Source organism: Pinus tabuliformis, chromosome 6 (genome assembly GCF_031772625.1).
Source record: "Pinus tabuliformis cultivar Carrire ecotype Pingquan chromosome 6, CPIR1, whole genome shotgun sequence".
Lineage (NCBI taxonomy): Eukaryota > Viridiplantae > Streptophyta > Pinopsida > Pinales > Pinaceae > Pinus > Pinus tabuliformis.
In genome coordinates, this window is record NC_142292.1 from 1063042611 (window position 1) to 1063186789 (window position 144179).

The 144179-nt window shown below is 38.6% G+C and overlaps 2 pseudogenes; both read left to right on the plus strand.

Annotated features, from left to right (window-relative positions):
- Positions 1-21576: 21576 nt before the first annotated feature.
- Positions 21577-119543, plus strand: LOC149262614 (organic cation/carnitine transporter 4 pseudogene; annotated as a pseudogene).
- Positions 119544-121798: 2255 nt separating this feature from the next.
- On the plus strand, positions 121799-123242 carry LOC149262615 (protein RTF1 homolog pseudogene; annotated as a pseudogene).
- Positions 123243-144179: the final 20937 nt, after the last annotated feature.

Genomic DNA, 144179 nt, shown 5'->3' on the forward strand with positions numbered 1-144179 from the left:
AAGAGGCCTTGCTAAAGGCCAGGTTGCAGCCTTAGTTGGATGAGGCTTATCAAATCACAATCTCAATTCAAGATAAGCTTAAGGGACTTTAACAGATGCAATGGATGATGAGGCTGACAGTAGAAGGACTAACCACTAAAAAATTGGTCGAGGAGGTTCGACAAGCAGCGGCATAGAGTGCTTTGAAGTTGCAGTAATCTAGGTGGAGCTGGGGGATTTTCCCAGTGAGATCAGGGCACCAACAGAGTGACTCAAGGGCGAGTCATGATATTTGTGTTGGGGGCCTATTGAGATGGGGTCCCCTGGGTCATTTTGGGGTTAAGATAACCCAAATTTTGGTACAATTTTGTAAAATTATGTAAAGTCTCCACGATTTGTAGATGCAGAGCATGTAGATGATTAGGAGTCAAAGGGGCTTAGCCCCTTGTTTTTGATAAGTTTTGAGTCAGTTTTTGAGATTCACCCATGGTCCGCGGACAATGGCATTGTATGAAAAAAGTCTATAAATAGTGAGTCTTAACGAAAGGAAGAAAAAAATAAAGAAAAGAGAGGAAGATAGAGAATGGGTTGAAGAGTCTTGGGCAGGAGCTAAGGTAGGAAGGCTCTACTTCCTGTGCTTAGGTGGAGAAATAAAGGCTCTGTAACTAAGTTCATAGAGGCCTAGGTAGAGTCTACAGTTGAGTGGGCGGACCCGTGCAGCTATGTACGCAGGGTAGTTTGAGTCTGGAATCTATGAATTGAGATCAATAAAGACAAGTTTCTGAAGAATTATTGAGTATTTCTGTTCATGTCTATTTATGTTATATGCCTTTGATGAATGAATTGTTGTATGAAATATTGATTGAATGCTATGCGATTCCCATGAATAATTCGTAATAATGTACGCATTGCATGTTTAAACACTTTCATGAAGACTCTGGTAATTCCTCTTGTGTTTATTAACAACTAAGTAGCTATACATGAACACCAATTTAGGATTGCTTTCTGATGCACGTAAGTAGGTAAGTCGACTCCTAAAGGTCTGCAAGGATTGACCATGGACCTTCATGAAGGTCTGAAGACTATTTTAACTGAATTACAATAACGTGCCCTAAGAGGTTATTGATCTATGTGAAGGTAGATCCAAGGCATTGGAAAAAATCACACTAGTTTCTGGATGCATAAACTTGGTTCTTGCATCCCCACATATTGCTTCAGGTGAGATTGTAGATTGCGCTATGTAGGTTGTTGTCGAAAGGGCCAGTACTGTAGGGTTTTGTTGGTAACTAACTCTGAACCTGGGTTAGGACCCCCTAAGACAACAAAGATTCATGTCAAATATGAAACATTAGCTTGGTATAAGAATATTATCCATTATCTATTGTTTCTAAGGTGCCCATTAAAAATGGACAATCCAAGTACCGAAAACTAAGACTACATGCTAAAAAAATTGTCATATCCAATGGTCAACTCTATTGGAAAGACCCCGCTGGAATTTTACTGTTGTGCTTGGTGGAGATCGAAATTCAAGAGGTAATGGAAGAGTTTCATAATGAAGTTTGTGGGGGACACTATAGTTGAAAAACCATCGCTCACAAGATATTGAAGGCAAATTTTTATTAACCCACACTCTTTGGAGAGGTTCACTCTCAAGTTTGAGCTTGTCAGAAATGTCAGATATTTGCTAAAAAGTAGAAGCTAGCTCCCCTCCCTTTGATCCTTGTGTGTATTGAAGATCCCTTTAGGCAGTGGGGACTAGATTTCATAGGAGAAATACATCCTCCTTCCAGTGGTCAACATAAGTGGATACTCATAACCACCGACTACTTTACAAAATTGGTGGAGGCTATCCTAGGCCGAAATGCAACTGAATTGGTGGTTATAAAGTTTCTTGAAGAAAATACCTTATAGATTTGGTTTACCTATGAATATTGTAACATATAATGCTCTTGTTCTTAAGTCGGCCAAATTCATCGGATTTTTTTAAAGTTTCAATATTATAGTTGGTCATTCTACTACATCTTACCCTTAGGGAAACGGGCTAGTTGAGTCCTCCAATAAGACTATGGTGAGGATATTAAAGAAAACAATCACAGAGAATCAGAGAAATTGGGACTCTCAGCTAAAATTTTCTCTGTGGGCTAACAAGGTCACTCCTAAGTGATCCACAGGAAAATCACCTTTTGAATTAGTCTATGGAAAAGAATCCATATTCCCAATACAATTATCAATGTCGGTCATGCAGATACTGCAAGATGTAGAAGAAGAACCGAATGCTTTAACTTGAAGGATAAATAATATGGTGGAACCTCACAAAAGTGGGGAGTAGGCTAGTAAAAAATTGGTTAATTATCAACAGAAAATGAAATATCTATTTGACAAGAAGGCAAAGGACAAGCCACTTCAACCTGGCGATTTGGTCTTAAGGTGGGATGTCCAAAGGGAGGAAAAAGGAAAACATGGAAAGTTCAATCCATTGTGGTTCGGCCCCTTCAAAATCTTTGAAGAAAAAGGAAATAATACTTTTCTATTGGAAAATCTGGAAGGAGAATCACTGGAACTACCAGTAAATGGGCAGTTCCTCAAACTCTATTTCCAACACTAAAGGTACTTTCCCCTAATTCATTGTAAATACCGGTGTGATGTATGTAAATATTCTATGATGTTCAAAGTTATTTTTGTTTGTTTTCATGAATTTTTTTGTTTCAAGACTCCATGCCTAAGGAGAAAATGTCAAGTTGCAAGTTCTCGGTGCATTGATGTTAATACACCATCCCTAGTTGGATCCAATGTTATCTCTGGATCTCATATGCTTCTCCAGAGATGGAAAATAGTGCAGTGACCATTGAGAATAAATAGGGAATAATAATTTTCGAGGAAGTCATGAGGACTAACCTCTCTCGGTGCTTAAACCATGGCATAATGAACCAAAGATTTGGGCTTAACCACAATGCAATGTGATCGAGAGGTTCGATGAGTTTCTTTTAAGAATAGAGTAAAGGGCGTGTTCCTCTCACCAGGATCACCATCCCTCAACACCCTTGGCACTCTTAAAACCAATTCCAGCGGTGTGACTTGCACGAGAATTAATGAGATAGGCAGCGCCAATGTTGAAAGGTAAAAGAGTGGATGGATGGTCTTGATTGGTTCAAGGGGCTAGTAGAGAACTCATTCCGCCTAGGGTACTACTTGTCGTAGCACAGTGGGGTTAGTGGCCAGATGGGCTCTTCCTATTGGTTCCTTGTGATTGAAGGTCTAGGGGCTTATAGGTAAGGTTGAAACATGTTGGTCCACTCCTGCCTCTGATCTCCACTTCTCAGTCTGTCGACCAACCCTAAAATGCCATGTACCTTTTGATACAATCCCTAAGCCCGCCACTTGGACAACGACACCCCTTCTGCTATATAATAGCCTATCCCCTAAACCTTGCCTTCCCGACATCTATTATATAGTCCCTGCGAGAATTTCCCTGCTTGGTCACTTGCGCGGGATCTACCAATCTGAGTATCTGAAACATATAGGGACCAATCCAACATCACTTTTAGTCACTCCTGTGGGCTCCAGATAACCTGACACCCTGACCACCTGTATTTTTCTTTTTCTCACTCAATAAAATGAAGAAAATTGTGCTCGCAACTCCCAAAACCCATGAGGCTAAGTCTACTGGCGTCGAACCCTTGGTAGATCTTGAAAGTCAAATTGCAGACCCCACTTGTCCTTATTCACTCACTAACCTCTGTTGTGAACTATTTGCTAACCATTTGAAAAGGGAAGACCCTTTTAGGGTTGTCAACTCTGGTATATATTTTCAAATTGCACCTTATGTTCATAATTTCCTTGAATTCATATCCTCACTGACCACAACATACCAAGAGGATAAGAATTTCTTTGTTTCTACCTCAGGGACTAAAATCCTAGAAATAACTCCTACCTTGATCCAAAGGGCTTTAATTTTTCCTGTTTCTTCCACAATACAACCATTCACTGACACTACCTTGGTTCATCACTTCGTTACTCTCCCTCCCAATGAACAAGAACCCCTACTAGACCAAATCCTCACTCCTAAAGTTAAATCCCTTCCCCCAAAAGAATGGTTTCAAATAACCATCTTCTAGAAATCATTTTGGCCCATCCTAGTTATAATCACCTATTTAATGGGTGAATATAGCTCACAAATAATAAATAAAGCCATCCTAGGGTTTCTGCATAAGATGAAGCAACCTGACTACCTACTTAACATCCCACTCTACCTATCTGCTGCCATATGCTTTCATCTCTGTTATTTCCATCCTTTTTCTTATTTTCGCTACTATTCCCTTCTGTTTTACTTGTTCCTGTATACCCATGTCGAATAATTTCAATGTCTAGACCTTCAAGTGTTTTCTCCCAATAAGAAACAAAATTTTGTCTTTGATTGGAATATCTCTATGAGAAAAAGGCTCGGCTTAGGAGGGTTTTCCCAATGCATCTCAACCTTTATGGCCATTACCTACCAGATCATTCATGGAACTCTACCACCCAGAATCTTCCCACAACAAAAAGAGTTTCTCCAACTCAGCAATGATGCCATGATTAGAGATTGGTACCTCTATGAGGATTGCACAAAGGTCCAGGTTTATGTTGTGAACTTCATCCATTTCGCTTGCCAGTATTCATGCATAAGAGGATATTATCCCTTGAATTCAGCCAACAGATCCTCAGTGTAGACTTGGTTCATTTTGTACTAGCAAAGAAAGGTTACATTTTTAAAATGGGACAACTAGTAGGTCCTTTTGTGGTAAAAACATGGCATACTTTTAAAATATTTGAGGCCCTACTTGAATCCATGGAGCTAGAAAAGGGAGCCACTTGGCATTATGATCCCCATGACATCATTGCTCGAAGGAGAGAAAATATTAAAGCATCAACATACGTGCATGACTCAAAGCCCAAAATTGAATGGAAATCTAACTTTGAGTCGTGGCCTCTTAATACAGAAATGGAAATCGAAGGCCTAGTCAACATGGGAAAAGCATCAAAGAGGATTGTTGACTTAGCAGGGGATATTGACACAGAGGAGGGCCATATAAATAAAAAAGCTAGGATTCAGGGTCCAGAACAAGAAGAAGAAGAAGAAGAAGAAGAAGAAGAAGAAGAGGAAGTGGGGATGCAACTAGAAAAAGCCAGTTCCAGGTCATCCAGGCTTTTCAGATCATCCTGAAAAATCCACCAGCATTCATAGCTTCACCCACAAGTAAAGTAGCCATTATAGATCCTAAAGACATTGTTGCTGCTACAATATCTAGTTGGCCTCTAGGAAGAGCTATAAATGAAAGAAAAAAAAAAGGTCAAAGAGAGAATGCAAAGAGCAATGGCTGCCCAATCAACCCCTCAACACAGCCGACTACTGACTGCTATGGACCTCGAGAGGGATTAAATGAGAATTTCAGTACAACACCCATCAGTGTAGGTCTTTCCTACATGACCTCAGTTCAATACTTTGGATGTCTCCCTGAACCTCGCAAGTGTCCCTTTTTCAGATAAGGTCAACATACACAAGAAGATTGGGAAAATGTTATATAATGATTTGGGTAAAAACCTCATGACTGTAAATAGAGCTTAGACATATATAGGAAAAGTCTCCAATAAAATGAAAATAGGGAAGGCCAACTTTATAGCTCTGTATCTCGATAAAGAATCACATAAGGAGTTTATAATTAAACTAGGTATCAACCTAGATGACATATCAATTGTAGAATCCACTCTACAGTCAACTCAAAAGGAAAATCAGGAGTTAAGGCATAGGCTAAAGATGCTTGTTGGAAAATATATTTAGACAAATGAGATGGCATAGGTTGAGATGGAGAAACAAAAGATGATGAATGAGTTTGCAAATATTAAAGATAAAGTATTGGCTTTGGAGAAACCTGCGACCGATCTGCAAAAAAAATCGACTCTCATGTATGTATAGTAGTATTTCCTGAAGATCCATACAACCCCACTAATCACCTCACTGAGGTTCTAACTGAGCTTCAACTTTTTGAAGTTGAACTAAAAAATATGCAAAGGGACTTAGACAATGCGAAAGCCCAACCAGCCCAGAAAGAGAAAGAACTGCAAAAATTGGTTATTAATGCTAAATAGGTCACTAAAAACCTACAGGATGCAACGCAGGAGATAACTGAACTGAAGGATGAACTGAAGGGGAACATATCTCTCCTTGAAGCCAAGCATTTGGTGTGGGATGAGATCATTGGGGAAATGAATTTCAATTGGGAACATGTGATTTTGATACATGATCACAAGGTCATTACTACAAAGTGTGGATCACAAATAACAAATGCTAAAGATATGAGTATAAGGAACTCCCATTTTTCTTTGGAATTCATTCATTTCTTAAATGAGAGGCCAATCAAGGAGCTAAGACCAATAGACATAGTATATAGAGTCAGTGTAGTGGAGGAGATCTCTAAGGTGGTGTTATCACAAAATAAAACCCTGATAGGCTGTTGATCAGGTAGACCTTGTGTAACTCTTTCAAACCAACTTTTGGTTGAGGCTTAGCCTCCCCAACCTGAGAGGGATCTCTCACAAGATTAAAGATTTGGATAATGAATAAGATGGCTAACTCTATGGATTGAAATCAAATGAAAATGTATAAATGGTTGAAATGCCAATCAACAAGCATCTATTGGGCTATGGAGTCAGATTATGTTTTAGTACAACAACAAGTCAGCTTACATGGAAGTCAAGACATAAAGAGTTTTAATCTACTAGCAAAACAGAGACATGATATAGGAAACACAGTTTATGAACACATGAAGGAAGTTAGAGAATTATCAATGAATTCTAAGTAACATGTGTTCATACCACTACAAGTGAGAAAATGAAGAAATCCATGAGGAAATAAAACACATAAAACCCTCTCTGAATCCTGAGTAGTAAAGCCAAACTTCTACATTAACATAAAACATACAATGTTTTGCAATAACATAATATGCACTGTTTCTCTTGAAATTTCCAACCCCAAATACATTAGTTCTTCTACCATATATAGATTTCATGTATATTCCTTCCTCCATCATGAGGGGAATTCGAATTCCTCCTAATTTGACACCTATTGACACTTAAAACTAACTATTTATTACAAAGGATAGCTAACTAGGAGTCCTAGAGACCTAATACAACTAGGAGTGTAACTCCTTATTATGATTACAACAACCTTATCTGAACATTTAAAACATTCTTTGACACCTAAAACTCCATGAATTCGAATTTTATGGTGCTCATAACCTTCCAGCTGGCCCTTGATGACTCATCCTTTTGATGTTCCTAGAAACTAGGAGACTGTCCCTTGCTCTGTTCTGGCTGAAAAATAGGTCTTGGGACAGAGCTCATAACTTCTCATAAAACATTTATTTGGAAAAACTGAAGGACACTTTTGTGAAAAAATTCATGCTAAACAAAAACCTCTCTTGGTTTTTTGAAACATATTTCCTACCGCCAAAAATGAGTCTTTGAAAAACAGGTGTAAAAATATGCTTGTGAAAAACTGCACCTACACCAGTTTCATAGCACAAGTTTGATCATTCATTTCTCTCAAATCATAATGGATTTGAAGAAAGTGGAAGAGGTTTTTGTATTGCAGAATCTTAGGAATGAAAACCTCTTTCACTTTTCAGAGATGAGTTTTTAATTGCTTGGTAATCCCCTTGGAAGTCGACTGCTCTTTTCATAACATAAAACTTTGGAGTTCATAAATATCTTTCCTTTCCTTCTTTTGCCTTTGCTAGACACTTATACTTCGTGAATGCTCCTTTTCAGACCCTCTTCTTCACAGAAGATTTCCCTTTGTCTTACAAAAATGGTCCATCAAATCACAATATGCAGCTACAGCAGTTTTCGTAGCGCGCTACGAAATTGCTGTGCATTAGGCATCACTTACAGCAGTTTCGTAGTGTGCTACAAAACTGCTGTGTAATTTCAAAAACACAGCTTACATGCCAAATTCGACTGTCTTGAGCTTCTTTATCTTGAAATGTCCTTCTCATCTGCCTTGAAACTATTCAAAATTGAATGCAGAGGCACCATTTTTCAAGGAAAACTTCAAAAAGGTAATTCATATCAAAATTTAGGATTACCTTACTTGCCTTGCTTGAGCCTTCAAAGAAATTTGATGTATGTTGACCCTGAGTTTTCCAAGTGCTTCTTATGCATGAAAGGAGCATGAGAATAACCAAGACCAAATCTTTCTTACCTTACCCTTTTCCTTTGAAATTTGTTTAGTGATAATAGGTGGTTTCAATAGAAGAAGCCAGAGTTGTTGAGCAGAGCCTTGTCAAGGTACAAAAGAACGTGGCTTCCTTCAATGAAGAGTTTGATAGGATCATACAGGCTGGGTTACCTAACCTCTGGGGGCCTTGTGGGGAATTTATACCTTAGGAATAATAAAATAAAAAAATCATAGAGGCTAAGAGCAGGGCAGGATCAACTCACGAGAAAATAACCACTCTTAAGGGTACAACTGTGGTAAATTTATTAAAGAAGGAATTTCAGCTACTTAGGATGGTTAGAAGTATTTTTCACCATAGATTGGACTACTTAGGGGTGATTGATCTAAAGATTAAATACAGGTGGTTTAGTTCTGCTCCTCAGCCCCCTCTAGCCTTATGGAAATGGTGTGAACAGTTTGTGAATCCACCACTCATACAAATGGTCCATCCTCGTGCTCCGCATGCTCCTCACCAGGCTTCATCATCTCATCATTCTTGAAGATCATCCAAATTATGCCAGCCTTGGCATTTCATTTACTTTAGTGTTATTTTTACTTATGGTTTTTTACTTTTTTTGGTTATATCGATACATTATGGTTAAAATAGCTGTGCATTCACACATGCTGGAATTTTGAGACATTATTTTGGAATAATGAACCAAATCAAGAAGAAATATCTCTCTAACAACATATGTCTGTCAAAAGAGGCCTATATATGCAACTTTTGATAAAGAAAGAAAGGTTCATGATTTTGGAAAGAAACTTTGTATTGTTTTGGAAACATTCTAGTTCTTTCGATGTATATGTTACTCAAAATATTAATGCAATATCAATGGTGATTCCTATGTTTTGGGATTCTAGTATGTCTCTTCTCCTTAGTATTTCCATAAATGTTTCATGTTCTTCTCAAACTTCATGTTAAGTAGCTGCTAGATGTGTTTCCTCTTATATACAGATTCATTTAAATCAAATTTTTGATGAAGAATTCCTGTACAGATTGTGGAATTCAAATCTTTAAATGTGCTCCATGAGTCTTAGCATTCACCATGATTTCTTGGTTGGCATTTCTTTCTAAATCCATATATGTGTAGAATAATTGATATCAAAATCTGTATATTATGGGTTTCTATTTTTATTTCTGCTGTTGTCGCATCTGTTATTGGCCGGATAAATCGATCTTGCGGACAAGACCGATCTCCCTAGTATCAGACAATAGTCTAGCAACAAACGGACAAACAAACCTATCTTTCTCTAGACATATGTGATTTATAAATAAATACTACAAAGGTGTCAAGATCCTAAGGTGTCAAGATCCTACCTTAGATCCAATGCTTGTTCGTAATAGTCATCCCCTGGTCGTTCGAAGAGTTACCTTTGAGGACCTGCAATCACAAACAAACACTGCATAGCAAATATCATAAATCATGTCTATTATGGTGATCAAGGAATCCATAAAATAAACCATAAATTAACAACTTATTGAGAAAAACAAATTTATTTGTATTAACTTTGAAGTAGAAGAAACTTACGACCTTTTCAGCCTTGATGTTGAACAAGCTCTTCCTGGGGTCCGAAACAGGAATTTCCTTTACTTTGACAATCCTTGCACTCTTCCAAATGAGATCTTAGAGGTATGTAATCTTTCCTCATAAAAACTCAACTAAAGAAGACTAAGTTCCAGCAGCATTTCACCTCAAAAATATTCAAGTAACCAACTCAATGCCTCTTTTTATAGTGCAAAGGAGGAGGTTACAGGTCCACCTATGAAGGGATAGAATCCTCCTTCAAAGGGATAAGCTCCTCACATCAAGGGGTTAGCTCCTTAAGGTATGAGATACATGAACCTTAAAAGAGCGAACTTGTCACCTCAATATTCCTTCCAGAAGCTTCTAGAAATGACTGAAAGTGAGTTTTTCAGAGTATACTCGTACCTTTTTAACTTTTATAGGGGTCCGCACCTTTAACATAGAGACAGAGCGGTCAAGTGTGCAGGAGATATGACCATTAGGTGTAGGACCACAGGTAATACAAAGAGAAAGTGCAGAACTAGAGTTTTAAAGACTTTTGAGGGCTTTTCTCTTATTTTCAAGGCTTGATATGAGGAACTGATGTTTTATACTTGCAGAGGAGGAAAGTATGAGTGGTAATGAACTCACACAGATAGAAAAATGTCAAGGTGACAATTTTTAGTGCAACATCTATATCAAAACAAAATGAGTTGTAAGTCCTCGGATGATATTGGCCACCGTTGATTGATATGTTATATCACCAAGTACCTCTTATGTATATAGAAATCATGGATTATGTCTTTCCAGCTTTATTTGAACAAACTAAATTCAAATTTTAAGTAACATCACTAATGGTACTCTAAATCCTTCTATGGATAATAAGAGATGCACCAGATCTGGATGTCTTTGGCATTGTTCTCCTCGCAATCCAAATACTATCTATAGGATCAACAATACATGGAAATGGGAATATTTTTTTAATGTTTAAAACCCTCATAGATCTATTCTAGAGCGGTAATGATGCCAGGAAATTGGCATTGAGAGACAAGCTCTGCAAAATTCGGCTGGATAAAAATGGAACAGTTGTTCAATACTTATCCAGATTCACTTAGGTTTGAGATGAACTTGGATGAATAGGAGAAAATGTTCCATCACTGAACTTGTGAGATTATCACTCCTTGATCTAGTGAAATGTTGGTGCAACTATCAAGATTCAATTAATGGAAGAGACAAGCTAGCAGATTGGGAGAGACTTTGGTTTGATTTGGTGTATAAGGAGATCAGAAGAAGCACTAGAGATGGTGTCACATCCAAAGTTGAGGAGGAAGAATTTTCTCTAGAAAGAAAAGGAAAGAATGCCAAGGGAAAGAAGGCCCAAGGAAAGGAATAATCGATACAGAACCATGGTAAGAAAAAAGACCTCAGTAAAATTAAATGTTTTCATTTCCATCAATATGGACACTATGCAACCAAGTGTCCACACAAGAAATACAGTAAGAAGTCTGCAGGAGAAGCGGTGTTGTTTCTATGACATCACAATTCAAGTTTGATTTCACCCTCATTTCATGCGTGGAAAGTACTGTATGAGGTAGTGTATGGTACTTAGATTTTGGTGCTTCATTTCATATGACAAGAAGTAAGGAGTTCTTTAGAAATTGAGAAGAGAAGGAACTACAATTACACATAGAACTTGGCAATGATGGAAGGTATACTACCAAAGGGATTGTAACTATCACCTTTAAGAGGGAGTCAGGCTCCCATCTTCACCTAAAGAATGTAATGTATGTGCTTGGTCTGAAGAAACATTTAGTTTTTGTACTTGTACTTGAAGACCATGGATATGATGTGGTGTTTAGTAAGGGGAAAGCTTATCTGAAGCATGTTGCTACTCGAAAAGTAAAACAAATTGGCGTTTAGGTTAAAAACCTCTATAAGCTAGAGGTGGATGCATATTTTGCATTGAGAAACAAAGAAGAACATGATCAGGGCCGAGATGTTAGAAATATCTGGCATAGGCGCATCAGACACCTACACCATGGAGCTTTGAAAATAGTGCAACATATCACCACTAGACTTGCAAAGTGCACCCTTGATTAGTAGGATGTGTGCAAGGGATGCACTCTTGGAAAATATGTTAAATCCTTCTTCTAGGGCCAAGCTAGTAGAGGTAGATCCATCTTGGAGCGAGTTCGCTCAGATGTGTGTGGACCCTTTTCTATAGTCTTAGTTGAAAAGCACATTTATTATGTGATTTTTGTAGATGCTTTTTCCCGCTAATTTTGGATCTATTCATGGAGAAGAAAGATGAGGTTTATTCAAAGTTTGTTGAATTTAAAGCCTTAGTTGAAAATGAGACTAGATATAAAATTAAATACTTGAGAAGTGATAATGGAGGAGAGTATGTGTCTAATTCCTTGAAAGATTTATGATCATTGAAAACAAGTACAAGGTTTAAATAGATATGGTGAAAATATGATGACTATGTGAAAGCACAATGTAGAAGTGTAATGCTCAAAGCTTATACTATCTCTGGCCATCATCTGACATGTTGTTGGGAATAGGTCCCTTGGGGATCAATTTTGGGGTTAAAAACCCAAGTTTTGGGGTAGAAGGCCCGAAGTTTGTATAAAAGAAATGTAAAGTCTCCGCATCTTGTGGTCACGGAGTGTGAAGATATCTAAAGTCAAAGAGGGTTTTCTGCACTTAGTCTATATAGGTTGTGTCAGTTTTGGAGAGTCTTAGAGAGTCTAAGGCAGTTTAGTAGTCATGAGTCGTTGATGTAATAGGTTTGTGAGAGCTAAGAGAGAGAGTCTTAGCAGAGGAAGAGGCTCTACAATTGAGTGTGCAGAGGCCTAGGGTAGAAGTCTACAGCTGAGTGCGCAAACCCCTGCAGCTATGTGCATAGGGTAGTTAGAGTCTGTATTGGAAATCTGAATCATCAATAAAGAGAAGTGTTCTGAACTTACTGTGTACTTTCCATCTATGTAAGCATTATTTTACTTCTGTTACAAATGTTATGATTATTCTATGTTGAATGTTGGGTTTAAGATATAATGTTAAGTTGATGCGTGAAAATATATGTTTCCATCTATTACATGAATGCAAGTAATAATATATGTTTACGTGAGGATAATCTTAATTGTGTGGTAAAGTTGGCTAATATTTAAGATAATTTGGGAAACAAGACAGTAACCTATTTACAGAGGCGCGTAAGTGCCTGCATCATCGTCTAGGGTTGTACGAAGGACAATCGAATACCTTCACGGAGGTTCTGAAAGACGGAAGAAGAAGTACATTGATAAGCCCCAAAGGCTTATCAATCTGCGTGAAGACAAGGGTTAGTGTATAACATCAACATCACAACTATCTCAGGGTGCAGAAACTTGGTTCCTGGTTCCCCCCATACTGCTTCGGGTGAGACTTCAATCCACACTCTGCGGATTGATGCCAAAAGGGCTAGTAGTGTAGGTATTTTCTTGGCTATTTAACGCTGAACCTAGGTTAGGGCCCATCAAGCCAACAAATGGTTCCATTTCTGGGACTAGGATCTGCATAACGAGATGTGTGATGTCATATCATTGGAATCTAACTAACAAGGAGATCAAAAACTAGTTGGATAGAAAGATCCACTAATTCGTAGTGCAAGAGAACAAGAATCCGTGATTGATGAAAGAATAGTGGTTGGAAAGATACATGTATATAGAAATACATGAAATATTTTTCTGCTCCTTCCCGGTTACGTTATACGAGTGGATCGCGAAGTTGGCAGACGACCAAGGAAGGTGGAGGCTTGACAATTTGATTGTTTGGACACCAGAGTTACTAAGGAGACTAGAAGCCTCTGAAGATAAGATCACGTGTTTTGTCGACCATATCCTCAACCACATCATAGGAGGACTTGTGACAAAGTTCACGGTCGATACTTCTGTTAGTTATAGTGAAGCAGAGCGCCGCTTCTTTAAAGGACCGCGAGGTAAGTATTTGAAGTCATTAAATACTTGGATTAAGATGCTATTGTGTGAAAAGTGGGTCATGCGGTTACCTTGATGTTTGGATCTACGTGAAGTAGAAATTCTTTTAGGGAGGGAGGAAGAAAAGGTCCTAAGTATAGCCCACTGATCGAGCCTCCTTTGAGTGAAAACGAAGGAGAAGTGCAGTCTTCTCCACTGAGCGTTGTTCAGCTGATAAGACAAGGGTTCCCACGAATACCTACACCACCTCCATCCTTGTCCCATCCATCCACACCACCTCCATCCTCACCCCCACCACTCACCCCATTGCCCACACCACCCTCACCTCCACTGCTGTTCAAAATGGTGAACTCCATAAAACTACTTGTATTCAAGAGCATAGGAAATGAATATCCGGACTAGTTTTGGTTCGTCGCGAAGGTTGTAAGGGAAGCTCAGGGTATCACAAATGACCAAATGAAAAAATCCACGCTGGTTATTACTTTGTAGGACCGTGCACTAATGTGGTACATTAAGTACAGTACTAATAACCCAACATCTACGTTGGCAGATATCCAGGCTATGCTGAATAAAGAATTTAGTAGAGCTAAGTCTCAAGCGCAGTCGATTGTGGGATTCAAGGAGATCATGATGAAGCTTGGGGAGATTCCCTGGGATTTGGATCAAATATTGAAGTGTGTGATCCGTGAAGCCAACATGAACCTAACTAATGGGCAGCACTGTGAATTGTTTGTGGCCTCACTCTTGCCCCACCTAAGGGTTGTGCTATCACAATAGAAGATTGGAACCCAGTCAGAAGCCCTGTAAATCGTGATGAGACTGCATGAGACACTAATGTAGGATGCTAATTTGGGGGTTCAACAGATTCATACGCAGTTGCAAAACCTTTCCCTTGAAATGTAAAGTCTGAAGAAGGACAAAATAGCTCAGCCAGAGGCTCGCGAAGAAGTTTGGTGCCTAAAATGCAAAGGTCAGGGGCATGACAAGGATCACTGTCCAGTCTTTGTGAACTATGTTGTAGTAGGGGGGCCAATGTGTCTACAGCCAGAAGCTACGACAGGGCCAAGTGCAGGGCCCACACTACGGTGCGCTATATGCCAGGTGGCTGGGAAACATGCAACCGACAATTTCCATTTTCGGCAGAAATTTGTTCAGAAACCACAACAGCTCTTCTACAATTTTTGTCAATTAGTAGGTCATGACGAGCACAATCAACGTAGTTATGAATTAATGATGGACATGACACGTGCATACAGGGTACAAGCAGAAACGTGGCCTCTGGACCAAGGCATTGGGGGAACGCGAGGTGAGTATCACGGGCGCAGATGAGGCTGAGGTGGAGGAGGGCCTAGTAGAGGCCGAGGGTAGCTTATTTGTTACAACTATGGAGGATTAGGACACTACACGAGGGACTGTCTCAATCCGATGCCACTGTCATTCTGTTACTATACTCAGTTTGACCATGCGATTGAGGATTTTCGTATATTGTTGGATAAGAATTGCGAAAAGGGGCTGCAACCTCGGCAACTGATGCAGAACATTCATAAGATGAGGGTTGAGCCTTATGAGGAAGACCCTAAGGTAAATATTATGCTGCGGAGCGGGATGACGACTAGGGAGGATAAAGGGACGCAACTTGCAGAAGGCGAATGGGTCAGCAAAGCACCAGAAAAGGAGACTAGGTTTGATTTGGAGCACACAAAAGAAACATTTATGGAAGCAAAGAAAAGCTTCACTGAGGCCTCTACCTCAGGAAGTCAGGAGAAACTAGTTGACGAAATGGACCCATCCATGATTACCATATTCTTGGAGACCTGCATGAAACTACTTCGTGATAGCAAGGCTATGAAGGGCTTGCAGGAACTGATCAATTGGTGCGCTAGAAAGGACGACGCTACTAGCGAACCACACATAGTCAAAATGCTTGGCAAGCATAAGGAAAGGATTGGGCGTGAGATGAGACTCACTGCGCAGATAGGGGAATACGAAATGGACCAAGTTATCTTGGATCTGGAGTTCGGTGCGAATGTTTTGCCAAAGTAGACATGGGAAAGAATGGGGAGGCCTATGCATCCAGTTAAGGATGGAAAATACACATAAAATTATTCTGATGGGGAGGCTACAAGGGGTGATAGTTGACGTCAAAGGCGTGAGCATACTGGCGGATTTTGAGGTAATAGAGATTGTGGATGATAGCAATGCCTACCCTGTGCTCCTTGGAATTGATTGGGCCACTAACATGAATGGGGTAATCAACCTAAAGAAGCGAAAGATGATATTTGAAAAGAAGTCGCTCCACATAGTGGTGCCAGTGGATCTTGCAGAAGTACTGCACTATACAGAACTAGTCCATGATTATGAAAGTGATGACAATTTGGACTAGATTTACAAGATAACGGTGCGAGACCAAGATTGGGTAAATCCGACAGTAGATGGGTGTATCGCATGGGACCGTGAGAGCTCCTGCACATCAGATTCAGATGAAGAATTAGAGCATTGGAAGAACCGGCTACATGAAGTATCTACACTGTGTTGTAATATGATGACCAAGTCATTGCATTGCATGTCATCAAAGTAAGGGATCTGCCTCACTATGATGGGCTAACTGATGTTGATCACTTTTTGGATGAATTTGAGAGTGAAGTGGCAGAGAAACATTGCTTCGAGGCCTTGGGCAGGGTACTACGTGCTACACTCGCAAGATGGTGGGGTACATACAAGTATAATTTCAGTGATTGGCACGACTATAGGAGGATGATGAGAATACATTTCGGATAGCCGAAAGTTCGAACGATAGACAAGTATGATGGAAGGGATGATCTGCGTGATCACTTAGCCAAATGGACTAAGGCTTATGGAGCATAGCCCCAGCCTGAATGGGTGCATCTATTTTTTCATACCCTAGATGTCATACCAATGAATTAGTACTTGGAAATAGAGCTCTGCCATGGCACTCAAGAATGGGACATCTTGCACTAGGGGTTTATAATGATGTTCAGATTTGAGGATGGGTTTGATTGTATTGACACAGTGCTACAGGAGGTTAAAGCAGCAATCTTTAAGATACCACAAGATCCTTTGGACATGATTCAACCTGATTGGACTACCCAGCTGAACCATGTGCTGGAATGCTATAACATGACTGTTGAAGAAGAAGACGATGATCCAAAAAAGATTAATATTCTAGAAACCGAGGGTCACTGCGAGGTTGAAGGTATGCAGATAGAGGATCTAGACATAACCATGCCGCTGAAAACTAGGTAGGTCAACATTGGCATAGAGGCAGAGATGAAATTTGAAAAAAATGGGGACTATTGGGACAATGCGACAATAGACAAGGTCGCTCAACTCCTCCGCGAATATCAGGATTTGTTCCTCACGAAGTTTTCTAATCTGAAGGGAATCATAGGATACTTGGGTGTCATGAAGATCACCCTAAAACCATACACGAAACCTGTAAAACAGAGACCTTATCGCCTTAATCTGAAGTATAAGGAAAGAGTCTGCACTGAGTTAGATAACATGCTCACGGCAGGAATTATTGAGCGAGTGGAAGAATCTGATTGGGTAAGCCTAATAGTGGTTCAGGAAAACAAACATAAATAAGAAATAAGGATATGTGTGGATCTTCAAAAATTGAATGATGCTTGTGTGCATGATCCTTTCCCAACCCCATTCACTAATGAGGTCCTGGATAATGTAGGCGGCCAAGAAGCATACTCTTTCACTGATGGGTTCTCTGGGTACCATCAGATCAAAATCGCGCCTAAGGATAGAAGCAAGACGACCTTCATGACTGAATGGGGATGTTTTCAGTACACCGTAATTCCTTTTGGGCTGAAGAATGCGGCAACAATATTTTCGTGCATAGTCACTGCGGCATTCAAATACTTCATTCATAAATTTATGGAGGTATACTTTGATGATTGGACAGTGTTTGGGTTGGTCAAGCGCCATGTGGAAAGTCTACGCTTGATGCTGGATACCTGTGGGAGATACCAAATCACGCTCAATTTGAAGAAGTGTCTGTTTGTGTCTCTTTTGGGATCCTGTTGGGTCATGTGGTATGCAGACAAGGATTGATGGTAGAACCCGTGAAGATTGCGGTGATGATCAACTCGGAGGTGTCGAGGAATGTGAAATAGCTACGTGCAACTCTAGGGTATACCAGATACTATAGAAAGTTCATCAAGAGCTATTCCTAGATCACTGCACCTATGGAGAAATTTTTGAAAAATGATGCTATGTTCTATTGGAATGATGAATGTCAGAAGAGCTTGGATGTGTTGAAAGAGAAAATGGTCACCGCATCGATCCTAGTTTTCTTGGATTGGAAGAAGGAATTTCATGTGCACGTGGACACATCATGTATTGCATTGGGGGCCATGCTGACACAGGCTGGCAAGGGAGAATTGGACCATCCTATAGCATTCATGAGTAGGAAGCTATCCAAGGCTGAGAAGAACTATTCCACCACAGAGTGCGAAGGATTAGCTATGGTGTACATGCTCCAGAAGTTCATGCACTATCTACTAGGTGGACATTTTAAGATGTATACGGATCATTCTGCGTTGAAATACCTAGTCAATAAGCCTGTGTTGGAGGGGAATATCTGCAAATGGTTGTTGTTGTTATAGGAGTACGACTTTGAAGTTAGTGGTGCATGCGACAGACTTCTCTGTCATTGCAGGGCACTTGTACAAAATGGGGTCAAACAAAATATTGTGACGTTATGTACCTAAATTTCAACAAAACAGAGTTCTTGTGAAGGATCATGGAGGAGTTGCAAGAGGAAATTATGCAGGGAAAGCAACAATGCAAAAGGTTCTGCATGCTAGGTTGTGGTGGCCAACCCTGCATAAGGATTCGAAAGCATATTGTAGGGCATGTGACGCATGTCAAAGGACTGACAGGCCATCGCGGAGGGATGAACTGCCTCTGATGCTGCAGGTGACGTTACAACCATTCGAGAAATGGGCGATTGACTTTGTGGGTCCAATTCAACCTCAAGGAAAGAAGACGGGTGCATGGTACATCATCACCGCAACTGAGTACTTGACCAGGTGGGCAGAGGCGCAGCCTATGAAGGAATGTATAGGCGTGACAACATCACAAGTTATTTTTGAATATGTGTTGACAAGATTTTGTTGTCCAAAGATCTTAATGAGTGATCATGGTATGCACTTTATTAACGAAATAATCAAGGCATTTACAGAAGAATTTCAGGTGTATCACCAGAAATGTATGTCTTATCATCCGTAGGCCAATGGGATGGTGGACGCATTCAATAAGATACTGGAGAGTGCAGTGATGAAGGTATACAATGCTCAGAGAAATGATTGGGATGTGCACATACCTGCGGTGCTATGGGCCTATAGAATGACTTGCAAGAAGCTGACTGGGAAAATGCCTTTCAGACTCGTGTATGGCGTAGAAGTTGTGATGCCAATGGAATACATTGTACCTAGTATGCACATAGAGACACTCATAGGAATGGTGGACCGCGGAGCCCTGGAAGAGAGGCTCGTGTAGCTAGCAGAGCTTGAGGAGGACCAATTTCTAGTTGGATTTCATCAACAAGTTCAAAAGGAGCGTGAAAAGGCATGGCACAATCGGCACATCAAACTACACACCTTCAAGGTAAATGATCTGGTCTTGTTATATGACAGTAAGTTTGATAAATTTCTAGGGAAATTTAGGATGCATTGGCTAGGGCCATATGTCATCAAGGAGATTACCGATGGTGGAGTAGTTCAGCTGGTTAAATTGAATGGAGAACCCTTCCCAGGGAAGGTGAATGGCAATCGATTGAAGCCATACACCGGTGATCCAGCTAGATGACTATATGAGGGAAGCACATTCTTAGCACTCCAGGCAGCTGAAAGGAGGTGTGGGACTATAAACTACATTGCCCGGGTTGGAGAGCTATGCATGGAGAGAACTGTGCGGGACGAGGGAATGTCACATAGTCCATAACAGCACGTAGAGAGTTGCGCTACCAAGGGAGCAACCGCACAAAGCAGGCGAAAAGTGACCGTTAAAGTCACTGTTCATGATTTGACGATGAAAAAATGGCCAAATGGAGTGGGGGGGCAACATTTAAGTCAGAATTTATGGGAAAGATCTTTGAGAATCTGTCGCCAATCTAGAATTAATGAACCGATTTTGGGGGGAACGGTCAGATTTGAATTCAAAATGGCCTATAAATTACATGTGGCTGCCTAGCAAAAAACACTTTGCATATTGAGAAACTGTGAGTTTTGTTGTGTTTTGTGCATGAAATGCACATTTCTCGAAGAACTAATTGAATGCCCAGTGTTCGATCGATTTCTGGAAACTGACCGCAAAATCAGCCGACATTATTCTAGGAGTAGCAGCCATGGACATTGAAGTAATGACAGTCGAGGGAGATGTTTTAGAGGTCACTATGGTAGTAGAAGGAGATGCCTAGGAGGTTGTGCCTGCAAAGATACCAGATGAAGTACCGAAGTCTCCATGGTCGCCTAGACCAAGGCCTACCTTGACCAAGGAGGGTCCCAAGAACAAGAAGGTAAAGCAGGCTGCGACATCGTAGTCGGTGTGTGCATCTCCTAGAAAACATCCATAGAAGGATAAACCCACTACACAAGAAAAGGGCAAGATGATTAACCTGGGGCTGGAAGAAAAAGAGATTGAGGATATCCTAATGGATGATGAGGATGTTGGGGTGGAAACGGAGGACGTTGAAATTGAGGGGTCTGACCCCATCACTAAGCCACCTGATTATGTTCCTTTGCACAGGGGCAAGAACAAGGTGCCCAAAGAAATTTATGAAAGTAAGGTCACCCTACACACACCCCTCTTTCTGGACCAAATTATGTTCAAAGGACCACGCTTAGGGCATGTCCCTCTTTTGAAATTAGAAGACTGGGATTTAGCGGACATAGAGCGGTTCCCTCATTTAGAAATAGACCAACTCATGCACTGCATTTTCCACAAAAATACTAGAGTAACCATGTTGGAGCTGAGGAAGTGGGTGAGAGGTGTGGATAAGGCAGGACTTCTCAACTTGCTATGGGTGCTGCATTACAACTGCGCACCCATCACAATGGTAGTAATCAAGCAGCTATTGTTCTTGGTACACGATGGGTGTCTATGGCTAGAGGAGCCGATACCTATCACTGATATGATGATCCATAGGATCACGCAGATACCATACACAGGGGAAAATCCAGCCATGGCGTTTGGCAGAAAGTCTGGCAAGCATGCCCTCGCAGATGCCATGAAGGAAAAGTTCAAACTGGTAAAGAAGCCACGTGGCTACGCCATTTCGAGCATCTGTGACCCTGCGGTCAAAGTGGCGACACATCTATTAGGAGGGAAGGTGATGCAGAAGTGTCACACAGATAAAGTGCCGGCACCAGTTGTAGATTTGGCAGCCCAATTCGTGGATGGAGTTCAATTTAATTGAGAAAGCTACCTCTGCATTGAGTTCCTCACGAACTGCCGTGAGGCACAGGATCTTAGCAAGCCATTCCACTATGCATGGCTCTTGCTGTCCATAGTGATGGTAGCATGGGAGCTACCCAAAGACAGCCAGTTTCCTTTGGTTGCACTGGACCTACCAGAGGCAATGAAGTACACTTTGCTGTGGGCGACTAAGGATCCTCAGAGGATAAAGGAGAACAAGATATTCTAGATCTTGATGGAGATGAACGTGCATATGGCCATGAACCGCAAGCTGTGGTTATTGCTTACCAATTTTGACAGATTGCAGGAGTACGTGGAATTCAAGGCTGACTTCCACCACGTCTCAATACGGGCATGAAAGGACCTTGAGAAGAAGTGGCAGGACTTGCCCTATTTGGCAACATATGATGCAATCGACATGGTCCTTGATCACTGGCTGACAGAGTGGTGCACTGCCTCGGACTTGGATACGAAATCAAGCAAGTCTGCCGCACAATGCAGGAAGGAAGAGGCGAAGCTGAAGATGGAACAACTAGCCATGAAAGGAAAAAGGAGGCTAGTGACAAGGCTAAGGCAGAGTGCATTGTTGCATAGCAGTTGGGTGGGCAAGCAGGATAATAGTAGTGCAGCTCTGACGGAGGTCAGAAGTTGCCTTCACCATAAATAGAGGAGGAAGAGGAAGAACAGACAGAGCAGGGAGGAGTGGACCTGGAGATGACTCCATTCTGTATCAAGCATACCAGAGGACCATAAAAGGTAGGGACATAAAAGAAGTCCAAGGCTAGCAAGACGTCTCTGGATCCGATCACCCCGATAGAGGGGGATCTGAATGATATAAGGGATGTAGTGCGGGCTGACACCATGGAACTCTTGCAACAGTTCGAGCAGCAGTAGCAGCAGGCATTGGGGGCTATTCGGATGGGTCTACATGAGTTGCAGATCCATGCATCATAGATTCAGACTAGCGCGATGTCCACTAGTTTGGTCCTTGTCACCTCAGAAGCCACAAGGATACTGTGCGCAAGGAACCCCGAGCCATAGTGTTTCCAGATGGAGCATTGACGACAAATATTGAACTTGAAAAGCTCGTTGTAAGTGCCCTTAAGGGAGTGGGACTAAATTTGGTAACGCTTCCTAGCGAGGCGCTTGACCTTCTACAGGATGGTGTGATTGCAGAACTTTAGGCCCGCGAACAACGTGCTTTGCAGGTGATTAGCAAGAAAAAGGTTAATAATGCTCAGCTGACTGTGCAGAGAGAGTCCGTTGTTAACCTTGTGATAGACCTGACCGAAAAAAATCAATGCATAATCAAGGTTGTGGATGAGGCATGCAGAACAATCGCGGAGGTAGCCATTCCCGAGGCTGAGCCAGTAGATGTGTGGGTGTTGGGAACGAGATCCCCCAAAGGGTAGTTTTGGAGTTAAAAGCCCATGTTTTTGTCAAATTTTGTAATAAACTTGTAAAGACTCTGTTTGTGGTCGTAGAGCACGTAGGTGTTGTAAGTCATAAAGGATTGTCTGCCCTTAGTTTTGTAAAGTAAAGTCGGCTGTAAGAGATCTACCCGTGGTCCGTGGGCCATGGGATTGTATAAAAAGATCTAAGATCTAAATAGTTGGGGAGACACACAATGTAAGAGAGTCATAGCTCTAAAGTAATAAGTCTAAATTTCGAGTTATAGCGTAGGTAGAGGTTCTGCAACTGAGTGCGCAGAGGCCAAGACTGGGTGAATCCAACAATGGATGGATAAATTACATGGGATTGCAAGAGTTCATGCACCTCAGACTCTGATGAAGAACTAGAGCACTGGCAGAATTGGTTACACGAAGTAACTACGTTGAGCTATAACATGATGACCCGGTCATTGTGCTGTGTCTTCAGAAGTAAGGAATCTACCTACTTATGATGGCCTGAATGATGTAGATATTTCTTTGGATGCATTTGAGAGGGAGGTACCAGAAAAGTAGTGCTTCCAGGCATTGTACTGGGCATTGCGTCCTACGCCCGCAAGGTGGTGGGGTACACACAAGGGAAGCTTTGATGATTGGCGCGAATGTAGGAGAATGATGAGAACTTGCTTTGGGAAGTCGAAGATGTGAATGATAGACAAGTATGATGGTCAGGATGATCCGTGCGCACACTTGGCCAAATGGGCCCAGGCTTATGGAGAGAAGCCCCAACCTGAATGGGTGAACTTTTTCTGTCATAGCCTAGGTATTGTCTCGATGAACTGGTATGTAGAAATAGAGCTCCACCATGGGATATCCTGCATGAAGGATTCATGATGACATTCAGTTTTGAAGATGGCTTTGACAGTATTGATGAAGTGCTACAAGAGGTGAAAGCAACAATCTTTAGGATACCACAGGATCCTTTAGACCTGATTCAGCTTGAATGGGCTACTCATCTGAGTCACATGCTAGAATTCTATAATGTAACCACTGAAGAAGAAGATGAGGATCCGTGAAAGATTAACATCCTTGAAATAGAAGGTCACCGTGAAGTTGAAGGACTATAGGTTGAGAACCCTGATATAGAAGTGCCATTGAAAATGAAACAAGTAAACATTGGTACTGAGACAGAGCCCAAATTCCCGAAGATTTAGATTACTGGGATGATGCGATGGTGGATAAGGTGGCTAAATTTCTCCGCGAATATCAAGATTTATTCCCTACCAAGTTTACGGATCTAAAAGGGATAATCAGGGACCTAGGTGTTGTGAAGATCACGTTGAAGCCCAACGTGCAGTTGGTTAAGCAAAGGCCTTACCGTCTCGATCTGAAGTATAAGGAGAAGGTCCGCTTAGAGCTAGATAAGATGCTCACGGCAGGCATTATTGAGCTTATGGAAGAATCTCATTGGGTAAGCCCAATGGTGGTATAGGAGAAGAAGCAAGGATGAGATAAAGATATGTGTGGATCTTATAAAGTTGAATGATGCTTGCGTACATGATCCTTTTCCAACTCTGTTCACTAATGAAGTGTTGGAAAATGTAGGTGGCCAGGAAGCATATTCCTCTACTGATGGGTTCTCGGGGTACCGCCAAATCAAAATCGCATCGGAGGATAGGAGCAAGACAACCTTCGTGATTGAGTGGGGTTGTTTCCAATACATTGTAATGTCATTCGGATTAAAGAATGCGCTTGCGATTTTCTCTCGTGTAGTTGTTGTTGCGTTCAAGGGGTTTATTCATAAGTTCCTGGAAGTATACTTTGATGATTATACTGTGTTTGGGCTGGTGAAACACCATGTAGCAAGCCTGCGCCTGATGTTGGATACCTGTCGGAGATACCAGATCACGCTCAACCTAAATAAATGTATGTTTTGTGTTCCCTTTGGGACCTTGCTGGGTCATGTGGTTTGCAGACAGGGATTGATGGTTGGTCCAGCAAAGATCATGGTGATACTAAACTTAGAAGTGCCGAGGAGTGTGAAACAGTTGGGCGCTACCCTAGGACATACAGGATATTAAAGAAAGTTTATCAAAGGCTATGCCCAGATCATCGCGCCTATGGAGAAATTGTGAAAGAAGGATGTCATGTTCTGCTGGTCCAACGAAGACTATAAGAAGATCCTGGATGTATTGAAAGAAAGATGGTCACTATATCGATCTTAGTCTTCCCAGATTGGAAGAAGGAGTTTCACATATATGTTGATGCATCATGTATAGAGCTGGGAGCAGTACTAACACAGGTTGGTGGAGAAGACCTAGACCACCCTATTGCGTTTCCATGTAGAAGGTTATCTAAAGTAGAGAAGAACTATTCCACTACTGAGCGCGAAGGGTTAGCCATGGCATATCTACTCTAGAAGTTTAGACATTATTTTTTGGGTGGTAATTTTAAGATGTACATAGATCATTCCGTGCTGAAGTACCTGGTCAATAAGCCTGTGTCGGGGGGGAGAATCTACAAATGGCTATTATTGTTCTAGGAATATGATTTTGAGGTTATTGTGAAGCCGTGATGACTGAACACGGGACCAGACCATCTATCGTGCATTGAAACAGGAGAAGAGCGCACTAATTTGGAGGAAGGATTGCCTGACGCGAAGCTATTTGTAGTGCGCATTGCGGATGGTTATTTTGAAGATATAATACACCTCCTAATGACAGGAACTGGCTCAAAAGGATACACTGTCCAACAGAAGAAGGAATTAGTGGTGCACGCAGAAAATTTCTTTGTCATAGCTGGGCATCTATACAAAATGGGGTCTGATGAGATATTGCGACGATATGTACCTGAGTTTGAAAGATGTAGCATCCTCACGGATGCTCATTGGGGCACCACGAGAGGACACTATGTAGGAAGAGTGATTGTGCAGAAGATTCTATGCGTAGGGTTGTGGTGGCCAACCCTCCATCAAGACTCGAAAGTATATTGCAAGGCCTGTAATGTGTGTCAAAGGAATGGAAGGTCTTCATGGAGGGATGAGATGCCTTTGAATCCATAGACGATGTTGCAACCCTTTGAAAAATGGGCGATAGATTTTGTGGGACCCATTCAACCCCAAGGAAAGACGGGAGCCAGATATATTATCACCGCGACAGAATATTTGACTCGTTGTGCAGAGGCACAGCATGTGAAGGATTTCACAGGCACGACTACTGCGAAGTTCCTCTTTGAAAATGTACTAGCTCGATTTGGTTATCCAAAAATATTGATGAGTGATTGTAGTACACACTTTCTAAATGAGACGATCAACGCGCTAATGGAGGAATTTCAGGTATATCACCAGAAGAGCACGCCTTATCACCTGCAAGCTAACGGGATGGTGAAAGCATTCAATAAAGTGCTCAAAAGCCCATTGACCAAGGTCTGCAATGCTCAGCGAAGTGTTTGGGACCTACACATACCTACACTACTATGGGCTTATCGAACAACATGCAAGAAGTTGACTGGAAAAACCCCCTTTAGGCTTGTCTATGGTGTTGAAGCGGTAATGCTTATGGAATATATTGTGCCTAGTTTGTGCATAGTAGTGCTCACAAGTATGACAGACCGCAAAGCCCTGGAAGAAAGGATCGCACAGCTAGATGAACTTGAGGAAGAGAGATTTCTAGCTGGATTTCACCAACAGGTCCAAAAGTAGTGTGAAAAGGCATGGCATGATTGGCATATTAAGCTGCACACCTTTAAGGTAAATGACTTGGTTCTATTATATGATAGTAAGCTTAATAAATTTCTAGGGAAGTTCAGGATGCACTGGTTAGGGACTTATGTCATTAAGGAGATTACCAACAGAGGAGCAGTACAGTTGGTCAAATTGAATGGAGATCCCTTCCTCGTAAAGGTGACTGGCAGTCGATTGTAGCCATACACCGGCAGTTCAGCCATGTGACTAGATCAAGGTAGCATAGTCTTAGTGCTCCAAGCAACTGAAAGGAAGTGTGGGACTATAAGCTACACTGCTCGGGTTGGGGAGCTACGCGATTGGCGGACTGTGTGAAGCAAGGAAGTGTCACAAGTTCCGCGGCAGCATGGATGGAGCTACTCTACCCAGGGAGAAATCGTGCAGGTTTGCCAAAAAGTGATCGTAAGGTCACTACTCATGATTTGATGATTAAAATGTGGCCAAATGGAGTGGGCGGTTGGCATTTAAGACAAAATTTATGGCTTAGATCCTCGAAAATCTGTCGCCAATCCAACATTAATGGACAAATTTGTGGGGAACGGTTGGATTTGAATTCAAAATGCCCTATAAATTACAAGTGGTTTTCCAACGAAGAACACTTGGCATTTTGAGAATTGAGTTGTTGAGTTCTTAGGCACCCATGAACCGAGAATTATTCGAGACTTTCAAGGAGACTCCTAAATTTGCAAACTTGTGAGAGACGATGCGAGTACTGTTAGAAAGTGTTATGTGGCACCAGTAGAAATTATAAATACCAGACAAGTAATATAGGAGGTAGCACAAGAAATGGAAATAGAGGCAGAAGTAGCTTCTCCGGAAGTGGCCGAAGTATTGGTGGAGGCCCCTAAATCGTCGAGGACACCGAGACCAAAGCTGACCCCAACCAAGGAAACTGTGAAGGACAAGAAGGGCAAGTAGCCTGCCATACCGGTGCGTGCATTACCAAGAAGAAACCCATCGAAGCCTACTGCATAGGAGAAGGGAAAAGCCATAAACTTAGAACCAGAGGAAGAAGACATTGAATACATCTCGATGGATGACGAGGATGTGTGAGTTCAAGTCGAGGAGGTTGAAGCCCAGGGAACGGACCCCATTTTTCGATTGCCAGAGTATGTCCCTCCATGCAAGCCTAAGTCCAAGGTGCCAAAGGACATTGACAAAAGTAAGACTCCCCTGTAAACCCCTCTACTACTGGACGAAATTGTTTTCGACGGCCCGTGCTTGGCATGAGTGCCGCTATTGAAACTTGAAGACTGGGACTTGGAAAACCATGAGAAGTTCCCACACCTGGCGACCAAGCAGCTGATGCACCACATCATTGACATGAATTCGGGAATGACCGCATTGGAGCCATGGAGGTGGCTCAAGGGAGTAGAAAAGGCAGGGTTGCTCAACCTGCTCTGGGTGCCGCACTACAACCACACCCCGGTGATAGTTTTGGTCATCAAGCAGCTGTTGTGCTTGGTGCATGATGGGTGTCTGTGTTTGGACGAGCTGATACCCATCATGGATAGGTTGATTCATCAGATAATGTGACTGTCATATACATGAGAGAATCCAACCATGATCTTTGGCAGAAAATGTGGCGAACAGGCTCTCACAGAGTCAATGAAGGAAAAATTTAAACTAGTGAAGAAGCCACACGAATACGCTATATCCAGTATTTATGACCCCGCTGTGAAGGTAGCCACACAGATCTTAGCGGGGAAGGTGATGAGGAAGTGTCACACCGATGAGGTTTCGACGCCTATCGTCGTGTTCTCAGCACAATGCGTTGAAGGAGTCTAGTTCAACTGGTCGGACTACCTTCACGCAGAGTTCCTGGCGAACTGCCGCAAAGCACAAGATCTCAGCAAGACATTCCACTATGCATGGCTCTTATTATCAACTGTACTATTACCGTGGGAGCTGCTAGAGGAAAACCAGTTCCCTTCGGTCGTGCTAGACCTCCAGGAAGCAGCGAAGTACGCTTCGTTGTGGGTGACCAAGGATGCGCAGCAGGTTAGGGATAGAAGGATCTTTTGGCTCTTGATGGAAATGAACATTCAGATGGCCATCAATCGCAAGCTGCGATTTTCGCCTACAGTGTATGCCAACCTGTAGGGCTACACTGAATTTAAAGCAGACTTCCATCGATTATCCATCAGGGTGCGAAAGGACCCTATGCAGAAATGGTACGACTTGTCATATTTGGCAACAGATGATGCAATTGATGCAGTGCTTAACCAATGGTTGGTAGAGTGGCGCTCTATAACAGATTTGGTAGTGGGCGGAAGCAAGTCTGCTGCACAGAAGAAAAAGGAGGAGGTCAAGATTAAGATGACATAGCTGGCTGAAAAGAGGAAAAGGGAGGATGTTGATAAGGCTCAGGTGGAGTGCAAGGCCACGAAGTAGACAAGTGGGACAGAGCGGGGCTCTAACAAGGGCGTGAGGTCAACTTCACCTGAGATCGAGGAGGAGACAGATGAGCAGCAAGGCGCGGACCGTCAGGAGATGTCTGCTCGCATCAAACACCCAAGGGAGCTAGAGAAGGGAGGGTCCAGGAAGAAATCAAAGGCAACCAAGACCTTGTTGGACCCCATCACATTAATAGAGGGTGATTTACATGATATCGGTGACACAGTTAGGGATGTCACAGTGGATGCCCTGCAACAATTTGAATAGCAGTAATAGATCATCCTGGGGTCTATCCAGATAGGGTTTCAGGATCTTCAAGCTCGCGCGTTGCAGGCTGGCACACTATCTACCAGCCTGGTTATCGGCACTTCAGTGGTTGCCAATATGCTATGTACGAAGACTTCTAGTGTGATAGTGCTATCGGACAGAGCACTCACCATAGAGAATGAGGCTAATAGGCCCACTGTCAATGCCCTAAAGGGAGTAGGGCTAAACTTGGAAGCACTCCCGCGCAAAGCACCCCACCTCTTACAGGATGGAGTAATTGTAGAGCTGAGGGCCTGAGAGCACTGCACCCTCCAGGTGATCAGTGAACATCGGATCAACAACAAGGAGATGGCCCTACAGAGAAATGCTACCATCACCACTGAGACCGAGCCAACCAATCAGAGCAAGTGGATTATGCAGGTCATTGAGAAGGCCTGCTGAATGGTCCTAGAGTTGGCCATTCCAGAGGAGGAGCCAGTCGAGGTACGCATCCACAAGTTGGCCATAGGGGTGTGTGACACTCGGATTGAGATGGCGTGGGTTCAGTTGGAGTTGAACCTGCAAATTACAGAGTTACAGTTGAAGGCCTAGCCTTCAACCCCGCCAGAAGTCAAGGAACAACAGGTGACTGTGGTCACAGAAGCAGTAGTGATGGTGGATAGTGTAGTAGCAGATTGCACGCAATTATTCGAACAATCATTTGAGGTCCTAACCAGCTTGCAGGAGGACCCCAATGTATAGAGGCTAGAAACGGAAGCGTGCACGCTACAACAACGACACAATGAGGTTAAGGGCACAACACGAACTGTTGCGCTAACATAGAGACTAGCCAAGCTATAGGAGGCCAAGTAAATAAAGGAATAGGTGGATATAGTTTTGCACAAGGAAGTAGTGCTCAAGGCGAGACTAAAGCCCTAGCTGGATGAGGCTTACGTAGTGACAGGAAATATCGAAGGCAAGCTTGCGACTCTGCAGGCAACACAACAAAATCTTTAGGCTAACATCATGGGAACAGTGACTGAGAAGACAATGGAAGACGTGAAGCAGGCGGCGGCTCAGTGCATGGCCAAGGTTGCAGTCATACGAGTCAAGCTGGGAGGACTTCACACAAAGATCTCTGCACCTACCGAGTGACTCAAGGGTGAATCACGATGTTTGTGTTAGGGGCCTGTTGGGAAAGGGATCCCCCAAAGGGCAGTTTTGGGGTTAAAAGCCCATTTTTTTGTCAAATTTTGTGAAAAACTTGTAAAGACTCTGCATTTTGTGGTCGTGGAGTGCGTAGATGTTATAAGTCATAAAGGGTTGTCTGCCCTTAGTTTTGTAAAGTAAATTCAGCTGTAAGAGATCTACCCATGGTCCGCGGAACATGGGTATAAAAAGAGATAAGATCTAAGTAGTTGGGGAGACACACATTGTAAGAGAGTCATAGCTCTAAAGTAAGAAGTCTAAGTTTCAGGTCGTAGCATAGGTAGAGGCTCTATAGTTGAGTGCACAGAGGCCTAGGGTATAAGTCCACAACTGAGTGCATGGACCCCTAGAGCTGTGTGTGCAGGGTGAATAGAGTCTGTAATCACTTGGAAGATATCAATAAAGAGAATTATTTTGCAATTTTTGTGTCTTTGTTCTGATTAATGCATCTTATCAATTTATGTATGAATTTCCTTTGTAATGCTTATGTGATGCGCGAATGTGTATGATTATGTTGGATAATTGAACGCATATAAGAATACATGTTTATAGCTAACTGTGAATAACTAATAAGACAAGAAAGATTCTTAAGATAACTTGACAATCTATGCAATATTCTATCACAACAGCATGAAAGAGTCTAGATCAAGGGTTAGGAATGCACGAAGGTCAGCCATACCCTCTCGTGGAGGTATTTAAGGACAGAATAGAGGGCTCGTTTGGTAAGCCCTAGAGAAAATTGACCTACACAAAGGCAAGAATAAAGGGAATAAAACGACATCACGACCATCTCAGGGTGCGAAAACTTGGTTCCAGCATCCCCCCATACTGGTTCGGGTGAGACTTCGGTCTGCACTCCATGGGCTGATGCCGAAAGGGCCAGTAGTGTAGGGATTTGTTTGGCTAATTAACAATGAACCTGGGTCAGACCCCCTCAAGCCAACAATGGGTTCAGAAACTTGTTGCGGGAGTGCGCGATGCACGCACAGAGTTGGCAAAGGTTCAGCTGCAGTTGAACCTCAAAATTGTAGAATTGCAGTTAAAGGCCCAACCTTCGACTTTGCTAGAAGTTAAAGAGAAACATGCGATTGCCGTGACAGATGCATTAGCAGCAATAGCGAGTGCAGTGATATACTGCACGACACTTTTTGAGTAGTCACTTGAGGTACTCACTAGCCTGCAAGAAGACCCCAATGTGCATAGGCTGGAGACAAAAGTGCGGGAACTACAACAACGCTACGATGGGGTTAAAGCGATAGCGCGCACTGTTGCCATCACACAGAGACTCGTGAAGCTACAGGAAGCCAAGGCATTGAAAGAACAGGTAGACACAACTCAGCACAAGGAAGCCGTGTTGAAGGCTCACTTGAAGCCTTGGTCGGATGAGGCCTAAATTATCATGACCAAGTTGGCTAGTCTATAGGAGACTCAGTAGAAGCTATAGGCTGATAGTGAAGGGCCAGCGACATAGCAGTTGGTTGAGGAGATGAAGCAGGTGACAACGTAGTGCGCCATTGAGGTAGCAATTGTCCAAGTCGAGCTGGGAGGTCTTTGAAACAAGATCTCCATGCTATGCGATTGACTCGAGGACGAGTCACTATGTTTATGTTGGGGGCCTGTTGGGAACGGGTCCCCTGGGGGTCAATTTTCAGGTTAAAAACCCAATTTTTGGGGTAGAAGGCCCGAAGTTTGTATAAAATAAATGTAAATTATCTGCATTTTGTGGTCGTGGAGGGCAAAGATATCTAAAGTCAAAGAGGGTTTTCCGCCCTTAGTCCATATAGCTTGTGTCGGTTTTGGAGATCCACCCTTGATCCGTGGACCATGGGATTGAATAAAAAGGAGAGTCTTAGAGAGTCTAAGGCAGTTCAGTAGTCCTGAGTCATTAATGTAATAGGTTTTTGAGAGCTAATTAGACCGAGAGTCTTAGCGAAGGAAGAGGCTTTGCAGCTAAGTGCACAGAGGCCTATGGTAGAAGTCCACAGCCGAGTGCATGAACCCCTATAGCTGTGTGCGCAGGGCAGTTAGAGTCTGTTTTGGAAACCTAAATCATCAATAAAGAGAAGTGTTCTAAACTTATTGTGTACTTTCCATCTGTGTAAGCGTTATTTTACTTCTGTTAAAAATGTTGTGATTATGCTATGTTGAATGTTGGGTTTAAGATATAATGTTAAGGTGATGCGCGAAAATATATGTTTCCATCTATTACATGAATGCAAGTAATAATATATGTTTACGCAAGGATAGTCTTAATTGCATGGTAAAGTTGGCTAATATTTAAGATAATTTAGGAAACAAGACAATAACCTAGTTATACAGGCACGTAAGTGCCTGGATCATTGTTTATAGTTGTGTGAAGGACAATCAGATACCTTTGCGAATGTTCTGAAAGATGGAAGAAGAGGTACATCGATAAGCCTTAAAGGCTTATCGATCTAAGTGAAGACAACGGTTAGTGTATAAGATTGACATCACGACTATCTCAGGGTGCAAAAACTTGGTTCCTGCATCCCCCATACTACTTCGGGTGAGACTTCAGTTCGCGCTCCACGGATTGATGCCGAAAGGGCCAGGAGTGTAGGGATTTTCTTGGCTATTTAACGTTGAACCTGGGTCAGGGCCCATTAAGCCAACACATGTTGAGGGTACTGGGATAGCATGTAATGATCCATTGAATGTTTTAAACCTGTGAGAATGCTCCTAGGCCAAACGCAAACTTTCAAACCCCAAACATTCTTATTGCAACAAAAATGTAGCGCAGTTGTGCAACACACATCCATCCACATGACATGACCCAAAACTGATCTTCTGACTGAGAAAAATGACTTGGAGAGGATTCAAATGTTCACAAAAAATGTCCTATGTGTCTTAATTCAAGGACCAAATTCCAAAAACCATGATTTCTTCATCAAAATGAGTTTCCTTGGTAAAAGTGCATCACCCCAAAGTTCTTATGCTTTTGGCCATCCATATGAACTTTTGAAAGTACTGGTCAGGTAGAAAATGACTCACACAACATTGTAAACCTATCATAATACTTCTACTCCAGCCACAATCCTCCATTATTCAAAAGTATTACTCACAACAAAAGAAAATCACCTCCCTTGACTCCTTTGCCCAACTAACAAGAATGACCACACATTGAGCTTCTGATAGAAAAAATGGAGAGATGGGAGATCTTATATGTAGGATAACAGACAAATAACCTCCTATGGTGGCTGAGAGTTGATTTTGATGGTGATGATTACGATTTTGAACTTGAAATACCAAAATGCAACACTTGGAAAAAGCGCAACAATTGTCCTCTTAATTGTTATAACATTGCCGATGTCATGACTAATCATGATATGACATTTTAACTAACTCAGGACACCTAAACATCTATGCTCATGATGACAAGGCATGGTAACACGATCTTACTCATGATTTATTAATGTAACTTGACCTCTAGACCTAGCTAACTTGACCTCTCAAGACATCAATGACTATTTTCATGACTCTTGACACACTTTGACATTATTACAATGAATAATGAAAACTTTATTCTCATCAAATCAAAACTTATGTACATTTTCCAAAATAAACTTAAAAGACACATCTTGTTTTCTAACTATTATGACTATAGGAAACTAACAACTCCTGAAGAGATTTTCTCTGGGAGGAGGCCAGATGTCTCCCTTTTTCACATTTTTGGATCCATTGTCTACTGTCATGTCTCCAAAGATAGCAGAAAAAAGTTGGAGCCCACTACAGAGAGGGGATGTTTGTAGGATACATAGAGACACCTAAAATTTACCAAGTGTATATGCCTTCACTCAGGATGATTGTGATGAGGAGATATGTCATATTTGCTGAGGAGAAGGCCATGAGAAGCTCTCTAGAGTGAGAGTTGAGAATTCCACCAGAGGAGGAGATTTTAGCTCCAAAGGAGGAGCCCCAACCAAATACACAAGATGTTGTGGAGCAACCACATGTGGAGGAGAAGAGAGCAGGGAAAATTTTAATAACCAACCTAAATTTATATGTATAATAAATGGGTGAATCCCCATGATACATAGGAAAAATGGAAGGTGATTTTATCAATACTATAGTATGTATGTATAATTTTTTTGGTGAATCTCTCACCATATTATATCATCTTGTAAAATCATGGCAAATATTTCATTGAATTATAAAATTTTGTAAGAACTTGGTGACTCTTTAACTGAATAATAATCGTTTCATCCACAAATATGGTGGTGTCACTTGGATATGTTCATGTGAATTTCCTAAAAAAAATCAAATATATATCCAATTCCAAATAAAAAAATATCTATATACATACATTATACATCATTGATGCTATGATTCCCTCTAATGTTTAACCCATTTTAATATTTCTTCTCTTGGTCTTTTTGTCTAAGCTTTAAATTTCATTGTGATTCATATAGAACAATATTATTTCCCACTTCAATATCATTAAGAAAATACTTCACTTAATAAAAGTAATGAGATACTACCATTGCATTTTACATTTTTGAAGAAAATAAACATGCATGCCTAACCTATGTAGACACTTGGTCCTTGAATAATAAAATTGTTCCATAAGTTCCCATTCCTTTATTTTGCATCTAGGTATCCAAAAACACCCTCACCACACAAAAATGTGAACACGGGTGTGGTGAGAATGCACTTTTGTGTTGTGATTCTCACCTTCTCTTTAGCTTTAGAGGACCCATGCTTTTTAGTTTTTGTGATATGAAAGGTTCATTTTATTTGAACCTTCCACAAAAATAAGGTATTCCACAAAGAGACTATTAAATTATTTTAGTTAAAATTTTAAGTAAAAATTGTATTACTCTTTCATAGGCTTGCACATGGTCCTTTTCCTCCCTCCTTTTGAAAATGATCTACCATCCCAACTTTAAGCCTCTTTGTTAAGATGTTAAAATTTATAACCTTAGTTGAGAATGATATTTTAATAGAACAATAATATAAGTGAAATTAGTATTAGCTATATTTTCCTCTTTAATACTTTCATAGCAAGAGTCTAAAATACAATGACCTTAAATGAACTATAACTTATTGCATTCACTTATAAAAAATATTAATATTATGTTTTACATATTAACTTCCACACACTCTAGTTGTGTTGATTTATAGCTTCAAATACATGATAGTGAAGGCATGCACGATATTGGCCTTTATAAACTTCAAGACTTAGATGCTCTTTTATTTTATCAAACTTTCCTATCAAGTGTTGTAAATGTCAATTATGCACGACTATGTCACTGTGTTCAAAGAATTTCAATATTGAAGTTGGAAATTCACCACATAATGGAAAAAATTAAGATTCATACAAAATGTGAGCCTGAAAATATAAATACTTCTTCATCATTTTGTTAATAAAACCTTTGCTTAACTACCAGGTTTCTTTATTCCTTTAAATTCGCTACATAATGGAAACAAATAAGATACATAAAAAATGTGAGCCCGAAAATATAATTAATTCTTCATAATTTTGTCAATCAAACCTTTGATTAACTACCAAGTTTCCCAGGCTTTAAGATATCCTCTAATCATTACAAGTAAGATGAACAACCAAATGTAATTGTCTTGTGATGAGCTAACATGGTAAGCTTTCCTAGTTTGCAATTGAGTGCAATTAGCTTCCTTAGCTTGCAATTGAGCACAATTAGCTTCCTTAGTTTGCAATTTAGTGCAATTATCCTTCCTAGTTTGCAATTTAACACAATTAGCCTCCCTAATTTGCAATGTATTCCATTAACCTTCCTACCTTACGATGTAGTGCAAGGATCCTTCCTTGTTGGTGATGTATCATAATGATTTCTGTTTCCTGACATTGTAGTACTAAGATTGTTGCTTCCATGAAATTTTTTGAGAGCCCTCCTTGCGATGTAGCACAAGGATTGTTCCTGGCATTCTACGTATACTAGAGCTTTCACATATGGAGGCATCTTCCATGACCATTTACAACTATCACATTGAATACACATAAAGAAGCAACTAATGCCAATATCGTTGCAATTTTCCATATAGATTCCATACTTCAAGCATAACGAATCTATTTTTCTCCCCTATTTTATTCATTCAACATCATTTCATAGACATCAAACCATATTCACATACTAGACATTTTGGCATTTCCAATTGGTGTATTTCTCGAAAGAAAGATCTCCTTATTAGATGAATTGCAGGGGGAATTTAGAGTCCATGACAATGAGATCTCTAGGATTTTTTTTCATTCCAATATAACAAAGTCAACCATCATATATAGCCTCCTAGCCTCCTACAGTCTTACCGACTCATACAAAATCATCAGCCTCCTAAAAATCCAAAGAATTATATAGGGATAACATTGCAAGTAGCTTTGAGACCGAAAGAGTTTCAGTTTCTTTAGTAAAAGACGTGTCTAGTGGGAAGCTTGAGTCAATATGTTTTAGGCAGGGTGCAAATCATAATTGTAGTTGTCCCAGCTACTATAAGGAATAATGTCAGTGAAGTATTCAACTAGTATATCTTGGAGCTATGACATTCTGCAATCTTCTTTTTGCTGATAAGGAGAGCTACTTTACCTTTTCCTTTATCATCTCATGATTTTATTTCAACTTGCAATGTGGAATGAGCAGGCTTTTTCTATAGTCAACCACACTCCCATGATAGATGCAAGTAACTAGTATATGTCTGTTGAATTGCACATGGTAATAGTTGAAGTTCTATGCTCAAACTTCTTCAGTCATTCCACAACTATGATAAACCTTGTGTACCTTGATACTTGACTTATTTAGAAACATATATATGCATATATTTAAGGGAGGGCGGGAATAGATAACAATTAAAACAAGCCGAGCTGAGTTTAGTTAGACCTTAAAACCTCCTTCGCTAGCTCTTTTAATAATTGACAACAAGAATACAACCTCATCAGTGAACCCTTTGAAAGAGCCGAACTTGTAGCATCTTCAAGGGGTCAAAACCTTAGAGAAATATATCTGAATTTTAGACCTGTTCCTTTCAATCTCAATCACCGCAAGATAATATCTGTAGCTGATCTGAAACTTATCATTGTATGGGGACAGATTGAGGGTCAAATCCAACAGAAGTTCAAAAATAGTACCATAATAAGGGTCGAACAGAAGTTGAAAACAATGATCAATTCTTCTGAAGATTCTTGAGTCAATATGTTTTAGGCAGGGTGAAAATCAGAATTGTATTCATGTTCTTTTCATGTTCCCAACATGGAGGATAAGCACTAATGTAGAAGCCACTGTGTAAACATCAATTCCAAGGAAATTCATTTTTCTAGAAATTTTTTTATAACTAACCATAAACAGTAAGTGAACTCCATGCAGAAAAATTCTTGTAGGCCAATTTTATTAGTTTTCTATGTGTTGACAAGGAAAAAACTACTTGCCTAGTACACGAGGACTATGTAAATCTCATTTAATCCCCTTCCCACTATAGAACATGTAAAAATTCTTGATCAAGATAGAATTTCTCGAACTACTTTTCTATGTATTACCCTAGCAATTCCACTGCTCTTTGACTTTTAACAAATATCAATATATCACCAGGTGGAAAATTCTTCAGTTTAATTTTTCCTTAGAGATAAATCTACTTCCTTTCGCAATCTCAATTCATAGTATGATTGACACAAGGTACATTCTTATCAGGTTTAAACACGGGTCCAGATTGCATTAATAAATAAGTAGCAAGAAAACGTAGAAGGTTTTGAGTAGCAGCATAAAATAGGGAAACATAGTTTATATATTAATCCCAAAATATATATAGCCAAAAACTTATTCTTTCCAGTATTATCTATAGGTGGAATGACATACAATTGGGGATATACTACTTCCAAAGCCTTAGCTCATTCCATCTAAAACGAATTACAGTTGTTTTTTGTCATTAGTACTTCCACTGGAGATTTCCAATGAGAATCTGAGACAAAAGCTTTCTCCAAAGAATGATATCCTTATTGGATTAATTGTAGGGGGAATTTAGAGTCCATGACAACAAGATCTCTAGGAGTTTTTTTCATTCTAATATAACAAAGTCAACCATCCTATATAGCCTCCTAGCCTCCTACAATCTCACTGACTCATAAAAAATCATCCACCTCCTAAGAATCCAGAGAATTATATAGGGATAACATTGCAAGTAGCTGTGAGACCAAAATCAATTCACTTTCTCTAGTAAAAGACGTGTCTAGTGGGAAGCTTGAGTCAATTTGTTTTAGGTAGTGTGCAAATCAAAATTGTATTCTAATGGTTCAAAGTGACAAAGCTATAAATTATGGAGAATTTAGAATGTCAATGGTTAGATTGTACATAACTAAGGACTCTAGTGACAACAACTCAGAATATAGAGTTGTACAGAGTTGTACAAAGGTAGCTCCCAAATATATTGCAACTGATACAAATATGCCACCAATTGTCTCTTTTAAAACACAATCATACACAAGACAATATGTTATCTCAAAAGCATCAGCAACATGTAGATCAAGGGAATGGATGGTTCTTTGTATTGGACATTAAAGAGTTATGATAGAACTAATTATCCACAGACCTCAAACTACTCAGAATCATAAACAACTATTGACACTTCCATTTAATATGTCAAAATATGTTGTACATTACCAACCTAACTAGTTTGCTTACAAAAACAATGTGATCAAATTTCTGGAACACCAAGGACTAAATTACAAACGTGCTAATATACAGAGAGGTGATTGAAGATTTTAAGTGAAATTTTGAAAGAAGTGTGCATGTAATTTTTCTTTGCCAAACGAATATCAAGAGTTGGGTGAGTCTTGGGAAAGTTGTCGCATATGGTTTGTAATACCACTTATGTTTGATTATTTATCCCACCACTAACCAACTATAGGTTTTACCTCTGGCCCCTGCATACCAGTCCCCAGAAATTTACCTACTCCTTCAACCTCTAATTAAATAGACTAAGGTTTGACACCAAAAAGTTGATCGTAAAATGGATCATTACTCACCTCACAACCCAGGGTTGATTTGAGTTCCTATTTGATACTTCCTTTTCAATATTAAGACATATTATATCTAAAGGAAAATTAACTCCATCCTCCAAGTATAATTTGGATCCACCTGTCGTTAGCATAGAATAAAATTCTGTTATGCCACCTCTAGTATCACTAAAGAATTCCTCACTAGCACTACAATATTCAAAATATGATGCGGTTAACAATATCCCTAATTGTCCAGACACTATAGAAGGATTAACAAGAATAATATGATGTCTTCTCTCCATCAGACTAACTTTGCTGACAACATTAACATCCTTAATTTTATCAATGCTTTGATCTAGAAAACTCTAGATGTTTTCCTTTCATGTTTGAGGGAGATGTATTCATAAAAGGAAAATATTATCTTAAATTCCATTCTACAAATGCTTTCTCCATCTAATGTAGCTGAGTATTCAAGCACAATTTTGGAAAGCACTTTTAAGGTTTCCAAATCCTTAAGAATATTTCTTTTCTTGTTGGTAACAAGCAGCAAATACAGAGCTTTCATTGGCTGGTACACATGAGAAACATTTTTTGTCTCATGTATGTATGTTGATGCTAGCTTGTTTTAGTGCAAGTTTATCAAGTGATTCTTTTATGAGGAAATGAGCTTCAACAATAGTTGAATTCACTTTATTATCCATGTCAAAGTACTTAGAAAACATTGCAATATCATGCTCCAAAGTTTGAGATTCACTGCCCATTGCTCTTTCTTGTGCATCCATGTTTTTAAAGTGTAGGGATGTTGCATAATTTTCTTTGACTATCCATTCCCATGAAAATGAAAACCCTTCATGTTTCTTTTCATGTGCCCAACATGGAGGAGGATAGGCACTAATGTACAAGCCACCGTGTAAACATCAATTGCAAGGAAATTTATTTTTCTAGAAAACAATTTTATAACTAACCATAAACAATCAATGCACTCCATGCATAAAATTTCTTGTAGGCCAATTTTACTAGTTTGCTATGTGCTAAAAAGGAAAAAGGTACTTTTCTATTAGACGATAACTATGTAACTCTCATTTAATCCCCTTCCCACTATAGAATATATAAAACTTCTTGATCAACATAGAAATTATCGAACTGCTTTTCTATGTATTATACCCCAACAATTCCACTACCCTTTGAATTTTAACAAATATCAATATATCACTAAGTGGAAACTCCTTGAATTGATTTTTTCCTTGGAGATAAAGCTACTTCCTTTCTCTATCTCAATTCATATTACGATTGGCACAACTTACATTCTAATCATGTTTAAACATAGTTCCAGATTGCATCAATAAAGAAGCAGCAAGAAAAAAGAGAAGGTTTTGAGTAGCAGCATAACATAGGGAAACATAGTTTATATATTCATCTAAAAATATATATAGACAAAGACTTATTCTTTCTAGTATTATCTATAGGTGGAATGACATCCAATTGGGGAAATACTAGTTCCAAAGCCTTAGCTCATTCTAGCTAAAAAGAACTACAATTGTTTCATGTCATTAGTACTTCCACTGGAGACTTCCAATGAGAATCCAGTGACAAAAGCTTTCTCCAAAGAATGATCTCCTTATTGGATGAATTGCAGGGGGCATTTAGAGTCCATGACAGTGGATTTTTTTTCATTCCAATATAACAAAGTCAACCATCATATATAGCTTCCTAGCCTCCTAGAGTCTTGCTGAATCATACAAAATCATCAACCTCCTAAAAATCCAGAGAATTATATGGGGATAACATTGCAAGTAGTTGTGAGACCGAAAGCATTTCACTTTCTCTAGTAAATGACTTGTCTAATGGGAAGCTTGAGTCAATTTGTTTTAGGCAGGGTGCAAAATTGTATTCTAATGGTTCAAAGTAACAAAATAGTCATGATGGAGCATTAAGAATGTCAATGGTTAGATTGTACGCAACTAAGAACTCCGGGGACAACGACTCAGAATATAGAGTTGTCCAAAGGTAGCTCCAAAATATATTGCAACTGATACAAATCTTCCAGCGAATGTCTCTTTTAAAACACAATCATACACAGGACAACAGGTTATCTCAAAAGCATCAAAAACATGTAGATCAAGGGAATGGATGGTTTTTTGTATTGGAATTTAAAGGGAGTTACAATAGAATTAATTATCCACGGACCTAAAACTACTCAAAATTATACACAAATATTGACAATTCCATTTAATATGTCAAAATATGTTGTACATAACCAACCTAACTAGTTTTCTTACAACAACAATGGGATCAAATTTCTCGAACACCAAGGACTAAATTACAAACATGCTAATATACATAGGGGTGATTGAAGATTTTAAGTGAAAATTTGAAAGAAGTCTGCATGGAATTTTTATTTTCCATAGGAATATCAAGAGTTGGGTGAGTCCTAGGAAAGTTGTCCCATATGGTTTGTAATCTCACTCATGTTTGATTCATTATCCCACCACTCCCCAACTCTAGGTTTTTCCTCTAGCCCGTGCATACTTGTCCCCAGAAATTTACCTACTCCTTCAACCCTTGATAAAATAGACTAAGGTTTGACACCGAAAAGTTGATCGTAAAATGGATCATTACTCACCTCACAGCCCAGGGTTGATTTGAGTTCCTCTTTGATACTTCCTTTTCAAGATGAAGACATATTATATCTAAAGGAAAATTAACTCCATCCCCCATGTATAACTTGGATCCAACTCTCGTTAGCATAGAACAAACTTATATTATGCCACCTCTAGTATCACTTAAGAATTCCTCACTAGCACTACAATCTTCAAAATATGATGCGTTTAACAATGTCCCTAATTGTCCAGTCACTATGGAAGGATTAACAGGAATAAAGATGGTGTCTTCTCTCCATCAGGTTAACTTTGCTAACAAAATTAACATCCTTAATTTTATCAATGCTTTGATCTAGAAAACTCTAGATGTTTTCCTTTCATGTCTGAGGGAGATGTATTCATCAAAGGATAAGATTATCTTAAAGGTCATTCTACAAATTCTTTCTTCATCGAATGTAGTTGAGTATTCAAGCACAATTTTGGAAAGCACATTTAAGGTTTCTAGATCCTTAAGAATATTTCTTTTCTTGTTGGTAACAAGCAACAAATATAGAACTTTCATTGGATGGTACACATGAGAAACATTTTTGTCTCATATATGTATGCTGATGCTAGTTTGTTTTAGTGCAATTTTACCAAGTGATTCTTTTTTGAGAAAATGAGATTAAATGGAAGCTGAATTCACTTTACTATCCATGTCAAAGTCCTTTGGAAAACACATTGTTATAATATCATGCTCCAAAGTTTGAGATTCACTGTGCATTTCCATTTCTTGTGCATCTATGTTTTTAAAGTGTAGGGATGTTGCATAATTTCCTTTGACTGTCCATTCCCATGACAATGAAAACCCTTTGTCCTTTTGTCAATGTGCCCAAAAAGGAGGAGGACAAGCACCAATGTACAAGCCACTGTGTAAACATCAATTGAAAAGAAATTTCTTTTTCTAGAAAACAATTTTATAACTAACCATAAACTAACAAGCTAGACAAGGACTCAAGAGAAATTATGCTTGAAACTCAGCAAGGTGAGAATTCAAGAAAAATAAAAAGAAGATTAAGCAGAACTAGCAAGTGCCCAATTTGATGCCAAAATGTATGACATACTACAAATTTCATTGCAGATTACAATGCACATATAAAACTAAAATGATAGAATGGACGAAAAACAATACCATGAAAAATAAAACAAAGTGGAAAGACTAAACGAATGAATAATGTTACCATGAGAAAAAGAAAACAAAGAAATAAGCACTATTGCAACAGTTACCAGTATGACATCTTGGGAAACCTTGCATTGTATTTTAGTATAGATATTTTTAGCTTTATACACATCAGCCTACATGAAAACCTCAAATTTCCTCATATGTCAATATTTCATTAAAATCCATCTCTGGTTATAGATGAAATTAGTATAAGAAGACATATCAAAATATTGGGAGCAAAAACAACATCTGTAAGGATTCTGAATTGATTAAGATATCGTGATATCAACCTTGGATTTTGCATAAAATGGTGGAGAAACAAATTTTACGTATCGATACTTCACATGCAAATATATTTTACAGATATAACTATATTAGGTAAGGCATTATCAGTTACTCCCATAGTTTAGTGCATTGTCAGATTGTGCTCAAGGATGTTATGCCTCATGTCTCGAGGTGTTAAGTTTATCATTTTGGTATGAAAACTTTCTCTTTCCTTGTCTCCAATAGGAAAAGGGCATGGATCTATCCAACCCTAAAGTACTTGATGTAATGTTGACCTTGGCTTCAAGTAGCTCTAGCGAATGCTCCAACATACTCAGTTTGCCATTTAGTACTGCTAACTTTCTTTTAGTTGAGGCCTTTAAACAAAGGGTAAATATCAAATAGACTTCTGTCATAAAATCACACTACAAACAAAAGAAAAAAATATTGTATATCTAAAAATTCCAAATGAGTTTTTTATTCTCAAAACTCGATGCTGGAAAAATGGAGAACCTATTTATATGAAACCCTTATTATTGCACTGGGAAATCTAGGTGCTCAACAGTCCAGGATAGGGCATGGGATATATCAACACATTATGTGTTTGTATGTGAAATGATTTAGTGAATCTAGATGATGAATTATGTGAATTGAACACATACACTAATACAGAGCCATCTAAACCAGGTGTGATATACCCACCGAGGTTGCACATTTTACAGCTACATAATGCACATATGATTTCACACAAATTTAATAAGGAGATATGAATTCATATATTGAAATTAAGGAGATATGTAATAAAAAACTCCACGACCTTGAGGTGCATAAAAGGGAGGTTTAGATGGGTATGTGTTAGTTATTGAAACTAAGAGCTAGAATACCATATTGGAGATCATCATATAAAGATGTCATATATAAATTAAGACAAAGATGGAATTGTTTAAAAGTATGCCCTTTCATTGGAAAATATAGGTTTTCGTATTTATAGTACACAAGATTCCTACGAATCCATTGCATAATTGTCTTCATAGATAAAAGTTATTGGTATATTTAATAATAAACATATGAAACCCAAATCCATTCCAAGCCAGATGCAGCCTAAAAAAAAATCCCCAAAATTTCAAAGCTAAAAGTGTGAGATAATAATAGAAACCCACATACCAAACTGTAGCATAAATTCGAAAAGATGACGAACTTTGAGAGATAGTGAAGAGGAGAACTCCTGGTTGTCCCAATTTGTTTGTACTGCTATGCCCACATTCACTGTGTTGGTAATGCCCCTAGTTTTTTCCATTATGTTGTTTTTCTTAATCATTGATGCTAGAGGACGAAAATTTAGAGCCAATGAAGATGAAAATTCCTGGTTGTCCCAATTTTTTTTGTACTTCTATGCTCGCATTCATTGTGTTGGTAATGCCCCCATTTTTTCCATTATGTTGTTTTTCTTAATCACTAATGCTAGAGGGCGAAATAGACAATTCCTATAAATCGAGGCGACTGGAGACAAATCCCATGTGAAAACCATATTTTCATGGCGAATTGCTCTTGGAATGAAATTTCAAGAGGTGAAATTGTGTTTTATCATACTTATTTGTCATAACATTGTGGATAAATTATAATATATATTTAGTTTTAAATAAGTTTTGGGCGAACTATATAAAAAGAGTGTAATATAAAATATTCGACCTTCTAAAATATAAAACCCCTTAAATTTCGCCCCTAAAATTTTCACTGCCAGAGAGGAGGTAGAGTGGAGACACCCAATCACATAAATCCTTCCAGAGAAGGGAGGAAGAGATCCAGGGAGGCAAACATATTGGTGCAGGATGCTCAAGAGCATGATGATGCTCCTAGATCCTTGCGCAGACAGGGGAGATTATATACAGAATATATGGCACTCGTGATAGAACTGATTGATTCTAAGCGTTCTTCTTTTGATGAGGCAGTTTCCCAACAGGTGTGGGTAGATGCCATGGTGGAGTATGAATCCATCATAAAGAATGATGGTTGGGAGGTTGTGCCTACCCTAAGGGAAAATATGTTATTGGCTCCAGGTGGGTGTATATGGTGAAACATGCAATTAATGGTAGTGTTGAGGAGTACAAGGCCAGATTCATGGCCAAAAGATTCTCATAGGTAGAGGGAGTTGATTATGAGGAGAAATTTTCCCCTATGGAAGTATATTATTCTATCAGGACCATAATAGAATTGGAAACATAGTTTGGGTGGAATATCCACCAAATGGATGTTAAAACTGCCTTCCTCAAGGGAGTGGTTGAGGAAGAGATCTACATTGAGCAGCCTAAGGGATTTGAGAAATTTGACAAGGAAAGACATGTGTGTAGACTCAAGATATCCTTCTATGGTCTCAAGAAGACACCTCATGCATGGTATACTTGCATAGATTCCTATCTTAGTGGATTGAGCTTCACTAAGAGTGAAGGAGATGCCAATATCTACTATATTTTGGTAGATGGTAGTTTTCTCATCTTAATCTTGTGTGTAGATGATTTGATACTAACACAAGATGAGAGGTTGATCCAGTATTGAAAGGAGGACCTTGTAAGAGAGTTCGAGATGAATAATATGGGCTAGATGCATTACTTCCTTGGTTCGAAAGTGTGGCAGGGAGATGGAGAGCTATTTGTTGGTAAGGGGAAGTACACCTCTAAAATCCTTCAAATATTCCATATGCAGGATTGCAAGCCCATGGACACTCCTCTAGATACTAGCTGGAGGAAAGAGGATGCTTCTACAAGAGAGGTAGTAGATGCCACTATCTCTAGATAGTTGGTGGGGTCCTTGATGTACTTGGTGAACATAAGGCCCAATATTTTTTTGCCATTAACAAACTTAGTCTGTTTATGGTGGAGCCTAACAAGATTCACTGGAAAGCATCAAAACATGTTCTCAAATACCTCAAATGCATAGTAGATTTTGGTTTATGGTACATGAGGACTGATGTTGTTAAGCTGCAAGGCTTCACAAATACAGATTGGGCAAGGATTCCATCAGATAGGAAAAGCACATCAGGAGCTATCATTAGTATTGGGTTAGCAACAATTTATTGGTATACCAGTAAACAAATATATGTAGCACTCAACTCAGCAGAGGTAGAGTATATGGGTTCTAGTCAAGCAACATGCGAGGATATTTGGATGAGGAAGATCCTAATTTGTCTCTTCAGCTAGGGGATGGGGCCTACACTGATCCACTATGAGAATTAGAGTTGTATCAAACTCTCTTAAAATCTAGTGTTTCATTATAGGTCCAAGAATATGGACATCAGGTACCATCACCTTAGAGATTATGTGCAAAGGAGGATCATCATGTTACAGTATATTCCTATAGATGAGTAGGATGCAGAAATTTTGACAAAGGATTTGTCAAGAGGAAAGTTTGAGTTCCACAAAAGAAATATTGGGGTGGTTAAGAACCCATTTCTTGCTAAGAGGAAGTGTTAAATTGTAGCAAGAAAATGCTTCATTTGACTTGTGCCTTAGTCAAATGGAGAAATTTGAAATTCCACATCAACAAGATGACTTGAGTTGTAATTAGCGAAGAGTGACGTGGCCAAATCACTTAGTTAAATCAATCAATTCGAATTTGTAGGTTAGAAGTAGATTTGTGCATGAGTTGATTGCTAAAATCTAACAATCTAGTGGAGTTATTATTAGTTAAACTCATTTATCTGAGCTCAGTCATGAATAGAATCAGTAGGAGTTCAGTTAAGTAGTAGTAATTGTTCTTAACCCATTGATCTCTCATATAACTGATCAATTTACTAAAAATAGGAATAGTATGCATGAAATCTAAATTTCCTAGTTGAGGTGGAGGAAAAGGCACATTATTATTGCCAATTTTATACTAGTTGAGTGTATAGGTTTTGTATTGGAGCAGGTGATCAATTCCTTTAGGATTTGCGTAAGGAAATAGGGAATTCTCCTATATTTTAGGAGCTAATTTCCTCAAGGATTGCACAAGGGAATAAGAGGAAGGAAAATGCCTATTTTGGCTAAGTGTTGGTCAGATCAGGTCAGAGAGCAGGAGATCAATATTGTTATGCAGGTTGAGCTTCAAGAATTGAAGCTGTCATTGTAATAGATTCATATTCTCATATGATTTAATACAAAATAGAGGATGGGTTTTTCTAAGTTGGGTTACACAAGAAAATTACCGTGTTTATTGTGATTTAATGGTTGCATGTTATTGCATGTGTTTCTATTGTATGTTTTCCTTTCCGCAGATTGAGTAGAATAAATTTGTGTCTATTGTTTTCAGTTTGAATTCATTAGAAACTACAAATTTCGAGCTATTTATACAATATTAAACTCTAAAATTAATATTAAACCTTAAAATTAATATTAAACTTTAAGATTAATATTAAGAGAAATCTCAATCTTTGATTTCTTAACTACTATTAAGAATATTCTAGGATATTTCATGAAGTTTAAATTCCTACTATCCACCTTTAATTATTGATAAGGATATTACAATTTTGGAAATTAAAATACTAATCTTATATTAATATTAAGCTTATGGATTATTAATATTAAACCCTAAGATTAATATTATAAAACATAAAATTAATACTATAAACCATATGATTAATACTAAAATTATAAACCCTAGGATACATATTGTATTTACCTTGTGTACTTAAACATTATAAACCCAAGATTAACAATATTAATGTTAATATCATTAACATTGTTAATCATATTGTTAGAGAATATTTATTTATTAATTTTTTAAAATTTTTACGAATAGTTATATAATTAATTACTAAGAATTATATATTATTAATATTATTTTATATATTAATTTTAATAAGTATAATATTATAAACCATAATATTAAAAATTAATATTATAAAATGTTTATAAACCTAATATTAAAACCCAAAGTTTGACTGGCATAGTTAATATTTTTAATTTAATCCTCAAGTAATAAAAGAAAAGGTTGATTTGTCATATATTATTAAAATTATATCCATATATTGTATCGGTTATATTGCCCACTTTAATAGAACAAAATAATATCCAATTGTTGTTTAACATAGTACTAAAATTGATCTTCGAAACATTATTTTTAACATATTTCAATTTAATATTTTCCCATGCTATGTGTTGAAAATGCAACAAGAAAATCTTAATTTAATTTTGTCCTTGAATTAAATTAGAAATAAAATTATAACTCCACATCATAAGACAACTTGTACGAGTTAACTAAGTTAATTTGACTTAGTTGGCTCAGTTAATTCGAGTTGAAGGTCTAACTTGAGTCATGTAGAGTGTCTCCTACTTTATAGGAGCCCTGGTTGAGTTTATTTTGAGTTGTAATTAATTAATTCAGTTTAATTGAGTTAAAGTCAGTTAAACTAATTCCAACTAATGGATGAACTAGTAGGAGTTCAAACAATGGGGTGTTGCTTCATGTGTTCAACTAGTTAATTGATGATTCAATCATAAATAACTCATGTATAACAGATCCGAGAGTTACCCAATTGACATTGGAGTTCAATGGCAGTGTACGATCAATTGTATAATCATCTAAATTTTACAGGTGGTGCATTCAGTAAGAGGAAGGCCTATGAGGATTGCACAATTCGTAATGAGGAATTTCCCTAAGGGGGCTAATTCCCAAGGAAGCAACGCAAGGAAATAGGGACTTGGGAAAGAAAAAAATGGTTAAGTATTGGCCTAGGCTTGTCTAGGAAGCTGTGAGATAGATAGAGATAGTGCAGAGGTTGTTTGGGCTTGAGAAAAGCATTTCAATCTTCTCATATTTTCTAACTAATGCAATATATACATAACATGGGTTTTTAGCCGTGGCTTTCCCCAGGAAATTATTGTGTAACGTGTTGATTGAATTCTTTCTCTTGTATGCTTCATGATTTCACAGTCGTTTACTTGTTTCCGCTCATGAGTAGAGTAGATTCAAGTCCATTGTTTTAGTAAATTACAATTAGCAGTTTGAATCTACTAGGAATTTCTATACGATATTAGACTGGAAATCATTATAGAAGAGGAGAATACGAGGTTTTCTTTTGGACGTGAAATCAAATTTGCAGTATCATTCTTCAAGCCAAGAGGATGTCATTCTATGAATTGAGACTCGAATATGCCCTTGAGGGTAGTTCAAACTATATTGCTTGGAAGGATAGGATGGAGGCAGTGTTGGAAGACAACAAGCTGAAGGAATTCATAAACAAAGATATTCCTAAGCCTCCAATAATAGATGCTCAAGATCTGAAAGAGTGGAGAAAATGTGTTGCAAAGGCAAGAAGGATCATAATAGAAAGAGTTTGAGATCATATAGTCTTGAACCTCCACAGGAAGGATACACCATATGAAATGTGGCAAGCCTTGATCAACTTGTTTTAGAATGGAAGTGACGACAGGAAACTAGCAATGAAGGAAAAGTAGCAAGCTTCATAATATAAAGATGGAGAAGGGTGACACAATACCACAATACTTGAGTAGGGTCACCCAATGTCGAGATGAGCTTGGGAGTGTCGGTATTACAATTGTTGAAGATGGTCTAGTCAGTCTAGCACTTATAGGCCTTCCCAAGAGTTGACAAAGTTACTAGGATTTGGTAAATTGGAGGGAGAATCTACTAAAGTGGGAGCATTTATGGTCCAACTTGGTGCAAGAAGAGACAAGGCAAAGTACCATTGATGGAACCTCATATAAGCATGATGATGAGAATAACTGCGCCTTAGCTGGAAAGGGAAAGAAATGGAAGAAATGGAAATGAAATAAATTGCGATCTAGAGGAGATTCCAGTCAGGGTGGTAAGAAGAAGGACTTATCGAAGATTAAATGTTTTCATTGTCATGAGCTGGGACACTATGCCATGAAGTGTTCGCACAAGAAGGCCTTAGGAGCAGTGGTAGGTGAAGCTCTTGCTTCACAATTCAAGTTGGATTTCACCCTCATTTCTTGCATGGTGACATCAATGATGGGTAGAGTGTGGTATCTATATAGTGGAGTCTCATTCCATATTATTAAAATAAAATAAAATTTAGTGACTTGGAGGAGAAGGACCTCTAGATGCACATTGAAATGGGAGATGATGGAAGGTATAGCGTGACCGACATCAATACTGTTACTTTTCAAAAGGAGACTGGTTCTCTTCTTAAATTAAAAGATGTCATGTATGTTTCGGGTTTGAAAAAGAATTTAGTTTCAGTTGCTATGTTGGAAGACTGTGGATACAATGTGATATTTAGCAAAGGAAACGATTTTCTTCGTCACATAGCCACAAGAAAATTGAAGTAGATCGAGATTCGGGTGAAGAACCTCTAAAAATTGGCTGTAGAAGATTGTGCAACATTAACAACAAAAGCAAAGAAGGTGTAGTGACGAGACATCAATGAATTGTGGCATATAATATTGGGTCACTTGCACCACGAAGCTTTGACTATCATGAAAGAAATTTCTACAGGACTTCCCAAGGGTGCACTAGAGCAGAGAGATACATGTAAAGAGTATACATTGGGGAAATACACCAAATCCACCTTTAATGATAAGGATAGTCAAGCACAAGCGATCCTTGAAAAAGTTCACTCAGTTGTGTGTGGACCGTTCTCAATAGCCTCTACAACAAGCACATGTATTATGTAATATTTGTATATGATTTCTCACATAAGTGTTGGATTTTCTTCATGCAGAAGAAAGATAAGTCATTTTCTAATTTTTGTGACTTTAAAGCACTTGTTGAGAAAGACACTGGTAGGAAAGTGAAGGTTCTTAGGAGCGATAATGGTGGAGAATATGTGTCGAATGAATTCAAGGAATTCTGTGCATCAGAAGGCATTCAACAAGAGCTAATATCAACCCATAACATACAATAGAATGGGGTGGTTGAAAGGAAGAAAAGAAGAATTGTGGGAGATGCACGAGAAATGTTACATCATAGTGAACTTGTGGGCTGAAGCATGCAACACAACTGTATATTTGTAGAACAAGAGTCCTCATTGGATTCCTAGGATGAGTACACCAAAAGAAGATTTTTGAAGTAAGAAACCAGATGTGGCATACTTTAGGATCTTTGGTTCATCAATTTATTTTCATGTTACCAAGGATGCAAGGAAGAAGCTAGATCCAACAACTAAGTTGGGAATTGTTATGGAACCAGCTCAAGAAATGATAGAAAAGATAGATCAATGCCTTATAATTCAGCCTCTTCGAGGGAGCAACCTCCTTTACATTACATAAATGAACAATTCTTGGATGATTCAAATAACAAAACCTCCTTTCTATATATAGGAGTCTAAGGAGACACAATATAATCCAGCCGACCTAACAATAATAATATAAAGCCACAAAAATAACAATAGAGGGATTCCATGGGGCACAGAAATAACATGGGGTTAATAGGGGCACAACAATATAAATAAGGGGTATAACTACAATAGTAATGGGGTAATCACTAGTATTATAGGGACCCAACATGCCCCTCTCCTTCAAAAAAGTGTTGTCCTCAACGCTTGAGTAGTTCTGGATACTTCTGCATAAAATTCTCATCCTCCCATGTGGAATCTTCAGCGGATAAGTTCTTCCACTTGATAAGATACTCTGAAATTGATCAATTTCGTAGCTGTCGAGTTCTTGTTTCTGTGACTGCTTCCGGTTCCAATATAATTTTTCCTTCCTCCTCAAGTTCTGGCAATATTGTTTGAACTGGGAGCTTGTCGCCTATAACCTTCTTTAAACATGAAACGTGGAAAACTGGGTGCAATCGAGAAGCTACAGGAAGCTCCAATTTGTATGCCATAGTACCAATCTTTTGCAACACCTTGTACGGACCATAATACTTTGGTGATAATTTATTATCCTTCTTAGCTTGCTTTAGGGACATTTGCTTGTATGGTTGTAGTCGTAGGAATACCCAATCACCTACATCAAAACTTCTTTCACTGCGATGTTGATCTTCCTGTTGTTTCATTCTATTTTTTGCCAACACGAGGTTATCCTTTAAGAGTTGGAGGACTTGTTGTTGATGTTCGATGTGATGTTCCACTGCCTAAACCTTAGAATTTTCTCTTAAATATGATGTGATGGATGGTGGTTGATACCCATAAAGTGCCATAAATGGGGTCATTTTTGTTGCTGTATGGAAGGAAGTGTTATACCACCATTCAGCCAGAGGCAACCATTTGACCCATTGTATCTGTTTATCAGATACAAAGCAACGAAGATATCCTTCCAAACATTTGTTTACTATCTCAGTTTGCCCATCAGATTGAGGATGATAAGATGAGCTATGAGCTAACTAAGTACCAAGACAAGAAAATAATTTTGTACAAAAATTTCCAGTAAAAATGGGATCTCTGTCACTTACAATAATCTTTGGGTTTCCATGTAGCTTTTGAATTGTTTCCATAAATGCAGTAGAAACTGTACTGGCTTTAAATGGATGTGATAATGCACAAAAGTGTGCATACTTGGTAAGTCTGTCAACTACCACCATGATTACACTCTTTCCCTCAGACTTGGGTAAACCTGTGATAAAATCCATTGAAACCTCCTCCCAACGTTGGCTTGGAATGCATAAAGGTTGTAATAGACCCGGTGTCTTAATTGTTTCAACTTTATTTTGTTGGCAAACCAAACATTCCGCCACAAACTTTTGAATATCTGATTTAAGGCCATCCCAAAAAAATTCCTTCTTAATCCTGTGGTAAGTTTTTAAAAATCCTGAGTGCCCTCCTAAGGGAGAAGTGTGCAATTCCATAAGAATCTTTTGTTTTAGCTGGGAATTCTTACAGAGGTATAAGCGATCTTTGTACCATAAAGAATCATTTTTCCAGCTAAATGTATCAGACGTACTGGAATCTTGTTGTAGCTTTCGAATAAGTGCCCACACTTCTTCATCATTCTTCCATTCCTCCCTTGCTTCGTTTATCCAATCTAGTTGGATAATAGAAATGGCGCACAACAATGCTTCCACATCCTCATCCTTTCTTGAGAGTGCATCTGCCACCACATTTTGCTTCCCTTTTTTGTAGATGATTTCAAAGTCATAACCCAACATCTTTGTGACCCACTTTTGTTGCTCTTCAGAGGATAATCTTTGTTCTAAAAAGTATTTAAGGCTATCATGATCTGTTTTTACCTTGAAGTGTCTTCCCATTAAGTAGGGTCGCCATTTCTTAAGTGCATGGAGTATTGCCAACATTTCCTTCTCATAAATAGCTTTTCTTAAAAACTTTCCCTTGATTGGACGACTTTCAAAAGCAATGGGTCTTTCATCTTGCATTAGAACAGCACCAATTCCATTTCCTGAAGCATCACATTCCACAATAAAGGTTTTTGTGAAGTTCGGTGTAGCTAAGACCGGTGCTTGGCACATTGCCTCTTTAAGATGTTCAAAGGCCTTTGTTGCTTCCGTAGTCCATGAAAATGCATCTTTCTTCAATAATGTTGTTAGAGGTGCTGCTATTCTCCCATAATTCTCAACAAATTTGCGATAATACCCTGTCAACCCAAGAAATCCTCGCAGATGCTTTATGGATGTGGGGATTTTCCATTCCTTAATGGCTTTAATTTTGCTAGGGTCTACCTTAACGCCTTCATGAGATACAATATGACCCAAATATTCCACCTCCTAGACTCCAAAGAAACATTTGGATCTTTTTGCATATAATTGTTTCTCCTCCAATAGTTGTAGCACCTTGTCAGCATGTTCAACATGATCCTTCCAAGACTTGCTGTAGATTAGTATATCATCAAAAAATACTAACACAAATTTTCTAAGGAATGGTTTGAAAATTGAATTCATCAAACTTTGAAATGTTGAAGGTGCATTGGTAAGGCCAAAAGGCATGACCAGAAATTCATAATGACCTTCATGAGTTCTAAATGCCGTTTTTGGAATGTCTTCAATCTTCATTCTGATTTGATGATATCCCGAACGAAGATCCAACTTGGTGAAGTAAATTGATCCATGCAATTCATCCAGTAATTCATCAATGACAGGAATGGGGAACTTATCTTTAATAGTGAGCTTGTTGAGCTCCCTATAATCCAGACACATGCGCCATGATCCATCCTTCTTGTGCACCAATACTACTGGAGCAGAGAAAGAACTTTGACTTGGTTGAATTATACCAGCCTCTAGCATTTCTGCAACCATACGTTCAATTTCACTTTTTTGGACATAGGGATATCTGTACGGCCTGATGTTTGGAGGAACACTTCCTGGAATTAGATGGATAGCATGGTCATGATCACGCATAGGTGGGAGACCTTTGGGAGTCTCAAATACCTTGGAATGATTGTCCAGGACTTTTTGGAGATCTGGAGAAATAGATGATTCCGATGTGGAAACATCTAGCGAACATAATTGTGCAATTACACCTATTTGTTCCTTTTTTAGAAGCTTTGTCATACCATTAGAGCTGATTATCTTTCCTGGTTTCCCTGCAATACCCCTTAATTCGACTTCCTTTCCTTCTGTAGAAAATTTGATGAAACGTTCTTGAAAATTAAAAGCTATTGTACCCAAGGATTGTAGCCATTGGACTCCTAGTACAACATCAGCACCTCCCATTGGAATGGCAAGCATTGGGCTAGTCAATACATATTCTCCCAATGATAGCTTGATATTATGGCACCTTCCAAAGCAATTTATTGTTCCTCCATTTGCAATCATCACTTGACACTCTGGTGCTGGATATAGGAAGCAATTCAATTCTTTTGCTACCCTACAATGATTAAAATTGTGGGTGCTTCCTGAATCAATCAACACTATTACCTTTTTCTTCTTGATTTGTCCTTCTATCTTGATGGTTTGAGGAGTGGTAATTCCTGCCAATGCATTACAAGATATGGTCGGATTTATTTGTTCTTCATCTAGGCTTTGTTCCTGGAGTATATCTTCTTCTTTTGACCTTTCTTGCTCCTTTTCTTCTTTCTCTTCATAATCTATGTAGAATAATTTCTTCTCAGCACACTTATGACCTTTAGTGTATTTTCTATCACAACTGTAACAAAGCCCTTTTGCTCTTTTTTCTTCCAATTGTTGTGGTGTCAACCTTATAGGTTGTGGAAGACTAGGGGCAACAACACTTCCGTCTTTATAGTTATGAGTGGTATGCTTCCTGGTTGCCATAATTTTGCTTTCCATTTTTCTTGCTAACATGAATGCCTTCTCTAATGAATCAGGTTCCCAAAGGCGAACATCATGTTGGATATTATCCTTTAAAGACCCTATGAACACATCAATCCTATGCTCCTCTAGAATATCTTTTACCCTTATGTTCAATTTTTGGAACTCCTCAATGTGCTCCATTACTGAACCCTTTTGTTTGAGACTTATCAATTGGCTAAAAAAAGTGTTGCTTTTTGTATCTTCATAATGTGCTATCAATTCTTCCGTAAAAATTGCCCAAGTGATAAATTGCTTACGAGAGCAAAGCCATTGATACCATACAAACTGATTTGGTTCCAAATATACAGTTTCCATACGTACCTTTTGTGTGTTTTGCACATTATTGAGATCGAAGAACTGTTCCATCTGTAATATCCATGTGGCGGGATCCTTGCCATCAAACTTCCTCATATCGATTTTTGGAATATGGTGAGTCTTCAATCCAACATTAGCGTCTATGGAATCATGATTAACATTTCTTTTATTCTCATCATGAGTTTCCTTTAGTACCCTTTCACCCTTAGGGACTATTTCTTGTAGCAACTTATTCATATTTATCTTCAATTCGTCCATGTTTGTCTTCAAATCTATCTTCAAATCATCCATCTTAGCTTCCACGTCAATCATCTTAGCTTCTATGCCTTTCTTTAAACAGTCAATCTTAGCTTCTACACCTTTCTTTAAACCATCCATCTTAGCTTCTACATCTTTCTTTAAACCATCCATCTTAGATTCTGTTCCTTTTTGTGCAAGGGACAGTTGTTGCACTTAGTCTTGTAATTTTGATATATCATGTTGCATTTCTTCCTCTTCTTCATGAGTCATGCTAGAGCTTTCAGGTTCCTTACTAGGTGTTTGCATTTTCTTTCCTCGGGGCATCAGTTATCGATAATAATGCTCTACTATGCCCTTTTAATTCCTTCAAAATAAATTTTCAAACCAAGCTTAAGCAAAAATTTAAGAAAATATACACACATTTTTTCACTTTGTAGGAGCTCGATATTGCCTCTGATGTATCTCTGTACTTTCCAATCATCTACTTTTGAATTTGTGAACTGTAGTAGCCCTCTGTGTCCTCTTTCCAATGCCACAAGTCTGACCCAAATTGGATTCTCCAAGGAAGAGTTATGTGAAATCTCCCACAGTGACTTGCTTATAGACTAGTTCAGTAGAGTGAACTTGTACGACGTGCCACGAGTCACTGTTTCGACCTTTGGATCTGAAACAAGCATACAAGAAACTACAATCCGTCCTCTTTCTGTACCTTCTTACGAAATTTCAATCCGATCCCCAGAGAGAAAGTTATGACGATTTTCCCCAGGTCACCTGTTTTGAATGTAATTCAGGAGTCTGCAAAAAGACCAACTTCCTTAGATCATATTTCCGCAAATATCCCACGAAAAGCTCTAAAATTCGTACCCAAGGTTCAGCACGATTTCTTCTCAAATGGGTTTTTTTTGCGACTTCTGAAACGTCACAGAAAAAAATTTATAGCGAAAATGCCACGATGACCTGTTTGGAGCAGCGAAACCCTAGAATCCAAAGCTCTGATACCAAATGTTATGGAACCAGCGCAAGAAATGATAGAAAAGATAGATCGACGCCTTAGAATTCAGCCTCTTTGAGGGGGCAACCTCCTTTACATTACATAAATGAACAATTCTTGGATGATTCAAATGACAAAACATCCTTTCTATATATAGGAGTCTAAGGAGTCACAATATAATCCAGCCGACCTAACAATAATAATATAAAGCCACAAAAATAACAATAGAGGGATTCCATGGGGCACAGAAATAACAACATTGGGGTAATAGGGGCACAACAATATAAATAAGGGGTATAACTACAATAGTAATAGGGTAATCACTAGTATTATAGGGACCCAACATGAATATTTGTGGGGTACACTGATACACCTCACAATTATCAGGTGTACTTGCCATCTCACAGAATGACAGTGGTTCGTAAAGATGTGAAGTTTAATGAAGTGAAGGCCATAAGATGTTTCCTTGAGAGGGAGCTTCAATTGCATGCAGATGAGGAGATTTTAGCTCCAAAGGAAGAACCTCAGGATGATGTGGAGCAGCCACATGCAGAGGAGCATAGAGTGGAAGAAACCACTCATGCAGAGACTTCCAGAGATGGAAGGAAGTGCACTAGAGAGGATGAAAAATTGATGCATGATGCTAGAGAGAATGTGGTAGAAACCACATCGAAGCACAGGCATAGGAGGTCACCAAGTTGGTACACTGGATACATGGATTTGATAAGCGAGAGTGTAGAGATTGAGCCATCCTCATTTGAGGAAGCAATGTAGACACTAGTATGGGTTGATGCCATGGTATAGGAGTATGAATCCACTATCAAAAATAGTGTTTGGGAAGTCGTCCCAAGGCTAACAGACAAGTCAATGTTGAGTTCCAAATGGCTTTACAAGGTAAAGCAAATAGCATATGGGAGCGTGGAGAAACACAAGGTTAAATTTGTGGCCAGAGGGTACTCTTAGGTGGAGGGTGTTTCCGGGAAAACTAGTGTCCACTCAGAGCTGCTAGTCCTACTAAGACGGGTAGCTATCTTAGAAAAAAACAATTCAAAGTAACTTGTGTTTTCCTTTATGAGAGATAGATGAGATAGAAACAGAGAGTACCAACCTTAGTCTTTCGCTTGGCTCCTTGTTTGTTTCCTCTCTTCTTTGATAAAGCTTTTCCACTCCTTTCTCACTTGTCCCACTTCAAAGAACACCTGTAGAGTCAAAGCAACAAAATACCATCAAAGCATAGAGATCTATAACCATAAACAATGTAGAATCAGATGTACATTAACCATACAAATGCATACACAAATACAAAATTCAGAAATATACAAGGATATGGAGGAAACTCAAATAACTTTATCGATAGAAGTAGTAGAAGAGAGGATTACAACCCAGCTGTTTGATCCAGTGCCATCCTCCCAGCATGAAAGCCCTCTTCACCTCATGAAAAGCTAGATCACCCAACAATACAATGTCTCAAAGAGAAACCAACAACACTTCCTTACAAATTACAAAATTCCAACCTTTGGATCTCTAGGATGAGGAATCCATATATAGATGTTTGCAAGGGAGTGAGACAACTTCTGGGATTTTGATTAGTGTCATTTCATTGACATTTCTTGGTTCCACTTGGATATTTCATGATCTCTTACTCATCCTTGGGCGAATTTAGAGAGGCAAGTGTCATATGAGCAGTTTCTAGAAGATTCTCTGAATTTCCACCTAGCAAACTGCTTCTGCCAGTTGTATACTCTCGCTCATCGCACCCTACAGAAGGGCTTTTCAGTATGCATCGCACCCTTTATGTGTAGTAGGTGAGATGCATCTCACCCTCAGCATGGAGCAGTCTGTATGGTCCAGCTTTGACCAGTTCTGAGCAGTTTTTGAGGGAGAAATTCTGGGAAATGATGTAATCAATTGACCTTGATCCTTTAGGGTATGAAACAACACTTTTATGGGTTTGAGAGCCCTTAGTTTATTGACATATATGATTTGGGTTGCAGTGCCCAAATATGTCTATAACAGTTGCCTCTAAAGCATGAGGTCATAAATCTTTTGATGTCGGGTGAAATTATTTATCATGAGGATCCGAGGTTTTTCGAACTAGAAGGTGACCTGTATAAAATACAATGCAATACATAATCTTCATATTATTTTCATGATCTAGCTGAGGCGAGAATTCCCATGCTCAGCTTTATAAATTCATTTTCATGTACATAGGATAGACAATCGTCTGTGTGGCAGACTGATGATTCTAGTAGAGCCATCATCCCTTAGCTTGGATGATTATCTATGCAGCCATGGAGTACATTTGATGTTTTTATTTTTTCGAATGTATCACAGCCCGGATGGATGAAACTAGATCCGAGGTCTTCAAACTCGTTCAATCTTCGCCCGATGTACAAGTCAATCCATGTGAAAAGATGTTCTTGTGTCGAACATGGAAAGACATCGCCTGATTACCAGCCAATGATGTAAGTTGTTAATAGGCGCGAGAGGAATCACCAATAATGATAATGACCCTCAAGGTACTGTAGTACAATTCACGTGGTGTGAATACATGAGTCCATGTCGAACACCACATAAAATCTTTCGGTCGAAGGCCATTGATGTAAACCTATCGCCGGAAGTGAGAAACTTATCATTGAGGCATGCAAGCGTCAAAGTACTGAAAGGGTTGTTCCTAAGTTGACTTCTTGGATAATGAGCTGATGTCGACAAGAAGTGACCCATCGTAGGAGGGCCTTAATGAATCCCACATATACGACACGGAACGGAGCAAATGATTTTGTGGAGGTGAAAACGATCTGATGACACAAGGTTCAGGGTGGCGGTCATGAAAAATGGAGTGCGAAGGTATTGCAGCGGACGAGGTGTTAGCTGGGTTGGTGAATTATCTGAGTGACTTCTCTTGAACATATCGGCGACATTGGAATGTATTCGTAGCTTAACCCCAAAATGGATAGTACATAGGACCAATGGTGATATGAGTGGTGAACGGAATAACCCAACCTGACTCAATCATGGTGATGGAGTGAAAGTGTCATGTTCAAGAGCAACCTGCTACCAATGAATTTCTTCAAGTTTTCTTTCCTTTTTCCCCAGTCATTGCTAACCGGTGCCTCTTTATTTTTGTCAAGCTTGAGGAGGATAACATATGCTTTTTCTATAATTTTCTCTTTGGGCAAACCTGTCGCTATGTTTTAGCGAGCCTAGCGACAGTGAAACTCACTCTTGTCCATATGGAAAAGTTTGTTGCTATTGTTTTAACGAGTTTAATGACAAAGATAACTTGGTTCTTTTTAGTTTTAGAGAGTCTGAAAAGAGACGGAAAGGAAACTCCAGTAGTCCTTTTTCATAGTATAATCCCTTAAGTTTGAAAAAGTATAAAATAATACGAAAGGGATGACTTTTCCGATCACTTTAGCAAGCCAAAAAGACAAGTGCTCGAGCTTTTTGTGTAATGATCCCTCAAGTCCAAAAAGATTAAAATATAGAGGAGGGATGACACTTCCAATCACTTTAACGAGCTGGAGAGGCCAATTGCTTGGCAATATTTTCATATTTTACGAGTCTAAAAAGAGCTTAAAGGAGACTTGTTTTTGAGGAACGAGTGATGTTTTCAGATAGCAATTAGTTCCAGGTAAGTTTGGAACTTTTCAATCACGGCAGTGTAAAGAAGGTGGCTAATAGAATCATTCGTCGCAACTATTCCTCAAAAGGGTAAACAATCAAGTGGAGGTGTATGATCGGCTAAAAAAAGGTGGAGGTGATGGTAACAACATGACTAAGGCTCAAAAGCTGATAGCAATGTGATCACAAAGGTTATTTACCGAAGGTGGGTTCATTTCTTAATGAGCTTGAACTCTGGAGAAACATATGCTCATTGCTAGGTTTATTTTTTAACGAGTTTGAACTTTGCAGAAACATTGCTCGTGCCAGTCGTCTATTAAGGATGTATCTCATCAGTAGGTTCATTTTTTAGGGAGCTTGCCCCATGTGAAACTTTGCTCCAGAGCCTTTTGTATGTAAGCTAGGAATGACCAACTACTGTCCTAAGGGTTAATGAACTACCGAGGTTAGGTAGGATAGTTTCGTACAAAAATTTTCCTTTGCTTTTCGGTCGCCGCCGGTCCCGACAAAGATGAATGGTGGATCAGACCAATCACCTAACTTAAGTAGTTGAAGTTAGTAAAAATTACGGGGTTAGAGTTACGTTGGTCGCTTTTCACTTGCGTACAAAAGGTTTGCATGCCCCCAGGTATAAAGAAAAATAAAGTTTTCAGGTTACCATATGGAAGTTCTTACATTAAAGCAAGTTTGTTTTGTCCACGTTGTGGAAAAAACACTTCTTTGGCTCTGTCCATCAAAATAGACAAAGGTGAAAGGTGTGGATCCATTGCCAATCACATAACCTTCGACGAGGAAGTCCTATTCCAGACTGATCCCATATCCTAAACGGACGGGTGTGTCAGACTAGTCATATATCCTACGAGGAAACCTACCTTATATATGGGGTTTCCTTGCCAGAGCAGACCAGGGCACATGCCCCAAAATCAGTCACATGACCCAAAATCCTGACCCTGAGGAACATATGATAAAAAGCTGGATTCTGAATGGAATAGATGCCAGTAAGTTGTAGGATGACGAGTTGTGAGTCTAGCCTGACAACAAGTCGGCGTATTCCATGTGCGATGGCATCAGAGAGAAGCTCTATCAATGCGTTGTATTCAGCGATGTTGTTCGTTGACCAACCAATACATACCCCTCTGAAACTCACTAACTTGCTGCTTGGATAAAAAACAATGTAAACTTTGAAACGGGAACTGATACTGTTACCCATTTTGTAGAGATAGCAAAAAAGTGACCCGATTTTGAAAAGGGGTGATGCAGAACACACGTTTTTTTTAGAGCATAGTTTTTGGCACTATAAATTTTTTTATGTACATTGCGTTTTAAAATGGGAGTGATTTTGATGTTGATTTAAAAAAGTGGTAATTCTACACCATGCCCTTTTTTTAAAAGGCCTTTTTTTTTTTTTGACTTTTAATTTTATAATGTATGAAATGTAAATAGTTTTTTTGTAAATTTAATAACTTTGGAAGTGCTCTTCTTCTTCATATTTTCTTGTTGTTGTTGTTTTTTCTTTTTTTCTTTTTTTTTGTAGTGAGGTTTTTATTGTTTTACATATTTAAAGAAGAAGGTCGATATTTGCATTTTTGATATTCTACATATTTATTACATCATTAATTAAATTTTCAATCCACATGAAATAATTGTCTATAAAAAACATATATAAAAATATATATATAAAAGACAGAAATGAAAAATAAAAAATGTTAAAAAAAAATTATCTCATAAACCATAAAAAAAAAAAAATGGGAAAAAAAAGATTTAAAAAAATATAAATATAAAATTAAGTAAAAAATAGAGAAATTTAAAAAAAACATTAGCAAAAAGTAAGAAAAAAAAATTAAAAACTAGTAAAATTAATATTAAAAAAAACAAAAATTAGCTCAAATTATTTGAAAAAAAGCCGCAAAAAATAAAAAAATTATTTAAAAAAAGCCATAAAAATATAAAAAACCAAAAAAAATTTAACATTTAATTTTTTTTTAAAACAATTTTTTTAATTAAAAAAAATTATTATTAAACTTTTTTTTCAACAATTTTTTTTCCTTATTTAAAAAAAATCATTAAAAAATTTTAATTTTTTTTAAACGAATTAAAATTTTTAATTTAAAATTCAAAAATTTTGAAAAATTATTTAAAAAAAAAATAAAAATAAAAATTATAGATTTTTTTAAAAACATTTTTTTTGAAAACATAATTATTATACTAATTTTTTTTAAAAACATTTTTATTTTCTTATTTAAAAAAAAATCATTAAAAAAAATTATACCTATAAAATTTTTTAATTTAAAATTATATTATATTAAAAAAAAATTACACGTATAAAAATTTTTAATTTAAAATTTTAAAATTTATAACTATTATTTAAAAAAAATTATACGTATAAAATTTAAATTATAAATTTTATAATTTATAATTATTGTTTAAAAAAAAATAAAAAATAAAAAGTTGGTTTTTCCCACCCCCGGTTGTCTGCGCAAGCCCTCCACCCTCAGGGGAGCCACCACAGGCGGCTGGGGGGCAGCTGTCCGATTCCGGGAATCGGACGGCCGCCCGTGGTGGCTCGGCCGCGGGCAGAGGCCCTGCGTGAATCGGATGGCCGCCCCTCGGCCACGGGCAGAGGCCCTGCGCACAGGACCCTTCGCTCGCGGCCGCGCCACCATGGGCAGCCGGGGGCGGGAAAAACCAATTTTATTTTATTTTTTTAAATAATAATTTTAAATTTTAAAAGTCTAAATTAAAATTTTTGATACGTATAAATTTTTTTTAATATAATTTTTTTTTTAAATTTAATATAATAATTATTTTTTAAATTAAAAAAAAAAGTAGTTGTTAGTCTTTTTAACTGTTGGGGGCTTTGCTTTGTCTATTTAAACTGCTAAGCTGGATCTGTTTCTTCAATTTGTCCTGACGATGAACCACACTGGTTGGTTCGAAACGCGTGACAAATGATGTCTCATGTGATCTTCGCTGAATTTTTTTTGTAAACTTGATATGGATCATAGAAGTCTAAACTCTACTAAAAAAAAACTGTTTTCCAAAAATCTATAAATATTTTTTCTTTAAATAATTTTTTGAAATTTTTAAATGATATGGATCATAGAAGCCTAAACTCTACTAAAAAAAAACTGTTTTCAAAAAATCTATAAATATTTTTTCTTTAAATAATTTTTTAAAATTTTTAAATTTTAAATTAAAAATTTTAATTCACTTAAAATAAATTAATAATAATAATTTATTTTAATAAAAAGAAATTGTTTTAAAAAAAATCCTTAATTTTTTTTTTTTTTGTTTTTTTTTTTTCATATTTTAATAATTTTTTTGTTTTTTTTTTAATAATTTTCATATATATATATATATATATGATGATGATGATGATGGTTAACGTCCGCTGAGACCAAATAACGGTCTATCGGACCTAAAGAAACAAATTATCTATTTTGATTTAAGATTTTATTCTTATGCTCAAAAAGCTTGGAGAGAAGCCTCCCGAGCTCACTATAATTTTGACATTGTAAAAGGCTAGGAAGGTCAGTATTGTAACAAAGATTGTGAAACTGAGATCTAATGTGGTTATACGCGGGGCACTCTAAGAGGAAGTAGTTTTCATCTTCGATGTTCCTATTCTCACATATATGGCAGATCCTTTCCGTCCATGGCGTTTTAGGAACTGCCCAACGACCTGTTTCACTATGGAGCTCATGAGAATTCGTTCTAATCTTTGCTATATTAATTTTCTTCTTTGAGCTAGTTAGAATAGAGAGATACTTTTGATCTTCTAGGGTGGGGTTGATGACCTTCTTATAATAACTTAATTTTCTTTTAGCCGCTAAGTCTTTCTCACACCACATTTTTTCTTTGAACTTAGAAGTAACAATATCTTTAATGTTATTTATGTTTTGCAATGCATCATTTTCGTTGGTCTCCCAATAGTTTAACCAGGCCCTTGTGTCTTTATGCTACCCTCGATTGAGGCTTAGGCGGTTTTGGCTAGAATTTAAAGCTAACATAGGAAGTCTATGATCACACACACACACACACATATATATATATATATATTAATTTGAGTTAATTTTTTTTTTTTTTTTTAATATTAATTTTACTAGTTTTTTAATGTTTTTCATTATTTTTTTAAACTACTTTGTTTTTAATTTTTTTTCCTAGTTTTTATTAATGTTTTTTTTTCAATTTCTCATTTTTTATTTATTTAATTTTATATATTTTTTTATTTTCCAAATTACTTTATGGTTTATGAGATAATTTTTTTTTAACTTTTTTTATTTTTTATTTTTGTCTTTTTATATATATATTTTTATATTTGTTTTTTAAGTAATCAACATTTTAATCTTAATTTTAGTAGTTTTAAATTTTTTTTGTCAATTTTTTTTTTTTTTTTTTTTTAATCTAGTTTGTTTTTAATTTTTTAATTTTTAATTTTAATTTTTATCTTTTTTTTCTATTTTTACCCACTTAATTTTTAGTTTATTTTAAATGTTATTTTTTCTTTTCCATATTTTGGATTTTTTTTTCTTTTTGCCAATTTTTTTTATGGTCTAGATTTTTTTTTTTTTTTTTTAATATTTTTTTACTATTTATTTGTTTATAATGTTTTTTTTTTTTTTATGTTTTTTTTTTAGTAGATATTTTTAATGATTTTTTTTTCGTTTTTTTTTTTTTAAATAGATATTTTGATTTATGTTTTGTTATTTTTTTTTTTTGTGTTTTTTCATTGTTTTAATTTTTAATTTTTTAATTTTATGTTTTCATTATTTTTTTTAAATTTTAATGTTTTTCGGGGTCATGATAAAATATTTTACGCCATTACTTTGAAATGTTGAAATTTTACTTTTGAAAAAAAAGAAGTGTTTTCCCAATGTTTAACACTTTTCATTTTGAGGGTGTTTTTTGGACAATTTTTGCGCAAAAAATTTGGTTTTCACTGCCATTTTTAAAACATGTTGAAAATTCACCCAAGAAAAAAACGTTGTTATTCCAGCATCGACACTTTTCATTTTTACCACTGTTTTTGATGTTTTTTCAAGGTTTTTTTGCTAGAGTTCCTGTTTTGAGTTTATAGTTCCCGTTTCAAAGTTTACATTGTTAAAAAATGGCCCAGGCTGTAGAAGATAGGTTCCATCTATTACGACTAGCTCTGTCGGCATATCCAACAAATGATTCCAATAGGTTTTACATCTGCAACAAATGCAAAATTGGATTACCTAACCAAACAATCACTCTTAATGAAAACAAAAATGTAACAAAAGCATATAAAGAGATTACTACATGTAGTCAAGCATAGTAACGCTTAAGGTACAACCCGTTTCGGGGCTACAACAATGGAATCCCATCGTAATCTACTAGATCGTAGCCTCCTTTTGCTAATACTCACTTAACAATGTAGGGACCCATCCACAATGATTGGAACTTACCTTCTCTGAATTTATCGGATTCTTGATCGTAAAGTAAGACTAGGTCACCTTCTAAGAAGACACGGGGTTTGACATTTTTGTCAAATTGTGCCTTGACTCGTTTCTTATGAGCTTCGTTAGCGAAGGCAGCATCACGAAGGGTTTCATCCAGTTCGATTAGTTCCAAGAAACGAGCCTCTTCCTCTAAAGTTCCAGGGAGAAGGTCGACTATGAGCTTGAGAGATGAAATTTCACACTGAATTGGTAAGACCGCTTCTAGGCCATACACCAGCTGAAAAGGTGTAAATCCAGTTGCATTTCTCACCAATGTCCTATATGCCCACAAGGCCGAGTATAAGATTAGGTGCCAACTCCGTTTGTGGACTCCAATCATCCTTTGCAGCATACGCTTCAGGACATTGTTGATGGCCTCAACTTGTCCGTTAGCTTGCGGATAATATGGACTAGAACCGTCGTGCGATAGTCCTAATTTGGTAGCCAATTCAACCATCATGTGATTGCGGAAGTGTGATCCATGATTTGTGACATTAGCTTGTGGAATACCAAATCTAGAGACTACATGATTGAAAAAGAAAAGAGCAGCCGTTTCACCGCTATTGTTTAATGTAGGCATTGCCTTGGCCCATTTTGTAAAATAGTCAACTGCGACTATGATATACCCATGCCCGCCGGCCGAGGTGGGGTTACATGTCATGAAATCTATGCCCCATTTGGCGAATGGCCCAACAGTAACTACTGGATGCAGAGGTGCGGGTGGTAGTCTGGTTTTATGGTCGATGATTTGACAAGCATGACAACTTCTGACTATGATTATGCAATATTTGAACATAGTAGGCCAGAAGTAACCTTCTCGTAAGATCTTTTGCGCCGTAGCATAACCAGATTGATGGCCTCCACACGTGACTGAATGGCAATCATTCAGGACTTTTTCGGCCTCCTCATGGGTGAGGCACCTTCGCAAAACTGTATCGATACCACGTCGGTAAAGTGTATCACCGACGATCATGTAGTCTTTTTCTTGGTACCGAGTACGTCGTTGTTCAGAGCGAGAGGTATTAGGCCTAAATGTTTGGGTTTGGAGATAGATCAATATATCTCCATACCACAGATTGTTTGACGATATCAGAAACAAAGATTCATCCACGATTGATGCTTTGGATGTTGAATCGTTGGATGACGATGGTAAGTCGCATAGTAACTCCGCGAACACTAGAGATTTCTTTGATTTGGATTTTGCAAATTCCAAATCAAACTCTTGCAAAATGGCTATCCATTTTTAATATTTGCCCCCAAGTAACTGACGCGAGAGAATGTAAGTCATAGGGTTGCAATCTGACAAAATGGTAGTTTTGCGAAAGAAGATATAGTGTCAAAATCTCTATATTGCTTGAACAGCTGCAAGAGCTAGCTTTTCAACATAGGAGTACTTGCTTTCTGTATCATTTAAGTTTCGACTTAAATAATAGACAGGATGTTCGATTCCATTGTCTTCTTGAACTAAAACCATTGTGATGGTCGTATTTGCTGCAGCTAGATACAGGTTAAAGTATTTTTGATAGTCAGGAGCATACATTAATGATGCTTTTATTAGGGATTCCTTTAGAGCATCAAAGTAAGCTTGCGCAACCTGATCCCAGTTAAAGGGCACTTCTTTTTTCGAAAGACACGTATAACCTTTAGCAAGTTTGGCATAATTTGGAATGAACCTCCTTAGAAAGTTTGCTTTCCCTTGGAGTTTCTCAATCTGAAGCAAATTTGAAGGTGGAGGAATGTTGATGATTGCCTGAACCTTACATGGGTCGAGTCAAATCCCGTCCTTAGAAGCCATGAAACCAAGTAAATGACCAGAATCGACACAAAACACACACTTGTGCGGATTGAGTCATATCTTGTAGTTTCGGCAATGTAGAAATATAGCTCTCAAATGCTACGGATGGTCAGTTTGCTTTCACGAATGAGCCGGTAGATCATCGAGATATGGTTGAACGATGTTCTTGATGTCATGGAAGGCGTAGTTCATAGCCCTCTGAAAAGTTTCCCTTATGTTGTTTAAACCGAAAGGTAGTTTGCGGTACGTGAATGTGCCCCACAGACATATAAATGTAGTGTTCGACTGGTCCTGTGGGTGGATATTTATTTGATTATACCTGGAAAATCCATCCATGAATGAAAATATTTTGCATACGGCCCACTCATCAATTATCTGGTCGATGAAGGGTGTAGGGTAGTTGTCCTTTGGACAAGCTTGATTTACATCCCTGTAATCAACACACACTCTAATCGTTCCTTGCTTTTTCATCACGGGAATAATATTCGATACCTAATAAGTTAGAGGAACCGGGTAAATGAAACCAGCATGTAAAAGTTTTTCAACTTTTGCCTTGATGGTAGCGGCTTTCTTCGGGTGTACCTGCCGAAGCTATTGTCGTACCGGTTTGGCATCTGAATACATCTTGATTTTGTGTTCAACTATACTCGAGTCTATGCCTGGAATTTCTTTGTATAACCATGCAAAGACATCTCTGAATTCGTGAAAGAGAGCGCAATATATTTCCAGTACTGTAGAAGAACAAGATTTGCCGACATGAATATTCTCTACAACATTAGGTTTGGTCGAGATATTTATGGCGATAGTTTCTTCAATATTGGACAGATTTTGCTTGGAATCTCCTGTATTTACAGTATTTGATAGAAAATAAAAAACTAAAGGATGATTAAGGTCGCTAGAATAATCTTCATTGTAATCCGGAAGATGGGAACGATGGTGGTAATATTCCCATGGTGCCTCTCCTATCATCATCGACTGAATAATTCCTTCGTCTGTAGAATGTACATGTGACCAAGGATCTAAAGAGGTGCCATATTCCTTAGACCTATCTATCCAAACACTCGATGAGAATTGATTTGGGTTTGTCGCCCAGGCCAAGAAAATTGATTGCTACGAAATTTCTATTGGGCTTGGAGGCAATACCTGTTGATGATCCATGCTAACAAAATGTTCAGAAATCTTCTGAATCCATGTAGATATGGAAGAGATCATATTGCAAGTTTCCACCGTGGCCACTTCCGCCAGATTACTCGAAGGCGGTAAGGCAAAAGTACCCATTAAGGCAGGGTATTTTAAGAGGCCTACTTCGATATTTTGAAGTGAATGAGAGGTTCCATGGATTATTGGAATGCCTCCTATGACTTGTGAATTGTTGGGGAGGAAGGTTTGTTGATCAAGGATTGTAATTCCTCCTTGAAAGGGAAATGCAATCTTTCTAAAGTATGTTGACACAACAGCAGCCATAGCATAAATCTAGGGCCTTCCCAATAGGATATTGTAATCGAGGTTTCCATCGATAACTTTGACGTCAATTTCTATCGTCTTGCCCCCAGTTCAACTTGCAAGTTACTTAAAATCCCGTACAGGGTGTATGTTCATCCATCGAATTCTTTTAATGTCGTTGATGATCTTGACAAGGGTGGTGAGCCTAAAGTTTTCCAGCAACTCATCGACATAATGCAGGTAGATGCCCCCTCATCAATAATTGTTTGATGAATAGTTTTGTTGAGGGCTTTCACTTGTATGAGGAAAGCGAGTTGAGCTGGTAACTGAGGTTCGTATCCTTTATGATTAAAGGCCACAAAATTGGAATCCGCTGGGTCAATCCCACCTATTGTTGATAATAGAGCCTACTTTTGGGAGGGCCAATTTTGCAGTACTTTGATCGTCGACATAGCAGATGGTGATTGGGCCAGATCCTCTACTATATTATGATTCTATGCTGCTCGAGCATGAGGATTAAATGTCGATTTGTGTACTACTCCCTTTGGTAGTTTTATTTGTTGGCTCAGGAATGATGGGTGGCACAACTTCTCTCAAAGTTGTTGTCAAACTACTAGGTTGATCTGTAGCCTTGTTTTTCAACATCTGTGGATTCCCATAATCTTTATTCCTTGTCGATGTCAAAGCATCATTTTGTTGTTTTGAAATGGACAACATAAGCACTTGGGATGGGGAAGCATTGTCGCTAGCAACCAGATTGGTTTCTGGGTTTGGAAACGGATCAGTCAACACCACTGAGGTATTTGAACTCTTAAAGAACTTCTTAATCTTAGCTTTATGTGGACAATCTTTCATCCAATGGTCCTCATCGCATATGATACATGACTGATTAGGTTTCCTTTTCCCAGAAGGGTTTCCAGAAGATTTTTCAAGAGTCGAATCTTCCTGTTTCTTCTTTTTGTTTTTCCCTTTCTTCTTGCCTCCTGGTTGCTTCGGTTCTTTGCCTTTGTCGGTCGACATGGCATTAACCTCTGAGGCAGGAAGTTTTCCATTTTCCTTTTTATTGGAAACTGCAAGGGCTTTACCAGATGGGGCCTTAGCAGTTTGCATACTTGAGGTGCCAATCAAGACGTCGCTGGCATGAGAGTCCCTGTTCGATTTAGGAGGAGGAGGAACGGAAAATTCTGGTCTAGGAGCATCATGAATTTTGTCATAGAGCATGCTAGACTGAGTATAGATTAAGTCTAGATATTGTGCATGAACAATGACTTGCTCTTCAGTGACAACTCCTCCCTTGGCCACATCTTCTATAATAGAAGGTAACAATGACTTAAAAAACCATTTAGCTAGAAGCTGATCAGGAACATATGTCTTTACCATTCGACGATGGTGTTGCCACTCATGAATATGATTAGATATGTGAGTGGTTGTTGTTTGTTTAAAATTGGTAAGGAGTTCTGTTCCTATTTCGTACCTTATGGGTAACTGAAAATGGGTTAAAAAGGTGGTGGAAAGGGCGCCGAAGTTATCGAATGAAGCTCTAGGAAATTTGATGTACCATTTCGTTGCCGGACCAATTAGTGTTTGCTGAAAAAGGCGAAGCCTAATCGAATCATCATTGAGGGTGTTGGATGAACACCACAGATGAAACATCATCACATGATTCGATGGATCTTCACCCAGATTTCCATTGAATTTAGGAATAGCTGACAGAAGTTTATGAGGAATCGTTGGCCACCAAGGGGCGTAAGCAATTGGATCATTTGTTAGCCAATTCATATCTGGTAATTCTAAAGTTTCCATGAAGGGCAACTGTTGATTCAGGTTTGGTGAAGCATACCCAGGATAAGATGGGATCGCCTGAGCAGTGGGTCTTTGCATACCAGCATAATGTATTTGATGCTAATAACTTTGATAAGGTTGATGGGCATAACCATTATAATATGATTGTTGGTAACCATTTTGAATATATGGCTGCCCATTACCTACAAAGCTTTGTTTCTCAGGTCCTCAGTAAGCTTGTCGGAATTGTGGTTGTTGATATTGCACCCGCCATGGCTGTGAGACCATTTGTTGTTGTCCAATACTGGATGTTTGACCAAGATGAGGGGTGATAGTACCCGTTTGAGCATGAGTCACTTCAGTTAAGGAGCCACTAATCGGCGGTTGTGATTGAGTCACAGGGACAAGAGGCTGTTGTATGATGACCTTAGAGACTTGAGGTTGACGTGCAACAAGCAGTGCTTGTACTTGCGACACCGTCACAATAGCCGGTGTAGTGGGAATGTTCAACATAGGTTGAATTTGTTGTATTGAATATACAACTTTTGGCTGTTGAGGCAGTATCGGCACCTAACCACTGGATTTAATTCCAAATTGACCCAAACTTTGTTGTAAACTCTTATATGGTTGCTCCCCTGGAGGGAACAATGAAAAGGCATATTGCCCCCCGTATGGCGACAATCCAGTGTTCAAAGGGTAAATTGGTCTTTGGAGACTGGACTGCCCAAATTGATACTGATGTGAAGGATAAATTTGCTGAGTCTCAACATAAGAAACTCCAGATAAGATTCCGGATGAACAAATAGGAACAAACTATGTTGTCGAAACAATCCTTGGGTGGACTCCATCTAGTGGTTGAGAACTAGTTGGGATAGATGGTATACCAACAAACATTGTCGGAGTAGTGGAAGGAAGTTCTATTGCTGATGTATCAGAGGACACAACCGTAGATGTCGATGGTTGTTCAGACATATTGAGTCTATCCAAAATATTTCCTAGCGATTCTACAAGAACTTGCGATGAAGGGTGATCAAAAGAACTAACTTCTATGGTAAAAGAATATAGGTGGATCCTAGTTCCAAAATGCAATGGGGTACTGGATGGAAGATCCTCCACAATTTCTTCTATAGCAATCAGTCCGGGTGGAAGAGGTAGACCGTCAGGTCTGTAAAATATTTATGGTGCCAAAGAAGGTATAGACTCTGCAGCGATAGATGTTGGAGGGGTGACACCTTCCGAATCAGCCCTAGATGGAGCTGGTTCAGGAATAGAAGCGTTTACCGTTACAATAGGATCAGTTCTAATGTCCTCTTGTAACTGCGGAACTTCTTCTGTAGAGGAAGGGGTACCAAAAATAATTCGAGTAACTAGAGTCTCCGAGGATGTTGAAACACAAGTTTCAAATAAACCAGGAGACTTCGACCCAGTTAAACGAGATTGCTTGGCCTGGAATGGTTTTGTTTCCAGATTCAAAGACTGTTGACTCGTTAGTCTCCGTGAATGACAGGGTTTTGATTGAATTTCTTCCACGATTGTGGATTACTTGATCAACTCAAAATAAAAAGGGTAAAATGTTATTCTAAATTAAATAAATTTTATGACTCTTTGACACAACTTTCTTTTTCAATTTTTAAGAGTCGAGAAAAAGTTAAAGATGACTCTAGTCACCTTCGATTTTTAATGAGCCTGAAGTGACAAGTGCTCAGATGGGCCTTTTCTTTTAAGGAGTCTGAAAAGGAACGAAAGTGACTACTCTGGAAATCTATATAGAGAGATTACGAAACCAATCGCAAAAATGCAATAGACACCTCGGTGGTAAATTATAGAGAAATTACCGAGGACTTTACGTACAACAGTCAATCTTCCTGAATGTTGTGTTCAGTGCATTGTGATCGATACGGTGGCAGACATGGCTTCCTAAGGATAAAGGATATCATCCTATTTTGGTCTCCCAATATATACTCAACGGTACATGGGAGCACAAGTCCGTACTGGCACTTACAACGTCGGAATATCTCTCTAGCCTAGACTTCTAGATGTTGTGCGTTAGGTTCCAAAGTGTTTTTATGTTTATTGAGGTTTATTTGATAGTTGATCTTTCTTAAGAAGTTTTCCTTTCAAGGTTCACATGATGTAGATGTACAACTCCTAAATATGCAATATAAAGTGATAAATAGTTGTTTATTTTCTTTTAGCAATGAAAATCCTAGCTACTAAAGAAAGAAAAATATGATTCTTTCAACATAGAGCAGAGAGCACACACTAAATGCACTTTTCCTAAATCAATTTCCGCATGCAGTCTAAATGAAAATGCACATGCATGTATTTGTTTTTCAGTTCCCTTAATGTGAGAATGACAAAAAGAAAACTAAGTACAAATTTGAACTACTTTTCCTCGAAGCGACACTTTAACAATTTCTTTTCAAAAAATGAAAGGAAGACTAAGACGACACTTTCTCTTTCGAATGGAAACTGTTTTCGACACTTCAAAGAATTGATAATTCAAATCAAATATAATGGAAAAAGTGTAATCGACTATCTAAAAGAGGAAGACTTTACGACACTCTTTTTCTTGACTGAAAACGACAGTTGCAACACTTTCAAATCAAAAGATGACAATTTGATTCAGCTACTATTTGCAAAGGAGGACTGTAAATGATGAAAAATACATAAAAAAACATTCACAATTCCTTATCATTGGAGGCTGAATAATGTGAAGGAAGAAGGTTTCAATAGTGATATATTGATCATAGACAGTGAAACTACTGAATAGAAATAAAAACAATGAAGAAGAAACCAAAATTTGGAGGCAGAAATAGTCTCATTCAATCATCGCACCTGTCCTTAAGGAAAACAGGGATGCATCTCACCTGTAGCACACGGGAGGTGCGATGCATCCAGACTGCCAATGAGAGATAGTGCGATGGTTCAGGGACGAGATTAAGCATGGTTTTCACCCATAGTTTGCAGCTAAGTTCAGGGATTTAGGCTGAGCTTATGATAGACAGTAAACACAAAGTATAGGGGCTGATCTAATGAGGTTATTGAGCTACCACAAGGGCACTTAGGATGATTTGTGAGCCAGATGTTTAGTTCATAAACCAACCTGGAGATTGACTGAAGCAACGTTTATCTACTTTGTAATTGCATAGCAAATGCGTTTCAAAGGCTTGTTGGCTAACTTCAGGCTTCGTCTGTAGTTTATAAAGAAAACAATAAACAAACAAAACAAACTATTCTTTCCCCAGTGGAGTTTCCATTTTGTTTCCGGGAAAACTAGTGTCCATTCAGAGCTACTATTCCCACTAATATGGGTAGCTATCTTAGAAACAAACAATTCAAAGTAACTTGTGTTTTCCTTTATGAGAGATAGATGAGAGAGAAATAGAGAGTACCAACCTCAGTCTTTCACTTGGCTCCTTTTTTGTTTTCTCTCTCCTTTGATAGAGCTTCGCCACTCCTTTCTCACTTGTCTCGCTTCAAAGAACACCTGTAGAGTCAAAGTAGCAAAATACCATCAAAGCATAGAGATCTATAACCATAAACAATGTAGAATCAGATGTACATTAACCATACAAATGCATACACAAATACTAGATTCATAAATATACAAGTATATGGAGGAAAACTCAAATAGCTTTATTGATCGAAGTAGTAGAAGAGAGGATTACAACATAGCTGTCTGATCCAGTGCCATCCTGCCAGCATGGAAGCCCTCTTCACCTCATGAAAAGCTAGATCACACAATAATACAATGTCTCAAAGAGAAACCAACAACACTTCCTTACAAGTTATAAAATTCCAGCCTTTGGATCTCTAAGATAAGGGATCCATATATAGATGTTTGCAGGGGAGTGAGTCAGCTTCTGGGATTTTGATTAGTGTCATTTGACTGATAATTCTTGGTTCCACTTGGAGATTTCATGATCTCTTACTCATCCCTGGGCAAATTCAGAGAGGCAAGTGTCATATGAGCAGTTTCTAGAAGATTCTCTGAGTTTCCACCTAGCAAATTGCTTCTGCCATTTGTCTGCTCTCACTCATCGCATCCTACAGAAGGGATTTTCAGTATGCATTGCACCCTTTGTGTAGCAGGTGAGATGCATTGCACTCTCAGCATGGAGCAGTCTGTATGGTCCAGTTTTGACCAGTTCTGAGTAGTTTTTCAGGGAGAAATTCTAGGAAATGATGTAATCAATTGACCTTGATCCTTTAGGGTATGAAACAACACTTTTAGTGGTTTGAGAGCCCTTGGTTTATTGACATATGTGATTGGGATTGCAGTGCCCAAATATGTCTATAACAGAGGGAATTGATTACGAGGAGACCTTTGCTCTAGTAGCAAGGTACTCTTCAATAATATCTATTCTAGCACTTTCAGTGCAAATGGGATGGAAGATACATCAGATGGATTTGAAAACAACATTCCTCAATAGAGTGATTGAAGAATAGGTGTACATTGAGTAGTCAGAAGGATTTGAGACCTTCAACTGAGAGTCGCATGTGTGCAAATTCAAGCAAGCACTGTATGGATTGAAACACACACCTCGTGCTTAGTAGAGCAGGATTGATAACTATTTCACCAGGTTGGGCTTCACCAAAAGTGAAGCAGATGCAAAACTTTACCATATTGTGGTTGAAGGTAAATTATTTATTATAGTATTATATTTCTATGATTTAATTCTAACAGGTGATCACAAGCTTGTAAAATCTTGTAAAGAGGATCTTGCAAGAGAATTCGAGATGAAGGACCTAGGGCTCATGTATTATATCCTTGGTATGGAAGTATGGTAAGGAGATGAGGAAATATTTATCTCTTAGAGAAATTATGCCAACGAGATACTAAAGAAGTTCATCATGGACAGTAGAAAACCCATGGAGACTCCTCTAGTAGGTAATTGGAGGAAGGAAGATGCTACTTCAAGTGAAGTAGTAAAGGCTACTACTTACAGGCAATTTATGGGTTCACTTATGTATTTGGTGAAGACACAACTAAACATATGTTTAGTAGTTAACTAGCTTAGTCAAGTAATGGTTAAGCCAACCAAACTCTATTGGAAGGTAGCTAAACATGTGTTGAGATAATTCAAAGGCACCACTCAGTTTGGTCTTTGGTACAAACAAATAGAAGGATTGAAGCTACAAGGCTTCACATATGCAGATTAGGCAGGGAGTCCATCCAACAGGAAGAGAAAATAAGGGGGAATCTTTAGTATTGGGTTAGCAACAATTTCTTGGTACAACAGGAAGTAGAGATCAGTTGCACTCAGTTCAATAGAAGTAGAATACATGGCAGCTAGTCAACCAACTTGTGAGGCTAACTAAATGAAGAAGATCCTTGTTGGATTATTTTGTCGGAAAATGAATCTTACAGTGATTTACTGTGACAATTATAGTTGTATCAAACTCTCCGAGAATACAAATTTTCATGATTGGTCTAAGAATATCGACATCTGGTATCACCATCTATGAGATTGTGTGCACAAGAGAATCATGTTGCTGGAGTACATTCCTACAGAGGAATAAGATGCAAACATCTTGAATAAGGCATTGTTAAGAGACAAATTCGAGTTCCATAGAGGCAAGATTGGGGTATCTAATCATCCATTTCTTGTTGAGAGGGAGTGTTGAAAATGCAACAATAAAATCATAATTTAATTTTGTCCTTGAATTTAATTAGGAATAAAATTGTAATTCCACATCACAAGACAACTTGTATGAGTTAACTAAGTTAATTTACCTTATCTGGGTCAATTAATTCGAGTTGAGGGTCTAAATTGAGTCATGTAGAGTGTCTCCTACTTTATAGGAACCTTGACCGAGTTTATTTTGAGCTGTAATTAATTAATTCAGTTTAACTTAGTGAAATTCAATTAAACTAGTTCCAACTGATGGAGGAACTAGTATATGGTTAGACAATAGTGTGTTGCTTCATGTGTTCAACCAATTAACTAATGATTCACTCATAAATAGCTCATGCATGTCATATCTAAGAGTTACCCAGTTGAGATTAGAGTTCAAGGAAAATGTACTATCATTTGTATAATCATCTGAATTGTATAGGTGGTGCATGCAGTCAGACGAAGGCCTATGAGGATTGCACAATTCATATTGAGGAATTTCCCTAATTAATAGGGGAATAATTCCCAAGGAAACAACACAAGGGAATATGGACTTGAGAAAGCATACAATTGGTTAAGAATTGGACTAGGCTTGTCTAGGAAGTTGTAAGATAGATAGAGATAGTGCAAAGGTTGCTCGGGCTTCAAAAAAGCATTGTAATCTTCTCATATTTTATGACTAATGCAATATATAGATGGAAGGGGTTTTTAGCTCTAGCTTTCCCCAGGAAATCATTGTGTAATGTGTTGATTGAATTCTTTCTCTTGTATGCTTTGTGATTTCATGATCATTTAATTGTTTCCACTGATGAGTAGGTAAATTACAATTAGCAGTTTGAATCTACAAGGAATTTCTACAGGTAATTGTTTGTATTGATCTTGTTTAAACCATAGATCCAATTACTATCTGGAGTGCTAGAAATCTAAGTTCTATACAAACGTTTTATTTCAAAGGATTTGTTATGGTGCTTAAGAGGATTAGTTGGACTCATTTCATGAGTTGAATAATAGTTACAAATATCATCCTTTAGTTAATGCAATAGATGGTACATTGGGCATGAACATTATTCCTTTCATTGGTTGATAGGTCATATTAGAATCATCTGAATTTCTATGTTGACTCATACTCTTTACATATTCAACTAAATATTACATACATACCACTTGGCTATACGTTATTTATTATATATATTTCTATGATCAACCTCAAATCTTAGGATCCAACCATTCTACAATGGCTACAACAATGTCCAACTTAGATGGAAATTATGACCACTATTGAGGAGTTAAGACTACAATAGCATATTAACCAAAATTCCATCTGATGCACTTAGATTTGATTCTAAGTTGAAGTGGAATCAACCTATCTAAGGTTTCCAAGTTAGATTCAAGAATGTTGGTTGACATGGATGCCAGGATTACAAGCCAATCTCTCCACTTTGGTGTCCTTCATATCTCTGTTTGGCACATGTCTTCCTCTCTTTTAACCTTACGACTAGAATTTATTGTTTATCCAATGCATCTCTCTCTCTCTCTCTCTCTCTCTCTCTCTCTCTCTCTCTCTCTCTCTAAAATAGTTTACCACAATATTTAATAGAAATAAAAATAACACTCGTATTTTTTTTCCCATTTTTCATTTTTCTCACAATTATATTATAAATGAGAATGTTGCTACATTGGTACATAAATCTTTGGTTTATAAATGAGAATTTAGTTATACTGTTACATAACTATTTGGTTCATAAAACCAGAAACCAGAAGAGAGGAAACAATTAATGAAAGATGAGGGAGGCTAATTGGTGGGATTTTGCATTTTGCTAAAAACTGGGCTAAAATATTAATAAAAAAGGTGAGAAATATAAAACTCTAGTCATCATTATACAAAGTTTCTATATAAATAAGTAAAATGAGAGGATGAAAAAATAAAATAGAGACTCATTTAACACACACACTCTCACGAAGATATAATTCCATCCTTGGTTATTTTACTTCCACAATTTTATGTTTTAGAAACTCTAACTATTATGAATAAACTACACAATTTTTAAAGCATTAAATTTGGAAAATTTCAAACATATGTTTAGAACAAAATTTGATTGTGTCACATTCATCACAACTATATGGTGTAAATGTGGAGCGAAAATACATCTTTTTTTTTCCCTATTTGTAGTATGGTGTGGTCAGTAGAATTATTGGTGCTTGTCCATTTTTTCCTCCACAAAGAAAGGAAACAACAAGCCCATCAAGGAAAGCGATCATGATTTCTAGTTTCCGGTTACAATATTTTTGAAGAGATAGAAAAATATTATAAAAAAAACGATCTAACATGCATATTTGCAGAGAAATAAATTGAAGTATATATGTACAACATCGCCACCTCACATCTCTTCTACCTCTTGTTTGGACACATCACCATATGAAAATTACAACAATGTTTCTCTATCTATATCATGTCTTCAAACAAGAGGCCTGAGCACCTTGTTGCATGACAATGCATGCTCTACAAGGATAATACATGCACCTTGTCACAGGATAATGCATGTGCCTTATCTTCTAAATCCCTATGAAAGAAATTTTGCCACAAATACGTGCTTAAGGAAAACAAGCACTGAAAGCAACAATAGATGTTATGAATGGATTAGATTCATAAGAGTATTGTGCTTCCAATGTGTAGCAGTTTAGAAAAATAATAATATGGAAGCTAAAAATGTTCACCATAACATTTGTTAAATTGAACTCTTATATCTATTCCACCAATCCTTCTGAATTTAAGTGATACGAGATTGGATTTAACTATGAACTGTACCAAGTGAAGTAAATACTTGTTCCATGGCTAATGGAAGTGAATATGTTATCCATGGCTTTCTTGGTGGCATTTTCCCAAAAACTTCCATCATCATATTTGAGGATATGCATCCCACTCTATGCTATCAATGTCTATCCAAAAAATTTGTTGTCATCGACATGCATCTAACTCTCCGCTATCAATCATGATACAATTTCCTTGTCCTCATTAATGGATATATAGGGTGCCATGACACTAATCGATCTGATGGTTGGATGTAATGGCAGGCAGGCAGAAGAATGGAATTGCCACGATCTTATGTGACCAAGTCATGAAGCTAGTGAGTGATGAACCCAACGATGTTGTTTCAATTATTCGTTGTAACAAAAAATCCAACCACTTGGGCCACATATTTCCCATGAAGTGACTGATGCTATTTCAATAATCCTTTGTAACAGTCAATGAAGTACCCAGGCCATGTATTTGGCCATCAAGCTAGTGATGGTGTTTTAATTAACTTCAATAAAATTATTTATTGAGCAGAGTGATGGAAATAATACATTCCTTCGATAAACCTAGGTGCTCCATAGGGTTATACAACTATTAATATTTTTCCCACACTCAATCTTATCCATCCAAAAAAATAAATTAATTAAAAATTAACAACCCTAGCTCCAGAAGTTGAAAAAGAAACACCTATCGACATAAAAATAAAAACACTTTGCATAACCACAATAATATCTTCCTCCACCTTTACAATTAAATTTTACTTTACTTTTATCCAAATTTCCATTAAAAAATATTATCTTTATAAAAACTTATATTTTACTTTATTTTAAGCAGATGCATAAAGTCTAAAATTCCTTTTTCTTCCATTTAAAATTTGATGCTTAAAGTCTAAAAAATGACCTCGTCAAAACTTTAAACTTGGTATAAAAATTCGAATTATTTATATGGTTTATTCTTGACCTTATATTTAATACCATAAATAGCATCCTTCCAAACACCAACACCACGTTTTCCACTATCCGAAACTGTCCTTTTTTTGGACAACGTACATGTTGCTAGACTCGAATTCCAATAATGGAGAAGATCTCTCCTTTGTTCATTGTTTTTTGACCTGAGGTGGATGTAAAACTATTTCCCCATATGTTTCCATCAATCTTCATCCTCATCTCAAATCCTAGTAATGAAGAAGGACATTCTTTTCTCCATCCTTTTATGAGATTGAGACGGGGATGGGAAAAATATTTTCACAATCCCACTCTCATAATGTTTGTAAGATGTCTTTTTTGCACTAGTTCAATTGAAAATGACTATCAAGATCTATTCTCACAATTTTTTACTCACCTTTTTCCTTTAAAATCACTCATCCAATGAATTACCTTGCAACTATTAATTTGACATAAATCTAAATGATCAATGGTTGTTCAAAGTTTATGCATTCATCATCATAGGATTACTCTCATCTATAATCCTTTAGTAATTAAATTCATGACATGAAGGTGGTTGGTTATTTGCTATTTTTTTGTATTTTTTTAAATGTACACTACAACCACTTTTCTCCCATGACCTATGTTCAATGCCTTTGTTCCATGAGGTATACATAAATTTAGGTGGATTATGTCCATGATTGACATTATGTGTCATCTTTTGTTTCTTTTGATTGACATTAGGTGTCATAATTCTCCTTCAATCTATACACCATGAAAGACCATAAATGCATATATAAATGACTACAAGAAGAATTCGCTTATGCTTTAATGAGTATGGGGTGCTAGCTTCAATACTATTAAATTGAGTCAAATCCAACTATGGATGTGTATATAGTTATTTTTTCTCAAAAGAATATTTTCTTATTTATTTTTATAACTGAAAATAATGGCAAGGAGTAGTGTAAGGGTGACTGTCATTTTGGGACATAGCATGTCTCTTCTTTGTATAGTGGTTCCTTGAGTTTAATCTTGTCATTAGTGTCCATTTCCATAATCCTGGTATGGGTGATGTTATCAAAGTTTTCTCTTTACCTTTGGGAAGATGAATTTTTAAATTTGATAATGAATTTCTTGGGTAAGTTCATCAAGTATGATCTAGATGAGGAGAAAAAAGGTTTAGTCACATCTGTTAGAATTTGTGTAGAAGTGGATCTCAACAAAGGATAGCTACACCAAATATTCATTGGGTGTGAGTATTTCAAATGGACTTGGCATTTGGACTATCAAAACACAACATTCAAAGGTTAAGTATACTATGATATGTTGGAATATATCCCTTTAGAAGGTAATAATGTTTAAGTTATGTTAGAAGAAATTCTAATATTATGAAAAATAGGTATATCCCACATTCATTATGCAGTAAAAGACCCTTGTAGTATTTTTTTTGAAGCTTAGTTTGTATTTCCTCCCAAAATAAAAGTTTATAGTACATCATTCATCCATCCACTATCATCATGCTTTGTGATAGATGGTCTCAATCTGCCCAATGGGAAACCAATTTTTTTTACCATCTTCCTATAGAATAAGTTGTCCAAAACCGCAAGAGTTTTAATAACTATGGCATAACTAGAGATCCTACTACATAATCATAAAACAAAAAATTACCAACAAATATTTAACAACTAGGATTGAAAAAAAGTAACATGTGCCATCTCTTACACACTTGGTACTAGAGGATCAGATATAGTAGCAATGCATGGGATATGTCGCTCAATTTGAGCTAGATGAGCATCCATTTTGTCCATATAGAACTGAAGATTTATCTGTTCTCGTTTCATGTCCTCAAGACTTGCAAACACATTATACCTATTAACATGTTCTTCAATAAGAACCCAACCCAACAATGTTTTCATTTTCTAATAGAGAGATAAGGCTTGGTCCCTTTGTGTGGCTAGGGTTTGGAATCCACTGCCCAAATTCCTCCATCAACTTTGAATCAGAGAAGGCATGCTTGTCTCTTGTTAACATAGTCTCCAGGTTTTGAATTTTAGTATGAGTTTATGGGAGGGAAATCGAATGAAAGGTCTCAACAACCTCCTAGGTTTGTTGATGGGCATAGTTACGGCCTTGGGGGCTTCACCCACCAACCCCCCCCCACCATCCTACACCTCATTGTTGGTTATGATTTGGGTTGGCCCAGGTTCGATCTATATTGTGCACCAACAAAACCCTTAATTACTGGCCCTTTCAACAACAACCTGCAAATAGACCATAGTCTCACCTGAAGTGACTATGGGAGGTTGAAAAACCAGGTTCTGTAGTCTTGAGGGATGATGCGATGTGATATTATTATGTTCTCTTATTCTTAAAATTCATAAATCACTTCGCTGCATTTGTTTAATTACTTAACATATCATATAGATCCATAATCATCAATGCATTGTAATAAAATGACACTCTACAACATATAATAAGAAAATATACACATGAAGACACCAATTTTACTGTAGTTCATCCCAATGTGGGACTACGTCCACAAGAACTATTGCTTATAATAATAATTATTGTACAACAAACAGTTCTTGACCTACGCACTTAGTTGCAAGTCGTCCGCGCACTCAACTACAGAGCCTCACCTTATTTTCCAAACCACAGATCACAAGAATACAACCATTCAATTCAAGATGTGATTTCATGTATCTCTTCATTATTATTGATCCCTATATATACTATTACATTGAGGTATATATCATCAAAATACCATGGTCCATATACCATGGACTCCCTAAAACAATCTGCGATGGTCTAAAAACCATTTATCTTTTACAACATTATGTGATTTTTACAAAAAGGAGGGGCTTCGACCCACTTTAACATCCTTATACCGTGCAGTATATTCCAACTACTTTGTTGCATGGTCCACTTGGCGCTTTGTTGCTCTACTGTGCAGTCCACTTTGCGCTCTACTACACTCTTCACTGCACACTCCTCTCCTCAAAATGAAGAGTCTTTACCAAAATTTAGGCCAAGTTGGGTGGCACCCAACAAGCCCCCAACACTCACATGTGACTCATCTTGAGTCACTTAGCTGCTTTGCCTCTGATTTTTGTTGCAATGCTATTGTAGACCTCATTGAACTTCTGCAGAATCTCTGTGACCTGCTTCTCTTCGCTGCGTGCTTCGTCCAGTAGTGCTTCCATCACATGTTCTACAGCTTCTGCACCATCGTTGTCTCCCTCTGTTGAAGCTCTTGAAGCTTCTCATCTACTGCCTATGATAGTTGGAGAGCCTCATCTTGCAATGGTTGAATCCTCTCTGCTAAAATATTATCTTCCTTCTTCAGTTCCTCAATCTTCTTTTGGAGGGCCTTTCCCTCATTGATTTTGGCAAGCTTTTGTGAGGTTGGTAAGGTCTTCGCAGATGCTCAAATCTCTTCCCACTATTGTTGCATCTATTGAATCTCTTCTTTCACTTTCTGTACATTTGGATCTTCTTGTAGCAAAGTCCAAATTTGTAAACTCTCGTCTAAAAGTTTTCCATAGTTTTCCATTGCTGTGGAGATGTTGTCCATTGCACTCTTTAGGTCAGTCTCCCTCTGCTCTCTTACTTCCTATGACGTAGAGGGCTGCATCTTCATTTGTAGCTCACTGATCTGCATACGACATACGAAAATGAGAATTTTTGCAACTTCTTTGCACTATCAACACTCGAAATACGCTGAAAACTTAAGGTTTTTTCTATTCATGATCTTCGGTTTTAATTCCACATTTGAAAATTTGTCAAAATTTTAAGGTTTTCCTGAGACATGATATTTTGTCTTTAATGTTATGGTTGAAAACAATTATAAGTATGTTAACTTTAACACCATGGCTGAAAATGGTTGGAACTGTAAGGCTTTTCAGAGTGATATTTTATCTTTAATGCCATGTCCAAAAATCATTAGAATTTTAAGGTAATTTTGAATTATGATATTTTGTCTTTCACGTCACTGCTAAAAAATGTTGAAAATTTATCGTGAATAAAAAAAATTAAATAAAAAGAAATAAAAAGAAAAAGAAGACATTATTCCATCATCAATACTATTCGATTTTGCCCAAAATTTTTGGATTTTATTGTCATTTTAAAAAAATGTTGAAAATTTACCCCCGAAAAAAAAAGTAAAATAAATAAATAAATAAATAAAATTCCAGCGTCAACACTTCTTTCTGTTTTCTTTTCGTTTTAGTTCTCATTTTGAGTTTATAGTTCCCATTTAATAGTTTACATTGTTATCTTCAAAATTCTCCAATTGTACATAGAGAACCACCACAAATGCTTCACAATTTACAATGATAAGACTATCATATTTTGTTTGTGTCTAATGTGGATCCTTAACCTCTATTATATATTGAGTTATGGAGGAATTGCATCCTAATGATACATGTGGGATAATACAATTTCACCTATTTATATAATAAACTATTACAAGGGTATTTTAGTCCATGAAGAATGTGGGATATACCTATTTTACATGAGATTAGAGCTTCTTTCTACATAATCTATATACATTATTACCTTCTGTTACACTAAAATTTGTCACCATGACTATTTGCAGTTAGTATGGCTCCATCAACTGTCATACTATCCTCCTTGGCAAGTCTTATATCTCTGCTCCTCATGTCAAATTCCAAGAAAGAGAGAAAGTCCTTAAAAAGTCAATTAACTCTGGTTACATAGTTTCTCTTAACCTTACCTACGTGTATGCACCTCAAGTTCACAATACCTGCGTACTTGTATGCTCTGTCTGTAAAGGGGTGGGTGCGTACTCCTGTAAAGGTCAAAAGGCGCGAGTTTTACTTCAAAAAAGTTACTTTTGGTCGATTCTAGAGCATTCTAGAAGATGGTTTGACGTGTATTGAGCGCCTCCAGATGGTTCATGTATCCCTATGAAAGAGGAACTTATCCCATCAAGAGGGGAGCTATCCCATTGAAAGAGGGGCTTATCCCATTGATGGTGGACCTGATTAACTTCCTCCAAAGCATTATAAATACAGGCATTGGGCCAGAGGGAGGGGAGGTTGAAAGCTGAACATTCCTAAGGGTAGATGCTGCTGAAATTAAGACTCCCTTATAGAGCTTGAGAGGAGAGATTCCCATCCTTTCTTAGCTTCATTTGGAAGTGGGTGAGCTGATCAAAGTAAAGGAGAACTCTTGCTGGACCCTGGGAGGGACCTGCACAACACCAAGGCACTGGTTGTAATGGTTTCTTTTGTTTCCAATTAATACAATTAAGTTCATTTTTTTCAACAAGTTGTTATATATAATTTGTTTCATATACTCCTTGGTCTTTATGATGAATATGTTTTATTTTATGAGTTATTCAGGTGCTATGTAATTGTTTGCTTGTTAGTGAATGCAGGTTTCAAAGAGAAGGAGGAGCTCATCTGGATCGGAGAGGCTGGACTGCTACAAACAGCGTTGGACTAAAGGTATGCTTTAAACACCTAGTTGCTTGTATTTTAAATGCATATTTAGGGAAAGATAGTGCTTGATTGTCTTGTTTGTCACTAGAAAGCCTTAGCTTCTAGGGAGGTCGGTTTTGTCCGAAAAATTGACTCTTTCCGCATGACAAAATGGAGACTCCACTGGGGAACTCATGGATTTGATTGATTTCTCTTTTGATTGATACTTTGATTTGAGAAAAGTCGATTTCTTTCTGGTTTTTTACTGATTAACTGTGAATTTGGGTGGAATAGCTTAGGGTTAAGTTAGATTTTATTTTTCTTGGTTTTGCTAGCAGTACGCACCCTCTGCGTTAAGCACAGTGCGTACTTGTACGCACTGCAGCTTTGTACACAGAGCGTGGCTGCACCTGTGCAAACAGGCTGCCTGCGTACCCTGTCAAAAGTTGAGAAAATTCCATTTTTTCCTTTTTGCCTTTTAGATTTTGTTTATAATTTGTTTTTGCTGCCCAAATCCACTGGTTACCTGTCAAAAGTTTTCATCTAAGCTTGTTTCATTAGTATCAAGGGTTTTAGTGAAATTCATAGAAGTTCTAGCCCTAGGTTTGATTTTTGCATTGGTCCTGTAGTGACTTTGGATTTAGAAGTTGTAAAACCTTGGATATCCCTGGTCTTTTCAGTCTTCTTAGGAGTCAGACCTTTCGTAAAATCCACCTTTGTGAGAAACCTACCTTTGTGTTGTCTCTTTGCGGAATTTCGAGAAAGCTTGTTGGTTAAGCTGTCAATTTCATTCTTAAGAAAAAGAACAAAAGATTTTGATTTTTGTTTTTGACTGGTTTATGATTCTGCATGAACTAGTCCTTGGTTGAATTGTAACTGAGTAAAACATCCTGGAATTATACTTTGTAGGCTTTTGCCTCATTAGGTTTGCTTTTAGGTGAATTTCTCTTAGATTTTCTTTTAGGTAAAATTGATTTGATTGCCATAGATTTTTTAAATTTGATTTTTGTTAAGTAGTTTTACATGCTTTGTTAATATAGGAAAAAATACAAAAAATCTCTTTTGAAGAAAAGTTTGTTTAGTAGCATTTGAAGTCTTTGAAAAGAGAAAGGAATTTTCGTGAAATAATTAGTGGTCATGTGTTGTATGCTTTGGAAAAGATAAAGAGATTGTTTCTTTGATTTTCATTGCCAAGAAAGTTGTCTTTATATCAATTTTGCATTCTCCAACTCTCTTAGCTAGGGAATTCATTGAAAAGGAAAAATAGTTTAAATCATCCTAGGTGCATCTTTTTAGTGGATTTGAGTCGAGTCTACACACCATCAGTTTCATCTCCACTACCTTTTGTCCTAAAGAAAAGCCATAAAATTAACGCTTAAAGTAAAATTAACTTAGTAACTTTTTATTTACTAGGGCTCTGAAACACCAATATAGATCAGGCTAGTGTCTTGGAGTAGGAGAGTAATTAACTCTCCAAGACAGCAAAACCAAACAAGTAGCTCATCTTGTGATAGGATAAATCCAATAGTTACATTTATGCTTTGGGAAAGCTCCTCTTAAAGGAGAAGCAAGAGATCGTGTTCGAACCAGTGAGGGGATCAATCGTCCTTCATTGGGAACGACGCCAGATACGCACGTACTACAAATGGTAAACCTCGGATTGACCATTGTCGAGGAGCCTGGGGTCACTTGTCAGTAAACCTTGGATTATTGTCAAGGAGCCGGCGAGGGGATTGAGCTTGATACTCTGCCCTTGCGTGCTATCAGATCGTAGACTGTTCCCCCGGTGTATTTGTTGCTATTGGTGACCTTGGTGACCATTATCTTTAGGGTTCTACCCAAGGTGACGGTGGAGGGAAGATCCCACTGTACCTGGAGCAGACGTCGGCTAGACTCACTTGGATTTTCCGGGGGGTTCACTTCACTCGAGACGGTTAAAGTGGAGGAACTTGTGCCGGTCTATTCATTAAGCAGGTTGCCGGGGTAACTGTTCCACCCGCCACTTTTGTACTAAATTCGGCGATGTTGGATTTCATCACCAACTAGTGTTTTCGGTCCGGAAGGCTACTGTTTGTGTATGGTTTGACGCCCTAGATTCTTTAGGCGTGTGATTTGAATTTGTTTGGTTCTTTAGAGACTTTAGGCAGTTTGCTTTGATATTTTACTTTGTTTGCGTGTGCAGTGGTTAAAAGTTTTTAACTGTGACTGAATTACCGAGACAGTCCCGTAGACTTCGGGGCCAGTCTCCTGAGATTGTAACCGTGGCCGATTTGTTGAGGAAGTCCCGTAGACTTCAGGGCCAACCTCCTGAAGACGTCCCGGGTCATTACGAAGGTTTGAAAGTCCTTGTAACTCCTAGTGGCAGTAAAGTAGGTTCACCTGAAGAAGGAGAGTCTTCGTTGGTAGTTCATCCTGATTACCAAAGTCTATGTTAGGATATTCCGACACATAGGAAATAGTTAAGTACAACTTGGTCCAGTATAGAGTTAGGTAAAGTGTGTTTCTTTACCGTTGTACATTTTGTAACTTACAATCCGACGGTCACGATATGTAGTGATCCGATGGTTCATTCTCTCCTCAGTATTACCGACACTTGATCCGTGGCTTGACACCCGATTGGTCCATGAATTCTATTTAAAGCGCATGGAGGGTCATTTGTAGGGTAATCCGTGCATGAGAGAAACATATGTAAATTTTCATTCTTTTATTAATAAATTGCCTGAAGTGGCCGCGTTGGCTCAGGTCGTGGACTGTTTCCCTCTTTGAGGGTTTTAACCACGTCAAAATACTGGTGTATTGATCTGTGATCTGGTTGTGAGCGGTGTCCTTTTGGTGTTCTGTCTGAGGAACTTACCTTGTAAATTCCTACATGGTATCAGAGCTATTTGAGGGCCGCGTCCGTTGGTGATCCAAATCTGAAGCCGGTAGAACTGCATCCGACTGTCGTTTCCTAGATCTGCTGTTTCTGACTGCTTTCGGGCCGAGAGGACTGCTCTGTTGTGTTGGGAGCATCTGTTCCAGTGAGGAACCCCTTTCGTTTCACGCGAAAAGGTTTCCGGTATCCCTAGCTGCGTCATTTTTAAGATCTGGAGGTATACAGTGTTTATTTGCAGTTTACTGTTATTTTCTCTCTGTTTATTTCAGTTTCGGTTTATTTAGATTTTTTTATTACCGGATCTATACCTTTCATTTCTGTGTATGCTCTTTGCCCTGCGACTCTGTGCGATCTGGGCAAATCAGAAACAGAAAGGAAGGATTTTTCTCATGCGTATGCTCTTTTCCCTGCGCCTTAGGGTGATTTCGGAAAATCAGAAACATTGAGGAAAATATTTAGTTTCCGGCCAAAGCTAACTTTGAGCCGCAAGGTTCATTTTTGAAAATATTTAGTTTTTTGGCTAAAGCTAACTTCGAGCCATAAGGTTCGTTTTCTTTGCATGTCCGTGTTGGGTTTTGTGTTTTTTGTTTTGTAGGGAAAAAGAGCTTTCTCAAAGCAAGCACGCAACCCAAAGCACCCCCCCCCCTCTCTCTCTCTCTCAAATTTTTTGTATAGATCAATTGGTTCAAAGCTATTTTAAGAGAGTAGAGGTCTTGGGTTCAAGTCTCCATTTTGTGGGGGCGGACTTTTTCATTTCCGCACATTCCCGCACTTCGTCGGCAACTTCAACAACGTTTTTTCAAAAAGCCATAACTTCTTCATCCGGAAGCCGTTTTCAGATCCGTTTTTTTTAAACCAGCCTAATTTTTCGAGATCTATCCATTGGAACACTTATTTTCAGCATATTTAGCTTCAGTTTCCATTGAAATGGAAAGTCAATACCAAGTTACCCTTGACAGCACCAACTACTTCCAATGGTTGGCTTACATTGAGGATTTACTTAGAAGTAAAGGTCTCTACAGAATAGCCTCAGGCCAAGAAAAGAAACCGAAGGATGAAGATAAGGCTGCTAAATGGGAAAATAGGCAAGATCAAGCACGTGGATTGATAGGGATGTCTATTTCTCCAGATCTTAGATTCCATATTGCAGAAATTGATACTCCTGATGAAGCAATGAAACAAATCAATAAGGTTTTTGGGATTAAAAATGAAATTAGAGCCCATCAACTTGAAAATGAGTTGCTTACATTGGAACCTAATAATTTTTCTTGCATTGAAGATTTCTTGTCCAAGTTCAAGACCCTTAGATATCTTTTAGAAGGTGTTAAAGTTAAGAAAGAAGATAGTAACCTTATCTATTCCATTCTTACAAAGTTGGGACCAGCCTACTCTGTGTTTGTTTCCACCTTCCATTCTACAAGAGAAGCCTTCATTTCTCAAGGAACAGACTACAATCCCCCTTCCTTTGACTCTTTTTGTGATTCTTTAATAAGAGAACAAGAAAAACTCTTACACCTTGGTCTTCTTAATCTTGGAAACTCTTCCAAGAAAGCGTTAGCCGCCCAGCAGCAACCAAATTCAAAGAATCCTAAGAAGTCATATCCTAAAAAGAATGGTCCTAAACCAAACAAGGGTCCTAAGCAATTTCAGCCCCAAAATGAAAAATCATTTCAACAAAATGATAAGACAAATAAAAACAAAGGGAAGAAGACTGATAGACATTGCAATTTTTGTAATCGAGATGGCCACTTAGAATCAAAATGCTTTAAGAAGATGGAAGCCTTGGAAGCAGCAATGAAGAAGCATAACATCCATTTGGGGAAATCTTCAACTTCAACTTCATCTTCAGGAATGGCACTTTCTGCATGTGGTTGTCAAGCATCTCGGTCTGGCTATGCATTAAATGTATCTTCTTCTTCTCATTCTCATGAGTGGCTCATTGATTTTGGAGCTTCTTATCACATGGCCAAAAACAAAGCCATGTTTTCTTCTTTAAATGATTGTAACACCAAAAATATATATGTTGGTGATGATAGATCTCTTAGTGTTGTAGGGACTGGAACTGTTCATCTAGACAATGGTCAGTTTAATGATGTATTATGTGTTCCAACCTTATCCTGCAACCTTCTATCTGTATATCAGATAACTCATTCAGGTGCAGGTAAAATCGTTGAATTTTCACCTCATGATGTTGTAATCAAGGACTTAAGAGATCCTAAACAGATTTTGGCTACTGGCATTGTTGATGATTCTACAAGGTTGTATAAGTTTCACAACTTTGGGTCATCAAATCTTCCCTCAGTATTTGTTGCTCATAACGATGAAGTGAGCAAACTTTGGCATGAGCGATTTGGTCACTTAAACTATCGCTCCCTTCATCATCTATGTAAAGAAAATATGGTGACAGGTCTTCCTATGGTATCTTGCAGAGATGGTGTTTGTTCCGGATGTGTACTCGGAAAACATCATCGGGACAGTTTTGAAAAACGTGCCTCTTGGCACGGCTCAGCCCCTTTACAGCTTGTGCATAGTGATTTATGTGGTCCACTTCCAGTTGTGTTATTCTCTGGCTGCAAGTATTTCTTAACTTTCATTGATGATTTCTCCAGACGCACTTGGGTATACTTCTTAAAACTCAAGAGTGAAGTATTTAACACTTTTTTGGCCTTCAAGGCCTTTGTTGAAAAACAATTTGGACATCAAATTCTTAAGTTAAGATCTGATAATGGTGGAGAATATGTTAAAAACACATTCATCAACTATTGCACTGAGAATGGAATTCAAATGCAACATACTGTTCCATATACTCCACAAAAAAATGGTGTAGCTGAAAGGAAGAATCGCACCTTAAAGGAAATGGCTAATTGTATGCTACAATCTAAAGGACCTGGTCTTAGTTTTTGGGCAGAAGAAATTAATTGTGCAAATTACATAATAAATCGCACTCCTACTAAGGCTTTAAATAATATCACTCCAAAAGAAGCATGGAGCTCAATCAAACCAGATGTAAGTCACTTTCGTGTTTTTGGAAGTGAAGCGTGGGCCCATATTCCAGATGAAAAGCATAAAGCTTTAGAACCTAAGAGTGAAAAATGTACTTTTGTTGGATATTCTGAAGATGTCAAAGGCTATAGACTTATTCCATTTAAGTCCAAAAATGTTATCATTAGAAGAGATGTAAAATTTGATGAAAATATATCGACCTACGAGCCTAGTCCGGCGGTTGTGCCACCTCTCCCTATCTCTTCTACTTTTGAAAACATTTCTTCTTCAGATGATGAAAGTGAGGATGACAATCCTCCCCCACCATCTCAGGATCTTCCTTCAGCTCCTCAGCTTCCAAAATGGGTTCGTGCTACTCGAGATGCAGCAGGTGATCTTGTCGGTGATCCTACATATCAGCGACGCACACGTTCTCAGTTCGAGAGAGCCTCTTCTTTACTGGCTCAAGCTCCAGTAAATTATGATCCTGACACCTTTGCAAAACCTTCAGGCCATCCAGATTGGGAAGCAGCTATGAATGAAGAATACCATTCATTGTTGGCAAATGATACATGGGATCTTGTTCCTCTACCAAAGGGATGAAAACTTGTTAGATGCAAATGGGTTTACAGAACCAAGTATGGACCAGATGGGAAAGTTGATAAACATAAAGCTCGTCTTGTTGCTAAGGGTTTTTCACAGGTTGAAGGCATTGACTACACTGAAACCTTCTCCCCTGTTGCCAAAATGAACTCTATCTGCCTTGTTCTTTCCCTTGCTGCCTCTTTCAAATGGGAAGTCCATCAGATGGATGTTAAATCTGCCTTCTTGCATGGGGACTTGCATGAAGAAATCTATATGGAACAACCCATTGGCTTCATAAAAACAGACTCCAGCCTTGTATGTCGACTTAAGAAATCCCTTTATGGTCTCAAGCAAGCTCCTCGGGCTTAGTATGCCAAAATGGATAGCTTTCTTTTAGAATCTGGCTTTTCTAGGCGTCATTCTGACAATACTGTCTACACCAAGAAAGTGGGCAACTCTCTTATCATCCTTGTTCTTTATGTTGATGATCTTATCCTTACTGGTAGTGATCCCAACCTTATAAACCATGTGAAGTCTAGCCTTCAAAGGAAATTTGAAATGACAGACTTAGGACACTTACACTATTTTCTCGGTCTTCAAGTCTTGCAATCCAAGGAGGGTATTTCCCTTTCCCAGTCCAAGTATGCTTGTGATATTCTACGTCATTTTCACATGGAAGACTGTAAGCCAGCCCCTTCTCCCTTTCAGTCTGGAGTCAAACTTTCAGTCACTTGTACTTCTCCTGAAGTTGATGCTACCTTATACCGTCAACTTGTAGGAAAACTTTTATATCTAACCCATACTCATCCTGACCTTTCCTTTGTTGTTGGCCTTGTTGCTCGTTTCATGAAAAACCCCCGTGAAAGTCATTGGAAAGCAGCTAAAAGAATACTTCGTTATGTTCGAGGTACAATTCAGTTTGGGATTCATTATAGTGCCGAAGCATCTCCTCTATTGGTTGGTTTCACTGATTCCGATTGGGCTGGTGACCCTGATTATCGGAAGTTTACTGCCGGTTATGTGTTCACTCTTGGTTCAGGACCTATTACATGGGCTTGCAAGAAACAAGGTGCCATTTCTCTTTCATCAGCAGAAGCAGAGTATCGTGGTGTCGTAGAAGCTAGTAAGGAAGCCTTGTGGCTTCGTTAGATCCTATCAGAGTTTGGCTTTGAGCAGCAGCATCCGAATACACTTTGGTGTGATAATCAAAGTGCCATTCAACTATGCAAAGATCCAGTCCAACATCAGCGCAGCAAACACATTGAACTGCACATGCACTTCATCAGAAAGCTCATTCACGACCATGTTCTTGAAGTGCAATATTGTTCAACAGATGATCAAGTTGCAGACATCTTTACAAAGGCTCTCACAGAGGCAAAGTTCACTAAACTTCGATTTATGGTTGGAGTTCAGGAAGTTGTCACTAAGGGGGGATAGGCTCTAGTGCCTCCTTCCTTCTCCTATTGCGTCATATTTGTAAATCCTTCAATCCTATCCCAAGTTGTTCTTAAGGGGGGATGTTAGGATATTCCGACACATAGGAAATAGTTAAGTACAACTTGGTCTAGTATAGAGTTAGGTAAAGTGTGTTTCTTTACCATTGTACATTTTGTAACTTACAATCCGATGGTCACGATATGTAGTGATCCGACGGTTCATTCTCTCCTCGGTATTACCGACACTTGATCCGTGGCTTGAAACCCGATTGGTCCATGAATTCTATTTAAAGCGCATGGAGGGTCATTTGTAGGGTAATCCGTGCATGAGAGAAACATATGTAAATTTTCATTCTTTTATTAATAAATTGCCTGAAGTGGCCGCGTTGGCTCAGGCCGTGGACTGTTTCCCTCTTTGAGGGTTTTAACCACGTCAAAATACTGGTGTATTGATCTGCGATCTGCTTGTGAGCGGTGCCCTTTTGGTGTTCTGTCTAAGGAACTTACCCTGTAAATTCCTACAATCTAGAAACAGGTTATAATCCCGAAGCTATTGCAGTTTCTGAGCTTGCTGGTAGTTTTTCATCTACTAGTGATATAGGCGAAGAACCTGAAATATATGAACCTGTTACTCCAACTTCTAGTGCTCCTGATTCACCTAGGGTAGAAAGAGTCATCACCGAAAATCTTCCTTCTGGTTTGATAGCTATTGAAGAACTTGCTCCAGAAGAAGAAATAGGTGTCCCTATCCCTGAAAATCAACCTACTATTGATCTAAGGGAGCGTGAATCCATTTTTTACAGTCCACCTAGAAGTACTACTTGGTATCTTTCGTTAACTAATTATTTGGACAACTCAGGGTTAAGTTTTTCTCCACCTCGTGATCCTTATCCACCTGGAGGTATTTATACTCCTGTAAATATGTCTGGTCAGTCGTCCATGTTTACTCAATCTCCTGAATCTTTTTCGTACGGCGGTCCTTCTGTTCCCTCTGGGTATCAGTCACTTTCTGGTACTTTTGCGGGAGCATCTCCTCAACCCATTGAACATGGGTTATTAACTTGAAACAATGGTAATAAACCGTTGGGCGTAGGAGACATTTACATGATGTCAGGTTCAATTCCCAGTTCTCAACCTCAAGGTGGCCAATTACCGCCTGGGGGGCAGCCTCAATTAATGCCTAGGGGGAAACCTCAAGGTACACAAATTGCGTCTGGGGGGAAACCTCAAGGACAGTATGTACCCGTGGTGCAGTACATTCCTCAAGGTCAACCCCAGCCTCAATATGTACCCCAAGGTCAACCTCAGTATCAATTTATATCTCAAGGTCAACCCCAGTATCAGTACTTACCTCAAGGGTATCTACCCCAAGGTCAGTACTCGAGTCAAGGTTTCCAACCACCCCAAGGTCAATCTTATGTTCAAGGTACGGGAAATGTACCTTTCAATTATCAATCTTACCCTCAATCCGGTTATGGATCTCAATATCCTCAACCTGTTATGGGTCAATACCCCGGAATGAACATAGTGTGGGATCCATCACAAGTTCAATAGGTATTGCAGCCAAGTGTACAGTTGTCATCTCAAACTGGACAACCCTTAGTTTCTGGTTCACCCCAGCAACTAGTCCAGTCCAATGTTCAAACTTCTGTACCTTCGGTAGTTTCTCAGTCTGGGCCTATTGCACCTAGTACTCCATCTCAAACGACTGCTGCAACTACCGCAACATCTGTTCAATCTACCCCACTTACTTCTGGAGTATCGATAGATCCGGTTTCTACTGTCTCTGTAACTACTCCTCAGACATCTTTACCATTGTCTGGATCCACGATTCAAACTACGGTTCAGATGCCTGTAGGACAACCTGGTTTAAGTACGGTTGTCACAAGTCAACCATAATTCACTTATCAACCATACCAGGGACAATACCAATACGGGCTTGCTGTCCAGCAGCCAGTTTACCAGTATCAACCGTATCCTGGGTACACTTATCAACAACCACAACAACCCCAGTACGGTCCGGTTAATCCTGGTTTTCTGGGAGGATACAATATCCCGAACGCGATTCCTATTCCTAGTTATCCTGGATATCCTCCTCCTGGGACTGGTCTCGTGACCCAGAGTTTTAGGGATCCTAATCACCAATTACCATTTATCGCAACTTTGGATTTACCAGACTTGTCGTGCCTAACGAACGATCCAATAAATTATCTTCCGTTTTGGCTGCCAATGCCAAATAAGTTGCCCAGTGACATACCCAAGTTCAAAGGTAAGTCTGGAGAGGACCCGTCGAATCATGTGATGACTTACCACCTCTGGTGTGCCTCTAATTCCATCTCGGATGATTCGATCCGCTTACGTCTTTTCCAACGTACTCTCATTGGTCTCGCGGCCAAGTGGTATATTGAGTTACCACGGGCCTCTTTTTATAATTTTAGCCAGTTAGCTACCTCGTTCTTAACTCATTTTTAGTTGCCGGTCAGATATGATAATGGCACGGAGTTACTAACTTCATTAAAACAATCGACGTCCACTTATATTTCCGATCATATTCATGAATGGAGACGTCGAAGGCGGTTAGTGAGAGTTTTTATCCCGAACCAAATCTTAGCTGAATGGTTTGTTAAATCATTATTACCGAAGATTACTGAAGACGTAGCTAAAGGCGGAGTAGTTACTGAGGAGCAAGTGATTGCTCAAGCGCAGTACCTTGACTTAGTTTACACTCAGTCAGGTACGTTACATGAAAAGATCCCAGATCTTCCTAAGTCAAATCAAATCGTTGCTGCTCCTTCGGGGTCTCATGCCGCTGATGGTATGATTGGTACGGTGAACACTAAAAGCAAGAAGAAGTCTTCAAAGAATTCTTCTCCTATTATAACCTTACCAGACTCCCCGACAGGAGAATCTTCTGCTGAAGTTTCCGCTGATATTCACGCTGTAGAGTCATCTACGGCTAAATCAAAATCCGGCGGGAAAAAGAAAGGCAAGAAGAAGAATAAAGCAGACAAAACTCCAAAGGAGAAAACTGAAAAGTCAGAAACCAATGACAAAAAGTGCAAACCTCGATATCCTTGTCTTATTTGTGAAGAGGATCATTTTACGAGAGATTGCCCTCATCGGGCCGAGGTTGTGAAAATCGTCAAAGGTTCCCCAACTCCTGCTGTTTTGAAAGATCCATTTCCAAAGCAGGAGAGTAAGATGATAGGTTCTTCCTCGAGTGCCAGTGAAGAACCCATATTGATGATGTCTCATGTAAGGATTGCGACTCGATCACAAGATTATGGTAGTAAAAGTCCTGTTGATGGCAAAGAAGCAGAATCTTCTCATTCTAATCCATCAACCTCAGCTTCCGGTTCCGATCCATTACAGATCGAGAAACCTAACCCGGACTTAGTAATTAAACCGCCTACCAAGGGTGTACTTCGAAGGTCTGCTTTCAATCCACATGCGAGAGTGGCCCAGAATTGCAACATTGTTGAGGATTTAGCTGTTTCACCCTCAGCAATGTCGGCTTTGGAAGTGCTGCAATCATGCCCAGCGCAACGCAAATTACTTTTGTCGGCTATAGGAGCTGTTGATGTTCAGGACCCGAACCTAATAATCTTTGATCTAGAAAATAGTACACCGCGTTTACCTCATCAAATGGCTTTCCAGATCCCAGTGATAGTAAAAAACAGGCCTATTCATCGAACTGTAATTGATGAGGGAGCTTCCACGTGTATTATGTCGATACAGTGTTGGAGATCGCTTGGTTCTCCTTCACTAAATCAATCCCCGACAATTCTTAAGGCCTTTGATGGCCGTGGGTTTCATCCGTTTGGCATTCTACAGGATTTGCCTATAGGGGTTGAAGGAAAAACCGTTAGTCTAGATGTGGAGGTGGTTGATGCCCCTCTAGACTACAACCTTCTCTTGGGTCGAAGTTGGTCTTACACTATGACAGCGATCGTTTCATCGGTATTCAGAGTAATAAAGTTTCCATATAATGGCAAGATCGTAACAATAGACCAGCTAGCTTACTTTTCATCCGACCCAGCCTCTTCAGAGAGTATCCAGCATGTCGGTAAAACGACTATCCCTTATAAGGATGTTGGAGTAGGATTAGTTAAAGATGCCGGTTTACTGGGAACTTTTCCTTTTCCTCCAATCAACGCCTTGTCTTCGTTTGCATCCATTCATATGATTACATCAGATACCATTGTTTATGATGATCCTTGGATCGTTCCTTCTGAATCTGAGATAGACTCATTTGGTGATGCTATGCCTTTGAGTCCATATGAAATTACCTATGAAGCCGTGCAGTCTTTTACCGACCCGCGTTCAACCAAAATCGACCAAATGAATGTGGTCCGTGAGGAATCACTTTTCACGTCAACCTTGGAGTTAATAGCGTTTCCCGAAGTTGTGTCATCTAACGAGCAACTTCGTGAAGTCCTGTGTGTAGACGATTTACCATGGGAACATCTCCATCACAGATCTTCGTTTTTACCTGAGGATGATCGTTTCGAAAATGATTTCTCATCAATCTATACAGCTGAATATGTCAAAGAAGCTCAGAATCCAAAGAAACATCCTGATTCAGAGCTGAATTTGGGAAACATTTCTCGAACTATTCCCATTGACATTTCAGTCAAGCCCGGAATTGTTGAGCACATTCATATAGGTCCCTCGTGTTCAGATGACAAAATTCAGACATACAAGGCCCTATTTCAATAATTCCGTGACGTGTTTGCCTGGTCCTATGAGGAAATGCCAGGAATTGATCCCACGATTGTTGTCCATGAGATCAAGACTTACCCGGACGCTAAACCCGTCCGGCAACGTTTGCGTCAGATTCACCCACGAAAAGCGGCTGCAATTAAAGCAGAAGTCGAGAAGCTGTTGAAAGCAGGTTTCATTTATCTGATCCTGTTAACGGATTGGGTATCGAATATTGTTCTGGTTAACAAAAAATAGGGAACAATAAGAATATGTATCGACTATAGGGATATCAATCAAGCTTGTCCCAAGGACAACTACCCAACACCCTATATCGATCAAATAATTGACGATTGTGTCGGCAGTGAAATATTTTCCTTTATGGACAGTTTTTCCGGTTACAATCAAATCAATATTCTACCTGTCGACCAACCAAAAATGGCTTTGATTTGTCCATGGGGGACATTTGCTTATTGCAAATTACCTTTTGGGCTTAAGAATGCTGGAGCCACTTTTCAAAGGGCAATGCCTTATGCGTTTCATGACATCAAACACATTGTGCAACCGTATCTCGATGATTTGCCCGCTCATTCATTACATCGAGCTGATCACCTTGTCCATTTACGAGAAATATTCATGAGGTGTAGGCATTATCGTATTCGGTTGAACCCACACAAATGTGTCTTCTGTATAGAAGTGGGTCGATTACTGGGATTTGTAGTTTCGAAAGCCGGCATTCGCGTCGATCCCTCGAAGGTAGAAGCTATCATCAAATTGCCTCCTCCTTCGAGTCTTCGCCAACTCCAAAGTTTGCAGGGGAAAGCAAACTTTTTACGACGATTCATTCCTAACTATGCCGAGATTACAAAGGGTTTTACCCGGTTGTTGAAACAGAACGCTCAATTCTCTTGGGATGAGATAGCTCATAAATCTTTTGATGCACTCAAGCACGCGATGACCCATGCACCGTTGCTGCATCCTCCCAACTACAACCAGGATTACTTTTTGTACCTCGCCGCCACTCATTCCACCATTGGAATGGTCTTAGTACAGGAAGATGAATTCGGAACAGAACATGTGATATATTACCTTAGTCGGACGTTAAATCCAACTGAACTCAAATATTCACATGTGGAGAAATTGGCATTGGCAGTCGTTCAAGTTGTCCAACGTTTTCGTCACTACATTCTACTCCGTAAAACTACAGTCATTTCGGATTGCAACCCTATGATCTAAATTTTGACTAAACAATTGCTAGGGGGCAAGTACTCTAAATGGATCGTTATCCTGCAGGATTTTGACTTGGAATTTGAAAAATCTAAGTCTAAGAAATCTTTAGTTTTTGCCGAGTTAATGTGTGACTTCCCGCGTGCTGACACGAAAACTGTGGCAGAGGAACCCATTGCAGATGAATCTTTGTTTCTCATCAGCACTTTAGATCCGTGGTATGGAGATATCATTGTCTATCTCCAAACCCAATCCTTTCGGCCCGAAGTTTCAAAGTCGGAACATCGGAAAATTCACTTCCAGTCCCAACAGTACAAAGTTATTGGAGATACTCTTTATCGTCGTGGGGCGGACTTGGTTTTTCGACGTTGTTTAACTCACGAGGAAGCTGAAAGGGTTCTGAATGACTGTCACTCTGGAGTGTGTGGTGGTCATATGTCTGGGTATGCCACAGCCCAAAAGATATTACGCGCTGGCTACTTCTGGTCGTCCTTATTTAAAGACTGTATTACTGCGGTCCGGAAATGCCACAACTGTCAAGTGTTTGATCGCAAGATGCGTGGTCCACCTGCTCCTCTCCACCCTATAATTGCCGTTGGTCCTTTTTCCAAATGGGGTATCAATTTTATTACATGTAACCCTCACTCGGCCGGGGGGCATGCGTATATCATCCTTGCGGTAGATTATTTTACTAAGTGGGCCGAGGCGATTCCTACATTCGAGGCAGACGGCAAGACAGCTGCAATTTTTGTATTCAATCACATTATTGCTAGGTTTGGTGTCCCACAAGCGATAATCACTGACCATGGGCACCATTTTCGAAACGTTATGATGACATAACTTACAGGCCAGCTTGGTTTGCGTCACGATAGCTCAACTCCTTATTATCCACAAGCGAATGGTCTAGTTGAGTCCATCAACAAAGTTTTAGTTATCATGATCCGACGAATCATTGGTATTCATCGGTCGAATTGGCACAACATGTTATTTTCAACGCTTTGGGTGTACCGAACCTCAGTGAAAACATCAACAGGGTTCACTCCTTTCCAACTAGTTTATGGTTTGGAAGCTGTGCTACCCATTGAATGCGAAATCCCGTCACTGCAAATGGCCATCGAATTACTTCCAGCTACTTCCGAAGAGGAGAAGCATTTATTATACTTATCTCAATTAGACGAGACTCGACGTGATGCTGCATTGGCAATCGAGACTCACACAAAATGTATGAAAGCTCAGTATGATCGAAATGTGACCCCTCGAAATTTTTCGGAAGGAGACCTAGTGTTATTATATGATCAAGCTAACGATAAATTAGGTGCTGGAAAATTCGTTCCTATGTGGCATGGGCCCTATATTGTCAAGAGAAAGCTAGCAAAAGGGGCCTATGAGGTGATAGACTTTGACGGGGACTCTTTGGGTAAACCCAGAAATGGACTTTACCTAAAGAGGTATTATGCTTAAATGATGGGTATGGAGATTTTAGTTAGGATATATTTTTCTTTCTAGCTGGTGTGTTTGTTAGTTTAGACAGTGTGCTTAGCTTAGAAAGTGTGTTTTTCGTCGTTATTCTGCTTATCTTGGTTTTACCCTTGATGTTTGCAGATGTCGATGCCTCTCCAAACATACATTGGATTCGCTGATGGTGCTTGTCGTAGTACACGGAATATCTCTTCTGCAGCTTGGGTTATCTATTCGCCCTTTGACGAGTTAGTTTCTATGCATGGGGTAAGCCTCGGTCAAACAACAAACAAGATTGCAGAGTACAATGCAGTGATTGAGTTATTATCTGAATCTATTTCATTTGGGATTCGGAGTTTGATAGTGAGGTTAGATTCTGAACTTGTTGTATTACAGCTTAATAGAGTGTATGCCATTAGAAATCCAGTGTTATTAAGGTTATTTTTGAGAGTGCGTCTCTTGGAACGTGAATTTGATTACATTGAATATCAGCATATTCCAAGGTCTTTAAATACATTAGCAGATGCAATTGCTTCTCGAATGTTAAATAGACATTTGCGATAATCATACATGTAAATTTAAAAACATTTCATCACACATGTTTAACAAGATAAGCCGGTAATAATGATATATATAAATAGGAGTGTGTCAAAAAATACATCATCTTCGGTCATAGGTTGAAAAACACCTTATGATCGGCAAAAATGATAAGTACAAAAACCAAAATGTCACATGTGTCTACAAAAACGACCATCCAATCACTGGTGATGCTCTCTATACGACACCACTGCACGAGCCACCCTACACAAGAACCTCCTAAAAGGTCCTAGGACTGCGACTACATAGCGCTAAAGCCTGATAGGAATATCATCTATAGTAGTCTCTGGTATGTCTGCTGTAAGACGCTCTAGGTCTTGTTCCAACTCAGCTAGGGTCTCTGTGGCCTCGTCCCATGGGGCTGGTGCCGCTACAACTGGTAGTCTCCTCTCGAAAGGCCGGAGATTGGTTGGACGACGTGGGCCTACATCTGCATTTTGAAAATTATTACTGTTAGTTTTGAGACGATATAAAAAACAAAAAAAATAGATAATTTAAAAACTTGTGAAAAATGAATTACCTGTGTCATCCCATTGTTCTCCCGGTGGAAGAACCATGTCCGGATCTCCACGAAAATCAACTCCGGCATAAGGAAAATCCTGTATAGAAAAGACCTGGTCCTCTAACCAGTGAAAATACTCCGGAGTAAATCGGACAACCTCCGTGCCCTCATCAGGATGACGGGCCATAACCGCAACCCATCGCATCAATTTAGGCTCTCGGGGAGGCCCAGCCTCAATAGTGAGCTGCTGTGGGATCAGCATCGGAACCCTCTCTAAGGAAAAACTCACAACTAAAGGCCCATAACCAAAAGTCTTTAGTTGTCTGTTTTTGGTTCTAGTCAGTTGGCCCTTTAAATTGGCCAACACAGCATCACACCAGTTGAAAATGGTGCCTCGATAGCAATCAATCGCCATCCGCATCTGGGATCTAGTGGCAATGTGTAAAGCGGCAGCCCCGCAAAGTCTGGTAACTGTAAAAGCAATCACCATAAGTTCAGGTCGGGATATAGTTTTGATCTCTATCCCCTTCTTCTGAGACTGAGTGTTACACCACTCTTGTTGGAGACTAGCGATGGACTGGCCACCCGGCCTAGTCCCGAACAGAGTCAAGTGTTCGCCTCTCTTGGGCAAACTAGTGAGGAAGTAGATATCTGAGGGCTCTATCTCGAGCTGGTGCCCTCCAATGTAAAAACACTGGTCCTGGACGTTCCATCTTTCTACCAGCCACTCTAGAAAGCGCACCTGGGCCCTCATGCCAGGTATGGCCCAGTATTTGTAAAGGCCGCATGCCTTCAAAGCATCAATGGACGGTTGATGATTAATGGCGGCCAAATAAACATATTCGTGCTCTCTCTCGTGCCAATCAAGCATGGTGGACAATCTACACACCAGAAAACATCCATTAGAATCCATGAAATTAAAAATTATTGGTCCAATTTGGAGAATTTGGGGTTTGTAAACCCTTTGCGCGGAGTACGCACCCCGCCTTTAGGAACAGAGTGTGGGTACGCGGGTTCCTTTAAGGCAAGGTGCGTACGCCCGCCATTTTCCCAACTGAGAAAATGTCGGGGTACGCGGGTCACCAGTGGAGCACCTGCGTACCCCGAAAGGCGGATCTTGAAACCCCAAAGCCTCCAAAAAATGAAACTAGGGCCTAAAAACAAATTCTAAACGGATGAAAATGAAGAGGAGGATGTTGTAGAATACCTGAAAGAGACGGCGTTCGATTTTGACAGTCGGATTCTCCGCAATGTCCACAGGAAGTTTCTTGCCAAAAGCCCTTTTTCTCTCCTCAACAGTAAAATGGTAAAAATGAATTGGTAAAAGCCCTTTTTATAGGTTTTTTGGGTAAATAAATGGTAAATTTGTTTATTTTTCACCATGAAAAGGTGTTTTTCAAAGTATTTTTATCTATCTTTAAACAGGTATGAGTAATGTGTTGGTTTTTGTGCAGGATAAAGGATTTTCAGGGAAAATTGTCATTTTTCACAAACAAAAACATCAGAGTCATCTTTAAGCCCTTTTCTGACTCCTAAAATATTAAAAGATTGCCGAGCGTTTCTTTTACACTCGTTAAAACGGAATTAAAAGATGGTCCTCTTATAGCCCTTTTCTGACCGTAAAAACATGAAAAGATTGCCGGATTTTTGTCGTTTCAAATTCGATATTGGAAATAAAACGACGTGTCCTTGATCGCTTTTTACTTTTCAGGTCAAAGACACTAATCATGAAAGTACTCCTTGGTCGTAAAGATCAAGTGGTTCTCTCAAGTATTATTTTATACTTTTTCAGGCTTGGGAGACACAAATTTACGAAAAAGTTCAACCCTGAGTCTTCTTAAGTTTTTTTCAGACTCTCTAAAATTGAAAAACGCCGAGTTTCTCCTATACTGGACTCGTTAAAATTTCACAGTAAAGGACCTGTTCGATTACAAACAGGAACGGACCACTCCTTCTTAGGGTTTGAATCTAAACTAAGTTGGACTCATCCGAAGGATGAGCTTATAATCAAGCATATGTTATCCTCCTCAATCTTGTAAAAAATAAAGAGGTACTTGCCAGAAATGGTGGGGGAAAAGAGAGGAAAATGAGCCTATTTGTTATCCTTTGTCTCAGAAGAAACCTTATCACCACTCTTGAACACGACACTTTTCATTCACCTGGGTTGGGAAATCCTTTTCCTAGCAGTTGATCAAACCACATTGAAAATCTTCAGCCGGTTCCGGGTATTAACTTTGGGTCAATCATCACCAAGCCATCTGTCATGTCGTTATGTGTTCAAGAGGTCACTACAAATAAACCATTCATCTGCAAAATACCTGTCATCCATTTTGACCATCCCTAAGTCAGTCCTTACAGCTACATTTCTTCAACTTGATCTATGATTTCGTGTTGTGGGCTTGCCTGCAACAGGTCGCTTTCTATCGACATCAGCACATTATCTAGACAGATGACCTAGAAATTGTCAGTACCTTGAAATCTGCATGCATCAATGGCAGGTTTCTCGCCTTTGACGACGGTTTACATCATTGACTTTCGATCGAAGGATTCCGTGACATGTTCGACATCAACGCATCCATTCACATCTCATGGATTGTACTGGGTACTTTGAGAACCATTGACATCACTGGTGGTCTCTCTCACACTTGTTAACAGTTTACATCATCGACTGGTAATCAAGTGGTTTCTACCATGTTCAACATCAACTCATTTATTCGCATGGATATAATCGTACTATTTCGGGAAGTAGAAATGAAGACCCTGGATCTAGTTTCCACCATCCAGGCTGCGAGGAATTTTGTATTCATTATATAGTAGACTAATCATAAACAAATGGCTGCGTCCATACTGTGTCTACATGAGTCTATGATTATGATGTACTGCGAAATCATTCCTATATCAGAGCAGTAGTTGGTTTGTTAGTTAAAGTTTTCAATCTGAGTATGGGAATGCCTACCTCAGCGATGATATGATCTTATATATGTATTTTGTGTTGAATATTTGCAGGTTTCGACTGGGCTCTCCACAATATAATCCTTGAAATGATAAAGTACTTCACCCTTCCTAGATGATATGAAACCCTAATCTACTACAGGCTTCGCACTTTAAGGGGCAATCTGTTACACTAAAATTTGTCACCATGACTATTTGCAGTTAGTATGGCTCCATCAACTGTCATACTATCCTCCTTGGCAAGTCTTATACCTCTGCTCCTCATGTCAAATTCCAAGAAAGAGAGAAAGTCCTTAAAAAGTCAATTAACTCTGGTTACGCAGTTTCTCTTAACCTTACCTGCGTGTACGCACCTCAAGTTCACAATACCTGCGTACTTGTACACTCTGTCTGTAAAGGGGTGGGTGCGTACTCCTGTAAAGGTCAAAAGGCGCGAGTTTTACTTCATAAAAGTTACTTGTGGTCGATTCTAGAGCATTCTAGAAGATGGTTTGACGTGTATTGAGCGCCTCCAGATGGTTCATGTATCCCTATGAAAGAGGAACTTATCCCATCAAGAGGGGAGCTATCCCATTGAAAGAGGGGCTTATCCCATTGATGGTGGACCTAATTAACTTCCTCCAAAGCATTATAAATACAGGCATTGGGCAAGAGGGAGGGGAGGTTGAAAGCTGAACATTCCTAAGGGTAGATGCTGCTGAAATTAGGACTCCCTTATAGAGCTTGAGAGGAGAGATTCCCATCCTTTCTTAGCTTCATTTGGAAGGGGGTGAGCTGATCAAAGTAAAGGAGAACTCTTGCTGGACCCTGGGAGGGACCTGCACAACACCAAGGCACTGGTTGTAATGGTTTCTTTTGTTTCCAATTAATACAATTAAGTTCATTTTTTTCAACAAGTTGTTATATATAATTTGTTTCATATACTCCTTGGTCTTTATGATGAATATGTTTTATTTTATGAGTTATTCAGGTGCTCTGTAATCGTTTGCTTGTTAGTGAATGCAGGTTTCAAAGAGAAGGAGGAGCTCATCTGGATCGGAGAGGCTGGACTGCTACAAACATCGTTGGACTAAAGGTATGCTTTAAACACCTGGTTGCTTGTATTTTAAATGCATATTTAGGGAAAGATAGTGCTTGATTGTCTTGTTTGTCACTAGAAAGCCTTAGCTTCTAGGGAGGTCGGTTTTTTCCGCAAAATTGACTCTTTCCGCATGACACCTTCCGAAGGGACACATTCCAATGCTCCCCCTTAATCATGACTAGGGAGAAGGGAGATTTATGGATGAAGATGACCTTACATTGTCAATCCCACTTGATGACAACTTCTCAAATTCCTAACAACTTTCTATGTCATACAAACTTTACCTTCATCATGGATGTGGTGAAAATATTAGTTGCTTGTCGTTTTGTGGGACTATATTTGAAAGAATTATGAACACCATGTTAGAATATTGATAATGTGAAATAATCATACAACGATAGAAAACAAACAAAAAACCTCACTCATTTAACATCCTATGCATATCATAACAACAATTAATCAATAAATGAAATGAGACAAGAGACAAAATAAAGAATGCACCATATTTATGGAAATCCACAAGAAGGTAGTAATTTCTTTCTTATCTTTAGTAATATCCAATATTACATAGAGCACCACCAAAAATGCTTCACCATTTTACGATGATAATACTATCATTTTTTTTTTGTGTCTCATGGGACTCCATTACTTATATTATATACCAAGAGATATGGAGGAATTACATCCATGCATGATAATGTAATTTCACCTATTTATATAGTAAATTACTACAAGGGTATTTTATTGTATGATGAATGTGGGATATACCTCTTTTACATAAGGTTAATGTTTATTTCGACATAAACTAGACGTTATTACTTTTGAAAGGGACACATTCCAACACGATATCAACATTTTAATAGATCTTACCTAGAATGGGCCATCAATTGGGTATACGAGAAAGTTCCCACTGACAAAAACTTGGATGGTTTCCAAATAGTAAACTAGAACAGAAGAAACATAATGGGTGGTTAGATCCATTTCCTAACAACCCCAACAATGTTGAAAATCCTCATCAACAAACCTTGGAAATTAAAGAAGTTCATAATGAAGAGATACTGACAAAAATATTTCAATATTCAAAGAAATATTTAAAAGGAAACCATCAAAATATTAAACCACCTTGTTATCAAGACTCTTTTATCTAAACAAGTTATTTTTCTTAGAAATGTTGTCGTATTTTAGACAATTGGTAATGCATCAAAATTGGGGCAAAGTTGTTCCACAATTTTGTATTTTCGTACCATGAGGTTTTTTTCATAATACATATAACTAAGACTAAATTATATAACCCTTTTCTTAAACCAAATGAGAGGTAGAGTATTTATGTTAAAAAAACAATGTAAAAGCAAATTCTCTTTTTCCCCTTTTTTTTGTCATTTTATATGCAATTTGGATGGAAATTGGGAACATTGTCATCATTTTTAAGTTGCAACCCAACTCATGTCTACAAAAAATTTCATTTAAAAAGAGTTTAAAATAATTTCCCTCTCTGATCCGAATTTAAGTAGGAACGCAAAAAATTACAGATATAACCATAAATACAGAGATGCAACATAAATAACACTTCCTTTCATTAATATCAAATAATGAAATATGCTTACAAACAGAATGGAAATGAGACTAGCTCGGACAATGGTAGCTTATCTCTGAGAAGAGATGTGGTGGCTACTGTTAGCCTCCTGCTGCAGCAGGTTAATCATCTTTCATGATCGACATTTTTACATGCCAAATATGTCGTACTATGCATGCTGCAATGCTCCATATTTGCTACAGATGGCCAAAGAAGTGTCCATGAGAGTGTGCTAGTCTCACTGCCATTGCTGTGTTCCAATTTTGATAAGCAATCCATTTTTTGGTTTGAGGCAGTTTTCAGTTGGAGGACTTCAAGCGAGGCATGTCTAACTCCTCCCTTCTTCCTCTTTTCCCAAATCTCTCACTAACTTCCCCTAAAAGAGGTCAAGATCTGCTTGATACCTCTTAGTTTCATCATTCTCCATATCATTTGCCTTGGTGAAGATCTGCTTCACTCAAGGAATGTTCACACTTCTTCTATCAGTCATTTTCCCCCATTTGATAGCCTAAGACATCATACTTAGCGCTTTTTCTCATCATTGTCATATTAACTATTAACTTTACTATGTAGCTCCCTATCTATTTCCCCTTCCCCTACTAAAGCTATGTATATTACTCCTCTATATACTTATCCCCTCCCCCTGGTTGAAAGATAACCATATGCATCCTCAAGAATTGCTAAGTTTATCAGAAACTCAGCAAGAACCCACACTGCCCTCCTCTAACCATCTTCCAAATGCATTTCAGACTCCTTCCGATGCATAAAGCCCTTCATCACTCTATAAAACCCCTCTAGTGCTTTTTGATTCCTTCACAAAGCATAAATTCCCTTCATATGTATAAAAATCATCCTTTTGGCCTTGTTTTACCTTTTTAAGGCATAAACCCCTTTTTTGGCCATTAAACCCCTCTCAAAACACATAGAAATCCTCCCAAGTGCCTTTGGAATCCTTCCAAGGCATGAATCCTCCCTTTTTGGCCATCGGACCCCTTCCGATGCCTTGAAATCCCTTCAAAACATCAAAAATTTTGCCTCCGATCATAAAAGCCCGCATCACTTACCTTGGGCCTTGCTCCGATTGCAAAAGAGTTCTATTTGGACCCCCTCCGATGCGATATCGCAGTCGAGAGGGGAGTTGTGTGTTAACACAATGCATATATGGGAGTCCGATCAATAAAGGCCGATTGCGATTTCGCTAATCGGCGTATCGCATCGACAGTCATATGTATATAATGTCCCGCCCCCAACTTGCTCCGACAGTGAAACGCCGACCAAATCTCAGCCATCCATTTGGGCCCCAGATCAATGGCTAATGTTTTATCGCTTCATTCCTATATATGGCTCCGACTGGGCGGAGCCAAAAAGATATAAGGCGCGGCTTATAAAGTTTTCGGGTCCGTAAGAGCCCCTAGTGCAGCGAAAAGAAGGCTCCTGACGGGCTGGAGCCGAAATGGTATATAAATGCAGTTTGAATGGGTTTCGGGTCCGCTTATCATTTTTATTAAAATCCACCGAGTTGGGTTCGCCGATGGGCCGGACCCAATCTAAATCAAAAGGGAGCCTATAATGCATTTCGGGTCCGCAGGTTCATCGCTCATCGGAGGCATTATGGTTTGGGATCTGCCGATCCGCCGATCGTCGATTTAGCGCCAGTCGTTGGATCGGCCCGCGCCGGATCCGACGGCTAGGATTTAGTATTTTGCACAGTGTCCGCCTAGCCCCAAATTTTGATGAAATTCATGTTTTAAAGGCATTCCACCTGTTCATAATAAAAGGGCCATTTTTAATGTTTTGTATGCGGCGCCCGTGCCCGCCCAGGTATAAAGGAAATGATGGTTTCCTTAGCCATTTTGAGATCGCTCCAGGCCCAAATACTTCCAAATGCAAGGATTTCTCCTCGGCATGCCGCCAGAGCTCCTTTATTCGACCCATTGTTGCAAAATTTATCAATTTAAGGACCATGTTTTATCGGCCATGCGCCGATAGCATTCTAGGGGCCACGGAAAGCACTTGCAGCAGTTATTTTGCATTCAAAGAGCAGAATGGGGCGATTTGACAGTTATAGAGTATCAGTTCAAAATATCAGTAGCCTAAAAGCAGCAGAACATTAAAGAGGCCCCCATCAAAGTCAATAAAGCAGCTCAAAGCCATCAAAGCCCACCAGATCACAGTTATGAGCATTAAAGCCAGCATTAAAGCCACTTTGCAGTAGCAGAACCACCTAAAGAGGCAATTCAAGTGTTTAAAGCCCAGTTATTGCCAGAACAGTGTATAAAGACACCTGAGAGCAGCGCTGCAAGTTCCCAAGGTGCAGTTATGGCAAATTGCCAGCGCAGAGCTCCAAAGGACCATATTAATTCATTCTTGAGGCTGTTGTCCCTGCGCAGCTGATTAGATAGATATTTTTTCATTCATTCCAATAAATGTTAGGTTACAATCATTCATTTCTCCAGATCTGCCCTCAGATCTGCTGTTTGTACATATTTTTAGATATTTTCTCTATAAAGACCACCCTCTGTATAGTGTAAAGGGTTGGTTGGTTGTATTTCTCATTCCAGACTTGCGCTATAAGCTTAAGAACTTCTGTAATCAAAGATTGCTGGAATATTTGCATCTGAATTGGCTGGTTGTGCTTTCAATGGCTGAAGAGCTTGATATGGAATTCTCGTGCTTGCTCATGGTCCAATAAGTCTTTCCTCCCTCTGTTGTCAGCTTATATGTATTTGTATCATCTATATATCATAATCTAAGTTGCAGGAAGAAGGAATAGTTCAGAAATGGTTTTCATACCCTCTGTGCTCAATTCTTGTAACTTTTCTATGTTTTCCTCCGAATTAGTGATGAATATGCATACTTAATTGATCATGTTTAAGCTATTTCCTTCACATATGAATGCTGTTTAGGAATCCTTCATTGCTCCTATATAGTCTTCATCCACTTTCCCTCTTTGGCTGGATGAGAGATCCTTAATTGCCTCTCATCCCCTAACCTCCATTTCATCCTTGTTCCAGCATTTAATCATTGTGCCACGTGTAGCTATCCTGCTCCATATTCCCCTCTTCTGCCAAGGAAAACACACCCTTCAGTTCACATTCATTGACTCCATGCCCAATGGGAACTTCTTACACTTTGCATGCCAACTTTGCTTGAATAGATCAACCATCCCACCAAACTCAAACAAAACCCATGTGCATCATATCTAGCCTAAAATCATCCCTTAAACAAAGCTAAATCCTAAAGAGAGAGCCCTCTCTAACTGCAGGTAGGCTAGGACCTGCAGTCCAAAGATTGGTTTGTGGTTACCTCGGCCGTATTCCCTTGGGAGTCAAAGGGAACAACCTGAGTGATAACAGCTACATGCCTCTGAACTTAGTTACAATGAGGCTCAAGGGCCTTTTTATTATTGAATAATAAGAGAAAACCCTAAACGACCAAAACTCTAACCCAAGGAGACGTAACACCAAGAGTTTATGGGCCCCGTTGGGGTTAGTTGGGCAGCCAACTTCCCGGGGTCGTAGCTTGGTCATATTATATCTGTTTGACACACATGATACCTCGTTGGAAATATCTCTCTAAGGAATAAAACTGAAAATGTGATTTCAATGAAATCACCTAGAGGAATATTGCCAAAAATATGTCGTTCAGGACCCGAAAATCTTCCAAAAATAGTAAATTGTTCTATAATTAAGGAAATTGAAAAAAAAACTAACAGAACAATGGTGGCGGTCCAAGTGGAATAGGCGGGTGGACACCAATATCCACCTGGATCATTCCTCCCCCCTTAGGAAGCAATGGTCTCCATTGCATTGAGTTCCTCCATGAGATGAGGAAACTTCTACTGAACTTGGTCCCCAGTGAGCCATTTTCCTTGGTGCAAGAGTTGGTCAGCTTTGACAACTCGATATAGTTGGATCTTTTGCTAGAGAGTGTTCTTGATCTGTCTTTCCATGATCCGATCAGTTTCATATTGTTCCATGCAGTTTGGATTTAACTCTATTGGTGTGAGTTGTTATGCAATGTCAGATGTGTCCAGTAATGGTGGAAAGTATGGTTGAAGACGATCCACATTGAACACTATGTGTAGGCCAAAGAATGGGGGAATTATGAGCTCAAAAGAATTATCTCCCACATCCTTGATGATGTTGTATGGCCCATATCAAAGCGGGCGAATCTTGTGGTGGGGCCTAGCGAGGCTCTCATTCTACAAATGTAGCCAAACTTTGTCGCCCACTTGGAACTTGTGTGGCACCCAATATTGATCATGTCGCTGCTTTTACTTAGCATTGGCTTTGTCCAATATGTTATGGAATTTTCGGCAGATGTGTTGAATGTGCTCAATGAAGCTATTTTCCTTCTCGGCTTTGGACTGAACATGAGCAAAATCTGCCTGAGTCACTGCAAATGGTATGGCCACATCAATGGGATGTAGTAGATGGAATCCTAATCCCACCTAAAAAGGATGTGGCTATTCGAGCTGTGGAGAGCCTGGTTATAGCTGTGTTGGACATAGGGGAGGCTCTCATCCCATGTGCGTGGATGCTTTGAGTTGTACATGAGCAGAATTTGTGCGATCATCCTGTTGACGACCTCTATTTGACCATCAATTTGGGGATGGAAAGTTGTGGACTTAGTGAGCTTGGTGTCCAGTATCGACCAAAGATTGGACCAAAATGTATCAAGGCACCTACTGTGCCGATATGAGATGATATACTATGGGATCCAAAAGTGTACCAACACCCGTTCAAAGAAGAGTTTAGTAGTGGCTTCCACTGTGATACTCTTCCTGTAGGCTGCCATAATGGACATCTTCAAGAATCTGTCGATGACCACAAAAACACAGTCATTGCCATGCATATTAGAAGGAAGTCCTGACATGTAATCCATGGAGATGGATTCCCAAGGTCGACTAGGGGCAAGCAACGGAGTATAGAGACCTTGCTTCTTGATATTTGGTTTGGAAATGGCACAGGCAGTGTAGGATCTGATGTACCTCCTGACATTGTGTCAAATATTAGGCTAATATGAATACTTCTACAGTAATTCCACCGTTTTCTCGACACCAAAATGCCTAGTGGCCTGAATGTAGTGCACTTCCCAAATCATCTTTGCACGCTCGCTTGAAGGAACACAAAGGTGTCCTAGATGGCATAAAAGAGCATCCTGGAGGTGAAAACCTAGAACTTGCTGACCCTCCAAGAACGTATGGTATGTGTGGCCAAATTATGGGTCGCTTTTGTAGAGAAGTGGCCAATCAGAAGTCTCGAGCCCATCAGAGTTGAGCACGGTGGTTAACGCCATGATCGATGGTTAGCTGAGGCAGTCTGCAACATTATTTGTGCTGCCATTCTTGTACTTGATATTCAAATGGAACTGTTCCAGGTATGTGGAAAACTTCTGATGGTGATCATTTTTCAACTTTCCTTGTGTCTGTATAAACTACAGGGGTCAATGGTCTGTGCGAATGACCATTTCCTTCCCCAAAATATAATGCTTCCATTGTCAGTAGGCCTGCATAATGGAATACATCTCTTTTTCATAAGTGGGATACTTCCAGACGGTGTTTGAAAGTGTCTCACTATGATATGCCACTGGATGCCCCTATTGAGTAAGGACTGCTCCAATAGCATAGTTAGAGGCATATGTCTTGATCTCAAATGGTTGTTGCAAGTCTGGTAATGTGAGCACTGGTGCAGTGTAGAGGTGATGTTTCAACTTTGCGAATACAATCTGTTAAGATTTAGACCAAAATAATTTTTCTTTCTCTCCTCCTTTGGTGACTTGACTCAAGGGCCAAGCGATATGAGAGAACACCAACATGAACCTACAGTAGAAATTGGCAAGACCCAAAAAGCTGTAGAGCTCTATCAGAGTGGTTTGGGCTAGCTAATCCTGAATGACTTGGATCTTGGTTGGATCCACATGCACCCCCCATTCATCAATAATGTATCCCAAATACTAAACCTGGGTCATGCCAAAAGTGCATTTCTCCAAATTGGCACACAGCTTGTGTTGCAGCAGTGTTTGGAGAACCTGTCAGATGTGGTGGAGGTGCTCTTCCCAACTCTGGTTGAGGATTAGGATGCCATCCAAGTATGCCACTACAAATGATTTGGTGAATGGCCGCAAGATGTCATCCATCAACCTCATGAAGGTTGCAGAAGTATTTTTCAACCCGAAAGGCATAACCAACCATTCTAAAAGGCCCTACTTGGCTTTGAAGTCAATCTTCCACACATCAGAGGGTTCGATTGGTACATGTTGATATCTAGACTTCATGTTGATATTGCTGAGATATTATTCCCCCTTGAGTTGGTCTAGAAGGTCATCAATCATGGGATCGAGTACCTATTCCAGACAGTGATCTTGTTCAGTGCCCGATAGTCAATACAAAGTCTCCAAGTCCCATCCTTCTTCTGTACCAACACGATCGGGCTCCCACAGGGTGATGAACTCATCTGAATGTGACCTTTCTGTAGGAGCTCCTAAATTTTCCTCTTGATTTCATCGTTCTCTAGAACAAAGTTCCGATAGATTGTTCCATTGGGGAATGATGCACCTGGGGTCAGATCGATGGAGTCCTTGACCTGACAGTGCAAAGGAACCCCTGTAGGGGAGGTGAAGATGTCCTCGTACTCCTCCAAGACCTTGTCCATTTGTTGTTGTCATGCGGAGGGGCCTTGTCTGGAGGTCGTGGCCATCGTCTTCTTCTTTCCTTGAGGGCATATCATCAGGAAAACAAATTTCCTAGTTTTTGAAATGATCTTACTGCATTGTTTTGCAGTAACCAGAGAGATGGCGGTAGGCGGTGCTACCTCTGGCATCTTGTACAACTTATTTCCCAATGTAACAATAACAATGTGAGGCCTTGAATCATACACAACATGTCGCTTCCAAAAGTATGGTTTTCCTAATAATAGATCACAAACATCAAGGGGGAAACGTCACATAATACCTCATCTGTGAAGGGCTTGATGATGTATGGAAGGCGACATTGTTGGCTCACGCGCAGATCTCGTCCTTTGTGAAGCCACCCAATGGTGTATGGTTGTGGGTGTGCTATGGTTGGTAAGCCCATCCGCTTCATGACCTCTACTGCATTGAGGTTCTTTTGGCTCCTGTTTTCGACAATGAACTGTAGCGGGGAACTCTTTTCCCACATCTAGGAGTGGAAGAGATGCTCCTTCTCCTATGGATCTTTGGGTTCTTCCTTCTAGATCTTTGTGGTGGCAACAGTGGCGTTGGGCTCTGCATCAATAATCTACTTCCCTTTGTCGGGTTCTGACTCAGAGTTAGAACATGAATTTGATTATGAAGTCTCCATATCAGCCCCCAGTGACTGCTTGGCCTCACACTCACTTGTGTTGTGAGTGGAGCCCTTATGGAACTCACACCACTTTCCCATGTCCTTCTTCGGCTTCAAAGTGTTGTCCTTTTCTTGTGGCCTTTGCAGGTTGTCTTGGGCCATCCCGCCTTGGATTTGTCCTTTGTCCTACGGTTTGGGGCACCTTTCCCTTGCTTCAAATTCACATATCCAAAGTCTCGCTTCTTCTATTTAAACTTCTTCTCAACCGTGCCAAGTGAGGAGATGTCCAAGAACTCCATCTCATCCTGGATGTATCTATGTAGGAAGCCATGATACTTGAGTACCAAATGTTTCTCATATCCTTGATACCAAACTTCATGCGAAGGGTATGAAAAACATTGGTAAAATTCGGCACATCTTTGTCCCTTCCCTACTGCAGCGTGGTCCAATTTATGTATTTGTCCTCATAGCTCCTGAAAGGGTAGTACTACTCCTTGATGGCATCCTGGAATGATATCCAAGTGGGAGCGGATGAAAATAGTGAGGTTGTACTTTCATCCTTTTTCTCACAATAGGTTTCCCACTAGTCCTTGACGTGGGGGGCAACTTTGAGAAGAGAAAAAGTAATATTTTCTCAACTGGAAAAATCATGAACATAAAAATATCCTTCTAGCATATTCAACCATTTATCTGCGGCTTTTTCATCTATTTGGCCCTCAAATATGGGAATGTCAAAGTTTACTTATACCTCAAAAGGTGTGGAGCCTCCAGAGTGGCTGTTGGATGTGGATGCACTGCCGATGGGCAACCTTTGAAGGATCTAGGCAAATTTATCCATCATCACATTCATTTGTTTCTCAAGGAACTCCTAGAGCAATATTTTGATAGGATCTCCTACTCCCTCATCTTTCTTTTCTTCCCCCATTGGAGGCCATCAGTATTTACGAGGCTGGTCTTGCAAAGGTTCGACTAGTTTGAGCCCTAACTCCTTATATCCTGACCTCATTGGGGACATGCAAAGAAAAACAGAGAAAGAGAAGACCGCTCTGATACCACTGATCCAAATTTAAATAGGAACGCAACAAATTACAAATATAACCATAAATACAAATATGCGACATAAATAAAAATTCCTTTCATTAATATCAAATAATGAAATATGCTTACAAACAGAATGGAAATGAGACTAGCTCGGGTGATGGTAGCTTATCTTTGAGAAGCAGTGTGGAGGCTACATGCCTTTAAACTAAGTTACAATGAGGCTGAAGGGAATTTTTATTATTGAACAATAAGAGAAAACCCTAAACAACCAAAACCCTAACCCGAGGAGATGTAACACCAAGAGTTTATGGGCCCCATTGGGGTTAGTTGGGCAGCCAACTTCCCGAGGTCGTAACTTGGTCATATTATCTCCATTTGAAGTGCATGATACCTCATTGGAAAGGTCTCTCCAAGGACTACAACTAAAAATGCGATTTCAATGAAATTGCCTAGAATAGTATTGCTAAAAAAACATCGTTTAGGGCCTCAAAACAGCTTCAGAAGTTCAGGACCCGAAAAACTGCCAAAAATAGTAAATTGTGCTACAATTAAGGAAACTGACAAAAAAAATGACAAAACAATGGTGTGGTTCCAAGTCGAATAGGCAGGTGGCCACCAATATCCACCTGGATCACTCTCCCACCCCGCACTATTTTCCCCTTTTTCCCTTTGGATGGAATTTGGGAGGCAATCATGGATAACGTTGTGATTTTGTTGGTTGCAAACTCACATGTGAAAAGAAATATGTCCATTTTAGAGATTGGATTATTATTCAACATTAATATTGGGTCTAAATTTACATTTCAAATTAGAGATTGAAGAAACAATTGTATTAGAGACAAAATAAAATTAATAGTAACATTGACATTAACGTTGAGTTAAGAAATAATTAACATCCATAAATAAGAGTTTGCTTGCATCCATTTTTTAGAATACAAAGGCATCTAGTAACATATAAGATGTTGTCTAATGTTAATTATTAATATGGTCTAAATTGAAACTATATTAAATTCCATTTTTTAAAAACTTTTTGGTCACCTTTTAGGGTTCAATTGTTATGGCCCTTAACTAATAGTGAGGTAGTTGTAATGGTCTTCAAGAGTCAAGGCTTTGAAAGAGGCCCTATTGGGCATTGTGGGTAAATTATTTGTGAGAAATAGTGAGGTTGGCCTTAAAGGGTTACTTCACTCTAGCCTTTGACATCATGTTTATTCATTGGGCATTGATCGTAAATGCTTCATTACAAATAATAAGGCTTTGTAAGGCCTTTTAAGTGGTGAATACTTCAAGGATTTGAAAGATATATCTAGTTGGTTGGGAAATGAAAATCTAGGAATGCTATGAAAGAGGTAAAAAGAAGAATTAAGCCAAACAAATAAATGAGATATGAAGAACCATCATTTTAATAGATTTAAATGTAGTTTTAAATCATTTTAATTTGGTTGATTAACCAAATTTCAAGTTCAATTGTCTTAATCATTACCAATATAATTACGCCGTAAGGCGTTTCCTTTTGAAATGAATTGTCCCAGCCGATGACGTGTCCTATTGTTGACCGTGGATTTATGGTGTTAGACGATTGAACGAAGTTTGGTCGTTGATCCTCACACTGTCCTGTTGTCTCACAACCCATTGGCCTCTCTGTCTTCAGCGTTATTCCCATTGGCCTCTCTGTCTTCAGCGTTATTGTTCAGGCTCGAACACTTATAGTAGTGCGAGTGCTCGCACATCCAAATCGAACACTTATAGTGGTGCGAGTGCTCGCACATCCAAATACGATCCAGATTCAGCTTCAGATCTAATCTCCGTAGAGTTCAGACGGTGGCAGATTAAGCATTTCTTGTTGTCGAGCCTCGCATGGACACTGGAGGCCTTTCAAACGATGGTCATGATTTTCGCCGACTATGAACCCCATTGGCATTGCAATGGAGGGAAAAGCCCAGAGGATTTCCTTTCCATGAAGCCAAGGTTCGAATCCTGCAGCCCGACGGGATCTATATGCTCCATGGATCGGGCCTCATGGGACTGGGACGGAGGCCCCGGGGTTTCGACGGTCTCCGAATGGGATCTCGTCTACGGCCAGAAATACAAAGTTGGGTTTCTGCAGTCTGCGTTCTTTGTCGGGTGTTTGCTCGGTAATTGACATTTTCAGCCCCTGTGCGCTTTTATATCTGATGGCTGATCGCCATTAAGATTTTCTTTCAGTTTCTGATTTATTTTTTGATACAGGTGCAGGAATATTTGGGCATCTATCGGATCCTTCGCTGGGGCATAAGGGTGTCCTGAAGTTGGTCTGCATCTGCAATGCCATTTTCGGTTTCTTGATGGCAATGTCGCCGAATTTCTGGGTTTATTTAATTCTCCGTCTATTGACGGGAATTAGCAGCGGTGGCCTGGGGTTGTCGTCATTCGTCTTGGTGACGGAAGCCGTCGGACCGTCCAAGAGAGGACCGGTTGGCATGTCAACTTTCTACTTCTTTTCTCTTGGCATAGCAGTGTTGTCGGCTTTGTCCTACTTTTCCGGCAACTGGAGATATTTGTATGTCGCGAGTTCGATTCCCTCGGCCTTGTATTGCATCTTCGTTCTGCCATTCGTTTCGGAGTCCCCGCGGTGGTACCTAGTGAAGGGAAGGCTGCAAGAAGCCATGGGCATCATGAGATCAATTGCGGCCAAGAACGGTAAATCGCTGCCGGCGGGAGTTTCTTTGGCCCTGGCAGGCGACGAACAGGATGCGGCGGACTCTAACGAGTCATCGGGAAGCCTCATGGACGTTTTCTAGTCGCTTGTGACGCGGACCCGAATGGTTTTAATGGTGTTCATTTGGTTGGCCTGTTGAGTGGGCTACTATGGTTTGAGCCTAAACGTTGTAAATCTAAGTACCAGTTTATACCTGAGCGTTTTCCTCAATGGAATCGTAGAAATGCACGCCTTTGCCCTGACGGCGGTCATGTTAGAAAAATCCGGACAGCGAGCGATGCTGGTCTCCATGATGTTGCTGAGTAGAGTGGCTTCTGTGTTGGGAGGCCTGATGTCGGCCCTACTCCATGTTCACAGTTCGAATCCGAACTCCACAATGGGCATGCCAAGCTGGGTTGCCGGGCACATGCGGGGATTTCTGAGCGGCGTGCAGTTAGCATGTGGCGTGGTAGCAATATTCGGCATGGCAGGAACTTATAATTTGATATATATATACACATGCGAGCTGTTTCCAACAGTAGTGAGGAACGCAACGCTCGGGTTGGCGAGCAAAGCGGGACAAATCGGCGCCATAATCGCTCCGTTGGTGGTGGTGGTGGTAACTGTAAATCCTTCCCTGCCGTTTGCAATTATCGGCATTTCGGGTATTGTGGGAGGGTTTTTGGCTTTCAAGGTTCCCGAGACTTTGCATCGCCCTCTGTATGAAACCATGGCAGCTTTGAAGCATGCAGAGCCCACTACTTGTGCTTAATTTAATTATTTCAAAACACAGGAGAAACGATGGAATGGGGAGATTTTCCTCCCATCAATGGTTAATGTGATGTTAATGAAGCAACTACTTTCAGAGGTAATTTTGGACTTAAGAAAATATTGAGATTTGGCAAGTTGAAAAATCATACTAAAAAATCATGTTATCTTACCATGAATCATGACTCATGAGTTTTGTAAGGGGACTCGACTTTTCTGCTATTGCAAAGACTGTAACATTCTTCCTCCAGAAAATGATCATATAAACAGTGTGAGAATAAATATGATCATGCCAAGACCGATGGATGAAAAATGAGACGTCCCGTTTAGGCCAGGTGATAAGAAAAGACCTGAGAATAGCATATGGTCCTGACACCATAAAAAACCTTTGTGAGATTGATGATGTTTATGATCAAATAATTTTTGCAGCATTCAAGACTGAAATGATCGAAACATTTGAAAATGATAGAAGTAATAGAACTCAGCTCATACTGAATCCCCAACCACTAAAGAGAGGGAAGATATGGGAGAAACTGACAGTCGTGCTTCGGATAGGGGTTGGAAAATTAAATTATGGAAAGGCAAGTAAAAAATGATATTTATGCAGTAAACTATATATGTATATGTAATCCACTTCCCCTGGAAAGGCAAGTGCAATAAAAAAAGCAACTTAGAACCAATAAAATTGATATTTATGTAGTAAATTAGTTCTATTTCATGAGTCCCCAACTGGCCAACCCATGAAATGTTTGGGGGTGTGCTCTGGTCGTTCTAAACACCCCTCCTCCCATCTCCCCAGTTCAGCTATCCTGGAAACTTGTACACATAGTTCAAATTCAATTGGGGTGCCCAGAAAGTTTGTTTTCCAATCCAAAAAATGGACTTATGCAAATGCGGAGATGTGCTTCCTTTAAATTCCAAAAGGATTACATTTGGGCTAGACTATGTTAGGCATTGCAAGTGGCCCAGTTTTGGGGTCTTCTAAGATGAACCATGCATCACAATCACTTTTGTTTTGCCAAGCTGCAGCAACAGGGACTTGCTCTTTCCATAAAAATAAGACAGTGCTTAAATTTTGTCCCAACCGTTTATTGGTGCTGTGGAAGACTAGATCTTTGGTGCGTCGCCTGACACACCATTGCATTCACCATTGAACAATGATCTCATTGGTTGTTCAGCTGAAATTTCTATTTTTTGAAATTTCTTACTTTATAACATGTTTTTAAAGGCAACACAACATGTTGCAACTTGAATGACAAGTAATGTCCAACTGTGGGACATGCAAGGACAATAGGTTTAAATTTCTATTTACAATTGTGCATCAATTACATATAAATAATGACTTAACTTAAGCCCAAATATGTTATAGCCAAAATATAACAAGGGAGTCTTACTAAGATTATGTTGGATATGTTACAGTTGGAGAGTCTTCTTGCAATGGTAGCAGGGGTCTGGTCTGATGATCCTACCATGCAGTTAGAAGCACCAACTCAATTCAAGAAGCTTCTCTCTATTGGTAATAGTCTTGGGTATATGTATCTTTATTACCATTTTCTTTTGTCTTTAGGAAATGGCCATCTGAAAAAATATATGTGACAGAAGGTAGTCCTCCAATTGAGGAAGTTATCGCTGCGGGTGTGGTCCCTGGACCTGTAGAGTTTCTTGCAAGGGATGATTTCCCTCAGCTTCAGGTATGATATATTTTTCAGTTGAGATTCTAAGTATTGAATTGGCATTATATTGTGGTAATCTAATATCATTTTAATTTGGTCATATTATAGTTTGAGGCAGCCTCAACTTTAACAAATATTGCGTCCGGAACCTCAGAGCATACCAGAGTTGTGATTGATCATGGAGCTGTGCCCAAGTTTGTGCAACTTCTTAGTGTTTCCAGTGATGATGTCAGAGAACATGTTGCATTTTGGACCTTTCCATCCATTTATGTTACTTAGAAATGTTTTTGAAATTCGCCATCTCTATGTTCAATGTGCTTTGTTTACAGGTCTAAGGGTCCTTTTGAACTAATTGAGATAGTAATGTTCGTTTCATTGTAAGGACCATGTATTACAAAACATAATGTCGGTGATGTACATTTATTAAGCTCCATGGTGTGGTTTGCCTCTCACAATTTTAATCTGTTTGATGGACAGTAGGTTTTAGGTTTTGAAGATCTATTGAGGAGTGGTATTTGCAGTCTCTACTCTAGCCAGGGAATGGACTATTCAATCGACGTGGGTGTTTAGAGGGAAAAAAAAAGTTATGGCTAAACTGGAGAATTTGCTGCTAGAAGCAGCTGGTCGAACATCTACCAATGATGGAAAGCAAAACCGAAATCCTGCTAAAGGGAGACTGGAAGATTCTGATTCAGATGATGGCAGTGACTCGAAATACATTGATGACGATGATTCAGATGATGCTAGGACAACAAATAGGAAGGCTTCTGGGTCAAGAATGCCCCTGAAAAAGAGATTTGATTCTGGAGACAAGGATGATGATGACAGGGGTTGCTGTGATGATTCCGATAGCGAATTATCCATAGGAAGTGATTTATACAAAGATGATGAAGATAGGGAGCAACTTTGAAGATATTAGAAGCATAACAATAAGGAGATCAAAACTTTCCAAGTGGTTTATGGAACCATTCTTTGAGAATATCATTGTGGGCTGCTTTGTAAGAATTGGGATAGGAATGTCCAGGTCAGGACAGAGTACTTACCGTCCTTGCATGGTAAAAAATGTTGATGTGACAGACCCTGATAAACAATACAAGTTTGAGAACCACACCACATACAAGTATTTGAATTGTTTCTGGGGTAGCAAGAGCAATGCAACAAGATGGCAGATGGCCAGGGTGTCTGATTCACTTCCACTTGAGAAAGAGTTTTCAGATTGGGAATGGGAAGTAGAACACAGTGGTGGTCGGATGATTAGTCCAACAGAAGTTGAGGAAAAAATAAATGCGCTAAAAAAGATAAATCAATTTGTGAATTCTGCAAAAACTGTAAAACAAATGTTGCAGGAAAATAAGTTGGCTTCCAAAAGGACATCGAATGTGGCTGCTGAAAAGGACAGGGTTAGAAGAGAGATGGAGCTAGCGGAGAGTAGGCATGATTATTCAGAATTTGAGAGAATTAAAGTGAGATTGAAGGAACTAGAAGTCCTTTCTCTTCGGAGCAAAAGCAAGGATGCAAAAGCCTTGATGCTAGTAGAAATGAATAAGAAAAACAAGGCTGAAAATTTCAAGAACGCTTCTGAGATCAAGCCTCTAAACCTTAATCTTAAATCAGGTGAAGCAGGGTATGATCCTTTCACTCGACATTGGACTCAATCTCAAAATTATTATGATACAAAGGCGAAGGTTGCTGAAGACAACACTGATGTGAACAAAGAGGCAGATGCAGCCAAAGTAGAGGAAGCCATAGCAATAGAAACTGTTGAGGATGATGGAAAGCTTGTCGACACTGATGCTCCTGTATCAGAAGATGCAAGGGTGTATTCTTTGCATGATTTTGAACTTCCAATTTCAATTGCTGGACTGCAGAAGTATGGGGGTGCTCAAGGGGCCCCTTTAGTTTTTATGGCTAGAAAGCAGAAGATTGAGTCAACTTGTGGAGTGCAAGTTCCTAGCAATGATGGAAGGAGGCATAATTTGACATTAACTGTGAATGATTACAAGCGTAGAAGAGGCCCGCTGTTAAAATAAATAATGATATTTTCTCTGCTTGTTGGTTTCCCCATTTAATTTTTATATGAAAGATTCGGAAATTTCCTTTGGGATTGCCAGAAACATATGCAGAAAAGGCTTAAAGTGAACATTTTTGTAAATTGTTTCAAATTCTATATGTAGTGTGCCATTATAGGCACTTTAAAACACAACTGAAATAACCTAGTCAACCAAGGATTGTCTTTTAACAGTAGCAACATCATGGATTGTTGGTAGGCATGAAATCAACAATGTGTTAGAAATATAGGCTGTATTTTCTTGACATCTAAAGTTCAAGGGTGTTTTTTTGTCTCAACCATTCTGCTAAAAATGGTATATAATGTTCCAAAAGGATTCCTTTCCTCTAAGTAACACTATTCCACTGTAAGTTATCATGCAGTTGGTGAAACATGACATTTTATGTTGTTTGAGATTGATGTTGAGTGATGCCTTTTTCTAAATTATTGTTGAAATATGTATTGTTTTTCATATTCATGTAATAAATGTTATGTTTTATTAATTTCTGTTGTTGCAGTATAGTTTGCTTAAATGCTTTTAGAGTTGTGGTTGTTTTGTTGTTCTTAGTTGTTTATTCTTGCTTTCGATTGATTGCAATTCTATCTAATAAGCAACTATCTTTTACATGGTAAAAGAGTTTGGCTAAATCGAGGAAAACATTCGAAAATCTGGAAGAACTTTGGTACAGCCAAATAATTCGGTTCAGTTGGGGTTCGTATAGTCAGTCTGTTGTTTGTCCAAAACTGAACCAAACCAAATCCAATTTTAACCCAAAAAAATCATCTTCCCAAGAAACCCTAAAGAATTCTTAAGAAAATGCATTTTAACTTTCAAGCCACCAATGAATATGATATTTGCCCATTTCTTCTCCCTGTCCTGCCAATGCCTGTCACTACTCCCTCGTTTAGGAGATAGCCATGGGAGATTTCAGGAGACTATGATGCTGCTGATGCCTAGAGAGGTTTGTCTATTCTGTTCATGTGTGAAGTCTCGAGGAGACTGCATTTGTAGTTGGGAAACTGTTGCCTGCACCTTAAAGGCCTGCTTAGACCTTCATAAACAAAGTTACACTCAAATGAGGCATGCCAACCAAGCCAACATACTAAATAAGTAGATTCCACTAGGTATTTAGTCATATATTCTCTGTTTGCTATGTGCTTATTTAATTTTTATTTTTCAACTTGAAAGGGTGTGCCTAATGTCTATGCATATCCTTCTTACTTCCAGAACACCTAGAACAGGTTACATGACCTGCATTATCAAAAGTAGAATCACAACACACGCAAACAAATACATACGCCCACCAAGCACAAGAAAATAGTGTGATGGCTATCAACTTTTTAAAATCAAACTTGTAATAATCTCAATAATAAATCTAATGTTCTTTAGAGAAGACCTGCTACTTTTTTCTGGGTTTCGTACAGTTTATTGTGTATGATAAGGAAATACATTTTCTTGAAGGGATTGCATCAGAAGGCTCAACGGAACTTTGAGCATTTTTGTAGGGGTTTATGTTATCCAATCATTAAAATTTTTGATAAAATTAATCTGGACTATCCACATACCTATTTTTTTTCAATAAATTTGAAGAAGTGCATTTTTTTCTTTAATAATATGTATACTCCTGAATTTTTTGAACTGTAGTTTTGTGGGCCAATTGTTTTCTGTATTGTATGGTATCCACATTTGAATTTAGATTCTATCTTGATAACTATCATTTCTTAGTATGTTTTTATGAATATATTGCATTGTAAGTGTTCTTTCTCTTCTTACATTGGACAAGAGAATACGGCTGTCTTTGACAATGTGAAGTTGTTGAAGATGCAAAAATTCCTTGCTTTACATGAGCCAACTTGACCTTCAATAGAAACGTTGCTAAACACAATGAGAAGTTTCATGTTTCTTTAGAGAGCATCTCGAAAGGCTTGTGTAATTCCTGCATTGTTTTGGTTGATGCCTTGCTGAGGAATCATTGAGACTCGTCATGGTTTTGTGGTCCAATCAGAACCTATTCAATACTCACCTTCATTGACTATGTTAGTTGGACACAAACCCTGTCAAAACTCTCAAGCTAGTAGGGCTCGGGCACAATTTTAGTTCCTCAATACGGTGATCAAAGTCTGTCTTCAACATTACAATTGTCTTCACGCATCCTTTTTCTAAATAAATCTATATTACATGCGCTTGAAGGACTAGCTTTGAAGTCTCTATTCTCCGGCAATGTTCAGGTCTAAGTTCATGTAGGCAATTCTATGTTGAAATTATACTTGCATACCGGAATCTTATATTGGCGGAAGACCGTTACTCAAATGTCTGCCAAAAGGAGCACCCATTCTGACACACCACCTATGCAAAGGAAGAATCCTCACAAGTGTTTGGGCTCCTTTTCTCTATCATGGCTGGGGAAGTAGCCAAGAGTAAATATCTCTGCAGGCATGAAGTCCAATAAAAATAATGTATAAGACATATTTGACAACCAACAATTGCATCTAAAATGCAAAATATGTTCCCGGCCTTTCAGAAAATGTGGAGTCCAGCAGAATGTAAGGCCAACACTATCATCGAAATTCCAACCAGATATGAATCTTTCAGTCTTACGGTATTATGGGACAATAACATCACTGATATATGAACTATATATCAAGCTTTCAATCCTAAAATATAAGTGTTGGATGAAAGCCTAGAAGCCTTCTTTCAAATGTAACAACTGGATGATGCACAGAAGTTGATGCTAATAGAAGTCCGTATGGAGCGACCAACCCTTAACATGGTGGTGGGCTCTTGTACGAGAAGCCTTCTTTCAAATTTAACAACTGAATGATGCACAGAAGTTGATGCTAAAAGAAGTCAGTATGGAGTGACCAACCCTTAACATGGCGGTGGGCTCTTGTACGAGACTTAGTCAACTCAAATTCACCTCCTACACAAACTTTGATATGGTTCAAGCAAGAAATGCAAGATAGGTTATACCTAAAGGGGAAAGCAGAGGAAATCATGAAGCAATGGATTCACGTAAGGCAAGTACCTGGTCAAAGGCATCAAACAATATTTTTGATGGCTTCAAGTCCATGGTGATGAACTTGGAAGTTCCTCGACTCACTTCTCAGAGGACTCTCAACCAAAATATCCAAAGAAAAATGGACCTGCTTAGTATAAATGCTTTGGAGAATTTTTTACAAGTAGCTTTCGAGTTTGAGGCCAAAGCTTCAGAATAAAATGTACTAAGCCTCCACCAACTAAAGCAAGGTTCTCGAAGCCTTATCTTTTAGAACTGTCTCTATTAGTAACTCAGAGTAGCCTTTAAATCAGGGAAATGATTACACAATAGATAAAATTGGCCAGCACTTATCAAAAATTCCATCCAGCCAGATAGTTGATGCTCAATCCTACTTTATATTTTCTAAGGACAACCAATAACTCCACGAGGATAACATGATCCCTATTTAGCAAATACACCGGCTTCCCGCTCAAATGGCTGGTACCTATAATCATAGCCCTATATGGATAAAAACTGATGACTACGAGTTACATTGGCTCTATATATTGATGACAGTTTCTTTAGCTTTGCCAACAATCATTGTACTCTAGTATAGACTAAATGGACACTGGAATTTCCATTATCCAGAAGATGGAATCTTACCCAAGGCATTCACAAAAGTTGTTGCCAACCCACAACTGGTTGAAAATAATCTCCATCATCATAATAAACTTTATGCCCATAATATGCACAAATGGTAACACATGATACATCTCTCAAACCAATTGAGTCCAACTAAAGTCTAATTCGAGATCCTCCATTCTCAACACTTTATACATAAAAAAGCTTGTCTGTAATCGACCTCTCTTTGCACTTTTTGGGCCAATTGCTAGTTATATTAAGTTACTTGAAAAATCGGTCTCCTACAATGTATTTTAGGTATCAGAGGAGGGAAACGGTTATTTCCATTGATTGAGGAATCATTTAGGCAATTTCAGTCTTGTAGAAAAGATTTGTGTTGGTTCAGCCTGGGCTCGAAACTTTTTCGTTGTCATCAAATTAATGAATGCATTAGGTTGACCATAACAAAATATCCATTTTCAAAATACACATTATCGTCCACCCTTGCTTTCAACAATGCCCATTCACATGTCACTATTCTTCCCCACTCTATGCCTTACCACTCTATGCCTTACGACGTTTCCTTTGCAACATAAGGTGCAAATGCTAGTTTATCATTATGAATTAACTTAATTGACTAAGACACTTGTTTCAAAATGAAATATTTATATCTATGTTTTTCAAGAAAAACCTCATGGGATCCCACCCACTGCCCTTGAATGTTCACATGGAGGGAATATTTACTTCCAATGAAAATAGCCACTAGTATCTTCAATCTATTTAACTATATTTGAACTTGTGACTTATGCCCCCCCATTAACAAGATGCCTATTTAACTATATTTGAACTTGTGACTTATGCCCCCCCATTAACAAGATGCCTTGGGTGGATGGTTCAATTGATTGAGCTAACACACACACACATATAATGTGTGTGTGTGTGTGTGTGAGAGAGAGAGAGAGAGAGAGAGATTTGATAGAAGACTTTGAACTTGTGAATGGTTCAATTGATTGACCTAACACACACACACACACACACATATATAATGAGAAAGAGAGAGAGAGAGAGAGAGAGAGAGAGAGAGAGAGAGAGAGAGAGAGAGAGAGAGAGATTTGATAGAAGACTTTGAACTTGTGACTTATGCCCCCCATTAACAAGATGCCTTGGGTGGATGGTTCAATTGATTGAGCTAACACACACACACACACACATATATAATGAGAGAGAGAGAGAGAGAAAGGATGATATAACTTGCCAGATTTTTCAATTAGTTATTCAATTAAAATCCATACAAAAATCAAGAAAAACAAGATGTGAATCCTAGAGAAAACATGAGGAAAATCAATAATAATTGTGCTAATTATTACCTCCAACATATTCTATACCCACATTCTTATATTGTGACTTTTAAATGTCGTGACTATATAATTTAGGTGCTTAATGTTTATATGGAAGAGACAAAAATTTTAGGCCACTAAAAAAGATACTACCTATGTAAATCAACACTAAGTCTAGACTTATACCTTATTTTCCCTAAAATGTCTTTCTTGAAACCACCTATTTCTTTTTTAAATAAAACCCTTTATGTGCTTTTCTCTAACAAAAAATGTGATTCAATTATTGCTCTACATTGAACAAAATACAAAATGATTGGACTTTTAAAAGACAAAATAGCATGGTCCTACAAGATACATGAACAAAAAACCGCTTGATCTAATGTATCATAGGTTAATGGAAATAGCCTGAGCAATATGAAATTTTTGGATGAATAGTTTTTTTTCAGTTCAGTTTTGGAGCTTTCTTCTATTCTCTCATACTCTTGCACACATAGAGAATTCTTGGAGCACTCTATCATTAGAGAAAGGAAGGAAAAGGAAGGACAATGAAAGCTAAGGAAGGACAATGAAAACAAGGAAAAGCAAGGAAGGTTGGATAAAGAAGCTTCAATAGAAGGATTTTGCTGGTAATTGGTTGCATGTATGAATTCCTAGTTGAGGTGTGAATGCATCATACATGCATTTGTTCATTTGGTTCATTTACATAATTGACATGGGTTTTTCCTGGTTTGACAGTGGTTTAAACCTTGCCTTGCCATTTCCTAGATATCCATGGTGTGATGGGATTATTTTCTTCGCTGAGATTTGTATTTCCAAACGGTTTTGGAACAAGGTGAGGTGGTCTTAGGAAACTTCCCAAGGGTTGGGGTTGGAGGTGGTTTAATCTCTGGAAAGTCCTCTATAGGTGGGTGGAGACACGAAAATTCCTTAAGGTAATGGTGAAGAAACTCTAAGGAATCCTATCATGTTTTCACTTTGTGATATCTTGATCGATTTTGGTGAGATCAAGGTATCCTGAGGGTGGAGGTGGTTTAATCTCCATGAATTCCTGGTTTTTTATGTCTTGATATCCCACAATCATGCTTGGAATATGGCTCGGGGGTGATTGGCTGAAATAAATATTTGGTTTACCCCAATCTACGGTCGGGTGGTACGTGGAAGTCCTTGAATTTGTTGGATTTTGTATAAGTTAATAAGTGCTATTTTCCTATTGTAATATACGAGTAATTATACTTGTTATTATGGTGATTTGATGGATTTTCTAACATGGATAATAGTCTGGTTATTACTGGTTATAATTATGGATTTGTAATGTGCTCTAGCTATGACTTGTTCAAGATTTTATAAGTATTTTGATGGTTAATGAATGCATGGTCTAAGAAGTGTCATTGCATTTATTATGAGAGGGAATTAGACCTTCTTTGTGATTCTTGGATAAGTTTCAGAGTCTTATGATTATATATGCATTCATGACTTGTAGCTTACATGCTTACCATATGTTTGACAAAATGAATGTCATGGTTAGGTTCGGTTAGGTCAAGTTCTTGTTCAAGTTTCCTATCAATAACATTATAATTATGTCATTTATCACTTTGAGAAGTTACAGGAAGTTATGGGTAGTGGTCTGGTGCTATCCTAGAAAAGTGGCTCAGATCTCGGGATCACACCCTCTAAACTAGCAATTTTGGGTTGTAACCGCAGGGAAATAGGCTTGTATGTGTAGTTGGAGGGTTATAACTATAACCTTGCCTTGCATGCATACATTTGTGGTCCCAGGTTAGTGAAAAATCTATCCACTGCAGGGTTTGGTCACCTAGGGTGGTTCTTTGGCCCTTGAGTGTCTTGTAAGCCTTGAGGGATGTTTGTAAGTTTTTAGTTGTCAACCCCACTTCCATAACTAAAGCTTGGAGGTCGAGTCATATCATAGTAACTCTTCTTCTCATGTTTACCCTGGCAGGCTAGTGAAATTGGGTAAATGTTGGGGGGGGGGGGGGGTTGCGGGGTCATTACAAAGAATAAGCTATATGAATGTAGATCAAAGATTAGGGAAAATTTTAAGGATGAAAATTTGTCTTAAAGTCTAGAAACCTTGGCGAATCTTACTAGTCCTTAAATTGAAAATTATGAGATGTTTGTTGATATCTCTGTAAAAACATTCAAATTTCTAATAGTTTTGTATATAGTATTTATACAATTTTGGCAAATTTTAAGGTCAAATAATTGTATATTGTAAAAGTTGGGTGAATCATTTTTAGAAAAAAATGGAAATTGGTGAATATTTTTTCGAAAAACCATGGAAAATTAGCCCACTTGTGAATATTAGCCCCAAAAATTTTCCATGTCAAAGATCAAATTTGGAGAATATTTTAGAAGATGATGGAGTTGTGGTGCATTTATATGTCTAACATGCTTTTGTTGTAGATTATATTGCTTCTAGTTGGTGCTGATATGGAGGTTATAGTATTGTTGTAGTTGCTATGGTAGAGACTTTGGATCAGAGTTCAAATTGATGATATGTTTGTGTTGCAAGGGTTCCATTGGAGAGTTTATTGTTGTAGAATCATTGGATGTGTTATGTATGGTTGGTAGAGTATGTTAGTGATGGTTTAGTATGATGTTGAGGTTTCTATTGTATGTTGTTGCTAGGTTATTAAGTTTTATGAGCATATTAATAGTGTGAGTTGATTCTATTTCAAATATCTATATTGCAGAGATTGATTGTGTCGCAGAGTTTTGTATGCATATTATATTCAATTGCATAGGCATAAAGGCTTTTGCGAGTCCAATATGAAAATGGATGAAATGTGGCTCACAATTGTTTGATTGCATAGAGCATTGGATTTAGTATGAAACATTATGAAACGAGGTCCACAAAAGAGATTGAAGGTTGGGGCCTTCAGTGAGGCAATTAGTGGCTTGTTGTGATGGGATGTAGCTACATCCTTCACGTAGAGGCTTGAGAACTTGGGAGTGGTGGATTCCATCTAGTGGTGGTTGAGTGAGGCTTATTAGGAGTGGTGGCCTTACATCATCATCTATTTATAAGAACAAGAAACCCTAATTCATAGCTCCAAAAATAGTTACAAAGGGTTGAACAATTGGCCAAGATCTTAGGAATATTAAGGTTCCTACCCATTTCTAGCACAATTCGATTATAGTCTATTTCCCTTCAACTACCAATCTTAATTTACTAAACTCACACCCAACTATAATTTTTCTTTATTGATCCTATTGACTATTGACTTCCATTAGTTACTCAACTTCCCATCAACTTCAACTATGGTTTCTATCCTCAACTACACAAGTGATCCATTGATTGGACTAAACCATCTAATCTATTCTTCACCTAGCCAATTCTCCTCAACTAGACATTTGAGGCCGATCCATAATTGATCTACCTAGCTCACCAATCGATCGATTGAACTCCATTTTACTGAGTTTACACTACAAATAATATAACACCTCAACACATCCAAGGTTTCTTGTTACATTTCTATCTCTTACTTGTTGATACAGGTACATATGAAGTCTTTTATTAAGTAGTGTACTTTGATGTATAAATTCAATTTGATGTTTATGATCTCTATATTTAGTCATTTATTTAGAAATTTCATAGAAGACTCTATGATTATTTTTCAAGATAAACTTTAATTATACTAGAATATTTTCATCTTCTTGTTCTACTTCCATAGAATAAAGACTAGCAATAACTCCACTACAAACCCTTCCTGGGATCTTTTCTATTCTATGCCATTTTAATATTGAAGAGAATTAAGATTTTAATCCCTTGAGTTCATATTCAATTCCATCTTATTTAAATCTCATTAGCAATCATTATATTTATTAGAAACTATACCCAAATTTGTCAACTATTGACCCTAGAACCACATCTACTCCTCCAGTAGGAATGGCATACATGGAGTTTGATCATTTGTGGTCTACTATAATAAGTTTATGATGGAATTTTCATCCACAATCAATACTTTATTCATTAGCAACTAATATTTGATAATTTACTAGTGGATACACAAAATAATTTAGGAACTCTATTAATATTTTCTTAATGAAGTTATAGGTACTACTTGAATCAATAAGTACTATGAATTTTTTATTCTTATTGTTTCCTATTGTCTTGAGGGTACAAGGAAATAACACACCTAATGGTGTATAAATTGATATTTCACATTTGGTGTCATGATATATGTTGTGCACAAATTTCACATCTTTTTATTGTCCTTTTTGTTGGCATGATGATATAGGTGTTTTCCTTGATGAAAACTCACTCACATGTCCACTCAAATTTGATAAAATGAAACTAACAGTGTAACAGGTCAATTCAGAGATAACAAGGCATTGGTATAGAAGAACAGGAAGTTGGAACAAAGGTCTACTGATCAGAATCAAGAAGTTGAAGGAAAAGGATGTTTTCAGATAGTTTAATCTGTATACATAGGTTCACCTTGTAAAAATAGCATGTGAACGCAAGTTCACATAACAAAAAGAGCGTATACGTATGCACATGCATTCACAAGAGGAAAAGTGTGTATGGGTTTGAAAATCAAGGAAATTCAAGAGTAAAGGATACCAAGGGTCAATACTGTTGAGCTTTGAAATTACACCTCTCCTACACATTTTCCCAGACCTTTTCCCCTCACTAGTACTCCATAAGCTATCAGAAATCATTGCATATTGATTCTAAAAGAGCATTTAAGTGGTTTCTAACTATGTTTTTGTGTTTGCTGTTTGACTTAGATTTTTCTCATTAGCTGCGGAATGCAGCCACTTTCCGCAGCTAATTCAACTTTCCGCAGCTGTTTTTGTTAAACTCCAGGTTGCAGGTGTCATCAGGCAAAATGGGACACGTGGGTAGATCAAGAATGACCTGGACATGGATCAGGTCCTATTGGTTCAGCCGGATTCATCAAGGAAAGCTGTGGTCAACGGTGGTCAAGCAGTGGTCAAATAGAGGAATCCTACAGCAACAGGACTCCGTCTTCAAGCACGTGAAGGATTCGTGGCCTTTCCTAGATCCTTGGGGTCATGTCGACAGCTGTAGACTGCCCCACAATGCGAATCCGATAGCCACAGTTGATATATTTAATAATCTCGGCAACCATTATGCTAAATCCATGGATGTTGTCTTTTACGTGTCCTCTGTTCACGTAGTTTTACAGGAAAACAGTTATGTAACCTTTGTTATAAATAACGCTTTTCTATACACATAGAGTTAGTCTTTTTTGAATATAATTTTGTTGTTTAAAGTTCACTGTGTCGTGACACTAGTCTTATTGCTGTAACTGTGTTTTGAAATATACGAGAAGATTCTGTTTCTACATGATTGCGTGAACGTAATTTTGGATTGATAGCCTGTTGGCTGAGGCTGTGTGGAGGGCCCCTGTACACTGAGGTTTCATTTTTGTTGTTGTTGTACAGTTTTTATGCATCGTTTCCTTATTTTCACTGCACATGTTTTATAGTTATTCACCTGTGTATATATTTCTAACATTTCCTTCCTGTTTATGATTTTCAAAGCTTTGTATATTGCTGTTAACGTTGATCAGTGTGTGTATGTTTCAGGAGAGAGTAGGCCCGGAAATTTTTCATGCAATTTTTGTAATAACTAGTGACATGGAATTAACCTCTTTGCTGACTTTGCTTTTCTTAGTTTTTTTTAAATTCCAGTTATGCTTTGATTCCAGTCTTGTTCAGTTGCTTTAGTAGTTAGTTTAGATATTAGATTGATTATGTCATTGACGATTATCTCTGAAAGCCATAGCTTAGACTAACTGGCGAGGAATCAGATTATGAATGTTGTGATTTGATTTTAGTTTTACTTTTCTGCAATTAGATATCAACTCGCTCATATCATTGATGATTATCTCCGAAAGCCATAGCTTAGACTAACTGGCGAGGAATCAGATTATTAATGTTGTGATTTGATTTTAGTTTTACTTTTCTGCAATTAGACATCAACTTGCTCATATCATTAACGATTATCTTCGAAAGCCATAGCTTAGACTAACTGGCGAGGAATCGGACTATGAATGATGTGAATTGATTTTACTAGAATGTAATTTTTGATTTATTTGAGTGCAATAGCTTAATTCATTTTTTTTTAGACAGCAGCAAAGATAATGGTTTCATGATCAGTAGTTCATTACTTGCTTGATTTGAATAGAAGCACATTTTCATTTTTGTTCAAGTATTAATTTCCTCACTAGTATGTTCTAAGACCCTCTGAAGTGTTAAGTTCTGAAAATCATTATAGAGGACATAATTGCCTTAAAATCTATATCCATACTTGCCTTCTAGAGTATTCTTAAAACTCAGGAATAGGATTTCCATTCATATTGGAGATAAACAAAGATAAAAAAACCCCCAAAACAAAATAAAAATTGAAAACGAAAAAAAAGTAAGAAAGAGGTTGTCTTGCACATATAGTGCACCACCCTTCATCAGTTTACGACTCCTAGATTGATAATTAATGTAGCAATTTAGGACACACTAAATTGACCAAACATTTTGGCGCCGTCGCCGAGGAAGTGTAACTAGGTAGCCAATCTCTTAAAAAAAAAGAAGGGAAAAATTGATAACTTCTTGAAGTATGCTCTCCTCTTGCACCTAGTGTGATCTGGAGGATCAGAAAAAGAGTTGTTAGTTCAATAATTTCTTGATTATGCTCTCTTCTTGCACCTAGTGTGACCTGGAAGATCAGAAAGAGAATTATTAGCCTGACTTAAAAAATAAATAAAAAATATATAAAAAATGACATGCATAGAGCAAGAGATTCTAGGGGAAGGTTTATAGCTAGGGCCAAAAGTTTGATTTTCACAACTCCAGCTACTTCAAGGCATAGACAAGATACACCTCCATCATCTCCAACTCACACTCCCAGCCTTAGGATTCATGCAATTCAAGGGGCAGCAGCTGATTTAGGAGATTCTCCCACAGTATCCATTAAATCTGACCTAGGAGAAGAACCTTTCTTCACTTCTATAGGGGAACATATTGTAATCAAAGAAGTAGAATCACCTGAAGAAGAGGAGGGAGAAATTCTTCCTCATTCGCCATTAATAGAAGAACCAGAGGACTCTGAGAAATCTGAGGAAACTATCATGACAGAGGAAGTAGTGAATGGATTTGTAGGAGGGGGTCGAGGTAGAGGAAGAGGAAACAATGGAGGAGGTAGAGGTAACAATGGGGGAAATAGGGATGGAGAAAACTCATTTGGATTCCCTATAGCTGATGAGCAGACCCATACAACAATGAAAAAAATTTCACCATCTGTCCTCCCAAACTTTTATGGGTTGCGAAGTGAGGATCCTGAAACATTTCTATTTGAGTTTGAAGTCTTGTGCCGAACCTATGACTATATGGAAGACTCTCAAAAACTCAAATTGTTTCTTTCAACATTGAAAGGAGCTGATTTGAAATGGTTCATGGGATTAGTCACTCAATCTATTAGGACTTGGAATGATATGAAACAAACACTTTTGGATAGATACTTGGATTATTGTATGCCCACCAATCATAAGGATGAGGTATTCAAGATGATGCAAAAAGAAGATGAAAACTTGGAGGATTTACCTGAAAGATTTCAATACAACTTAAAGACAACAAAAATGAGTAATTTATATGAGGAAACCTTGAAAGCCCTTCTATTGAAAGCCATTAGATATGAATGGATAGATATTTTAAACATGACAGGGAAGGGAGATATTTCTCAACTTCCACTCCATGACATAGCAGAACTATGTGTTCATCTCTCAAGGGGAAAATCTAAAACTGGAAAAGGGCCTAGAGATCCTTCTCTTCTTAGAGAAAATAAATCCGCAATTGGATTAGTAAGTAGGGTAGAGATTGGCAATATGCTTGATGAGTTCAAAACTGATATTCTAGGGAGCCTTAGTGAACAATTAGACACCCTTAAACTATAAAACAAACATAAAGCAGAAGCTGAAGCCTTAGCCATCTTTTGTCCAAAATGTAGAAAGAAACATTCTTTAAGGGAACGTCCCTTGGATGCAAAAGTTGTAGAAACATGTGTGATTTTCTCAGAAAGCCATGATACCAAGAATTGTCCTTCAATTCCTGGGCTCAAAGCTGTGTTTTAGGAAGATCCAAATTCAGTAGAATCCATTTGTTTTGTTTCAAGAATACCATGGTTGGGGCCACAAAATCAAGGATTTAACAATCCTATGAAATTTCAGCTCCCACCAAATTGGAATTCTTGGCAACAACCTTGGCCCCAATCTCAAAATCCATACCAATCATGGGCACAAGGGATGCAAAATCCTTATGGGATATTTGCTCAATTTTATCAATATCCTCCATCTTTTCAAAATCAACAAAATCCACAAATTCCAAATCAAAACCCACAACTTTCATTACCATTTCCGCAACAACAACCTTCTCAACAAAATCCAAATTCTCAACTCTTGCTTCCATTTCAACAAAAGAAAAATCAACTACCAGCCCAGCCATTTCCAAATCCCAATAACAAAAATCCTCAGAATGCTTACATGGTAGAAGGACAACAATTTCCTACCTATATGATTGTTCCTCTCAACGATGTACAACTCAGGTCTGGTAGAGTTTTAGAAAAACCTTCTATAGATGTTCAAAAGCAAGATACCTCTGAGGAGGATTCTCTTAAAGCCAATAAAGGTTCTGAGGAAGCATCTCTTCAAAACCCAAACATTCAAAAAGAAAAAGAAAAAGAGTCAACCCCCACAACTCCTATAGTTGAGCAACCTGCATCTTCATCCACACCTCCTTTCCCTGAAAGATTACAAATTGACAAAGGGGTGGAAAAACAAATCTTGTTGCCTGACTATGATTTTCTAGATGAATTAAAGAATGTTTGTATCAAGATTCCCTTGCTACAAGCCATTAGAGAGATTCCTATTCTAGAAAAAACAATAAAGGAGTTGAGTCTCAAGAGACCAGGAAGAAAACCAAGAGATACAAGAAGAATCCACCGGGTAGGAAAAATTGCAGATATCATGATGGGAAAAATTATCATGCAGAAATATGTAGATCCAGGAAGTCCAATTGTCAAGACACATATAAATGGGATAGAAATTCCAAATAATTTGATTGACTTAGGGGCTGCTATCAACATTATGAGTAGACAGACTATGGAACAACTTAAACTTCCTAATCTTCTTTTTACACCTACCTTACTGCAACTTGCAGATAGATCAATAATCAAACCAGATGGTGTATTAGAAGACATTTTAGTCTCCTTAGATTCTTGGGAATATCCAGTAGATTTCATGATTTTGACTCCCAAGAGTAATTTAGGAGGGCACCCACTCATCTTAGGAAGACCTTGGCTAGCCACAGCTGATGCTTTCATTAGTTGTAGATCTGGAGATATGTACATTTCTGATGGTAGTTTGACAAAGAAATTCAATTTGTATCCTCCAGAAAAAGCAGTTACAGAAGTAGGAGACAATGAATGGGTCGATGATGAGGACAGTATACAACCTGTCTTTACCATTTCTGAAATTAGTGAAGATAGTCAAATTCTGAACACATTAGAAAATTTTGGAACATCTTCAGAATATGACCACACACAATTTCAGTTAGATTCTGACATTGAGTATTTATCATCAAGACAAATGTCTCTTTACTCTATGGAAGAGTTTGGTAGTTCTACCATTGCGATTTTTTCAGGTAAAACATTGAATATCAACAAAAATTTAGAAAAATCACAATAGGAAGAGATAACCAAAATCTTGCAAAAACATTCTACTGGATTTGCATGGGAGTATACTGATATGAAAGGTATTGACCCTAAGACTTGCATCCATCATATCTATATTGAGGAAAATAGTAGACCAATCAGACAACTTCAGAGAAGGATGAATCCAAATCTTAGGGAGATAGTGAAAGAAGAGCTCCAAAAACTACTCAATGTAAACTTCATTTATCCAATTTCAGATAGCCGATGGGTTTCTCCTTTGGTTATAGTACCCAAAAAGAATGGTAAATGGAGGGTATGCATTGACTACAGGGAATTGAACAAAGCAACTTTGAAGGATCACTTTTCTTTGCCCTTTATCGATCAAGTATTAGATACATTAGCAGGCAAAAAGTACTTTTCATTTCTGGATGGTTTTATTGGTTATAATAAAATTTAGGTAGCTCCTGAGGATCAGGATAAGACCAAATTTACCTGTCCATGGGGAACTTTTGCTTATCGAGTGCTTCATTTTGGATTATGTAATGCGCCCGTGACATTCCAAAGAGCAGTGCTAGGAATTTTTTCTGATCTAATCCATGATTGTGTAGAGTTTTATATGGATGATTTTACTGTTTATGGTGATTCGTTTGAAGAGGCATTAGAAAATTTGGAAAAAGTCCTTATAAGATGTAAAGAGACAAACCTTTCATTAAGCTATGAAAAATGGTTTATGATGTTTACTTAAGGTATTGTTTTAGGACATCATAGTTCAAGGGATGGGATTAAAGTTGATAGATCAAAAGTTGAAGTCATCTCCAAATTGCCTATTCCAAATTCTCAAAAAGATGTTAGAAGTTTTCTAGGATTTACTGGATACTATAGAAGATTTATAGAAAACTTCACCAAAATAGCATCTCCACTCTTCAAACTGCTTACAAAAGACTGTGAATTCAAATGGGATCCTGATTGTCAATCAGCATTTGAAACTTTGAAAACAAGAATATCTGAAGCACCTATCTTGAGAGGACCAAATTGGAAACTTCCTTTCCATATTTCTACAGATGCTTCAGATACAACTTTAGGAACTGTGTTGGGTCAAAAATATTTAGTTCCTTATGCCACTTACTATACCTGTAAAAACTTAACTCCCACTGAGTTGAACTATACTGTGACTGAAAAAGAGTTTTTAGCTGTTGTTCATGCAATCAATAAGTTCAGACGTTATATACCAGGCTATGAAACTTTTATTCATACTAATCATTCTGCAATTAGATATCTAATGAACAAACCTATTACTAATGGTAGAGTTACAAGGTGGCTCCTACTTTTACAAGAATTCAATATTACTGTGTTGGATAGACTAGGGAAACAAAATACAGTAGCTGATTTCTTGTCTAGGATCTAGAATACTAACGAAGATTTTCCTGTAGAGGACAAGTTTCCTGATGAATATTTATTTACAATAACTACTAAGACCGCTTGGTATGCAGATATAGCTAACTATTTGGTTACAGGGAAACTATCTCCACATTTATTTCCTGGTGAAAGAAGAAAGATTATTCAGAAGAGTTCAAAATATTCATGGATTTGTAACGAATTGTTTAAAATAGGGCCAGATCTTATGATCAGAAGATCTGTTAGGGAAAGATGAAATGCCTGATATCCTCAAAGAATGTCATGATGAACCATGCGGCGGACACTTTTCTAACAAAAGGACAGCCTATAAAATCCTCTCTTTAGGATATCATTGGCCATCCCTATTGAAAGATGCAAAACAATATGTCAAAAGGTGTGACAACTACCAAAGAGTAGGGAAACCTACCCTTTCAAATGAAATGCCATTGCAACCACAGGTGCTCATCGAACCCTTTGAAAAATGGGCTTTAGATTTCATTTGACCTATTAACCCACCATCTAAACAAAGAAAGTATATATTGGTATGTACTGATTATGTCACTAAATGGGTAGAAGCCAAAGCATTATTTTCTGCTACTGAAAATCCAGTTGTTAGTTTTCTTTATGAGGATATTTTTACTCGCTTGGTGTTCCAAGAGAAACTGTGACAGATCAGGTAAGTCAATTCACATCCAACTTGGTGGAGAAGCTGATGGAAGAATACAAAATCAAGCACAGAAAATCTACTCCTTACCATCCGCAAGCAAATGGTCAAGTGGAATCTACAAACAAAGTTATTGAAGGCATCATCACCAAAACTGTTCATCTACACAGAAGAGATTGGGCAGAAAGGCTTCCTGAAGCCCTATGGGCCTACATAACTACATGGAGAAATAAAATAGGACATTCTCCCTATGAACTTGTTTATGGGAAGGAAGTCCTGCTCCCCATTGAGTTCCAAGTCAAAACTTTCAAGATAGCAGTTCAGTTGGGAATGGATCTATCAGAAGCCAAAAAACATAGAATGGAGCAGTTGAATGAGCTAGATGAGATCATACAAGAGGCAATCCTAAGAACTGATCTAGTTCAATATCAAAGAGCTAAGTGGCATGACAAATACATCAAGGAGAAAAAGTTTCAAGAAGGAGATTGGGCATTTCTATTTGATTCCAAGTTTAAATATTTTAAAGGAAAATTTTAGACTCATTGGCTTGGGCCATATGAGATTGAAAAAATCTTTAGCAATGGAGCAGTAAGAATCAAAACCATTGATGAACGTCAAAATCCTCTTATTGTGAATGGCCACAGATTAAAGATCTATCATAAGCCACACTTAAAAGAGGAATTTGTCAAAATATTTCAAGATAGTTCTGCAATAAGGCTGGTGAAGAAGAATCCTTCTTCTCCACCAGCCTAGCCTTTGTTATTTTCTATTTCTTAAAAAAGAAATGTCTATAAGCCTAAAAACCAATCACTGATTGGCAGTCTTATACAGAAAATGCAGGGCGAAAATCAGGAACTCCTGACGCCCTATATTTTCCAAAAAAAAAAAAAAAATCTTCTCTCTTTGTATCCATAGTTTCATGACATCTCACTTCACTTCATTTCACCTCATTTCACTTCACTTCACTTCATTTTCATTTCATCATCTCATTCTGCCAATAAAATTCCTTTTATGACCATTTTCATTCATTCAGTCATCATTTATCCATCTCCATTCAGTCATATGATTACTGTGTCAGTTTCCGCAGCTGAACCCAGTTTCCGCAACCAGACGCTGATTCTGCAGCCACCACTCTGTTTTTCAACATTGATAGTCAGATGTTAGTTAAATGATCATGAAAATCAAATGCAGGTATGGAAAAAGGAAGATATTCTGAAGATATAAAGCACTTAGAAGCATGCAATAAGCAGCCAATCAAAGGTCAGTGGACAAAAGTGGTAAGTTCCAAGGTATGAGCAAAGTTCATTTCAAATAGCATTTTAAAACACATTTTACATAGTTATGAAACCACCAGCTCCATTATATGTAATGATTTGCCTTGATAGCGTCCATAACCGCTCCATAACCTTTTCACAATTCACCACGAACCTTCCATTAATTCCTAATCGCTTTATGATCCATCTCCGATTTTAACTCGTGTTCAATCGTACTTTGACTTTCCATATATTAAGCCGAGTAATTATGAGGACGTGATCGATTTGCTCATAGCTCCTTTCCTACCGCACAAATTCTGCAGCCATTTTGTGAGTAAGCTAATGTCTATTCCGCAGTCGTCTAGTTCAAAACTTTGCCGAGTTCACTCTATTTCCATACTGCCCATCAAAGTTGCATTTGTATTTTTGGTCTACTCACATAAGCCTTCATTTTGTAAACCCATTCTAGCCTTCGTTCTGTGAACTCATCCTCGCTACCTATTCTCTGTCCCTCCATTTACGACTACTGGTTTTTTTCCACAGTCCTCCTACATTCCCTGCAAGCACAACCGTCTCACCTATGTCAGTCTATCATTCACGCAGACGTACTTTAAAGCAGGGGAAGGAATGGGCCCTCTGTTGAGAGCAGAACCTGAAGGGCCGAAATTTATGGAAGGGTATCCGCAAGTGAAAAGCATGCTAAGGAAGGGCCGGTGGCTACAATTTATTCATATATTCAAAGGCTACAACAAGGAAGTTACGAAGACTTTTGCGAGGTCTTTTGACGGCGTAGAAGTGGAGGTTGGAGACCTTAAATTCTCAATCATAGAGGCATCCATAGCAGCTGCAACCGAACTCCCACAGGAGGGAGAACGGTGGTTCAAAAATAAGAGCTTTGACGAGAGAGCATGGAGGGTTATCCTACGAAATCCAGGTATGGATGTAACCATCTTTAATCATGGAATCCCTGTCTCTGCTTTACAAGAAAAATGGGCTAGTTTATTATTAATAATCCAGAAATTCATTACCTGTGAGGGACGATTCGGGTCAATGTACATGTACCACACCCGGTTGCTGATGAATTTTCTAGAAAACCAAACTATTAATTTGCCCTACTTCTTGTTAAATAGCCTGAAGAAAATGTCCACCACCGTCCAAAAGAATCTGGGGGACGTAGAACCCCATTTGTATCATCACGACCTTGTAAAATTTTTGATAGAAAAACAATTGAAGGAAAAGAAGGACACCTTGTTGCAGTTTTTGGTTAGAAATTTCTTTAAAGATCCACAAGAAACCCCTGAAAGCAACACATCAAGGAGAAGCAGAAGAAAGAAAACAAGTGATAAAATTCAGGATACTCCGACTAACATAGTCAAAGAAACTAGTAGGGAAGAAAAACTGTCTGAAAGTAGGAAGGAAAGAACTGAGGGTAAGAAGCCAAGAAAATCAAAAGAGAAAAGAAGTATTGAGGCTGTCTATTAAACCCCAGAACCTTCCTCAGAAGAGGACAACCAAATACTATCGAAAGACTAGTTTACCTTCAGGACTAGTTAGCTGCAGCAAAGAGAAAAGGGAAAGAAAAACAGAGTGTGGAAAAAGAAGACATTAGTTAACAAAATTTGAGGAGAAGTTCTAGACTAAAAGGGAAATTGAGGAAAATACAAATTAAAGGGCCCCACTTTATTGAATTAGGAGGGGAAACACCGGAACAACCTTCATCAATCCCTCCTGGCCATGGCCCACAACATACTCCTATTCCTCAGCCAGATTTTGAAAATAGTCCTTCTCGGCTAGAGTTTGAGATCAGTGCTTCTCAAACAGATTTTGGGGACAACCCAAGGAAGACTACACCTGAGATAGATCCAGTCCAGTAAGAAATGTATGATTATATTAAGACCTTGGAGAAAACAGCCACAGACCAAGGCACTTCATCTGCCCAGCCTAATACAGCTCAAGAAGCTCAAATCCAATCACTAAAACAGGAAGTTTTTGAGCTGGAGGTCTTAAATAGACACATCAAAACAGAAAATGAAACATTGAAAGAATAGGGCAGGTTAGATAAGGTTATTCACGACAACACCATGTTGCATCTTGGGCTATGGCAGTAGAAAAATAAAAAATTAAAGAAAAAGAACAGGAGGTTGAACAGCGCTCTCATCAACCTCAAATTGAGGTGTCTAATGAGGAAGCCGAGGATGGTAGTGGTCCCAATAAAGAAGAAAAGAACGCCGGATTTATTGGCAGAGGTCTCAGAACACATGAACTGAAAGGAGGATGATCAAATTTTTGGTTGCATGGGGACATGCAACACCTTCACAGTGGGGGTATGTTGATCTTTGAAATTACACCTCTCCTACACATTTTCCCAGACCTTTTCCCCTCACCAGTACTCCATAAGCTATCAGAAATCATTGCATATTGATTCTAAAAGAGCATTTAAGTGGTTTTCTAACTATGTTTTTGTGTTTGCTGTTTGACTTAGATTTTGCTCATTAACTGTAGAATGCAGCCACTTTCTGCAGCTGTTTTTGTTAAAGTCCAGGTTGCAGGTGTCATCAGGAAAAACAGGACATGTGGGTAGATCAGGAATGACCTAGACATGGATCAGGTCCTATTGGTTCAGCTAGATTCATCAAGGAAAGATGTGGTCAACAGTGGTCAAGCGGTGGTCAAATAGATGAATCCTACAGCAACAGGACTCCGTCTTCAAGCACGTGAAGGATTCGTGGCCATTCCTAGATCCTTGGGGTCATGTTGACAGCTGTAGATTGCCCCACGATGCGAATCCAACAGCCACAGTTGATAGATTTAATAATCTCGGCAACCATTATGCTAAATCCATGGACACTGTCTTTTACGTGTCCTCTGTTCACGTAGTTTTACACGAAAACAATTATGTAAACTTTTTTATAAATAACACGTTTCTATACACATAGAGTTAGTCTTTTTTGAATGTAATTTTGTTGTTCAAAGTTCGTCTT